This window comes from Cetorhinus maximus, chromosome 2 (assembly GCF_964194155.1).
Source record: "Cetorhinus maximus chromosome 2, sCetMax3.hap1.1, whole genome shotgun sequence".
Taxonomy (NCBI): domain Eukaryota; kingdom Metazoa; phylum Chordata; class Chondrichthyes; order Lamniformes; family Cetorhinidae; genus Cetorhinus; species Cetorhinus maximus.
This window is the reverse complement of record NC_135880.1, coordinates 115,888,073-116,032,251: the sequence shown is the minus strand read 5'-3', so window position 1 is coordinate 116,032,251 and position 144,179 is coordinate 115,888,073. Positions and strand designations below refer to the sequence as shown.

Genomic DNA, 144,179 nt, shown 5'->3' with positions numbered 1-144,179 from the left:
GCCTCCAAAACGTCCCACCCCCGTCCTCATACCCCACACTCCCCCTGGTCCCCGGGAGGGGTGAGAGATGGGTAAGGGGGAGGGGAGGAGAGAGGGAGAGAGAGAGGGGCAGTGCGGGGAGAGGGAGAGAGGGGTAGGATGGAGAGGGGAAGGGGAGAGTGGAAGGGAAGAAGAGGGGAGGAGAGAGGGGGAAGGTAAAGGGAGGAGGGAGGGGGGAGGGGAAGGGGAGAGAGGAGGGGAAGGGGCGGGGAGGAGAGAGGGGGAGGGGAGGGGGAGAGAGAGAGGGGAAGGGGAGGGGGGACAGAGAGAGGGGGAGGGGAGGGGGGAGAGAGACAGGGGAAGGGGAGGGGGAGGGGAGGGGGGAGAGAGAGAGGGGAAGAGGAGGGGGGAGAGAGAGATAGGGGGAGAGAGGGGGGTGGAGAGAGGGGGAGAGGGAGAGAGAGAGGGGGGTGGAGAGAGGGGGAGAGGGAGAGAGAGGAGGTTGGAGAGAGGGGGAGAGGGAGAGAGAGGAGGATGGAGAGAGGGGGAGAGGGAGAGAGAGAACAGGAGGGGGAGAGATGTGGGGGGAGAGAGAGAACAGGAGGGGGAGAGAAAAGGGGAGGGGGTGGAGAGAGAGGGGATGGGGAGAAAGAGAGGGGGAGGGGAGGGAGTGGAAAGAGAGGGGAGGGGGAGAAAGAGAGGGGGAGAGGAGGGGGAGGGAGAGAGGGGGAGGGGAGAGTGGGAGGGGAGAGTGGGAGGGGAGGGGGATAGAGAGAGTTGGAGGGGAGGGGGATAGAGAGAGGGGAAGGGGAGGGGGAGAGAGATTGGGGGGAGGGGGAGAGAGAGTGGGGGAAGGGGAAGGGGACAGAGAGAGGGGAAGGGGAGAGGGGGAGGGGGTGAGAGAGTGGGAAGGGAAGGGGAGAGGGGGAAGAGAGAGGGGGAGGGGACAGGGAAAGGGGGAGGAGAAGTGGAGGGGGGAGGGGGAGTGAGGGGAAGGAGAAAGAGGGGGGAGGGAATGGGGAGAGAAGGGGAGGCGAGAGGGGAGATGGGGAAGGGGGAGAGTGGGAGTGGAAGGGGGTAGTGGGTGGAGAAGGGTGAGAGATGGGGAGGGGAAAGGGGATGGAGGGGAGGGAAGGGGAGAGGGGATGGAAGGGAAGGGGAGAGGGGAGGGAAGGGGAGAGTGGAAGGGGGTAGAGACTGGGTGGAGAAGGGCAAGAGAGGGGGAGGGAAAAGGAAAGGGGGAGGGGTAGTGGAGGGAGGTGGGAGGGGGAGGGGAGAGAGGAGTGGAAGGGGAGGGGAGGAGAGAGGGAAGGGTAAAGGGAGGAGGGAGGGGGAAGGGGAAGCGGAGGGGGAGAGAGGGGGAGGGGAAGGGGAGAGAGAGAGGGGGGAAGGGGAGGGGGAGAGAGAGAGGGGGAGGGGAGGGGGGAGAGAGAGAGGGGGAGGGGAGGGGGGAGAGAGAGGGGGAGGGGCGGGGGAGAGAGAGAGGGAGAGGGGAGGGGAGAGAGAGAGGGGAAGGGGAGGGGGGAGAGAGAGAGAGTGACAGGGGAGGGGGGGAGAGATAGGGGAGAGAGAGGAGGGGGCGAAGGGGAGGAGAGAGAGGAGGGTGGAGAGAGGGGGAGGGGAGGGGAGGGGGAGAGAGAGGGAGGGGGAGAAATGGGGAGAGAGAACTGGAGGGGGAGAGAAAGGGAGGGAGTGGAGAGAGAGGGGAGGGGGAGAAAGGGAGGGGGAGGGGAAGGGGAGAGAGAGTGGGGGGAGGGGAAGGGGAGGGGGCTCAGAGAGAGGGTGTTGGAAGGGGAGAGAGGAGACAGAAAGAGTGGGGGGAAGGGGAGAGGGTGGAGGGAGAGGGGAAGGGGAGAGGGAGAGGGGGAAGGGGTGAGAGAGTGGGAAGGGAAGGGGAGAGTGGGAAGAGAGGGGGGAGGGGACAGGGAAAGTGGAGGAGAGGGGGAGGGGGAGGGGAGAAGGGTGGAGAGCTGGGGAGAGAGGGGAAGGGGAGAGAGAGGGGATGGCGTTAGAGGGAGAGCAGATGGGGCTACAGGGGGAATGGAAGGGGAGAGAGGGGGAGCAGCAGAGGAGAGAGGGGAGGGAAAGGGGAAGAAAGGGAGAGAGGGGAAGGCGAGAGAGGGGTAGCAGAGGAGGAGAGAGGGGGAGAGGGGAAGTGGAGAGAGGGGGAGATGGAGGGGTGGAAGGCGAGAGAGGGGTCGGGGAAGGGTAGGAAGGGTGAGGGAAAGGGGATGGAGTGGGACAGAGGGGGTGGAAGGGGAGATAATGAGAGCGGAAGGGTAGAGAGGGGAAGGGGAGATAAGGAGAGGTAGAGGGGAAGGGAATAGAGGGGGAGGAGGGGGAGAGGAAGGGGAGATAGGAGGAGAGGAAAGGGAGAGGAAGGGGATAGAGGGGGAGGAGCGGGAAAGGCAATAGGAGGGGAAGGGAATAGAGGGGCAGAGGAAGGGGATAGTTGGGGGGTAGGGAAGGGGAGAGTTGGTGGGGGGAAGGGGAGAGAGGGGAATAGGGAGGGAGGGGGAAGGGAGAAATGGGGCGGGGAGAGGGGAAGGGGAGAGAGGAGAAAGGAAGAGAGAGGGAGCAGAGGAAGGGAGAGAGGGAGCGAAGGAGGAGTGAGGGTGAGGGGAGAGGGATAGAGGAGGGAGAGGGTGGTGGTGATGAGGGAGAAGAGAAGGGGAGGGGGAGAGTGGGGGATGGGATGGGGATGGGAGAGGGTAGGGTATGGGAGGGGGAGGGAGGTAGAGAGTGGGGGATGGGAGGAGAGGGATGGGGAGAGAGGGAGAGGGAGGGAGGTGTGAGGGGCGAGATATGGAGGGGAGGGGGAGAGAGGAGGAGGGTGGGGGAGAGAATAGAAGGGAGGGGGGGAGAAGAGGGAGGGAGTAGAGAGGAGAGGAAGGGGGAGAGAGGGGTGGGGTAGAGAAGAAGGACAGGGGAAGGAGGTTGGGGAGCTGAGGGGAAGAGATGGTGAGGGAGGGAGAGAGAGAGAAAGGGAGGGGAGCAAGGGTGTGAGAGGGATGGAGGGGTAGTGAAAGAGATGGAGGAGGAATGAGAGAGGGATGGAGGGGGAGAAGGGAGTGGGGGAGAAAAGGGAGAATGGGAGGGGGAGGGGGGATTGGGAGAGAGATGGGGAGAAGTTAGAGAAGTGGAGGGGGGAGAGAGGGGGTGAGAGATGGGGGAGAAAAGGTAAGATGTGGGAGGAAGAGAGGGAAAGAAGGGGAGAGGGGGGAAGGGGAGAGAGGGAGGAGGGAGTAGTGGAGAGGGAGAGAGGGGTGTGAGGGAGTGGGCGTGAAGAGAAGGGGAGAGAGAGAAGGAGAAAGGGGGGCACGGTGGGGGAAGAGAGAGGGGAAGAGAACTGCTGGGTGAGGTGATGGGGGGGTTCAAGGGCAGAAGAAAATTGCTCTGGGGGGCAGGGGAGAAAATTGCTGCAGGGGCTGGGTGGGATAGGAAATTGCTTCGGGCTGGGGCATGGGTGGGGGAGAAAATTGCTCTGGGAGGAAGAAAATTACTCCGGGCAGGATGGTGCGGGAGGATAATTTATCTTTGGTGGAGGGGGGCACGTGTTGGGGGAGAAAAGTGCACAAGGAGCGGGGCTCGGGGGAGAAAATTGCTTTGTGGGTGTGGTGGGGGAGAAAATTGCTTTGGGGCTGGTGGTGGGGGAGGAAACTGTTCCAGGGTGGGTGGCGGTGTGGTGGTGGTGGGGGAGAAAGCTGCTCCAATCCCTGGGGGTGGGGCTGGTGCAGGGTTGTAATCCCTGAGTTATAGGTTACAAGAAAAAGATACAACTAGCTTATTAAAAGATGTGTTAAAACAGAATTGTTAGATCAGTTTTAGGATGCTTGACACTATTGAAATTCAGAAATGTTTAAAATAAACTCTGATCGTTTTTGGTGTCCAAATGCTTAAATGATGTTGCTAATCGTAAATGTTTGAGTGCTGCATTTTGGGGCAGTTGCTGACATTGACGTCAGTTATGATCATTGCAGTGTTAAGTAATAGCTAAATCATAGCTTAATGAGTGCTTTTGAATGTAATTGATGTCAAAGAATGGCTAAATGATTGCTTTTGAGCATAATTGGAATCAAAATTTGTCAAAATTTGCGGGTAGGAAGGCCTTGCCATGGAGCAGGTAGGAGAAGATAAGCAGCAGCAACCAGAGAAAGTTCACAATCCAATCCAAATGACATGCCTAGCATAAAGAAAGGCTTAAGAAAGAACATATAATTAAATACCTGCAACATGCAAAGCACAAAAGCCATCTGCACATTTGTTCAACATGCTTGCCACATAAAACATTGCCTCCAGATTTCCTGAATTGAACATTATTTTTCCTCAAGTACCTTAATCTGTCTCAAATGAACCAAATTAAATACCAAATGAACTCTTGGTGGAAATTTCCGTGCCTGCTAGTGTTGGGTGTGTTTGGCAGCGTGAGTGGACAATATGGCAAGAAGGCCAAAAAGCGGTTTCACGACTTCGTGAAACCAGTTTGCAATCGTCTGCTCTGCCTGTCAATGACAGGCCATGTTTCCCACCATCGGATGTTGGGAACCTCATTGTAATACACCTGCATATCATTATAAGCCCAGCTTGCCTGGATCATCCGAGCATGTCGGTGTGATTGCACACTGATGTGTTTCACAGCTGCAAAAAAGCAACATGCACCTTGGTGAGCTGCACTTCGCTCAGGACTTCGAGGTTTACTTGCCTACCTTGCTTCAGGCAGCGCTCTCAGTCATCAGCGCCAGGCTTTGCAGACAGCACCACATCACTTTTAGGATGGTTCACAGGCAGGTCTCTACCTACCAAACCAGCCATAAGGTGAGGGTGGCTTTTCAACGGCTGCGGGGCAAGGGCTGTACTGGGGAGTTGGGTTGGGGGCGGGTGGGGGGTATCCCATGGTGTGTGTAGGGGCACAAGTTGACCTGTGCAATTGGCCTCAAGATAGTGAGGGCTAAGGAGGTAGTCTCCAGAACAGATCAGGCCAGATGGAGATGTGAGGTTATGTGTGAGAGTGAGTGGTGATGTCCTTAGAGCTGGCAGTGAGTGAGCTGCCAGTGAACGTGTGATGGGCTTGAGTGTGTGAGTTCAGAGTGATGAGATGGCTGCCGTACCCTGGTGGCATGAATGAGATCATCCATCCTCTATCTGCATTGGATAGCCAACCTGATCTGTGCAGCATTGGCACTGATCACCACTGCCATCGCCTACCAAGCTGGAGTGGTAATGTTGCTGCCCCTCCTACGGCCAGAGTGGGGTAGAGTACATCACAACAGGCCTCCATGGCGTCCAAAGAATGCTCGAGGGACGGGTCACTAAACCAGGGTGCTGCAGTCTTCTTGCCTTTCAGGACTGTCTTTGCAGCAGTCCTGGGCTGGAAGTACTGAGAGGTGTGCGCATGGCTGTACTTTAAATGTGGCGCCTGGCCTGAAGAAGTGGCAAGGTGATGGCGTGACAGGCGAATTGGAGTCCGCCCGCCAATGAAAGGGCGTGTTTCCCAGGAATGCATGATTAATGAGGCACGATCGGGACGATACTGTGTGAAAAGCCGCCACAGCGGCCAATGGGTATAACGTCCTTTTCCTCGCCCACAACTGCACCCAGTGCAAATCTGGGACAAATCCGCCCTCAGAATACATCCATGTATCAGTCTTTCTAACTTTGGCACAGGTATGTTCAGTGTGTTTTGTCTTTGTGCTTCCCCTTATTAAAAATATATCGTAAATGTCTTCCACTTTCTCACTGTGTTTCTTCTAAGCTGTTATAAAATTAGAGGAGGACCTTAAGTTGTTGGGTGTCAGTGTAATACCTTTTACAGATGAAGGTGTGCCTCTTAGATGACCCTACAACTACAGGTGCCATTTGCATTGACGTGCTGACTACCTGGTCCTGTTTGTCGAGGAATACATCTGTCATCACTTATACCTGCTGTGACTGGGTTATATGAATGTGATTTTAATTTAAGAGACATCTCCATCATCCATGTCAGCTCCTGCTGTTCACCTGGTGCTGGGCACCGACTTAGTATAATCAAAGATGTGTGTGGGAGCAGATTGCTTGCCAGTGATGAAATTGTTGAAGAGCTGCATTTTCTGGATGCACAACATGTTGAATGCAAAGAAGATGGACTGCTTTGGCTTAGAATCCAAAGTTTCTATGGCACCAGTCGTGGAATTTTTTTAAAGGAAACTATGGTTGAACTTGGAACCTTAGCCAAAAATCTCAACTGTAGAGGGGCATGGAATGGCCATGTGCCTCAAGGTGCTTTGCAGTTGGTCAAATGTCCATACAGCAGTAGACAGATGTGGATGATAGAGCCATTTTACAGCACAGGTGACCATATCTGTTGAGCAAATCAATTCCTCGCTCTATTCCTGTCGACCTGAAAGTTTATTTCCTTCAAATACCCATCCAATTTCCCTTTGAAATCGTAGATCATCTGTGCTTCTACCACCTTCTTGGGCAGCGAATTCCTTCTCAAGGGCAGTTAGGGATGGGCAGCAAACGCCCTTCACATCCTCACTATTACAGGCCCCTCTATAGTTACTCTCAAGCTTCTTGAAAACTTTTAAATGAGTGCATGAAATACATATTGTGAGGTGCCAAACTATTAGACAGGTCATGTGAGTTCCATATTCCTTTGCTTTGAGTTAGCTTTCCAAGTAGCAAGCTGAACATCATACACCCTGCTTCGTGAAATGTTTCCAGTAGGAGTGGGTGTGCACAGTAACTGAAGCAGAGTGTTGTGATGTGCTAAGAAAATATGCTTTTTGAGATCTCTTAATTGTGAAAACCCTGTAGCTTCAGAAGGACATAAGTTGCAATGCTGCCAATAGGACACAGCTTTAAGCATAGCTCGCCATGCAGAATGCTTTGTATTATTCTGCTGTGCATCCCAGTATTACCTGTCATTCAATGAATATGTAAGAATTTTCAGGCAATGTTTGATAAGGTGCCACTTACAAAGATGTTACAAATGTTAAGGCTACATAAATTATACACAGAAGAGAATTGTTACAGAATTGTTACAAAAATTAAGACTTGTAAGGGGACAAATTGGGCTCTGTAGCACCCATTTTTAAGGTGTTACGTGTCAACCTAATGCCTGAGAGTATGGTCTGGCAGCATTAGGTGGAAAGTGCACAGGATGCCACCATGGTAAAAGGGTTTGTTTACACCTACCACCTAACAACCGTCAGAATCACCCAGAGCAAGCAGAATGTGACATCAGTCAGTATACAATGATGATTTGATGTCAATGCTGCTGTTTTTGAACTCCACACTCTAGCCTTTGCCCTGCCTTAACCTCGCACTGGTGAATATAACGTTAACTGGCATGAAGGATCCTCCACCAGGGAAATTTCAAGAGATCATGAACTACTTATGGTCTAGTTGCTGGATTATTTCTTCTGATTGTTGGTGCAATTGTGTTTTTGGAATTTTCCTATACTTGGCTAAAGTTTGAATATTGTAGGAAGTGGGGTGGCTGATGCAGGAGTAGTTTTTTTGTTGATTTAAAAGCTTGTGCTGATGCATGTTGCTTCCAGAATGGATGGGATGGTAGGGCTTCCTCTGGGAATTGAGCATGACTGGGAGAAAAGAGAGGTCACGTAAAGCAGATGAGCTGCTAGTTGAGGAATGAGGAGGAGAAAATGGCTGTTTTTCTTTGGGCTGAGTATGGATTATGATGTATTCAAGAATTTTCGCTGGAATTTCGTTCGTTTTATATTTGTATAAATTATTTGGGTATTGGTACACGGGGAGTGATATTGAAACTTGTTACAAATTACAGGTTATGGAAAATTGTGAGGAAGATTACAGGACATCATAGACAAGTTACCAAAATGGACAGATGAATGACAGAATAAACTTAGTGCAAAGAAATGTGAAAAAGATCAGTGAAAGGAAATATATTCTAAATAGTAAGATTCTTAACAAAGTGGAGGAATAAAGATCTCCAGAGGTGCAAACATATCTTTAAACATTGGAATGAAAGTAGAAAAGGGCATGTAAAGGCAGGTAAAGTCCTAGGTTTTATATGTAGACATAATGAATATAAAAGCCAGGAAGGATACAACAAAAATCAACAAAATGCTACCAGGAATGAGAGATTATAGTTATGAAGGAAAGCTTGAAAATTTGGGCCTTTTCAGTTCAATAGGAAAGTTTAAAGGGAATCTTATAAATAATACACTCAGAGAGGACAAATAGTGAAAATTGGTTTTCACTGGTTGATGATTTCTGACCAAGGCACATAGACTCAGGATCATTACTCGAATAAGGGGAGAAGCTAAAATGCATTTTCTACGCACACAGGGCTTTTAGAATATGGAATGCTTTACCACAAGAGACTATTGAGAAATCGACAATAACATTATTTAAAAAAGTAATTGGATAAGTATTTGAAAAGGAAGAATAAAAAGCATACAGGGAAAGAGAGAAATGCAAATTATGTTTAAGCTCACTGCAGTAAATGGATGTGTATATTCGTGGTTATAATTTATGTAGAGTAAATAAAGATCTTAGTGTGTATTTCAGTTTGGGTCCTTAAGTAGGATTAAGCATACATCCATTAGCCTTTCAGTAGTATTTAACTCAAACAAGTGTACTCTCTACATGATGAAGTAGCCCCTTGTCCGTCGACAGGCAGGAAGAATTTTTTCTGTTTTTTTTTCCAAACAACAACAAGCTTTTCCCTTGTGTCTGATCTCATTAGTTACTGATTGTATAGTTCAGCGAAGTGTTGGAATGTCTTAAAAACTGCTCAATCCTGTCCCAGGTCCACTGGAGGAGCTAGCTTTGCCTGCTTTTCAGGTTAGTGATTAAAAGACTGAGATGTTGAATATTACATTCAACCATTATTAGGATGTAAGAAAGTTAAATAATGAAGATAAAAGGCACACCTTTATCTATAATTTGTAGTCTAAGGGGACTCATATTGAAATGGATACTCAAAGCCTCCATGTGCCAGCCTCCTCTGTCTACCTCAGTTGATGCTACTGCTCTAAATCAAAGCTGTTGGAAGCTAATGTGGACTTTACAAGTAAATTTCACATCTGCACATGACTAAACTGGGAGTAGAGTCTCCAGTTGGGAATTTAAAAAATTTGAGCTAACAATTTGCTAGCAACACCTGATGTATACCTCTTGGCTGGAATTATACTCCAGCAAGCAGCCTCCAGGATAGAAAATTCTTAATGTTTTGAGAAAATGGGCAGAATTTTCTGCTCCCACCAGTGGCGGGAATCATAGGAGGCAGGGATTCTAAATTTGGAGCGATGCGGGAAACTAGTTTGGAATCTTGTTCTCCCAACTGTCTAGGATACAATAGCTCTTATGTGCCACCTTCTTAAGGATCCTGCTGCATGGACTTGGAGTGCATCCAGTGCCAGTGCTCTGAAGATTAAAGCCGCACTGAACTTTTTTGCCTGCGGATCCTTCCAGGGAACCTTTGTGGAATCTCACATTTGGCGACACAGAAATGCATAAGGGAAGTGACCAATGCCCCTTTAAATAAAGCTCACCATTACCTGCAATTCCGTATGGATGAGACAACCCAGGTTGCCAGAGTTGTAGGATTCATTATTTTCTCAGGCTTTCTGCAAGTGTAAGGCGCTATCGATTGCACTCATTTGGCCTTGAGAGTTCCCAGTTAGCAGACTGTGAGATACATAATTAGAAAAAGATTCATTCTCTGAATGTCCAGCTAATTTGTGATCACAGAAAGCAGCATGTTTGTGCTAGGTACCCAGGAAGCTCACACGACTTGTACATTTTGAGTCACTCCCAGGCGCCAGAGATATTTGAGGGGGCTTGGCCCTTAGGGGATTGACTCCTTGGTGATAAAGGGTACCTCATTGTTATGATCCCAGCTGAGGTTACCCCTGGACAAGCCTGATCCCAAAGTGGAACCCAGCTTGATAGATTCTAACTTTTATTTGTTTTTTTAGATACATGGAGAGTAGCTACTGAACAAAGTCCCAGAAGTCAGCTGATGAACTTTTAACAACAAAAACATTTATTAAACAAGAAAAGATGAATTATATTACAATACTCCTTTACCTACAACTATACTTTTACAGATATATACAGATTTGTAAGGATAACACAAGTAATAAGAGTTATCTTATATTCCAATGTCCACAGTAAGTACACAGTCCTTGTATCAATAGGCACCCTGTGGTCAGACACACCACACTCTGAAACCAAGTGACAGATGCACCTCAACCAGATGCTGTGGATCTCTCCTCCACTCCCCCTAGATGCTTGTCACACTGTGAGCCAACTGGTTACACTGTACTCTGTCTTTCACACAAGGGTTTCCAGTTTCCACTCTCTAAGACCTCGCTTTGCAATCTTCTCTCATACCGACGTTTTCTCTCAGACGCCTCCGCAAAGGTTCACCTCCAGGGTTTCAAACTCTCCTTCTGATGCTCCTCTTCCATGGATCACCACATGCATTCAAGCTGTCTTCCTCACACTCTGTCTCACTGACTCAGCCTTTAACAGTACGCACTGCCTCACATGCCCATAGCCAAGAGTTACAGACCTTCAGTTGCTTCTTTGGACCTTCTTGCCTCTTGCAAGCTGTTCTCACTTTAAATCTGCTTTCTGCGGCTTGAAGTTTTAAACTTGAAGCTTGGAGCATTTCTCTCTGCCCCTCACTCTTAACTTCACTTAACAGGTCCTTCCTTTGACTAGAAGGTCTTTTGGGACTTTCTCTGGTTTCTGTCTCACTCCTTTGGCCTTGGGACCTTTTGGTTCTTTTGGGAAATCTGTAGCTCCCTCTGCCAGTGTCCAGTCTCTTGGGGTCCTGGCTTCAAACTGAACTCAAAACTGCTGTTTTTATTCATCTGTGCATGACTATGGGAGGGACCTGCCTCTCTGGACTCCTGTTGCTAGGCAACAGCCCAATTCTTCCACTCTTGTGTTTGCTTAACTTCTTAACTCATAAACTCTCATTAGAAATGCAAGCACCTTTTTAAAGTGAACTAAAACTCAATTTGACCTTTCTTAACACACAGATACAGAAATACAAATTAAACTTAAACTTTAAAGCTAAAACTCATTCCTAACACCCACAAATATAACTTACTTAAACTGTCTCTATTTCCTATCATCATAAAGACATGGTTAATGATGCCTGTTCATCAACCATGGACTGCATCAAGAGGAGAGATACAATGCTGCACATTCAGCCACAAGGTCCTTAATAGAGCAGACTATTGACCTCTTAAAGATGCATTTCAGATGTTTGGACCAATCAGGCAGGACTCTCCAATATTCACCACGGAGGATGTCCTGCATCATTGTTGTTTGCTGCACCCTGCACAACCTTGTGCTGCTAAGGTGACATAGGGAGACATGGAGGAGCTAAACGTCTCCTCAGATGAGGAGGATGTTGAAGGGGATGAATCTGAAGCAGGCATGGATTCAGACGAGCTACATGAGGCCATTTCACAGGCATAATGTGGAACTATTGCTTGTGACAACCTTGTAGCTACAAGATTCCAGGAGGAATAATGTGAAGACAAGTCATTATGAGTGCAGCTCTCTTCATGCTTCAATGCAGGGTACAGTACAACACCTTCATTATCATCTTCAACATGCGACAAAAGGTCAACAATCTCAGAAAGATCACTGAGAAAGCATAAATAACCTTCAACCCTAACGATGTGGTCATCCTTGGAAGGCACAGTAGCCTAGCGGCCGTGTGGCTGCTGTGGATTGTGCTTTGTACTACACAAGTGCACATCCTCAAACAACTGCAAATAGTGCAGTTCTTTCAACCATGGTGCCAACAAGTCAGTGGCCATGGCATCCTTCAAGAGGCTGAAGTGTTATTTCACATATAGATGCATTCATGCATGTATAACAGCAGCGTAGCATGGTGGCTCGAAGAGGTAAAACATTTGTCAGTGGTTAATGCTGGACCATCTCAAGAGAGCTACATACGGGCAGCATCATCTCTCCAAACACCAGCTCTCCAACATGATTAATAACAGAGACAGCATCTTAATACTGAGCTCTAAGATGCCATCGGACATCAGGATGCAGTGATCAGTAACACAATAGCATATACCCAAAGCTGGAAGTTAGGTTAGCATTGTTCTTGCAGAGAGTGGTTCAACAGGACAATCAAGTGATTATTGGCAAACAGTCATAACCCTAAATTCGTTGGAAGCGTGCCAAGTTTACGTCCTTCATGGCCTTGGCATTTGGGAGAGACGTGGCCCAGACAGCTTTGACACAGCAAACAACTATAACTTATTCCCTTCATAGTTACTGCTGAGCACTCATCAGGAGATGTGCTGGAGCATCACTTTCATACCATGACAGTCCTCAACATTGTCCACCTCACAAAGGCTAATCATTTCTGAGAACCCTAAGTCAATGAGTGCACATGCCATGATTTACATATTGATTTGCATTCTGTGACCTCAGAGGAATTCCGTAAGGCCCCGCTAGGCAGCTGTTTAGGAGCAAACAATGAACCTGACAGCTAAGTGGACGGGTTCATCAGGATGAGTTCATGCCTCTGACATCACACACTCATTCCCCTCTAGCAGATATTTCAAACGTCACCAAGTGGAGCCAGCTTCCATCGCTCAGCGTCATACATGGGGAGAGTGGAGACTAATAAAGGAATAACATTCAGCCTTAAACGCTGAGAAGAAATTATGCTGCACAGAGGCATGAAAGGGTGTGGTGCTCATCAATTAAAACTACGATGACCAAATCCTCACAGTAATACTATAAAGGCCATTGCAAAGTGCATTCATATGAAAAGACTCCAACGTTGATCATGACAAATATTTATTACATCCACGTACTGCAGACTTTAGTGCAATACCATCAGGATAATCACTAACCTTACTGAACAATTTTCAGGAGGTCACATGATGTCTGCAAGGATTACCTGTGTCTTGTCCAGCCATCATTTTGACACAGAAAGTGCCTTTGTTCATGTTGCTGATGTGGAACTAAAGGCAAATCACTGTGATGAGATTGAGCGAGACTGAACGAAACGGAGGAACAAGATGGGAGAAAATTGGGGGATGCTGTGGGGTGTTCATTTGGTAGCCTTGAATAAATGTGGAACTTTGCATCACATCGATAAGCCATTCAATACCTGAGACTTGGAGAGGGATAAATGTGAAATATATTTACAAAGTTGCAGATTATTTACAGTGAACAAACAACTGTGCCACCAGCCTGCATTCAAAACTTCTTAATTTTCCTAACTCTACCACTACGTCTAGGTGCAACCCCAACACCCACAGCAGAGGTGGAGGCAGCCTTCTAACTGCTGTGCCCTATTTTCTGAGGTGACTTTGGTGGGTGAGGCTTGCTGCCTGGATGGCTCCGGCCTGCTAAGGGTTTCCTGCTCTGGGGTGGGTGCATGCTCCTCAACCTGAGCTACTTGAGCTAATGGGGTCACAGGCAGAAGGGATTTGGAGTGGCAGAACACGTTGGAATGTCCTGCATGCCCCTGGGGCTTCTGTCTGGTGTTCCTACTCCCTTTGGGTGCTTGAGGGCCCCTCCCTGACTCCTCGAGGAGAAAGGGTACCTGGAGGGAGGTCAAGGTTCTCTATCCCTCTCACCTAGCTGCGGCTAGCGCGATGTTGTGCAGATCCGAGAACGAATCCGGCAGAAACTGCTGAACCTGGGCCTCCAAGACGGACACCACCCTTCCCATGGAGACTTTGATGCACTAGCATTCGAGAGCCACGACATCAGACAGAACGTGGACGGACTCCTCCATCTTTTATCCCAGTCTGGTGATGGCCCCTGACAACTCTGCCTGATGTTCTCCTGCCTGGCTTTGCATCTCCAACATTTCTCTCAGGGCCAATTTCAGAGCCTCGTCATCGGACTCAGACTCAGCAAGGGCCTGGTCTCCAGCAGTCCTCCCAGTGTCAGATACCTCGGCTGCCACTGCCTCCACCTGCTGTGGACATGTGTCTGTGAGGTGATCACCAGATTGTGAACCCAAACCTGCTCCAGAACTAGGTCCCACTGAGGTCTGTGCTGGTGGAGGGTGCAGGTGAACACAGTGAGTCTTCATCAGATGCTTCCTCAGCCTCCTCATCTGAGGTGCTCTGGGGGCTGGGTCTGAGGTGCTTGCTCAAACTTTTCCTCCACCTTTTCTTGCTGGTGGCTGGAATAGAGAGAAAAGATGATTAGTGATTTAGTAGGCAGGTACCTACACTATAGATCACTCACAGTCGTTGTCCACATGTTGTTGATGTATACTGCATGGAGCCTCACAGGCTTGTTGGGGGAGGCTGATCTTGCCTTCCGCTCAGGAACGAGCTTTATCCTCACCAGCCATCTCTGCAGCCTCTCTTCATGGGATGAGAGTGCCTTCAGCTCCTCCTGGCTCAGTCCCACCAATTATGGGTGATCTTGTCCTGCATAAAGACAGATAGATTGATGGTGAGCACTATGGATGAAAGAGCATTTCCGAAGCATGCACGCCTGTTGTGTGCTGAGCCCTCCCCAATAAGGGATTAAGATGCCGTTTTGTTGCTGGATCTAACATGACTTGGGGAGCTTTAAATGGCTGGCAGACACTCAGTGCTGATGTCCCATCCGCTAGTCACATGTGACATCCCTGTGGACTTTAACCCTTAGACTGCTTGATGCCCTTATGAGAGTGAGAGTTTGGAGTGAGTAGAAGTTTCACTTGCCCCGGCGGAGCACATCAAATCATTTATCCTTTTCCTGCTCTGCAGGGCAGTCATTTTCTGCTGGCCATGGACACTGACGTCCCTGATGACCCCCTCCCAAACCGGCGTGCTCCCATCCCATGGAAAGAGGATCTCCCACCTTCCCTGAATGGCCTGGAGGAGAATCTCCAGGGTGTCCTCGCTGAACCATGGAACAGATTGTTTGGAATGTTTGGCCAGCATGCTAATTTAGATCTTCAGCACACACACCTGGCCTTCAGTGAGTGAATGTCTGTGCAGGTGCCGTTTAAATACGACACCAGGACTGTCAACCCCATAAGGTAAGAGCGGGGTGGGGAATGAATCACTGCCCGCCCTGCCCCCACTGCCTAGTGGGAATCGCATTGACTTTCCTGCCCCATTGGCATCGGGCATCATGGCAGGCAGGGGGAGGGGGCACAATGTATGGCGAGAAGGCCAGAAATCAGTACTACGCCACTGTGAAACCAGTTTGCGACCATCCACTCTGCCAGTCAATGGCAGGCTGTGTTTCCCACCGCCGCAGGTCGGGAACATCATTTTAATACATTTGCATCTAATTATAAGCCCTGCTTGCTGGAATCATCCCCCCACATCAAATTTACTGTCCACGTCAGCATGACCTCAGAATGGTGTGCTTCACGACTGCCTTTTAAAGGCATGCACCTGGTGACCTGAACTTCGAGGAGAACTTGGAGGTGGGTGAACCCAATCTTGCGCAGCGCTTGCGCGCATTGCCCGTAGGACATCAAGGAAGAGGCGCCGTACATTCCCACAGGCAAGTCGCTGTTTCTTGGCTGGCTTTCAGTGCGATGCTGGGGCAAAGGCACTAGTGTGGGTCAGATTGGCGGGGGTGGGGGCTGGGGGGGCGCAAGGCAGCACAGACAGACTGAAAGAAATATCAAGCGCATGCTGGGGGTGGGTGGGTGAGGAAAGCAGCCATGCAGATGGAAAAGCTTGTCAAAAGTGAGCATTCTTCCAAAGCTGAGACTGCTCAGCTGCAGTTCCATTTACATGCTTGGAGTCAGGCCTCTGAAGCTTTCCTGCCCACTCAAGCAATGCAGAAGCATGAAAGCGCCACCAAATGCTCCAAAACCTTTCACCCCTTGGGTGCAGGCTGCAAATTAATGTGTGTTTTAGGGGGCAGCAGAGCAATTGGCCGACTGGGTAAGTTGTAGAATCCCCTTGCAAAAGGTGGCCATGGCGCAGTCACTGGTCAAGGCGCTCACGGCCTCTTGCAATGTCTTTATTAAGGTTTCGACCAGTATCCATTATGGTTCAAGCTAACAGCTCAGCCTTGCAGTGCGGGTTAGGAGAATGCCTATGCCTGAGCTGAGAGCACAACATGCAGTCCAATGGCCGAAGCTGCCACCAATCGGTCAAGTGGAGTGGGATGGAGGTGGGTGGAGTTTCAGACAGCCAACGAGCGCACTACACACTGGCCATCATAACGTGGCCAACACTCTTCTGCATGTGTGAAGGGGCCTTCAGACTTAACCAAGAGAGGTTCTTAGGACACGTATGCTAATCCACGCATCTCTCTCTTTGATCCTGCAGGAGGAGGACATTAGGATCATGGAGCCTGGTGATCTAGCAGTATGCCTCAGGCTTACAGAGACCAAAGAAGAAGAAGAGAATGGTGGATGCACTTGGCTCGGCAAAGGGAAGACCATCTCCCTCAAGGTGAAGGGCCGGCAGGGCCTGCTGAGCATGCAGTGGAAAATCCACAGGAAGCCGTCGCTCGTAGACGCCTAAGTAGACCCAGGGTCTATAGACGACGTCTGTCATTCCTACAGATGACTGCGAACCAGTGTCGCTGAAGACTGCGCATGTCTAGGGAACTGGTCGGTCACATATGTCACCTGCTGCAGGATTTGGCACTATGGGGACATGGAGGGCATCCACTGCCAGTAGCCATGAAAGTGACCTCCAGTGGCTCCTTCAAGGGCTCCATAGGTGACCTGTGCAAGATCTTGCAAGCCACCATGCACAAGTGTATCCAGGAGGTCACAGACGCCATCTTTGCGAAGGCACAGAACTTTGTGTATTTCGCCCGGGGTCAGAAAAGCCAGGAAGCAAGAACGCTGGGATTTGCGCAGATCTCAGGTTTTCCATAGGTGCAGGGTGCCATCGACTGCACTCACATGGTACTTAGATCTCCGTGGCAACAAGCAGTCAACTACGTCAACTGCAAGGGGCTTCAACTCGCTGAATGTTCAGCTGGTGTGCCACAGCCATAAACACATCCTGCAGGTCTGCGCACGATTACCAGGGAGCGTCCACAACTCCTACATCCTTAGCAGGTCTCAGATCCCTGACATATTCCAGGGTCCAGAGAGGCTACAGGGTTGCCTCCTTGGTGAGAAGGGGCAGAAGTGGCTGATGATGCCCGTGTGGCGGCCTCAGACTAAGGTGCAGCAGTGGTACAATGAAGCTCATGCCGTGACCTGGACCTTGGTGGAGCAAATGATAGGAATTTTGAAAATGAGGTTCTGGTGCCGCACCTCAACATACTCCCAGAAGGTGTCATGCATCTTCGTCGCTTGCTGTTTGCTCCACAACCAGGCGCTGCAATTGGGGAGGACCTGGCTGTTGAGGAGATGGAGGAGCTGCACGTCTCCTCCGATGAGGAGGACGTCGAAGGGAATAATGACGATGAGGTCCTTAAAGGCGACGCCGGCAATGTGGCCATCAGACTAGCCAGACAAGGCAGGCGCGCTCAGGAGGCCCTCATAGCCGCATGACTCATGGAGGATGATGACAAGGTGCAGCAAGGACAGTCCTGACATCCTCACCTTTCATCTGTGAACATTTGACTTCTGTATGGCTGATGGCAAGACACATACTCTCAGTGCTCAGGCTTGACGTTCCCCCGACGTCCACAGCAAAGGTGGAGGCAGCCTACTGACTGCTATGCCCTGTGATTACCTTGACGGGCGTCCTCTGGAGGGCTGAGACCTGGAGGCCCCTGCTGTGTGACAGGCCCCCCTCGGCCTATTGAGCTGGAACTGCTAGGGTCACAGGAAGAGGGGATTTGGATGGGCCTGAACTCCCAGATTCACCTGGGTGGATGGCTCTGAAGTGTGCACCTGCTGATCCTCCTCCCTATGGGTGCCTGAAGGCCTCTGGCTAACTCCTTGAGGAGAAGGGGAAGCTGGAGTGAGATCAAGCTACCCTACTCGTGTTGACACTGCTGGAGGCCAATTATGGCGTCAGGGATGATGTTCAGTCCGTGCAGCATTTCAGGACAATGTGCTGGACCAAGGTCTCCATGGCGGCCGCCATCTGACCAGTGTTGACCTCGGTGCGTTGACATGCCGATGCTATCACCTCAGACTGAAGGTGGATGGTCTCCTCCATCGTGCCTTGCAATCTGAGGAGTGCAGTAGTCATCCCTTCTTGATGTTCCCGTGTTTGCCTTTGCAACCAGGAACAGAAGTATGACCAAGTTCCGAGGCTCATCATCTGACTTGGACTCAGCAGATTTCAGGCCTCCAGCAGTTCAGAGTGCTGGAAATCTGGGAAGTACTTGCCACTGCCTGCTGTGGATCAGACAGTGTGATGTGCTCACCAGACTGTGACACCAAGGCTACTCTGGAACTAGGTCCCACTGAGGTGTATCTCTCTGCGCTTGTGGAGGGTTTGGTGAGCACTGTGATGGGTCTTTGATTAGGGTGTCATCAGATTCTTCTTCCGAGGTGTCTTCAGGGCTTGAGTCGATGATCTGGGTCATGGACCGCCTTGGTGGCTTCCCAGGCCTGCCTGCAAAAGCAAAGAGAGATAATTAGTGCATGGCAGGGGGCTGTGGAACAAGGGAACTGACTCACAGCATGGTTGTCTGATGGATGTTGCACTGCTGAATCCCCACTTGATGGACTGGCAGTGAGTGAGATCCCTGTGAATGTGTGTTGGGCTTGTAAGCGTGAGAGTTGAGAGTGATGAGAAGAGTGACTTACCCTAGCAGAACTGAGGTGATCACTTATTCTCTTTCAGCACTGGGTGGCTGCCCTCTTTTGCAGGGTGTTTGTGCTGACCACCACTGCCACCGCCTCTCATGCTGAATTGGTGACCTTGCTTGATGGTCTTCGCCCAGTGCGAGGGATGTAGAGGACTTCACAATGAGCCTCCACTGCATCCAGTAGGCGCCCAAGGGAAGTGTCGTAAATTTGGAGAAATTTGGCAACCATGACTTTGCAGCAGCTTCTGGTGCCTAAGAGAGTGCTAGCTCTGTGCAGGGTCATAGAGACCTACAGCACAGAAAAAGGCCCTTCGGCCCATCGAGTCTCCACTGGTCAAACAAGTACCTAACTATTCTAATCCCATCTTCCAGCACTAGGCCCATAGCCGTGTACGCAATGGCATCGTAAGTGCACATTCAAATACTTCTTAAATGTTATGAGGGTTTCTGCCTCTACCACCCTTTCAAGCAGTGAGTTCTAGATTCCTACCACCCTCTGGGTGAAAAAATTCTTCCTCACATCCCCTCTAAACCTCCTTCCCCTTACCTTAAATCTATGCTCCCTGGTTATTGATCCCTCCACCAAGGGGAAAAGTTCCTTCCTGTCTACCCTATCTATGCCCCTCATAATTTTATACACCTCAATCATGTCCCCCCTCAATCTCCTCTGCGCCAAGGAAAATAACCCCAGTCTATCCAATCTCTCCTCATAACTAAAACTCTCCAGCCCAGGCAACATTCTGGTAAATCTCCTTAGCATTTTCTCTAGTGCAATCACATCCTTCCTATAATGCGGATTCCAGAATTGCACGCAAAACTCTAGCTGTGGCCTAACCAGCATTTTATTACAATTCCAGCATAACCTCCCTGCTCTTATATTCTGTGCCTCAGCTAATAAAGGCAAGTATCCCATATGCCTTCTTAACCACCTTATCTACCTGTCCCGCCACCTTAAGGGACCGGTGGACATGCACACCAAGGTCCCTCTGATCCTTGGTACTTCCCAGGATCCTACTATTCATCGTGTATACCTATGCCTTGTTTGTCCTGCCTAAGTGCATTACCTCACATTTATTCGGATTAAATTCCATTTGCCACTGATCAGCCCATCTGACCAGCCTGTCTATATCCTCCTGTTATCTAAGGCTATCCTCCTCACTATTTACCACCCCACCAATTTTCGTGTCATTCGCGAACTTACTGATCAACCCTCCTGCATTCAAGTCTAAATCGTTTATATATACCACAAACAGCAAGGGACCCAACACCGATCCCTGTGGAATCCCACTGGACACAGGCATCCAGTCACAAAAACACCCCTCGACCATCACCCTCTGCTTCCTGCCACTCAGCCAATTCTGGATCCAATTTGCCAAATTGCCTTAGATCCCATGGACTCTTACCTGCCTTTAAATATGGCACCCAGATTACTGAAGTCCTGAGGTGACAGCAGGGCAGGCGAATCAGAGGTTGGCCCGCCAACAATCCGGCGTGTTTCCCGGGAATGCATTATTAATGAGGGACATGTGAGGAATGGGACGATACCGCGCAAAAGGCCGATGTTGTGGCTGGCAGGCACAACATCCTTTTTCCTGCCCACTACTGTACTTTGTGCAAATCTGGGACGATTCCACCCTTAGTCTCCAGAGTGAAAGATTCCGTGCAATATCATCTTTCTTACAATATTAAAAAAACTAATACTTGAGTTGCCAAAATGCCCAAAAGGTCCAAGAACCTCCCAAAAACATTATAAAATGAGCTTGACACTGCTCTGAAATTATACACTATTTGGTGCAAAGCCAAAGCAGTGTGAGATGGGTCCCTAAGAGTGCCTCATACTGCTCTATTCCTGGGTGGAGGTTTTCCCAGTCCAATTCTGACAGGCTTGGAGGTGGTGGGAGGGGCAGGAAAATAGAAGGAAACCACATTGGGATGGCTCACCAATGCATTCCCACCATGGGGGGAATTTCTAAGGGGTGGGCTGCACGATCATGGGCAGCCAATTAAGATAGTAAAGACCCTAATTTGGGGTGATTTTGTGACCTGCAGCAAGCATGGGGACCATCGGAGCCAGAGGGGTCATGGGCAGGAAATGTTGCACCCGTGGCCCATATGATTCCTCCGGAGGTGTTTTCCCTCTGTTCTGCAGGGCCTAACAACTTTGGCCATCACAATTTTTGCTTTGGGTCAACAGCTTCGAGAGTGCCTCTATTTTCAGGCACCCTCATGGTCCTTCACTTGTCTCAGCAGCGCCTACTTCTCCCAGTGTGGCTACAGAGGCTGCAAAGCTGCCGGCCCTCTGAATGGGCCTGCTGTCTATAATAGGACAGGGAGTGTGGAAGTGTCCAGTTAGGAGGCTGCCTGCTGGAAGATTGCTGAATCAGTCTCGCTGAGGCTCAGGACCCCTTATTGGTTCTGAAACTGGGCCCAGAAGCCCACGGGAATGTCCTCCTGAGTCAGACTGGAACTTCACCACAGAGTTATACTGTCACCTTTGTGTTGCTGCAAAGCAGAAATAATTTTGAAATAAAGAGTGCAACAGCATACTCATTCATTTAATTTTCACAGAGTTAGTTCTTTCAGTAATCCTCATAAAGGTTATGGCGAACATAAGTTTAAAATGAAGTATTGTAATATTCCTGGGGATATATTTTCTTTCTGGAAGTAATGGCTTAATAAGTTATGATTAATGAGGGAGGTGAGGCTAGACATCATGAGTGCATGATAAGTAAGCAAAGTTCATGGAATATGAGCACTCTGATCAGAGAGTAGATTAATGTGGGCAACTTTTATGAAAAGCATTGCAGTCTATCTACCTTTTGTGCTGAAAACATTGCAACTACAAATCCAATGTTCTTAACATGTATATCTCCACCTTTTAGATATATTAGTCCCTTTAATCTGCAGAGCTGTGATATTTGTATGGTTCAGCATGTACAGTGACATAGACCTTAATTTCTTTGTATGTTATTACGTTATCACTACATATGAGACAAACACACCGGTGCAGGAACTAGTTTTAAGTATTTACAGCACAGTTATAGTACCAAGTAGTGCTCAATGCACAAGTTGATTGAAACACCCAGTAAAATCAGAGTCTGCACTATAATTGGAACTGTGGAGGTAAATCTTATTCTTTTGCATGAAGGCAAACTAGGACACCGTCAAACGATTAGGAATAGTTCTAAAGGCATTAGGTCTAATAACGAGCCAGTTTGTTTGCAAGTGCTTCAGAAGTCCAGAAACTGTTAACCAACTTGTCATACAGCAACTATTAGTGTAACTTTGACATGTTACAAATGCATCTGTGTCCAAGTTTATGTAACTATTAATTTTTACCATATTTACTTCTTCAAATTAAAGCAATACTGAAAATATAAACCCTTAATAGTGCATAAAATTTATCCTAAATCTAAATACAGATTTTTAGAATAGTGGTGCCTTTTGGAGTTTCTTTCACTAGATGAAAATACATCAAGCAAAAAAATAATTCCAGTAAATAAAACACTGGTTTCAGCTAATTAAGTTGTGTCTATTCTATTATATCCTCTTAATCACCTCCCCACCCACCTTCCCCAAGAAATCCTATTTCATTTTAATAAGCAAAGAAAGTAGGCCAGCAGATGTTCTTTTCATTTAAGCACTTGGTAAAGTGATAGTAGCTTTTCACAAAGAGTAATTCCAGTCAATTTATTTTTAGTTTTTGTAATCCCTTGAGGAATATGACCGCACAGTAATTGGTTGTAACAATTTTTGAAATAAAAAGTTTTATTTCTAATAGATTAGTAAAAGTGTTTCAAAAATATATACCTTTTTCTTTTGTGGGATGTTGATGTTGCTGGCAAGGCCAGCATTTTTGCTCATCCCTAATTGCATGTGAGAAGGTGGTGGTGAGGCGCTTTCTTCAAAAGCTGCAGTCCATGCGGTGTAGGTACACCTACAGTTCTATGAGGAAGGAAGTTCCAGGATTTTGGTCCAGTGACAGTGAAGGAACGACAATATAGTTTCAAGTCAGGATGGTGTGTGGCATGGAGAGGAACTTGGGTCGTGTTCGCATGCATGTGCTGCCCTTGTCCTTCTAGGTGGTAGAAGTCATGGGTTTGGAAGGTGCTATTGAAGGAGGCTTGGCAAATTTCTGCAGTGCATCTTGTGTGTGATACACACTGCTGCCACTGTGCGTCGGAGGTGGGGGGAGTAAATGTTAAGGTGGTGGATGGGGTGCCAATCAAGTGGGCTGCTTTGTCACCATCCTGGATGGTGTCTGGCTGCTTGCATTATATTGGAGTGTCACTCATCCAGGTTCACCACCGCCATTTCAAGGGCAATTTGAAATGGGAAATATATGCTGGCCATGCCAGTAACATCTATATACTGAGAGAGAATATAAAGAATGGAGAATATTCCATCACACTCCTGACTTGCGCTTTGTAAATGGCGGACAGACTTTGGAGAGTTGTCACGGCAGAGTTCCCAGCCTCTGACCTGCTCTTGTAACCACAGTATTTATATGGCTGGTCCAGTTCAGTTTCTGGTTAATGGTCAGCCTCCAAGATGTTGATAATGGGGGATTCAGCAATGGTAATGCTGTTGAATGCCAAGGGGAGATAGATAGATTCTCTCTTGTTGGAGATGGTCATTGCCTGGTGCTTGTGTGGTGTAAATGTTATTTGCCACTTATCAGCTCAAGCCTGAATATTGTCTAGGTCGTGCTGCATATGGATACAGACTGCTTCAGTATCTGAGGAGTTGCAAATGGTACTGAACATTGAATCGAGCATTTTAAGTGGGTTACAGGTACAGCAGAATTATCTCTATAGAGCGTTAAGAAATATCTTCCATTTTAGCTGCCTAATGTCATCATCATGTATTTCGAATAAAACAAAATAAAAGTAATGCAGATGCTGTAAATCTGAAATAAAAACAGGAAACTCTGGAAATGCTCAGCAGGTTAGGCAGCTTTCTGAAAATATGAGAACTTTGAAACTGTTGATTTCTGTATTAAGTCCGGAAGGTTGCAAAATACCTAATTGACCTTCTGTTGAGCTTCTTTGGAACAGTGCAGGAGGCCATGGAAAGAAAAGTCAGAGTGGGATGTCCCTCCCAACACCCAGATCCACTCTTCAATCATCCCCAACGACCACTCTTCTTTCCACGGCACCTTCCCATGCCAGCGCAGGAGGTGCAACACCTTGCCTTTCACCTCCTCCCTTCCCACCATTCAGGATGTCAAACACTCCTTCCAGGTGAAACAGCAACTTAGTTGTATTTCTTTCAATTTAGAATGCTGTATTTGCTGCTCACTATGTGGTCTCCTTTACACTAGAGAGACCAAACATAGATTGGGTGATCACATCCTCTATTCATTCCACCAGCGTGACCTGGAGCTTCCGGTCATTTATCATTTTAATTCTCCATCTGACTCTCACTCTGACCTTGGTTTCCTACGCTGCTTGAAGGCCGCAATGATTAAATGACAAAAGGAATGATGGTGCAAAGCAAAATGGGGGACAAGTCAAGAAAGAAAAGATAGGCTTTGAAGGTGTAAATGGCAACAGCAGAATCATTACCAGCTGCTGCCATTCAAAAAAATGGGAGCAGTGGTTATAAACTGAAGTTATTGATCTCGAAGTTGAGTACTTTGAAGGTTGTAAACTGCTTAATCGAAAGATGAGGTACTGTTTTTCAAACTTTCATTTAGCTTCATTAGAATACTATAGGAGGCAAAGACAGAGAGGCCAGAGTGGGTGTGGGGTGCAGAATAAAAATGACAAGCGACCGCTTCCTATAAGGACTCTATTGCACATTCCTAGTTTTTCCCATCTGTGTTACATCTGTTCTGACATTGCCAGCTTCCATGCCAATGCTTCCAATACATCTTCCTTTTTCCTCAGTTGAAGTTTCCCCTCCACTTGGTGGATCGGACCCTTGACCATGTCCATTCCATTTCCTGCATTTCTGCTCTCACCCCTTCTCCTTCTTCTCAGTAGGGTTCCCCTTGTCCTTGCTATCCATTGCACTAGCTTCCACATTCAACTGGCCTGTGGACAATTTTGGCCCCTCAGGGAATCAGGAGATATGGGGAATGGGCATGAAAGTGGAGCTAAGGCCGATAATCAGCATTGACCATATTGAATGGTGAAGCAGACTCAAGGGGCCGTATGGTCTACACCTGCTCCTATTTCTTATGTTCTTAAGTAACGTGCCTGTTAAACCAATGAAAAGACATGAAATGCGCATTCTTACAGAAAGATGGGTTTCTACTGATGAAAGTAACAAAATCCTACAGATCAAACTCACCCTGTGCAGAACTAAACTTATTACTATTTCTATTTGCTGCTGTTAAAGTGAACAAAAATGATTAAATTCTTCATTTGGTTTCTAAGAGCAATAACACTACCTATAATGATATTAGTGTGGTAGAAATATAACAGCAGCAACTTATATTTATATAGTGTCTTTAATGAAATGAAATGTCCCAAGGCACTTCACAGGAGCATTATAAGACAAAGTATGACACCGAGTCATATAAGGAGGTGTTAGGTCAGATAACCAGAAGCTTGGTCAAAGAAGTAGGTTTTAAGAAGTGTCTTAAAGGAGGAAAGCGAGATAGATTGGCAGAAATGTATAGGGAGGGAATTCCAGTGTTTGGGACCTAGGTAACTGAAGGCATGGCCGCCAGTGGTAGAGCAATTATAATTTGAAAAGCACATGAGGCCAGAATTACCAGAGCACAGATATCTCAAAGTTGTTGTTGTAGAAATGCAGTAATCTCATAAAAAGGACTTAAAGCTCTACCGTTACTCATTTGCAAAAGAACAAAAATAGCAAAACGTGCGATATATGGATTTGTGCTGTAGGACACAAGTTTTTCAATTGCTATTGAAAAGAATCAATGTGCTGTGCAGTTACAGTTAATTCCACTTATGAAGAACAAAGAATTCCCCGACAAAAGTTTAGAAAGAAATTGTGCTCGTTGGAAATTCATCTTTGTACTTGTAGCATAGTTGGATATATTCTGTCCCATTTCATGACAGTTGCAGGCAATTTGGCAATATGAGTGCAAGAGACATGTGAGCTGTAAGCAGTACATTTGAACTTTTAAATAGAGGTTTGACCTGTAGTATTGAGACAACTGTTATTGCAATATTTAATATAAAAATTTTGTAGATTCATGAAAAGGGATGGGAGGAGGCTTGTGTGGAGCATTAACACTGTCCTGCCAGCTAGGCTGAACGCATTGTTTCTGTGCTGTAAATTTTATGTAATTTACAATTCTATATTGATTGACCAGAAACAATTTCCTATGATATTTCCGTACTGTTTGGTTTACTACTTTATCATTAGACACATATGGTGAGATAACAGTTCCTATGTGATTGAAAGAGATATGGATCCACTCGGTCACGTGGTTCAAATGGACCCTCAAAGCACAGAACAAAAGGGGAAAATAAAAATCTCTGCATTATAAACTGAAAAGCAGAATCCACATCAGAGGTGGCTGACAAAAACTAAAATCTTGTGATTCACATCTTGTGATGTCTATGCCTCCACATGGGTAAATAGGTCAGATATCAGATGGTAAAATTTAAAAATATTTTGTTCCATTTTCTCTCTCTTGCTTAATTTTCACTCTGTAAGTTGTCCTCTTCTCTTATTTTCTTCTTCCTTTGGATATAAATACTTACTTTCAGCTTTGTTGTTACATATTGTTTAATTTTTTTTTGCTTTGCTCATTGTCTACCTTATTTTTCGTTTCATCTATTTTTGTTGTTTATTTTCTTTCTTCTTTTGCCTTTTACCTCTGCCACTGAAGGTCGGTGGAGATAATGATTTCACCTCAGTTTATTAGTCTGTTTCTAAACAGTATATCGCAAAAAAACTAATGGACAGATTTGAAGATGCAGATCCGAATCCTGGAATTTTTTTAACTATCTGTTAACATCGGGAGATAGGGTGAAATTACTTTTTTTTAGGATGTTGCAGGTTGTTTTATTTAGAATGTTGTTGATTGTCTTAACTGCTGTGGTGCAATTGGTCAAGCTGTCAAAATGTGACCAGGTTTGTGGATGTGGATTGGCCTGAAGCCAATCTGTGAGATGGAAGTTCTTAATAAAAAGATTTTTTTTTCAGCTTTGTAGTTACAGAGCATCAACCAGGCAGGGAAAAGCCTCAAAGAAGAATTGTGTATTTGTCATAATGTTGAGTTAACAGCATGGTGGAGGTATGCACTCCACTGAGTGCTCTGTTCTCTTGTTTTCCTTTTGCTTTGTTATAATTGTATATAGTTAACTCTTAATTGAGGCCTTCAGTTAACTTTTTACATACGAACAAGGGGCAGGAGTGGGCTATTCGGCCCCTGGAGCGTGCTCTGCCATTAAATAAGGTCATGGGCAGGATTTTTAGGTCGGTGCGTGGGCGCAATCACGGTCGGGGAACGTACCTTAAGGTTGGAAGGGAGGTCCATTATTCATTTCAATTACTTTTTTACTGGCCTTAATAGGCCATTGACAGGTCAGCGGGCGCGCAGCTGACTCGGCCGCACGTCCGCCGAACTGAAAATCTGAAGGACGTGGGGAGTCGTCGGGACGCGTGCCCGACATCATCCTGCATCATTTTACGTGTCAGCGAGCATGCCCCGTCCCTGCTTGCCGACTGGAAAAAGCTGCCCTATATGTTTCAATAAGGTCACCTCTCATTCTTCTAAACTCCAATGAGTACAGGCCAAACCTACTCAACGCCACCTAATAAGAAAATCCCTCCATACCTGGGATCAACTAGTGAACCTTCTCTGGACTGCCTCCAATGCCAGTATACCTTAGATAAGGGGACCAAAATTGTTCACAGTATTCTAGGTGTGGTCTAACTAGTGCCTTGAATAGTTTTAGCAAGACTTCCCTATTTTTATACTCCATTCTCTTTGAAATAAAGGCCAACATTCCATTTGCCTTCCCTATTACCTGTTGAACTTGTATGTTAGGTTTTGGGATTCATGTACAAGGACTCTCAAATCTCTCTGTGCCTCAGCCTTTCTCTATTTAAGTAATATTCAGCTCCTCTATTCTCCCTACCAAAGTGCATGACTTCACATTTTCCCACATTATATTCTATCTATCAAGTTTTTGCCACTCACTTAACCTGTCTATATCCCTCTGCAGACCCCTTGTGTCATCCTCACCACTTGCCTTCCCACCTATTTTTGTGTCATCCGCAAACTTAGCTATAGTACATTCATTTCCTTCATCTAAGTCATTAATATATATTGTAAATAATTGAGGCCCCAGCACTGATCCCTGTGGCACTCCGCTAGTTACAGGTTGCCATCCTAAAAATGCATCCCTTATCCCAACTCTCTGTCTTCTATTAGCTAGCCAATCCTCTATCCATGCTAATATGCTACCCCCAACACCATGGGCTCTTATCTTATTAAGTAGCCTTAGTGTGTGGTACCTTATCAAACGCCTTTTGGAAATCCAAATGGATTACATCTACTGGTTCCCCTTTATCTATCCTGCTTGTTACCTCCTCAAAGAATTCTAATAAATTTGTTAGGCATGATTTCCCCTTCATGAAGCCATGCTGACTCTGCTTGATTAGATTATGTATTTCTAAATGCTCTGCTATTACATCCTTTATAATAGATACTAACATTTTCCCAATGACAGATATTAAGCTAACTAGCCTATAGTTATCTGTTTTTTTATCTCCCTCCCTTTTTGAATAAGGGTGTTACATTGGCCATTCTCCAATCCTCTGGGTTTTTTCCAGAATCTAAGGATTCTTGGAAGATTACTACCAGTGCATCCACTATCTCTGTAGCTACTTCCTTTAATATCCTAGGATGCAACCCATCAGGTCCAGGGGGCTTATCAGCCTTTAGCCCCATTAATTTCCCTAGTACTTTTTCTCTAGTGATAATTATTGTATTTATTTCCTCCCTCCATCCCTTTTGCCCCTTGATTATTTAGTATTTTTGGAATGCTATTGGTATCTTCTACAGTGAAGACTGAAAAAAAGTATTTATTCAACTCCTCTGCCATTTCCTGGTTCCCCATTATTATTTCCCCTGCCTCGTTCCCTAAGGGGCCTGTGTTCACTTTGGCCTCTCTCTTCCTTTTTATATATTTAAAGAAGATCTGACTGTCCGTTTTTATATTACTTGCTAATTTACCCTCAAAGTTTATTTTCTCCCTCTTTATTATTTTTTTGGTAATCTTTTGTTGGTTTATAAAACTTTCCCAATCCTCTGACTTACCACTAATCTTTGCCACATTGTGGGCAGAATTTTGCCCTTGGTGGGTATGCGGGCCCTACTGGCTTGGCCGCGGGCGGACAGCTGACCTCCCCCCCGCAACCGAAACGGGGCCTGCCGTCATTTTGAGTGAGCAGGCCAATTAAGGCCCACCCTGCGGTCTGCCCGACAGGAAGTGCTATGCGCTTCCTGTGCTGGGGGGGAGGGAATCCCCAACTGTCAAAGTGCGCTTTTTCGCGCATGCGTGCGAAAGTGCGCACTACTCCCTGAGACTAAGTGGTGTTCCAGGGAGATTAGTGACAGTCTAAGAAACTTAAAAAATAGAAACATAAAGATATTATTAACATGTCCCCGGCATGTGACAATGTCACACGAGATGGGACATGTTAATAAAAAGGACATAAACTTTATTAAACTTTTTAAAAACAGACATGAAACCTCATCCCGCCAGTGGATGAGGTTTCATGCATTATCAGGAGCCCGCTGGGGCTCTTGGCCTACCCACCAGCCTTAAGGTTGGACAGGCAGGTCTTTAATTATCTTAATTAGCCTGTCAATGGCCTCAATTGGCCATTGACAGGTCGGCGGGCGGACAGCTGATTTCGCTGTCCGCCTGACTTCCTAAAAATTTAAAGGGACTGGGATGGCGTCGGGGTTCCTCCCAACGTCATTCCGCATCATTTTCCCGTTGGCAAGCGGGCCCCGCCCCCAAATCGCCGATGGGAAAATTCTGGACTGCATGTTTTTCTTTCAACTTGATACTGTCCTTAACTTCCTTGGTTAACCATGGTTGTTTTATTCCCTTCCTTGAATCCTTCTTCCTCATCGGGATATAACTTTGTTGATAGTCATGAAATATTATCTTAAATGTCTGCCATTGTTCATCAACCGTCTTTTCTGCTAAACTGCTTTCCCAGTCCACTCCAGCCAACTCTGTCCTTAGTCCATTGTAATTACCCTAATTTAAGTTTAGCACAGTTGTTTCCAACCCAAGTTTCTCACTCTCAAACTGAATGCTAAATTCTACCATATTATGGTCACTGTTTCCGAGGGGATCCTTTACACTGAGATAATTTATTAAGCTTGCCTCATTACACATTATCAGATCCAAAATAGCCTGATCCCTGGTTGGATTCACAACAAATTGTTCTAAGAATCTGTCCCGAATATACACTATGGGGAGAATATTCCGGTCGGTGAGTGGGGGCGGGGCCCGCTCGTCGACGCGTAAAATTACGTGTGCTGACATCGGGCAGGCATCCTGATGTCACTGCGCGTTATTTAGATTTTCAGTTCAGCAGGCGCACAGCTCAGTCAGCTGCACACCCATTGAACTGTCAAGGGCCTATTAAGGCCTGTTTAAAACAAATTAAATCAATTAAATGAGCTGCCCGTCCAACCTTAAGGTTGGCAGGCAGGCGAAGAGCCCAGGCGGCCTTCGCATTTTTCATGAAACCTCATCCACAGGCAGAATGAGGTTTCATGAAGTGTTTATAGATTAAATAAATTTTTAAATTAATGTCCCTTGACATATCCCAGCTCATGTGACATGTCTTAAAATATTTTCAATTCTTTATTTAAATGTTTAAACCTTAAACAAATCTCCCTGAAGCACCTCAGTGCCTCGGAGATTTCTGTACTCTTTCGCGTGCATGCGTGAAAGAGCACAGGCCCGGACTTAGGGAATCTCCCCCTGACCGCACAGGGAGCGCTCAGCGTTTCTGGGCGAGTGTCACACTGGGCGGGCCTTAGTTTGCCCGTCAACGTAAAATGGCGGGCATGCACTCGATCGTGGGGAAAACTCAGCCTCATAAATTCTTGCTCGTGTCTACTTCTGCCAATTTGATTCTCCCCATCTACATCAAGATTAAAGTCACCCATGATTAAGGTACTGCCTTTTTATATGCCCTCATTATCTCCTAATTTATTCTCTGTCCTATAATATAGCTACTGTCAGAGGGCCTATAGACCACTCCCACCAGTGTCTTCTTCCCCTTTTTATTTCTTACCTCCACCCATATGGATTCTACATCTTCCGATCCAAGCTCCTTTCTTGCGATTGTACTTATTCCATCTCGTACTAACAAAGCTACCCCACCACCCTTTCCTTCCTGCCTGTCCTTTCAAAAAGTCACATACCCTTGAATATTTAGTTCCCAGCTTTGATCTCGTTGTAGCCACGTCTCCATAATGGTTATAAGATCATACCCATTAACCTCTATTTATGCCGTTAATTCATTTATTTTGTTCTGAATACTATGTGCATTTAAGTAAAGAGCCACTAATTTTGCCTTTTTACCAATTTTTCCCCCTTTGACCCTACTTGCTACTTTTTTTTAATGTTTGTACACTCTGTCCCTTCCCGGCACACTCTGGGTATCATTACCTAAATAGCTGCCCTGCAAGGCTGCCATGTCCTTTTGCTTTGTAAGCCTAAGTATCCCCTTTCCAGGACCCTCTCCCACTGTATTTAGTTTAAAGCCCTCTCTACAGCCCTAGTTATTCAGTTTGCTAGGACACTGGTTCCAGCACGGTTCAAGTGAAGCCTGTCCCATCGGAATAGCTCCCTTCTACCCCAGTACTGGTGCCATTGCCCCATGAACTGAAACCCATTCCTCCCACAGCAAATCTCTGAGCCACGCGTTTAACTCCTTGACTTTATTTACCCTATGCCAGTTTGCCCATGGCTCAGGTAGCAATCCCGAGATTATTATCCTGGAGGTTCTGCTTCTTAATTTAGCTCCTAACTGTTCACATTCTTTCAGCAGAACCTCCTTTCTAGTCCTACCAATGTCATTGGTACCAACATGGACAACGACAGCTGGATCCCTTCCATCCCACTCCAAATTCCTCTCCAGCCCTGAGGAGATGTCCTTAACCCTGGCACCGGGCAGGCAACTCAGCCTTTGGGACTCATCACAATCATGGCTGCAGAGAACAGTATCAATCCCCCAAATTATACTGTCACCTACCACTACTACGTTCCCATTTCCACTCCCACCATTTGAATAGCTCCCTTTACCATGGTGCCGTGGTCAGTTCACTCATCCTCCCTGCAGCCCCCGCTCTCATCCACACAGCTTGCAAGAATCTTGGAACTGTTGGACAGTTGCAGGGGCCGGGGCTCCTAGAACACTACCTCCTGGGTCCTCAAACCTGCTTCACCTGCAGTCATACCCTCCTGTCCCTGATCACTGATCAAACTTGAATTACCTAATCTGAGGGGTGTGACCGCCTCCTGGAGCAAAGTGTCCAGTTAACTTTCCCCCTCCCTGATGTGATGCAATGTCTGCAGCTAGGACTCCAGCTCCCTATCTCGGATCCGAAGTTCCTCGAGCTGCAAACACTTGCTACAGATGTGTTTGCTCTGGATCATCTTGGTGTTCAGCCATCCCACATGCTGCAGCAGCAACACATCACCTGTCCTGCCATCGCTATCGTATTTTACTCAATTTATTAATTAATTACTCTAGTATTCCCACTCTTTATACTTTATTATAATTATCTTTTTTGAGCATGAGCTTCTAATTTGCCACTAAACTGGCAATCCCATAGGTACTGACTTTTGACGTTGGTGACTTGTGGAAACAAAAGTTTGCAGATTTTAGTGTTGACGAATTTAAAAGAAAATTAAACTGTTATTTTTCTAAGAACTCAAAGAAGAGGTATTAGAGTATTTTTCAAACTTGGAATTGGCCAAATGGACTGCAATGATTTTTTGTCCCAGACATTCTTACAATTCTGTGATGTTTCAGTACACAGGAGGGCTGAAAATCCTGATAGAGACCATCTTTATAGGCTACTTGGTAATACTTACAAGTTCAAACAATTTTGTTGTACTCCATTCTTCGTTTAATAATCATTCAGTGGAGTAGTGCTCATCTTTAAAAGGTAGCATTATTAATGGAAAATAAAATAAAAATGGCGGCAATAAAACTAATCACTGAAAAACTCAAGAAATACATTTGATAAAGTGCCATATCAAAGGTTATTGCAGAAAATAAAAGCTCATGTTATTGGGGGTAACATATTGGCATGGATAGAAGATTGGCTGGCTAACAGGAAGCAGAGAATAGGCATAAATGGGACTTTTTCAGGTTGGTAAGATGTAACGAGTGGTGTGCCACAAGGATCAGTGCTGGGGTCTTAACTGTTTACAATTTATATCAATGACTTGGATGAAGGAATGGAGGGGATAGTTACCAAATTTGCTAATGACACAAAGATAGGTAGGAAAGTAAGTTGTGAAGAGGACATAAGGAGGCTACAAAGAGATAAGGATAGGTTAAGTGAGTGGGCAAAGATCTGGCAAATGGAGAATAATGTAGGAAAATGTGAAAATTGTCCATTTTGGCAGGAAGAATAAAAGAGAAGCATATTATCTAAATGGTGAGAGATTGCAGAGCTCTGAGATGCAGAGGGATCTGGGTGTCTTAGTGCATGAATCGCAAAAGGCTAGTATGCAGGTACAGCAAGTAATTAAGAATGTTAATAGAATGTTATCATTTCTTATGAGGGGAGCTGAATATAAAAATAGGAATGTTATGCTTCAGTTATACAGAGCACTGCTGAGACCACATCAGGAGTACTGTGTACAGTATTGGTCACCTTGTTTAAGGAAGGATGTAAATGTGTTAGAAGCAGTTCAGAGAAGATTTACCAGACTAGTACTTGGAATGGGCGGCTTGTCTTATGAGGAAAGGTTAGACAGGCTAGGCTTGTATCCGCTGGAGTTTAGAAGAGTAAGAGGCGACTTGATTGAAACATATAAGATCCTGAGGGGTCTTGACAGGGTGGATGTGGAAAGGATGTTTCCTCTTGTTGGAGAATCAAGAACTAGGGGTCACTGTTTAAAAATAAGGGGTCGCCCATTTAAAACGGAGATGAGATGACATTTTTTCTCTGTGGATCGTGAGTTTTTGGAACTCTTCCTGAAAAGGCGGTGGAAGCAGCACCTTTGAATATTTTTAAGCTGGAGGTAGATAGATTCTTGGTAAGCAAGGGGGTGATAGGTTATCAGGGATAGGCAGGAAGCAGATTTGAGGTTACTATCAGATCAGCCACGGGGCAGAATTTTTAGGTTGGCTTGCGGGCGCCCGCCCGATCCAATCGATGCGAAATCGCGTGGGATGACGTTGGACAGGCATCCCGACGTCATCCTGCACTTGCACGATAATTCAGCCGGTGGGCACGTGCAAAAGTTGGAAGCGCACCCACCGACAATTAAGAGGCCTATTAAGGCCATTAAAGTAAAAATTGTTTCCGATTTTTTGTGGTCCGTCCAACCTTGCAGTTGGCGGACGGCCAAAGAGCCCAAGCGGGCTTCAGAAAAAGCATGAGCGGGAAGAGGTTTCATGAGGGATTTAAAATTTTCGGAACATATTTAAATAAAAGTAATGGACATGTCCCAGCTCATGTGACAGTGTTTTTCCTAACTTTCAAAAAAATTTTATAACTTCAACCGACCTCCCTGAGGCGCGCATGCGCGAAATAGCTCACTCCTGGCTCAGGGAATCTCCCCCGCCCGCACAGGGAGTGCTTAGCACTTCCGAGCGGACGTCACGCTGGGCGGGCCTTAATTGGCCCACCCATGTAAAATGGCGGTGCGCCCCCATCCAGGGGCACCAATCGGGAACCCGCCCGCCTGCGCCCGCTCCCACACAACACCCCCCGACGGGGGGAAAATGCTGTTCTTAGGGGTCTTGACAGGGTAGATGCTGAGAGGTTGTCTTCCCTTGTGGGAGTGTCTGGGACCAGAGGGCATAATCTCAGAGTAAGGGGGCGCCCATTTAAAATAGAAATGAGGAGGAATTTCTTCTCTCAGAGGGTTGTCAATCTGCAGAATTCTTTACCGCAGAGGGCTGTAGAGGCTGGGTCATTAAGTATATTCAAGGCTGAGATAGACAGATTTTTAATCAGGATAGGAATCGAGGGTTATGGGGAAAAAGCAGGAAAGTGGAGTTGAGGATTATCAGATCAGCCATGATGGCCTACTCCTGCTCCTACGTCTTACGGTCTTATGGCCATGAGGAACTGGATTAAGATTTGCTATATTCATTTCCTTTATACATAACAGCCATTCTATCAGCCTGGGAAGCCTTTTAAAACTGGGTGCAAAGGTAACAGTTTATTGCCGAACCCATTGTCATCCAAGAATGAGATGTTTCTTGTGTGGGAGACTAATTGTTGATGATTGGCTTGACATCCTGGCTTTCAAAATGTCTTGACTCACCTTTGTGGTTAATTCCTTTCAATTTAATAAAACCTCCCTGCCTGGCTATTCTGTCAACTAAATCCCCCTCTCTTAATGCACTGTGGTGGCAGTGTGGTCCTTCACACTATCAACACCACAAACGGCTCCAATGCTAGCATACGAACATATCAATACTACAGATAGCACCACAAACAACATAACCAACATATATAACACATTTGACATATCAAGGTGCCCCAAGCCACTTCACAGGAGTGTAATCAGATAACAGTTAACACTGAGCCAAAGAAGACAACATTAGAACCGGTGACTCTAAACTTCGTCAAAGAAGTAGGTTTTGAGGAGGTGAGAGACTTGGAAAGGCTTAGGTAGAGAATTCCAGACCTTCAGTGCTAAACGGCCGAAGGCACAACTGCCAACTGTGAGACAAAAAAAGTGGAGGCACAATAGACCAGATTTGAAGGAACACAGAGCTCTTGAATGGTTGTAGGGTTGCAGAAGGTTACAAAGATAGGATAGGCTATAGGCAGGCAAAGAGGAAGGAGGATCTCTAAGCCTGCCTGGAGTGCTGACCAGCACCCCTACCACCCTCCAGGTCTGCTGCTGAAAGGCCATCTCTAAACATCTAAACTGGTCCCACCACCTGTGGGTATCTGGAGGCCAATTGGAAAATCCCATGGTCTCCTTTAATTGGCCCTAAGTGACCCTTAATGATTCTGACTCGCTACCCACCGCGTACTATATTTAATGGCCAGACACCTCCGTTCCCAGCCTTAGCAAGGCCTAAAATTCATGTCCATGGTCACTGCAGAACGCACAGTGGAAGGCTAGAATCCAGGGATAGAATTTAGGACAGTTTATCTTGTTATCCAATACCTCTACTGTCAGCCTCAGGGTCAGTTTGTCCTCTTTTGGATAGAGGATCACCATAACAAAAATTGAAGCTTTTAGTGGCTGAATCAGAACATTTTGAGAGATTTTAGGTATCAAAAGTAAAACATTAAGCTCTCTAATTTGCTTATTTCAACAACAGGCACACTGCTTCTCTTAGTATGGTGTACTTTATATACCTGCTTCCCTTTTTCTATGTCTTTGTGTCATTCGTTGCCCTGTGCTCATCTCAGATTATTTTGATTAATAGTAGCAACTCATGTTACCAAGGCTATTAGAAAAATGAAGAGCAAGCACTAGGATTTATTTCTAAAGGAATAGAACTGAAAAGCAGAGAAGTTATTTCAAATTTATATCGATCCTTGTTAAGCCATACTTAAGAACACTGTGCACAGTTCTGGGCCCGGATTTTCATCTGGGGTCGTAAAAATTCTACTTGTGCACTTTTGCAACTCCGAATTGTACTCCCAACTAAGTGCTTACTTTCCCAGGAATTTTTGTGTTTTCAGTGAGGAGGCGGGCTCCATATGCGATTGAGCCATGATTGGGTGCAGGCTTGCCTTCATGAAACGAAGGGGTCAGAAGGGTAGAAGGAGGCGGGCACCTTCCATCCTCTGCTCAATAAAAGGGAAGTAAAGGGCTCAACATCAAAAATCTGCCTTGAGGCAACCCTGCCACACCACTAGTGATGACCTGACCCTTGCACAAAGTACTGTATATTTAAATTTAGCTGAAATATTGTTTCCCTGTGAGAGCTGGCCTGTTGACTGAATACCCTTAGTGAAAGAAGCATGTGCTGATGTGTCCACTGTTGCAGGACAGTTCACCAGCTGCACCTCTCACTCCAACCTAGACTGTCTCAGACCCGTGGTAACCATCTCAAAGCATTCCCCTTCAGAGGACGCAGTACACTGAGGACTTCCAAGCCTATCCCCAGAAGCAGCACAAAGCAGGTCACGAATGCTCTAAGAACCCATCGGCCCTTACTGCATTTGCGAACTGCGATGTGGTTTGCCACCCGGTCACCAGTAACACAATGTTTAGACCCCCAGGCCTGTGCTAGACAAACCCTTCCCTCCCATACCACACACAGATTAGCACCTTTCCCTCACTATCATTGAATCCCATGACAAGTTTATGACAAGAAAATACATGACAGCCATACATGCTGACTTACGTTTCTCCTCTTCTGATATTCCAGGATGGCTGAGGCCCAGAATAGTCAGAAGCCCTGGGAGGGACCAGTGCCCAGGTTCTCTGAGCATGACCTGCAGATCCTGCTGCAGCAGGTGGAGGCCCACTGGAATGATCTGTTCCTCCACTAGGGCCCAGGCTGCCTCCCAGGACCACCAAGGCAGCCTGGCTGAGGTGGTCAGCATCTCGGGCTAGCACTGGAGAACATGGATCCAGTGCCATAAGCATTTCAGTAACCTTCTATGCTATGGTAAAGTGAGATGTTCCTATTTTGTGTACAGTCTGGCCTTGCTGTATGCAGCATGGCTGGCCTCGGGTGGACATAGAGTGCATGATGTTCAGAAGTGCAGCTGCAGCAGCATGTGTCCATGACCAAGGCAAGTCAAATAATGTACATATGAATGGAGGACATTGAGGAACAAAAATTGGAGACATCTTGGAGACATATCCAAGTTCTATGCCTTGATGAGCCGACACATCACCCTTTCCATCTTTTCTTTTCAGGAGAATAGGGCCCACAATGAAGGGAGTTAGTCAAGACCAGGGATGGAACCCTAAATCTGGAGAGGTCAGAGCTGTGGAGGAGATGGCATGGACCATACCATGGATTCCACCATCAAAATGTGTGGGTTATAGTGATTCCTCCAAGGTGCACAGGCCCTGGGGCTGCTGGATTTATGCAGTTAGCGGAGAGGGCAGATGGTGGGGAGGGGGAGGGATGGGCCGCGTGGATGGCATCTTGGGTGCTTATGGTGATGAGTGACTCCAAGCTATGAAGGCGTTCAACCTGGGAGGCATCGACTGGCAGCAAACCCAGTTTAGGCACGGCTTTGGAAGCAGGTCAATGGGAATGACGATTCTGTGCCTGACTTCACCTTGTGACACTCTTGTGTTACTCTCACAGTTCTCGAAGCTGCAGTCTCACCACCCAGAGAGGAGTCAGACCTCGGACACGACGAGGAGGCACATGCGTCCGAGGGTGCACCATCACCGCCTTCCGAGGCAGCAAACATCAGTTCAGAGACACACATCCGGTGGGTTGATGTGCGGAAATAGAATGAGGAGCACTGAGTGAAGAGCACAGCACCAATGTGCACGAGGAGGTGTCTGTGCACAGTTCACCCTGGAGGAGGGAGAGCATTTGCAGGTATAATCCTCAGGGCAGTGAGACAGAGTCCCAAGAGGTTTTTTTGCGGCAGAGCATTTGGACCTGGAGCAAAGTGACCATCTAGCTGAAATAAAAACTGAAAATGCTGGGAAAACTCAGCAGGTCTGACAGCATCTGTGGAAAGAGAAACAGAGTTAATGTTTTGAGTCCTTATGACTCTTCAGAGCTAAAGAGAAGTTGAAATGTGATGAAATTTATACTGTTTAAGCGGGGTGGAGCAGGTGAAGCTGAATAGAAGGCCAGAGATAGGTGGGGGCTAAGGAAAGATTGACAAAGATGTCATGGACAAAAAGACAAAGGGAATCGGCCATCTGGCTGAGTTCCCTGAAGCAGTGTGAGCTCATGCACTCCAAACTGAAGCGTCTATTGTGGTCATGACCTCAGCCTTGTCTTGGTTTGGGGAGTGCATATGAGCAGCCTTGAAAAGGTGATCAACCTTAACAAGGTGAGCCCCATGTGCAGTGCATCCAAGAGGTGTGAGATCTCCTATGCAGTTGCACTAGCTCCATGGGCAGCACTGGGAGAGGAGGACTATTTAACGGGTTTCAGATTGGCAGCTAGAGTGGACAGCAGTTGCACCCAAAACCACACGCCGTCCAGCCATCAGAACACCACCCCAAGGGCTGAGCAATCAGAATAGGAGGCTGAGGGATCCATGCAATCTGGGGCATCTCACCCTTACCTACTAGGTGGCTGTCCCTGCAATGATGCGGATATTGCAGTTGCAGGGAGAGCCCTAATGGGCCCCTTCATAATGAGGCCATCTGCCACAATTCTAACAGCCATATAACCAGGGAAGTGAGCAGCCTGCCTCCACTTCCTCCAAGGCAACAAGGGGAGCACTATGTAGGAGTGTCCAAGAGCAAAGGACTAGATGGGCCACAGTGGTGTTTAGATAAGTTATGTTGTATATGGTAAGATAACAGACATTTGTAAAGTGAAACTGAAACATTTATCTGTGCAGAATGTTAAATGTTTACAATATATTCACAGAATATTGGACTTTCCAGGCAGTCAAAAGTATTTTAATGTCTCACCTGCCACCTGATCACTGCATCCAGTTGGCCTACATCAATCCTCATAGGTGTTTGCTTTCAGGATGCTTCCAATGCCCTCCTCTTTGTGTCTCAAACGCCCTCCTCTGCCTCCCAGGTCAGTCTTCGTACTCATGAGAGGATCCCATCATGTAAAGCGCAATGGTAACAGAAGGTGTCTTGTAATAATGGCATCCTGGTTCCTCCTGCCCTTGGCCCCATGCGATCAAAGCATTTCAGGCTGCTGCTGCAGCACCTGTGCCTGAACATACTGAAGGTGGCCTGGTGCTGCACTTATGTCAAAATGAAGATTTGTAGAGGGGATCCTGACTGAGGCTGTAATGGAGATCTGTTGATGGCAGGTCTACAGCTGTGCTGGGTGTGGCCCCCTCTGTGCACTCCCCACTCCCAGGCAGAGAATCCCTTGGCTGGCAGACAGGCTTTGCAGTTTTAAAAGTTGAGGAAAAAGCTGGAAGAAAGTTGCTCCACTCCATTACCACACTCTTCCTGACCCCACGGAAGTGGTCACACTTCCCATGAGGAGATGTGTTTTTTAAAGGTTCTAAAAATCGACACCAGCACATGGAAATAGTGTGTGAGAGGAAATACAATTTTCTTATGGTCCTCACAATGGGGACCTCAACTGCAGAAGTGGTGTGTGCACATTTTCCACCCTAGGCCTTCCCAAACCTCAAAAAGGCCACATGAAAATGGCTTGGGTCAGGAAGGCAGAGGAAAATTATATTTCCTTCAAAAAAAGACTAAGTTCATTGTTTCATGACCCAATTCGCACCTCCAATGGAAGATGAAAATCCACCCCTGGTCTCCATATTATAAAAAACATTTAGAAGTACTGGAGATGGTGCAAGGATGATGCCAGAACTGAGTGGTTATAATTATCAGGAAGGACTGATCAGGCTGGGTCTTTTTTCTAGAAAGATTTATGTCACTGGGCATAAAATTACATAGGGTTTGAAAGAGTGGACATAGAGAAGGCATTTCCACTTGTGAGGAAGTCCAAAACTAGAGATGATAGATGCAAGAGAGTGACTAATAAACACAACTAAGAATTCAGAAACAAGAGAGTGGTTAGAATGTGTAACTTAGCCTCAATTACTCCATGTGGTAAACAGGTATAGATGCATTTAAGGAGAAGGTAGAAAGGTACATGAAAGAGGGTCCCTGGCCCGTGATGCCCAATTTTTTTTCCAGCCCAACAGTCAGCCTACCCCTGTCAGGCTGGCAGGACATGCAGGAAACCCCTAGTTCCAGGTTTCTTGACTGAGCATCTTTCTCTCCACCCAGCTTGCTTCCCAGTTCTGAGTAAAAATTGGGGCCATGTTCTCATTTTCTTTGAATACAATGTTATGGTGACAAGGATACAATGCCTCCAGAGCCTATTTTACTGCAAGGAAACAAGATTTTTAAAAAATTGTGCCCTGAAAAAGAAATATACAGAACACTGAAAATAAAATTAAAAGGAAGTACAGCCCTTGCTCTAGTTGGAATTCAACTTGATAAATGGCCTGCCTATTAATAGATTCATGAAAGAGATTTGAAACCAGTTCTTCGAAAGGGTGGTTCAAAACGCATGAGTTGAGAATATTACCCTGTTTGTTAGTCATTTTAAATGCTGGCTATTGTGGTTCTATGTCCCAACTATCTTAATTTGTGGTTTTCACCATTTGGAAGGGTTTGTGAACTTGCGAATGATTCAAACGTTACAGAAATTTCTGATTTTATGTATATATGTATTTATAGCCTATTGTAATTTGACCAAGTAGAACATGTGGAAAAGTTAATCATTAAATGATAGAGAGTTGGAAAACAAACTTAATTTGGGGATATAGACATGTAGGAGAGAAACGAGCGGGTAAGGACTTTACAAAAAATTAGAAAGAAGTATTTTACTGTATGGTTGCTGAGACAGACAAATCTATGAGGAAGAGATACCTTCTTCAAAAACGGCAAGCTATATAATTATATTTTAATGCATAATAGGCCTGAAATTACACAGGCTGTGATCTTGACATTTATGCTAGGACTGTACATGTCAGTGTCTTCTATTGCTCCACCCATTTAGAGTACACCTCTTCGTAGTTGAATTAGTGGCCTCCAAAGTAATGCCAGATCCATGTGAAGCACATGAGCAGATGCTCAAAGTGTAAGGTAGCCCCTCTGATGCTAGGTTCAGCCCCTACAAGGTTGCATGGATACCGCAAGTGCAAGCCAGGACCTGGTATATCAATGTCTCAGCCTGTTTTCTGGCTCTTCTGTTGCATACCAGGCAGAGTTGCAATCTTCATCAGTACAAGAGTGTGCATGGGAGGGTTGGGGGTGGGTGCATGCCATCACATAATGAACTTGGCAGTTTAAATAACACACGCTCATTTAAAACCAACCTTTCTGGCCATACGTTTTAGACTGGTTTACTCCATTTACAACAAAGTTAGCTAATTTCCTACATTACAACAATGACTACACTTCAGAAGCACTTCATTGTCTATAACGCACTTTGGGACATCCTGAGGTTGTGAAATACCTTTCTTCTGTTCTAATTAATGGACATTTTGTTATTAGGGATATTGGGTTAAAGAGAGCATTTGTTCAAGCACATGCAAATCTTCATACTTAAAGAGAAAAACTTATGGGGCAGAATTTAGCCCTTGTCGGGTGGGCTCGGCGGGGGTAGGTGGGTGTGGTCGGGAAGCCAATTGAGGCTGGAAGGCGATTTCACGCTGGCGGGCCAATTAAGGCCTGCCCAGCATGAAACGTGAGCGGCAGCGCTCAGCGCTGCCTGTGCAGGGGTCGGGGGGAGGGGGGTGGTGGAGGAGGAGGACGAGTGGGGCGAGCGCGAACTTCGTGATGAAAAGCTTTTTAAAAAATAATGAAGATGTGAAAAATGTTATGAAACGTTGTCACATGAGTAGGGACATCTTATGAGTGAAATTTTAATTATTTTATTTTATTTTTATTTGATGTTGGAAACTTCATCCCGCCTGTTGATGAGGTTTCCAAAAAATGCAAAGGCCGCTTGGCCTTTCACCAGCCCACCAACCATAAGGTTGGACGGGTAGCAAAAAATTTAACTTAATAATTTAATGGCCTTAACAGACCTTTTCATTGTTGGCGGGCGTGCTGCTGATTCCCACATGCACCCACCGACCAAACTATCGCGCAATTGCGCGTTGACGCCGGGACACTTGCCCGACGTCAGCGCGTGCCATTTCATGCTCGAGCAGCATGCCTGCCCGCCGAGGTGAAAATTCTGCCCATGGTTTATAAGAACGATTTATATTTGATTTACTGATTTATAGATCCTGTTCTTAGGTATCTGATTCATTATTGGAGTTGCTGAGGCACTATAAAATCTAGTGTGTCAGTTGTACCAAAGGCACTGATGGTGGACAGACATGAAGAGCCTAAAATCAATAATTGTAAAGCGGTGCTGCGTAGTGTAGTTGACAGGATTAAGGCATTTCCCCAACTTAATTGTTTTTATCAGTAAATAACCAGAAGTGCTGGAACTTGGGCTTTGACTGTGGGCGGAATCATCCCAGATTTGCACCAAGTGCAGTAGCGGGCAGGAAAAATGATGTTTTATCCGCCGGCCAGAATGGTGGCTTCTCACACTATAGTGTCCCAAATGCGCCACATTAATTAGGCATTTCCAGGAAACACGCCGTTTCAGTGGCAGGCGGGCTCTCATTTGCTCACCACACCATCACCTCATCATGTTGGGTGCCATATTTAAAGTGCAGCCACGTGCACACCTCTCAGTGCTTCCAGCCCAGTATTCCTGCATGGAAGACATGGCACCAAAAGGCAAAAGGACAGCAGCCCCCAGCCCGGGTTCAATGACGCGTCCCTTGAGTGCCTTTTGGATGTCGTGGAGGCCCGCCGTGATGTCCTCTACCCCCCACTCTGGCCGCAGGATGGGCAGCAGCACACCAATCCAGTTTGGGAAGCAGTGGCAGTGGTGGTCAGCGCCAAAACCCTGCAAAAGAGGACAGCCACCCAGTGCCAAAAGAGGATGAGTGATCTCCTCTGTTCGGCCAGGGTAAGTCCCTCTTCTCATCACTCTCAACTCACGCACTCACAAACCCATCACACATCCACAGGGCCTTCACTTACTGCCACTTCAGGGAACAGCACTATTTGCTCTCTCACACACACTTTCATTGTCCATGGGATCACTCACCACCCACACATGCCAGTCATACTTAGCATCTGGCCTGGCAGGCATCCTGCTTAAGCTCCATCTCTATTCATGCAGGACAAACTGGCACATAACAACAGGGAGAGGTCGCAGACTGGTGGAGGAATGCCTGAAATCAAGGTCCTCATGGACTTTGAAAACAGAGCCATCCAGCTGGCCAGCAAGGACGTGGATTGTTCCTGTGCTGACGGTGAGGTCAGCGGTGCTCTACCAAGTGAGGATCCAGCAGTGCAACATCCATCAGACAACCATGCTGTGAGTGATGTGTCCTGTTTCAAGGCCACTGCCATGCACCAATTATCTCTCCTTGCTTTCACAGGCACATCTGGGAAAAAGCCGATGGAGTTCACAATTCCTCTAAAGAGGAATCTGAAGGTACCCTCTTTGAAGTCCCATCACAGCCTCACCCACACCCTCCACCAGCGCAGAGACACGCACCTCGGTGGGACCTAACTTAAGAGTAGCCTTGGGTTCACAATCTGGTAAGCACATCGTACTTTCTGTTCCACAGCAGGTGGCAGCAGGGACTTCCCAGGTCCCACCGAGGTCCCCGGCAATCGGGGGACTGCTGGAGGCCAGATATTTGCTGAGTCCCAGTCAGATGACGAACCTCTGGACTCGGTCATACCTCAGTTCCTGGAGCTGCAAAGTCAAGCTTGGGAACATCAGGAAGGGACATCCGCTGCACTCCTCAGATTGCAAGGCATGATGAAGGAGTCTGTTTGCCTTCAGGCTGAGGCGATAGCACCAACATGCCAACGCACTGAGGTCAACACTGGTAGGATGGTGGCCGCCATGGAGACCTTTGTGCAGGAATTTGCTCCTGCACTGCTGCGCAGGCTGAACCCCATTGCCGATGCCATGGTTGGCCTTCAACAATGAGTATGCGAGAGGGGTGCTGGGCAGCTCGATCTCACTCCAGCTTCCCCTATTCCTCACGGAGTCAGCCAGGAGAACCTTGGGCACCCGTAGGGAGGAGGATCAGCAGGTGCACACCCCGGGGTCATACACCCAGGTGACCCCTGGAGTGTCCAGCCCACCTGAATCCCCTCTTCCTGTGACCCCAGCAGCTCCAGGTCGAGGAGGGAGTCACTGCCGCACAGCAGGACCCCAAAAGCAGGCCAGGGTCCTCCAGGTCTCGGCCCTCCAGAAGATGCCCGTCAAGGTCATCATAGACAGGGCGTAGCAGCCAACAGGCTGCCTCCACCTCCCCTGTGGCTATCTGTGGAGCACCAAGACGTAGCAGCAGGGTTAGGAAGGTTAAGAAGATGTAGTTGCCCAATCTGGGCACGGGTGTTAATCATTTGTACATAATGTTCACTATTGTAAAAAAAACTCTCAAGAATGTCTCCCTGCCTATGGTTCCTTGTTCTGATGAGCAGTGTTCATGTCACTTGGATGTGAAACCATTCTGCACAAGATAAAGGCAGGTGCCTCAGTCCAGGGCCTCTTCCCTATGCTTTGTGCAGCCTTCAGAGCAAAATGATGGTCTGGCTTCACACTCCCTGGACACATTACTGATGTCTGCACCTCGATGGTGCTTGTCATTGCTGCCAGAATGTCGTGGGCAGGAGTCACAGAGTTCCATCATTCTCTCTGTGCGCTCTCAGCACCTTTAAGGTGGGGCTGGCCTCATCTCTTCAGCATCTGTGACCAGTGACACTGTGCTCCTAAAGGGGTGAGGTGCTGAAGGCTGACAAAAGATCAGGTGCTTTTAAACTTTCATAGCTGTCTTTCCATGATATGACCCTGATCAAAGAGTGCAAGCAAGCTGTCCTCAGCCAGACAGGAGTCAGACATTCACAGAGGCATTGTGAAGATCTTTGGAGTGTCCTCACTGCATGTCATCATCATCCTCCTGCAATCGAGCAACTAATAGGGCCTCCACTATGTCTCCATGACAGGAGCATTATCATAGAATGTATGTGCGCTGCCACCAGCCAGACTGGAGCCAAAAGTTCATAGATGCAATGTGAAGATCTATGGTGTCTCTTCACTGCACGTCATCATCGTTCTGCACAAATCTAGCAGCTGTGAGAGCCTCCCGAGCACTCCTGCTTTGCCAGGCCAGTGTGAGGGCCTCATCACCCTCGTCACTGTCGATGTCCTCTTCATTGGAGGAGACCTTCATCTCCTCCTCAGCCAGCTCCTCTCCCCGCTGCAGCACCAGGTTTGAAAGGACGCAGCGGGTGACCAGATGCGTGGCACCCCCTGTAGACTATATTGCAGGGCTCCACCAATCTAGTCCAGGTACCAAAACCTCATTTTTAGCATCCCAATGGTTTGCTCTACCAAGTTGCGAGTTGCAGCATGATCCTTGTTATACCTTCACTCTACTGCCGTCTGCGATAATTGCCAAATAGCTCTTTTGTTCAGGGTCACAGCCAGACATGGCTTCAGCCATTTTAAAAGGTCATTGCCCAGTTTTTTTATTTTAGAAATTAGCCAGAATGATATATGTATTTAATAAAAATATATTGTGAGGTCTTAGTCCCGCTACAAGACAGACACTGAAGCCATTTTGCACAGAGCAGTGTCTGTCAAGCAATTGAAATGTACTGTTGAGCAAATTTTTTTTTATTCATTCATGGGATGTGGGCATCGCTGGCTAGGCCAGAATTTATTGCCCAGCCCTAATTGCCCTTGAGAATGTTGGCTAGGATACAAGAACATTCTACTCTACTTCAGATAAGAGTAATAACAGTCTTCTGGAACAGCCGATGGGTGCTTTGATTAACATTTCATTCAAAGGAGCGCTAAGTGACTGTGCAACATTGCATGGACATACTAAAATCCTAGGATGGGGCTTGAAACCTTCTGCGTTATGGATGCGTGCTACTGACTGAAGTAAGCTAACACTTCAGCTTCGATTTTAAAAGGAGGGTGTTGGTATAGTGCACGCGAGTCCTGAAGTGAGCAAAGAACCTGTGGAGTCTGAAGACAAGGAGGGCCAGCCGATCTTAATATCCAGGCCTATTATCAAAATTTCACTGGACCCTCTCCCAAACTTAGCTAGCTGCATTAACTGGGGGCAGGGCGACAGCAGAGATTGCAAGCAGGAGCTCCCAGCTGGGGGCTTGCAGGACCATGGTCACATTAAGGGTGGGGGTGCTTTAAGGGTGAAGGCGATTAAGGGAGGGGCGTGGGGCAAGCCTGGATTAAAGGACACATTTGACTTCCTTATGGGTCCTGCTCCTAACCTTTGAGGAAACCTTAAAACACTTTTTAAAAAAATGTATCTGCCTGAATCTTTTCTGGCCCACAGTCCACATCCCAACAGGTCTGCCTGATGGTTAAACTCTCATTGCTGTCCCTGCTCAAGCCATGGACTGAAATAGCAGATTGGTGCCAATGACAACGTTGGGCCATGACTTGCATATTTAAAGAGGACCCTTAGCTTGGCACAGGTGTCCTCTCACCTGCCCAATCTCATCACCTCCCTTTGTGATTGCCCACACTTCATCGTTTATCTTAGGGCCGTAGTTGCCTGATCTTCAGTGCCACATTGCCAGCGACCTTGTTGCTGCCCGCAATTCCCCTGCTCTTCTTCAGAATAGTGTGTTGGCAACTTTTCTTCTGAGAGAGCTTCGGTTTAACATCTCATCCAAAATATGATGCCTCCGACAGTGTTACGCCCCTCAGCACTGCACAGGAGTGTAGATAGTATTATGTGCTCAAGTCTCTGGAGTGAAACTTGAGTGAACAACCTCTCATCTCAGGAATAAAGGTGCTGCCACTGAGTCATGGCTAACTTCTTTGAAGCATTTCCATAGTTTTTTTCCACAGAATTTTTAACGTTGTGTAACATATTAAAAACTATCACATATTTTGGGACCTCTTACCTCGGAACGATATAATGGCCGTAGAAAGGGTACAGTGCTGATTCATTGGAATAATACTGGGGGTGATAGGATTAAATTCTGAGGATAGTTTGAATAAATTTGGCTTCCATTTACCTGAATTTAGAAGGCTGAGGGTTGATCTAATCGATGTATTAAAAGTGATTAGGAAATTTGATGGGGTAGATGCAGAGAAATGATTTCTTCTGGTGGGGGAATCCAGAACAAGAGGGCACATTTTAAAATTAGAGCTAGGTCATTTAGCAATGAAACCAGGAAATCTGGTGGTGGAAATCTGGAACTCGCCTCCCCAGAACACAGAGGTGTTGGGCCAGTTGAAATTTTCAAGACTGAGATCAATAGGCTTTTGTTAGGTAAGGGATATAAATCAAAGGTGGGTAAATAGAGTTGAGGTACAGATGAGCCAGGATCTAACTGAACAGTAGAACAGGCTCAAGTATCTGAATTGGCTACACCTGTTCCTATGTTGCTATGGGTCAATTCATCAATCTTATATTCCTTGGGGGAGAAGAATTATTGCTGTGCTGTGTTCAGAGTGCTTGTCAGAAATTGGGTTACAATCTGACCTATGCTCTCTTCATGTGAGAATTGCAGGAATAATGACATTGTATGAAGGCAAAAGTCAACACAATCTGTAAATCCCGAATTTCCCAATTTTTTCTCCAGAAATTTTGGTAAAGGTAACAAAAGTCTTTTGTTTGTTAAACCTGAAATGGTTAGATTCTTATTTTAAAATCTGCAAATTTAATGCATATAGTGATGAATAAAAAGTACCGAATATTATTAGATTTCTGACTACTTCATGATAGTATTAAATTGCCAAAAACAAATAGATTTCTGACATGATTTTTAATATTTGGCATTAACATGTACTTAATTACGTGATGGAAGAAAAATAAGTGGCCTCCCATTTAAGACAGAGATGAGAATTTTTTTTCTCTCAGAGGGTCGTTAGTTTGTGGAATTCTCTTCACCAGAGAGCAGTGGAACCTAGGTCATTGAATACTTTTAAGGCTGAGTTGGATAGATTCTTGACTGACAAGTAGGCTTGCCAACTCTAGCTGGATATATTCCGGGAGACATCGGTGGAAGTGATGTCATGGAACTCGGTGGTATGGTGCAAGCAGTTTTAGGTTTATGAGTTGGCTATGAACAGAGATACATAAATACTAATCCTGCCCCACCTCCTCTTACAGCTGTTGACGTGCAATAATTGGGCCAGTTGTGGGGGGTGGTTGGGAGAGAGATACTGCAAACATCAGCAACAAGAAAATCTCGATATCAACTGAGCTGCTACTCACCCACTGTCACAGCCGTATCCAGCCATTAGTCTCACCCTTTACCTCAGCTTCTGGCGTTTCACTTGACAAGTCACGTCACCGATTTCCCCCCACCACCTCCCCCCATCCCCCGCCCCTGGCTGCAGTGTTCTTTGGACATTGTAGTTTGCTCTCCACGTAGTTCCCTGCTCTGCTCCATGCAGAGATAGAGAGACCACATTTCATGGCCAGTGCAGCGAAACCCTGCTTCCTGGTTTGGGGGGGCGATGGTGCTGTGGACCAACTGGCCCAACTCACTGAATAGTGTCAATGAAATATTGTTTTAAAATCTCCCTTAATGCTTTATTTGGTCACTGGGACATTGATACCGATTCAGGGAGACTCCTGGCCATTCTGGAAGGGTTGGCAACCCTACTGACAAGCGAGTCAAAGAGTATAGGAGGCAGACAGGGAAGTAGAAGCCACAAATAGACCAGCCAACTTGTTAAATGGCAAAGCAGGCTCAAGGGGTTTAAATGGCCTATTTCTGCTCCTAATTTGTATGTATGTATGTTATGGGGCTTGTGACCTATTTGATTTCTGGAACGCTTTTGTTCCTGTTATTTGTCTTTTTGTTACTTCTGCTGCAGGCCATTTCCTAAAAGGCCAGAAAATGTGCTTGCAAATGTTTTCATGGCTATCTTCAATGCTATTCAGTAATTACCCAGTCATAAATGCACTTCAGTAATGTTTTCTCCCTGTCCCCCCCCCAACAGCCCTTCTCAAGTAGAAAGCTTGCTGTTGCTTAGTGCTCCATTAAATGATCTGTTTCAGAACTGAAATGAAAACAAGATAATGCTGGAAATACACAACTTCAGCAGAGAGATAAACAGAAAAAAACCAGGCTGGATTTTACCATGGGCATCAAAACCCCAACATCTGGACAAAGCAATTAAGTATGGTGGGCTTCCTGATGTTACTGGCCTAATCAGAGAGCTAGCAGCTTTTGAAGTCTCAGAAGCGCCACTAGGAGATGTAGGCACTGCTGAGGCAGATCAGAGATCTCTGCAGTGCCTCAAGATAGGGGCACTCCCGTAGAGGAAAGTACAAATTAAAATTGAGGACGGACGAGGGGAAAGGCCCCATTGATTACCAGGCAAGCCCCTCCAAGGAATTATTGGGGCTGCAGACGATGACTTTCATGCCCATGGACCCCTCTAAGGGGCACAGAGCCTCAAAGCTCCAATGGTCCCTGGACTGCTGCAGGGAGGCTACCTCCATGAAGCTGAAAGTCTCCCCGTGCGGCAGGGCGCTGCCCCACTATTAACAAAATGCCAATGTCCTGTGAAATTGCACTTAATGCAGCCTTTAGCTATGCAAGTCGACTGTCCACCTTCTTGGAGCAGCCAGCCTATCCAGCTCCCAGCCTGTCGCTCAGAAACATCCCCAGCAGCAGGACTGCATCAGGGAGCCATCCCAACCTGGCTGCCTGCCATTTCACCACCCCCACCCACTTCTGTTCCTGTCACCCAGGAGCCTGTAAAATTCTGTCCAAATATTTTTAAAATTCATTCAAGAGATGTGATGTGAACACAAGGCCAATATTTATTGCCCATTCCTAATGCCCTCGAGAAGGTGGTGGTGAGCTGCCTTCCTGAGCCGCTACAGTGCATGTGGTGGAGGTACACCTATAAAGTGGTTTGACACAATTGAGTGACATTCAAGGCATTTCAGGGATGCAGTTAAGAGTCAAGCACATTGCTGTGGGTCTAGAGTCACATATAAACAGACTGAAAAAGGAAGGCAGATTTCCTCCCCTGAAGGACATTCGTGAACCAGATGGGTTTTTACAACAATCAGATAGATAATCACCATTAATGTGACCAGCTTTTTATTCCAGAATTATTAATCAATTGAATTTAAATTCCACCAGCTGCCAAGGTTGGATTTTAACTTGTGTCACTAGAGCATAAATTCGGGGCCTTTGGATTATTTGTCCAGTAAGATTACCACTACGCTACCTCTCACCAGAACTCAAGGTCATTGGCCTAAAATGTGCCACCCCCCACTGCCATTTAACAGCCTCTATCTGCTTCTTCCACAATTTTGCAGTCTACAGGGAAAGGCAGGGGCAAGGCAAGTAGTCCAGCAGCAAAGATTGCGTAGCCTGCTGTTGGGCAGCAAGAAGTGTACCTCCTTTGGGGGGTCCCCTCTGTCTTTCGGGGGCAGCCTTGAAGATCAGACACCCGCCTCTATCCCTACCCCCCTGGCCTCTCTTACCTGACACGTCCCCAAACACTCTCTGGGCCGGGCCTTCCCACAACTCCCGGACTTGCTTCAAGAAACTCACCTGCAGGAAGAGCAGTCAGAGAGGTGGACCTGTGGGAGATACGCGGAGCGGGGAGAGAATAAATACAGCCCGGGGAGCGCGGCCTACATCACGCATGGCTGAGGTGTTAAATGAATACTTCACATCTGTCTGTACCTACAAAGTAGATGCTGCCCAGGCCACATTGACAGAGGAGGAAACTCAATCACTAGAAGGGTTTAAAATTGATAAGGAGAAGATATTGGATAAGCTATCGGTACTTAAAATTGATAAGGCACCGGGACCGGATGAGTGGCATCCAAGAATATTGAAGGAAGTGAGAGTGGAAATTGCAGAGGCACTGGCAATAATCTTTCAATTTTCCCTGGATTCGGGGGAGGTGCTGGAGGACTGGAGAATTGCAAATATTACGCCCTTGTTCAAAAAACGTTGTAAAGAGCTGCCCTGCAATTACAGACCAGTCAGTTTAACTTAGGTGGTGGGAAAACTTCTGGAAAGAGTTATTTGGAATAGAATTAATAGTCACATGGAAAAATTTGGATTGTTTCGGGAAGAGTCAGCATGGATTTGTTAAAGGAAAATCGTATCTAATTAATTTGCTGGAGTGTTTTGAAGAGGTAGCAGATGGCTGATGAGGGCAAGACTGTTGATGTGGTGTATCTGGACTTCCAAAAGGTGTTCGATACAATGCCACACAACAGACTTGTGAGGAAAGTTATAGGTCATGGAATAAAGGGCAGTAGCAACGTGGATACAAAATTGACTGAGGGATAGGAAACAGAGTAATGTTTAATACGTATTTTTCGGGCTGGAAGAAGGTATGTAGTGCAGTTCCCCAGGGGTCGGTATTGGGACCCATGCTCTTCTTGATATATATAAATGATCTAGATCTTGGTGTTCAGGGGACAATTGCAGAGTTGCAGACAACACAAAACTTGGGAGAATTGAAAACTGGGAGGAGGACAGTGTAAAACTTCAAAAGGACATGACACATTGGTGGAGTGGGCAGATAGGTGGCAGATGAAGTTCAATGCGGAGAAGTATAAGTTGATACACTTTGGTACAAAGAACTTGCAGAGATGGTATAAAATAAAGGATACTATTCTAAAGGGTGTGCAGGAGCAGAGAGACCTGGGTGTATGTATACATAAGTCATTAAAGGTGGCAGGACAGGTAGAGAGGGCTGTTTCTAAAGCATACAGTATTCTAGGCCTCATTAATAGGGGCATAGAGTACAAGAGCAGGCAGGTTATGATGAACTTAAATAAGGCACTGGTTAGACCTCAGCTGGAGTATTGTGTACAGTTCTGGGCACCACACTGTAGGAAGGATGTGAATGCATTGGAGAGAGTGCAGAAGAGGTTTACGAGAATGGTTCCAGGGATGAGACACTTCGTGCACGTTTCTGTTAGGACAGGGATCTTCAGTTGGGTGTGTGCATTTGTAAATAGTCCCTTACACAATAAACATTGGGAAAGATTGGAGAAGTTGGGACTGTTTTCCTTGGAGATGAGAAGGCTGAGAGAAGACTTGATAAAAGTTTTTTAAATAATGAGGGGCCTAAGGGGCGTGGACAGAGTAGATGGGGAGAAACTGTTCCTGCTCGTAAACGGAGTAAGAACCAGAGGGCGCAGTTTTAGTGTTTTGCAAAAGAAATAAATGTGAGGTGAGTAGATAGGGTTTGGAATGCGCTGCCTAGAAGTGTGGTGGACATTGATTCAATTGAGGCATTCAAGAGGGCATTGGATGATTACCTAAATAGAAACAATGTTCAGGGTTACGGGGAAAAGGCAGGAGATTGGTACTAAGATAAAATGCTCAGAGAGCCGGTGCAGACACAATGGGCTGAATGGCCTCCTTCTACACCGTAACAATTCTGTGATTCTGTGAAGAGGCATCTTCTCTTCTTCTCCGGGGATTGCTTGTAGACCCAGCAGAAGCCACTAATCTCTTCTGGTGCTGGGCTGCCAGCCAATCAGATTGGTTATCAGCGCTCTGGGGTGGGACTTCCTCTCTGATGGGGGCAGAAGCCCCACCCTGACCCTATTAAGGCCGTCCCCAGCATAGTATCGCCACGGGGCAGCCGAATTTCTGGTTGCCAAGGGTGCCAACCAACTTTTAGGTTGGGGGTGGGGAGGGCAGCAGGTAATCTTTCCGTGCCCCCCACCTCGCCCGCCTCATAAAATGGACCCGTTAACTTTGTTTCCCTCTCCATAGATGCTGCTTGACCTAATGAGTATTTTCAGTATTTTCTATTTTTATTTCAGATTTCCAGCCTCCCTCCAGTATTTTACTTTTGGTTTAGAACTGACCAAATTGAGGAACTGAACTTAAACCAGCAGGAATTCCTGAACAGAATATGAGCTAATAACCTTTTTTTGGTATGAATAAAATTTGACTAATCTGATGAAATGGATTGCAAGGAGATTTGTAGGTATTTTGACAATACATTTAAGAAGAATGCCAAAAGCACAAATTTTTAACAAAATATTGGAGCAATATCACCTTTGTTTAAACTGTAGTGAAACAAATCCGTTGTTTATTCTTTATATTTTATTGATTTACTTTAACTAATTTAAGACATCTTTTCCTTGCCTCCCCCCGGATGCCCTGTGTTACATGCATTTACTGATGAGAAAATGAGCTGAAGTTTCCCCTCTGGCCTAAGTCATTGCTAATCTTGAAGGGACAGGCAAAACGTGCAAGAATTTACAGAACACCTTTTCCTCCTTTCTAGGCACTTTATTTTGAGGGCACAGCTTAGACCATATGACAACTTGCTTAAACAATAAGCTTTTCTTTCTCCTTTTTTATAGTCCAGTTGATAATCTCTTCAGTTAATCCTACACAACTTCTTGCACCAATTTTAATGATTTTTTAAAAATCAGGTTTATTGAATATGTATTTTTTTCCTGGTCAGAAGCTATTGGCTTCCAAATGTGTTCCAAACATTTTGGGGTGGGCCAGATGAGCTATGTATAAAAAAACTTCTGCTACAGTCATGCATACTTAGACCAGGAAACATTATTGCCCCAGTTTTTATGAGACTTCACCTAAAATGTTTTTAAAAAATGAATTTATTCATGCCATATCAATATCTTAGGGGTTACCATTGACCAGAAACTAAACTGGACTGGTCATAAATACTGTGGTTGCAAGAGCAGGTCAGTGGCTAGGAACCCTCGGCAAGTAACTCACCTCCTGACTCCCCAAAGCTTGTCCACCATCTACAAGGCACAAATTAGGACTGTGATGGAATACTCCCCAATTGCCTGGATGAGTGCAGCTCCAGCAACACTCAAGAAGCTTGACACCATCCAGGATAAAGCAGCCCACTTGATTGGCACCCCATCCACAAACATTCACTCCCTCCCCCACCGATGCACAGTGGCAGCAGTGTGCTCCATCTACAAGATGCACTGCAGGAACTCACCAAGGCTCCTTAGACAGCACCTTTCTAACCCACAATCACTACCATCTAGAAGGACAAGGGCAGCAGACACATGGGAACACCACCACCTGGAAGTTCCTTTCCAAGCCACTCACCATCCTGGCTTGGAACTATCTTGCCATTCCTTCACTATCGCTGGGTCAAAATCCTGTAACTCCCTCCCTAACAGCACTGTGGGTGTACCTACACCACATGAACTACAGCGGTTCAAGAAGGCAGCTCAGCACCACCTTTTCAAGTGAAATTAGGGATGGGTAATAAATGCTGGCCTAGCCAGTGATGCCCACATTCCATCAATGAATATATTAAAAAAAATTTAAAAACAATGTTCCTCTTTTTTCTCAGTAACACATCAGTCAAATGAACACTGTTGACTGTGCTTGACCTCGAAAAGCAATTGTATTGAAATAGCCATTGTTTATTGTGTAAGGGACTCTTTACAAATGCAGACACATACCTGAAGATCCCTATCCTAACAGAAATGTGCACTAAGTCAACATAAATTGAAAAAATTAGAAATGAATCTAGAATGTAGCACCCTTGAAACACTGTGCCTATGGTACTGTTTAAGCTAGGTCCTAGATGGCCTGAAGTTCAATGACCTCTCAAGTCCTTTGGGATTCTCTCGTGTTGTGGATCCATGGACTTCATTTTGACAATTATGGAAGTAGTAACAGGAAATTCCTCTGGTATTGTGCATTTAGCATGGTCAAAACATTCATTTGATCACATGGCAACTTCTTTTGAGAGAAGTCATATATCTTCTTTCCCTGGGTTGGGTTCAAGTCTGACCGGGTAAATTCCTAGATCACTACAAGTAGCATAAAATTTGCAATAGATTGAACTCATCATGAATTTTGCTGCAGACCAAACACTTTTATTTTTTAATTCCAGGTTTTCCTAGCTTCCATGTTAATTTCAGGCTATCCTTATAGCCTATCCCTAACTCCTATGTTCCAGAGAGAGTGTTTTCACTTGTATTGATGTCTAGGTAAATTTATAGTATGCCAGCAAATAAACAAAGAACACCCTTCAACTAAATTCAGCTAGTTTTACCACATGCTCTCATCGAATTCATCTTGGCTTCAGAAAGCGGCAGGAAAATGCTCCCCAGACTTTGATTTCAACTTTCGCTGCTGAATATACTTACAGTATTAAATAGTAAAAGAATAAGTGAATAGTAGGGGCAACAACAAACATTTTTGCAATAGTTGCAACATTAGCACTTTGCCCATAGATAACAATAATTTGTTTGAAACCAGCATAAATCATCAAATCTTGAAACAGGCTACCACTCAATAAATGTGCAATTGGTGTGTGACCACACCAAGAAATCTTCAACGGTGAATGCACGCATGATGCTTTCATCCTTCAACAGCGTGCACTACCCACTGTCTTTGGGCAACCAAGACAAACAGGATGGCTGCTCAGAGTCAAAACAGATTCCTTTCACACATGTCTCATGATTCCCTTCCGCAAACCCACCATGTGAAGTCAGAGAACTGCATGCCCCATTGAGCACTGAGATCCTTTTTCATGATGACAGTCGTCTGTATCTGGATGGCAGCAGCCAAAGATCTCATGACCTCTGATGGAGCTCCCACTGCAGCAGTGATGGATCAGCATGACTCCGCCTGCGCTGCATTGGAAGCGGAGATGGTGACCATCAGATGCTCCAACATGGGTCAGTTGGGAGTGCTGCCATGGAGGTGCCCATCATTTCTGCTGTCAAAAATATGGCAATCTTTTCCTGCAAGAGAGAGAGCAGAAGTCACTGATTTTGGTTGTGTGCTTGGGTGATGCCTTCCATAGCTGAATAGGTGCAGCTATGTGAAAGCAGAGAGAGAGATGTCAGCGGCTGGCATGTTTCAAAGGTACAGGTGGGTGAGATTTAGTGTCAGGATATAATGAGTGAGTCCTGAGTATCAAGGTGTGGTGCTAGGTGAGTGATGCAGGTGTGACGTATTGAGCAGCATGAGAGATGGGTGGTTTGTGAGTGTGAAATGGGATGTGCTGATGCATTCACTCACCCGAGTGAGATTATTAAACTTCTTTTGGCACAGCTGCCTGTTCTTGGTATTACTCTGGGCGTTCACTCCCTTCTGACGTTCACTCTGGAGGGCATCTTGCCCCCCTGCTAGAAACATGGCTTCCCCCCTCCCTCAACAAAGTTAGTCCAGGGTGTGTTGCTGAATCTGGGAGCTCTAAACTTCCCTCACTGTGAAATGGTTTCTCTTTAATTTTCCAAAACCAATTATCTAGCAGCCATATAGTGCATTGGTGCAACTCCCCTTTTATATAAGGACTGCACCTTTAAATTGGGGAGGCTGCAAGGAGTACATGGTTTGTACTGAATGCAACTCAGTCCCCTGGCGTTTGCAGTGGCGCCTGCACCAATACAAACATTGGGGCCATGCAAGGCCATTACTCCTAATGCCACAATCATCGAAATGAGGTGGGTAGACAAATTTTCTGTCTTACCCACCTCATTTCCAATGGGCCTGGGCATAATCTGAACTTCAGCCCCACTTCAAAATATTAGGGCGATTGAATTTCACACCCTATGATTATAATACATGTTTGTGTAGGAGATAAAGGGAAGATCCTAATTTCTAAGCAGGCCTGATAAGGCATACTCTGCTATTCAAAGTTATATTTTGTAGAATGAAGCATCCTAACATAAATAGTCCAAAAATAAGTTTCACCAAATAATATCCATTTTTACAGTAACCATAGAAAAGTTCTATTTTTTTTATTCACAGTGCATGGGTATACTCACTCGGCCAGCATTTATTAGTCATCCCGATACAACTGACACTTCCTTGGAAACCGGACTGCTGCAGGAAACCATCCCAATGTGACTCCCTGCTATTTTACTGTGCCCTCCTGCCTCCATTCCCCCAACCAGGGAAAGGTAAAATTGTGCCCACCATTTATTTTATTCATACAAGGGATGTGAACATTGCTGTCAAGACCAACATGTTTGCTGATCCCTAATTGCTCTTGAGATGGTGGTGGTGAGCCACCTTCTTGAACCGATGTGATCCAAGTGTTATAGGTACATCCACATTAATGCTTTCATATAACTGTGGGGCTTGCTAGGCAATTTCAGAGGGCAGTGAAGAGTCAACCACGTTGCCGTGGTCCAGAGTCACATACAGGCCAGACTTAAAGGCCAGAAAGTTTCCCTCACTGAAGGACATTAGTGAACAAGATCATTTTTTATGATAATCTTGTAATTTAATTGTCTCCATTACTGATACGAGCTTTTTAAAAAAATTCTGATTTATTTAATTAACTTAATTTAATTTCCCCAGCTCCCATGGTGGGATTTGAACTTGTGTCCCCAGATCATTAGTCCAAGCCTCTGGAATACTAGTCCAGTAACTTAACTTTATTGCCATACCAAACTGCAATATTTCTTTACCAAAATATGTAACAATGATTCTTGAGTTTATTCAAAAAATAATGTTTTAATTAAATAGTTTCTTGTAATTAGAATTAGTCAGAATAATATTTCAGAAATTATACTGTAAATACAATTTTATACAAGGGCCAAATATGGAATGACACCAGTCTAGATTGAACACTAAATTGTAACATTAAATTGATCAAGACGATATTTTACTTATACAAGATCAAAGTGGATGCCGGAAATCTGATATAAAAACACAAAATACTGGAAATACTCAACAGGTCTGGCAGCATATGTGAAGAGAGAAATAGTTCTGACGAAAGGTCATTGACGTGAAACATTAACACTGTTTCTCCCTCCACAGTTGCTGCTAGACCTGTTGAGTTTTCTATTTTCTATTTTTATGTGACATTTTACTTAATTGCTTCAAAAGTCAAGAAGCAATTCCATAGGAGCATATTTACTTGTGGTTGTTCACCTCTTTATGGTGATTACATCAGTGTTGGTGGCAGTGGCAGAGCATATTGTACATAGATTTTTCTCCTTTTATCCTTTCTGGTCGTCTTATATTCATTGGCCTAAAAAAGCAGTGCCAACCTGCTGTAGTTCCTATATCTTAACACAAACTGATATGATGAGAGGAAAGATTGCAACAGCTCCAGAAAATCAGTGGAAATTGCATTCTCTTTTAATTTTTGTAAAGTAGTCAATGAAGTAGCACTTCAGAAAATTAGTAGCAGCTAGTAGATAATTTTTGGTTGCTCCAATTTAGTTTTGCCTCCATTATTTGTTCCTTTTACAAAAAATGTTGAATTGCTTCTGAAGTTGTTAAAATCTTCTTACATGTCTAACTTCCTCTAATTTTTTTTGAGAGGTGCATATTATTTAAAATAGTGGTTTAAGGTTTAAATAATGAGGGCAGGTTGCATAAACTTGGCATATGTTCCCTTGAGTTTAGATAGTTAAAGAATCAACTAATTGAGGAGCATAAAGTGATAAAGGGATTTGATAGGGTAGATACAGAGAAACTATTTCGTCTGTTGGGGAAAACCTAAACAAGAGGACATAATCTTAAAATTAGAGCTAGGCGATTTAGGAGTGAAATCAGGAGTGAAATACTTTTGCAAATGAAGGCTAGTGGAAATCTGGAACTTGCTCCCCCAAAATGCTTGGATGCTGGATCAATTGCAATTTTCAAGACTGAGATTGGTAGATTTTTGTTAGGTAAGGATACCAAAGGATATTGAACAAAGTTGTGTAAATGGAATTGAAATATATGATCGCCTGTTCCAATTCCCATGGGCAGAATTTTCCCTCGTTTGGAGGGGGAGGGGGGGCAGTTCAGGAGCAGGCGCGCCTCCGATCGGCGACCCCATTTTACGTGGGCGGGCCAATTAAGGCTCGCCCAGTGTGACGTCCACCAGGAAGCGCTATGCGCTCCCTGTGTGGGCAGTGGGGGATTCCTTGAGCTGAGAGTGTGCTCTTTCGCACATGCACTCAAAAGAGCGCACTCATCTCCCTGAGGCTAAGTGCTGCCTCAGGGAGATTGGCGCCAAATTCAAAAATGTTAAATATAGAAAAATAAAATTTCCCTGACACTGTCACATGAGTTGGGACATGTCCATCACTTTTAATTAAACTTTTATTAAATTTTTAAAAACCTACATGAAACCTCATCTTGCTCATGGATGAGGTTCCATACATTTTCTGAAGCCCGCCAGGGCTCCTAGCCTGCACACCAACCTTAAGGTTGGATGGGCAGGTCCTGTAACGAGTTCAATTACTTTTTAAATGACCTCAATTGGCCGTTGACAGGTCGGCGGGCGCACAGCTGATTCGGCCTGAAAATTGAAATGACGCAGGATGACGTCGGGAGTTCCGTTATTTTACGCGTCGCCCCCCCCCGCTCGCTGACCTCAATATCCTGGCCTATGTTTCTAAAATAGCTTCAGTGTAACACAAAAGCTGCTGGGTGTAACAAAATCTTACTGAACCTTTGAGCATCATGTGTATATCAGTGCCATTACTCAGCAACTGAAGCAAGTCCAACTCTTCAGTTCCATTTGAACAATGTGGCTGGTAGATAGCCACAGCTGTGTGGCCCTGATATTGGCTGCATACCCTGTACGCTCTAGGTTCTCCATTTCTCCAAGCAATACCACCCAACGACCCACCACAAGTTTTTAAATCCCTTAAATTATGGTCATAATTTAAATTTCTTATAAGAGATATTTAAGAGACTCCACTGATGGTTCAGGGGCATGTTATGAAGTGTTGACCCATAGAAATCATAAATCTCCAACTTTGAACTTTGGTCTGTATTGATTTAACTCGGCCAAAGCAACAGTAATAACTCCTACTGAAGAGTATGTGTATGTGTGTATGTGTTCTGACACTAATTGAGGACAGAATTGGAATGTTGGCTGTTGGACTATTTGTCAGCATAAATTCAGGAAAGATGATTGAGCAAAAATAAATAAATGTTTAACAAAATTAAAATGTAATCATAAGCTGGATGCTATTTTGCAGCAAAAGCATTTCAAAACTTTCTGGAATGAGAATTATGCTGCTTCTCAGAAGTTGCTTAATAATGTTGCCTCATGATTCATTGCAACATCTTCGTCAGCTGATTCAATTTGTGCATCAACATTTCTTGACATGCTTATTTCAAAATTAAAAGCTGCAGCAAAACTGGGAATCTCATGGGTGTTGATTTCAATTGAAATTCCTGCTAACGTGTTACTATTCAACAATGAAAGTAGGTCACTCTACATTAGGATTGTTTGTTGCCATGACAATGATTCACATTTCAGTTTTTTAAACTTTAAAAATGAAAAATAAATCAGCTTTGACATTTCTTGGTGCGTGTGACAGCTTGCTTCTGACCTATAATTAGATCAGCTGACTCTGGTATATTTTCAGTCTTCAATTCTGCCCATGAGAGTGAAAGAAGAACTATTTTGTTGAACAGAGTTCAATAATTATCTATGATAGGAAACTACAGTTTCATAATTATAGTTGCTTGTAAATATTATGCCTTTTTCATTTGGTGCACTTCGTTGGTGGGTAGAGAACACTTGTCGAGTTCCCACTAACTTTGTTTTCTTCCTTTATTTGTTCACTCAAGTATTGCTACCATGCTAAAATATATTTCTAAGAGTTGGCCCAGAGAAAGAAAATACTTGTTTAGGACCGTTAAGTCATCACTAAAGGATGATGACAAATTCTAGCATTTTCTACTGAAAAAAGAGACATGTTGAAGCTTTTTGTCTTGCACTCATGAGGACAGTTCGCAAGAATACCAATATAAGGGGAAAACAACAACACATATTGCACATGAAGAGAGTGCTGATTGTTTGGCAAATGGACTCTGATTGGTAGAAGCGTTGCCACAGAGAATGCACCAGTGATGTAAACTGACTGTTAACTGCCAAGCATTGTTTGAAATTTAAACTAGGCAGCTTGACCCTGATTGGTCAAGGCATTGTCCTGAGGAATGAGTCAGCAAATGGCTGTCACTTATTTTGTTTGGCTGAAAGAGTTGCAATGTGTGTACATGTCCTTTCTGTCTGCAAAGAACAGGGCCCTGTGTATTAATTCTTCCAGTACACACAAATGCACCACACTGTGAGCTCGAATGACAATCTTAAATTGGTTGTCAGTGTAATTCTTAGCACACTGAGGATTATTTAGCAAATGTAGTCCAATCGGGGAATCACATCTAATGTTGGACACTGTGTTTTGAGTTGTGCAAGCGTGGGCTGGTTGGGTATGGTCTGTACCTTGTCTGTTGCGAACAGCAGCTGGGACATGCTGTTCAATCCGTCAGGCCTTGGGACATATGGCCCACATACCTAGCATCACACTGGCACTGAAGTTCATATACCACATTATTCATTTCTGTGAGTTTCTTTTTGTTGGATAAATATGAAGGTAGGGTTCACAATTCTCAGTGATTCCTGTGTGTTATGCAACTTAAAGGGAAATATTTCAAAGGCACACCACAGCATTGATGGTGGTAAGCACTGCTGCATAGTTTCCAACTCCAAGTATTGGTGCAAATATTGTCAGTTGTGACATAATGCAACAAGAGCTCAAGGGTTGCTGAGAAACACAAAAGGGCAGAAAAGGCACTTTGCTCATAGAATGTACGAACCCAAGCAATGGGTTTATCACAAAAGAGTCGGCTATCTGGACCTCTTGGATAACCAGTGTATAAGGAGACTAAAAGCTAGTGAGGTAGCTGTTACGCTACTGTGCTTGCTGGACCACAATAATACACAAGACAGCCAAACACCTACATAGCCAACTTCATCATTACTCTCAATTTTCATTTTCAGGCATCCCAAACATCCAAACACAAGAGTCAATCACTGTGCTGATCATTGCTGCAACATAGAATAACTAAAAACAGCCAATTACTTATATGTCAGTTGACCATCCAGCAATAGCCAGAGTCATTTACAGATTTTCCAATTTAAAAACTTTCCCCAAGATCAAGGACATTGTCGATGCTAAATGTATAGTAATTTATGCATTTACTAATAACCAATTGACATAAATAAATAGGAAGGATTATCATTCCACCAGCATGAATTGCAGATAACTAGCATCATAAGTTTATGCACATCAGCTTATGGTTCAGATGGACTATGTATGCTCTTTTCACTCTGAGTCAGTCAAATGACATACAGGTCTTCAAAATTGAAGCAAAAGACAGAGAGATGACTACCTCCTCAGGGATTTAGGCTAGATAATGTAATGATGGGCATTGACACCTCTGCTTAGTTTCCTACCACAGGAGAGATCAAACACAATAGCATTCACATATGAATTAAGGCAGGGATTTTATGTAAATAAGTGAGAAATGGAAGATGGGGCCAGAAGCTGGTGGCACTATGCTCCCGATCTGATCCCCAGTGTCACCAAAATCTCCCACTAGCCAATTAATGGACCGACCATTCAATGTTTGGAGGCAGGCAGTGAGGTGGTGGCAGCAGAGTCAGCTGATCCTGACGGATGTGTTGGCTCCACCTTTAAAGGGATGCCAGCACCAGGACGCAGCTGATGACCTTGTGCATTCCAGTCAGCCATCCCCCTCAAACCTATAGGTAAGCTAGCTATCCCCTTCAAGACCTCCTCCAGTCCAGCCTGTTATCCCCTCAAACCCTCCTGCAGTGCAGCCAGTCATCCCCTCAAGGCCTCCTGCATTTCAGCCAGCCATACCCTCAAGAACTCCTGCATTATGGGGAGCGATGGCATAGCAGTATTCTCACTGGTAATCCAGAGACCCAGGGCAATGCATTTGGGACCCAGGTTCAAATCCCACCATGGTAGATGGTGGAGTATCCAATAAAAATCTGGATGAAAAGTCTAATGATAACTATGAAACCATTGTTGATATCTATCCTTTAAGTAAGGATATCTGTCTTCCTTACCTGTCTGGCCTACATATGTCTCCAGATCCACAGCAATGTAGTTGACTCTTAAATGGCCTACCAAGCCACTCAGTTGTATCAAACTGCTAAAAAGTCAATAAGAAATTAAACCGGAGGGATCACCCTGCGTCGACCGGAAACAACAATGGAAAACTCAGCCCTGTTGACCCTGCAAAGTCCTCCTTACTAACATCTGGGGGCTAGTGCCAAAGTTGGGAGAGCTGTCTCACAGACTAGTCAAGCAACAGTCATACTCACAGAATCATACCTTCCAGATAATGTCCCAGACACCACCATCACCATCCCAGGGCATGTTCTGCCTGGCAGGACAGATCCAGCAGAGGTAGCAGCACAGTGATATACAGTTGGGAGGGAGTTGCCCTGGGAAGCCTCAAAACCAGGCATACCTAAAATTGAGGTGTCAACCTGTTGAAGCTACAGCACAGGACTACTTGCGTACCAAACAGCATAATTAGCAAGCAATAGACAGAGCTAAGCAAATCCACAACCAACGGATCAGATCTAAGCTCTGCAGTCCTGCCACATCCAGTCATGAATAGTGATGGGCAATTAAACAACTCACTGGAGGAGGTGACTCCACAATTATCCCCATCCTCAATGATGGGAGAGCCCAGCACATCAGTGCAAAAGATAAGGTTGAAGTACTTGCAACAATCTACAGCCAGAAATGCCGAGTGGATGATCTGTTACGGCCTCTTCTGGAGGTCCCAGGCATCACAGATGTCAGTCTTCAGCCAATTTCATTCACTCCATGTGATATCAAGAAACGGCTGAAGGCACTGGACACTGCAAAGGCTATGGGCCCTGGCAATAGTACTGAAGACTTGTGCTCCAGAACTTGCCGCGCCCCTGGCCAAGCTGTTCCAGTACAGTTACAATACTGGCTTCTACCCAGAAATGTGGAAAATTGCCCAGTAATGTGCTGCACACAAAAAGCAGGACAAATCCAACCGGCCAATAACCGCCCAACCTACTCTCGAAGATCAGTAAAGTAATGGAAGGGGTCATCAACAGTGCTATCAAGTGGCACTTTGTTAGCAACAACCTACTCCCTGATGCTCAGTTTGGGTTCTGCCAGGGCCACTCAGCTCCTGACCTCATTACAGCCTTGGTTTAAACATGGACAAGAGAGCTGAACTCCAGAGGTGAGGTGAGAGTGACTGCTCTTGACATCAAGGCAGCATTTGGCCGAGGGTGGCATCAAGGAATCCTAGCAAAATTGGAGTCAATGGGAATCAGGGGGAAAACTCTTCACTGGTTGGAGTCATACCTAGCACCAAAGGAAGATGGTTGTGGTTGTTGGACGTCAATCATCTCAGCTCCAGGACTTCACTGCAGGAGTTCCTCAGGGTAGTGTCCTAGGCCCAACCATCTTCAGCTGCTTCACCAATGACCTTCCTTCCTTCATAAGGTCAAAATGGGGAGGTTCGCTGATCATTCCACAATGTTCATCACCGTTCACGACTCCTCAGATACTGAAGCAGTCCATATCCGAATGCAGCAAGACCTGGACAATATCTAAGCTTGGGCTGACAAGTGGCAAGTAATATTCGTGCCATTCAAATGCCAGGCAATGACCATCTCCAACAAGAGAGAATCTAGCCAATGCCCCTTGACATTCAATGGCATTACCATCACTGAGTGCCCTACTGTCAACATCCTGGTGGTTACCATTGACCAGTAACTGAAATGGACTAGCCATATAAATGCTGTGGCTACAAGAGCAGGTCAGAGGCTAGGAATCCTGCGGCAAGTAACTCACCTCCTGACTCCCCAAAGCCTATCCATCGTCCACAAGACACAAGCCTGGCTGAGTCCAGCTCTAACAACACTCAAGTAGCTTGACACCATCCAGGACAAGTCAGCCAGCTGGATTGGCACCCCATCCCCAAACATTCCCTCCCTCCACCACTGACCGACTGTGGCAGCAATTTGTACCACCTACAAGACGCATTGAAGGGAACTCACCAAGCCTCCTTAAACAGCACCTTCCAAACCCATGCCTGCTACTATCTAGAAGGACAAGGGCAGCAGACACATGGGAACACCACCGCCTGAGAGTTCCCTTCCAAGCTACTCACCACTCTGACTGTCACTGGTTCAAAACTCTGGAACTCCCTCCCTTACAGCAATATGAGTTTACCTATAGCACATGGACTACAGCAATTCAAGAAGGCAGCTCACTACTACTGTCTCAAGAGTAATTAGGGATGGGCAATAAATGCCAGCCTAGCCAGCGATGCCCACATCCCATGAATGAATTTTTAAAAAAATTCCAGACAGCCATCCCCTCAAGTCCTCCTGCAGTCCAGCTGGCCTTCCCCTAATGTTCCTGCCAGTAGTGCAGATGGTCATTCCCCTCGAGACCTCCTGAAGCCGAGCCAGTCATTCCCCTCAAGATCTCCTGCAGTCCAGCTGGCCTTCCTCTTAAGCTCCAGGCAGCGGTACAGCCCTGGCAGTGGGGAAAGGCAAAGAGGTCAGCGAGTCAGGCATAGTGAAGTCCAGCAGGAAGAAGGACTGGTTGACATGACAGAAGGAAGATCCCAGGTTGCTCCACGGTTCAGTGATGACACCCTGCAGGTTCTCCTCCAGATATTCAGGAAAGGAGGGAAGTTCTCTTCCCCAGAGACAGAAGCCGATGACCTCCCTGCCTAACCAAGCAAGCCTGCATGGAAATTGCAGATGAGGTCAGCAGCCGTGGAGTCACCTGGAGAACTTAACTGCAGTTCCTCAAGCATGTGTGTCAAAGACCTGATCTATTCGACCATTGTAAGTATCCCACACATCGATGGATATGTGTGAGGGTGCACCCACTAGGGAGGGTGAGCCACCATGTCAGTGGCAATGGAGTGAGGCTGCAGCACCTCCCGTGAAAGGAATGGATGCAGCTCCATCAAGGGGCACGAGTCTATCAGTGGCGACCCCTTGCAAGGTTGCTCCTGAAAGATCCAGTGCCAGTGGCCACAAAGGCAGCAACTAGCGTACCAGCTGCTTAGGCAATGTATCTGTTATTGTAGGGCAACTGACAGTTCACTTCCTGTTCTCGTGAGGTAACTGATGTTCCTTGTTCCTGCAGGAGAAGCAGGCCTACAACACCACAGAAAGGGCCCAAACTGAGGGTGGGGTCACATTTCTAGCAATCCTAATGCCAACGGAGACTAATGGAATTAGAGTATTATCTAAAAAGGAAGTATGTGCAGGGTTATGGGGAGAAGGCAGGAGAATGGCACAAAGTGAATTGTTCATTTGGAGAGCCGGTGCAGACACAATGGGCTGAATGTTCTTCTGTGCTGTAACGATTCTGTGATTCATGCAGGGCAGCATGGTGGCTGCTTCATCACAGACAGTGAGGCGGGAGTGTAATTGTAAAAGGGTGAGTAGCCTCATGCTTGGGCATAAGGGAGCCTCAGATGAGCACGAGGGATAATGTTTCTGTGTTTTCCACTGTACATGCATCAATATGAACACCAGCCGATTTTGGAGGCTCATGTGGAAAGGCAAAACCCTTTGATTTTTCTGTTCTCTAGTGCAGATCAACCAGAAGAATTGAGAATTGCTGTCTCTGGGGGACAGTCGCCCTCCTCCTCCGAGGAGGAGGTGATCTCTGAGGGTGCAATGTCACATCATTTCCCCCGCACCCTGCACTGACGCAGATACATTTTCATCAGTGGGTATCCATTCGAGCCTAAATTCAGGTTCACAGATTGATGAGAGCACTACACACATGCTTGACCAACTGTCCGAGGCTGTGACAGCCAAGGCCAGTGACTCTCAGAGGACTCTGAGAGGCCAGGCCCACGCTGAACTGCAGGCTCATGACTTGCCTCTGAAGTCATCAGTAAGGCAGCAGATGCTGGAAGTTCAGTATGAGTTGTGAGAAGATCTGACAGAAATTCCAGAGGGCACGCGCACCCTGATTCGTATAGTGGAGGAATCTATCCAGGTTATGTGTGCTGCCATTTCCTTCTTGGCTGTGCATGTGCCCCCTCCATCAACAAATTTGTGACTCTCTTGGAAAGTGAAATCCAAAAGACCAGTCAATGGATTCCAGAGGTGCGTGCAGACCTGCATACCACCACCTTGTCATGAGCTTAATGAAGCAGCGGCAAGGCAAATGATGGACAAGGAACTTGGAGCCTCCACCAGCTCATTGTCCATCTCAGGTTAGCAGGTGGTACTAATGTGCCTTATGAGGGTGGAGGAGCAGGTGGCTTCTGCACCTGGGGGCTCCTCTCAGGGTCCTCCTGCTGTGGGCAGTGGCTCCTCAGCCCCTCTGCCAGTAACAGCAATGCCTCCAGTTTTCACGGTGACAGGGAGTGCAGCAGTCAGCACCTACCAGGCCAGAGGACAGTCGCCAAGGCCATCCCAGGCTGCAGGGCAGCAAGGTCAGCTGCCTCCTTCCAGGAGTGAATGGGGTACACCATATAGCAGCTCTCATAAATTAATTAAGAAAACACACTAAATGCACTTGGACTTCACATAGTTAAAGGATTACTGTATGTGTGTGCCAGTGTTTGTAGTAAAGGTGTTATTTGTTTTTTCAACATTTCCATTTATTGTTGGAAGCCCTTTAGAAGTGCAGGAATACCATAGATCACCCCAAGGGCTGTTTCGGAGTGGCCATAGCATTTGTGATCATCTTTTTGATCATGCAGAAGCATCAGGTGATACTGCACACAGGAACCTAGGCTTGCAACTGAGATAAAGTGCAGTCGTGGAGGGTGAAGGTGCGTCTTTAATTGGCTGGAAGGATAATATGGGAAAGGTAATCTGAAACGTGTATGAATGAACGCCTCCCAAACTTTCCTTGTGTCTATGTCATTGCTCCATCCATATGGCCCTTCATGTCTTTCCAGAGGCTGCAGCTGGTCATCAGGTATCCTCACTAAATCCGCATTAGCCAGGGCCTCCCTCTCTGTAGCACCAGGTTGTGTGAAGCACAGCAAAGCTCCATGATCCCAGAAATCCTCGCTGAGGCATATTGAAGTGCCCCACTGGAATGATCTAGGCACCTGAATCTCATCTTATGGAGACCTATGGTCTGCTTGATGGTGGCTGCACGACTGTTGTATCGATCCCTTGCCACCGCCCTAGGGTTCCTCACTGGAGTCAGTAGCCATCTCTTTAATTGGTAGCCCTTGTCGCCAAGAATCTAACCTTGAAGGCACACGGGTGGGGGGGGGTGTGAAAAGCTTGGGCACTTTGGAGTGCTGAGTATGGAAGCATTGTGGCTGCTCCCATGATGCTGTGCGCACACCTGCAGGATCTGTTGGCGGTGGTCACAGACCAGTTGCATCTTGATGGAGTGAAATCCCTTCTTGTTAATGAGGGCTGCTGGCTAGCCTGTGGGAGCCTTAATGACCAGATTTGTGCAGTCTATCACACCTTGCACCTGAAAGAATCTAGTCATGGCCCCGAATCCTTTGACGTGCTCAGACTGACTGTGCAGATCAATACAATAATGGATGTATTGGCTACTCCTCCTGAAGAGGACATTGTTCACCACCTTGATGCAATGATATGCTATTGATTATAAGATGACACACATGTCTTCAGTGGGTTTCTGAACTGAACTGGAGGCATAGAAGTTAAGGGCCACTGTGACCTTCACCTCCACTGGCATTGGATGACCAATGGATAACAATGACATGAATGAAGGTTTCAGCAGTAGATGAACTGAGGCAGGAGCAGAGTTTGGTGAAATTACGGAGGTAGAAATTAGCAGTTTTGGCGTGGATAAGCTCATCTTGGGGTCAGATGCGACTCTATGGTTGCAAACAGCCTGGTTCAAACACTGCTATCTTGGTAGATTGAAGGAAGCTAGCCTTAACTGGTTGTCAGTTTTTGAGCTCTGAAGCATTAAAAGCCGTACTCTGAACATTAGTGGAAGATGTTCCTACTGCTGTGTGTTAAGGTCTGTTATCTGCAATTCAACAGTAATTACAACTGGTGTTGCTTTCTACTAAATGACCATACACCATACAGACAACCATTCATCCATTGTTTTAGGCGTGCAGTCAAATGCACATTCAGCATGGAACATGTGTTGTATTGTTCTGTGTCGGTAGAAAGTAAACAATGTATCAATAGGCCTCTTGGAGTATTCATCTCTTAGGTCACCTGCTACTTTCCCATTATCCAACTCCTCTGCACTTTATCCATGATTTGTCTCACTGTTCATCGCAGCAGAGTCATGGCCACTAAATGTCTATCTGAACTGAACTTGGACTTGATGAGAGTAAGGACAAAGGCAGAAGAGTTTTGAATGAACTCCAGTTGACGGTTGGTAGAATGTGGAAGGTCAGCCAGCCTGTATTTCAAGTACAGATCACGAAGCACAGTGCTCTGGCAAATATTGTTGAAATACTTGAGGAATCCCACTGCCTTCTCCATGCCCTGTGGCGAGAACAGATAGGACATAATTAGTATGTAGGCATACTTATCCATTTGGGTATTGTGTTTTCATTACATACAGTATGAAGTACTTACACACAATTAATGTAAGTGGAGATGTTGATGTAAAACATGTCAGGGTAGAGTTTCTGCTTTGGGCACAATCGGTGATTCTATCACAGATTGCGCCCAAAATTGTGTTTTTTTGATTTTTTTTCCCCCTGAGTTTCTGATTAAACTTATTTACATATTGCCAAGTGCAAAATCTGCCATGAACCAGAATCGGGCACTGTTTTAAAATGATTTTTTTAAATTGCTTTAGAAATATATTTAAGAATGATTTCTTGTTAAGGTTTGATTACTACAGCTGAAAAAAGGTTTATCACAAAAAATAAGCATTTTAAATCAGTGTCAATCCATCGCCTGTGAGTAACCTGATTTTAAGTCACTCAAAATGACTTAAAAAATATATACATAACTATTTTCTAGTTAGATTGGTGTAAGTAGTCAATTCCCTTCAGTTTTTAAAATTCTAAACCTTTTAAGATTGGTGTCCTTACACCCAAAATATCCAGTTAAATTTTTGGAGCCTCCTTCAAAGGAACACAAATAGAGGAAACTCTCAATTATTTTTAATTCATCTTGAGGTTGTGGACAGTTTTGTAGGCAGGGCCTGCTTCTAGCAATATGTTTTTGAAGCCAGCTTGGAAAATTGCAGAAACTCGAGTTTAGCCGAGCACAATTTGTGCTTAAAATTCCACGATCTTTTGCCCAGGTTACACCAATATCAGAAGAATTGCCCCGAAAGAAACTCCAGGCTGTAACAAATAATGTAATATAATAAATATACTATTTATTGGAAATAGTGCAGCCTTCCAACTTCCCTAGACCTGAGCCTTCCAGAGCTTACTGCTTGGTAAATTGGCCGATAGACTGTTCATACATTGCTCATGCCTATTATTGGAAGGGCGACCACCTGTTCCACTTCTGTCCCTGTTCAATGCATTTTGGCCTTTAAACATCATGTTATTTAATTAGGACAGCCCTCAAGAGCCACCTGGCAATACATTCATCAATGTGACTGAGCATTTGCTTTCTTTCATTCATTGCTCTAAAAAGTAACACTTCAAAGCATGTTCTATTTATGTCCTTGACAACCTTGTTAAAGCAGGGTCATGTTTGTTCTTTATCTTGATACTGTTTCTCAAATCATAAAATTTCTTGCTGTTATTCTCCCAAACCTTGCAACTAGTTGAACTCAAATAGCCTGAGTAATGGATGTAACAGATTCTTGCCTTCTACCTTTAAAGATTTTTCTTTTGCTCTTCACAATTTAAAAGTTAAATATCTCTGTTCTGAAGAAAATAGTGAATGAAAATGAAGATGGCGATATTGTACTAATTTCCACCTAATTTGAAGCTGGAATAATACTGCACTATGACGTCTCAATCACATTCAAAGTATTGAGAAAATGTAGAGAATACAGGGTACATTTTTGTCTTTACAGCCTGTCTACGCATCACTTAGGTGAAGCAGAGAGCAAAATTAAGCAAGAACCATCATACAATGTCAGATTTTACTACGATTCTCCTTGCTTTGCTTTATACAACATAACACTGAAATCTTATTTACCAATATTCTTCAAAAAATATTTTTGTCTGGGAATGTCAGTGTAAGAAAATCTTCCATGTTTGGAAAACTTAGCACACGTGTGCATGAAAAGTCGTGACATCGGCTGACATGCCGCTTTGCTGGTACCGTCCCCCCAGTGGGCCGTTTTCCCATTCACAATCGGCAAGTAGCCAATCAAGGGCAGTTAAGGGGCTTTTAAGGCTTATTGTCAGAGGCCAGTTGGAATTTTCTAGTCTGCCTCCAGGGTGTTGGGGACTAGGCCTGCTTCCTGGAGATGGCCTCCCAGTGGCAGACTTGGGTGAGTGGGACTGCACTCTAAGCGATCTTTGAAGCCTTTCCCACCTACCTGACCACCTTGTGGAAGGGTTCTTCCAAAATGCTAGTCTGACTGATGATTCCATTTTTTATTTCAACAGTTTTAAAAGTTGGAGGGTACTTCAAGATGGAAACCTCTCTCTCTCTTCTCTCTCACCGGAACAGGCAAGCTGTTGCTTCCTCCGAGCTGGAAGGCCTCCTGTTAACCCTCCAGCTTTGAGAGCCACCCTTTGGCCACTAATTGGCCAATGTCAGAAAAATCACTTCTTTCTTATTGTACCCTACATAGTGCGGGGTCATGAGCCCCTTTGACCCCATGACCGTTTCCCACACAAAAACCCAAATCCTGCACCGAATATCATAATATTGACTCTGGATATGAAATGAAGGTATGTGCTCTAGCTGGATAGCTTCAAGTTTTTAAAAAAATTGTGCATTGCTGCAGAAACAGCACAGAAAATGTTGTGGTGCATGTATGGGGGAGGTAGTGCTCAGTTACAGGATTACTAGGCATAGAAACCACTATCAGGTTATACTGCATGGATTGGAATCTGACCTGGGATGAAGTTAACCACAGAGGCCCTGTACAATTTTAGCTTGACTTCCTTATTCTTGTTCTCCAATCCCCTTGCAATAAAGGCCAACATACCATTTGTCTTCCTTATTGCTTGCTGTACCCACACGCTAACTTTATGTTCCTTGTATGAGTACACCCATACCCACCGAACATCAATTTTCACAAGTTTAATGCCTTTTTTAAAAATTCTGCTTTTCTATTCTTATTACCAAAGTAAATGACCTCACATTTCTCCGCATTATACTCCATCTGCCACCTTGTTGCCCACACACCTAACCTAGCTATATCTCTTTGCAGTCTCTTTTTGTCCTCCTTACAGCTTAGATTTCCACCCAGCTTTGTATTGTCAGTAAACTTAGATTATTACTCCTGGGCTGCTTGTTAACTCACTAATATAGATTGTAAATAGCTGAGGCCCCAGTACTGATCTTTATGGCACTACACGAGGCACAGCATGCCAACTTGAAAAATCTCCTGTTTATCCATACTCTCTGTTACCTTTCCACCAACCAATCCTCTGTCTATGCTAATGTATTACCCCCAACTCCATGAGACCTTATCTTGCATATTAACCTTTTGTTTGGCACCTCATCGAATGCCTTTTGGAAACCCCCATTATACTACATCTACTGTATCCCTTTTATCTATTCTACTAGATACATCCTCAAAAAAACTAATAACTTGGTCAAACAGAATTTCCCTTTCAAAAAACTATGTTGACTTGGTCTGATCATAATGAGCCAAATCTTCCATTCTCCAGATTGTCAGAGACTGGACGTGTGACTGAAAATGCGCGTCGATACCTTGAGAAAGTCCTGATGCGTAAAACCTACCTGGGAATTGCTCAGAAGTTTAAACTTCCATTGGGCAATTCCCCTGCTCCCCAGGACCCTCTGCAAAAGTCTCTGCAAAAGGCTCTGACTCTGAATTACCACTGTACTTACCTGGATAATTACCCAGGAAATGTTAGACAGATTAAATTCTAGTCTACACTTGGGCAACTACACAACTGATCTACTGACTACTCGCCGACCACCCAACTTCTCCCTGACTCCCTGACTACACCCCTGACTTGACCCCCAACTCTCTCCCCAACCACCCTACTTATTCACTGACCAGATGACTAGCCCCGCGACCAACCGACTGCCTCCCCAACCCGACCCAACTACCACCCAACTAGTTCCTGACCCGACCTGTTTATACCCTGACCACCTGACTACCCCCTCAACCTGACTTTACGAACCCCTTGACCACACCAACTACCCCCCGACCCAACACTACCCCACCGACCCGACTACCCTAACCATGCAACTACCCCCCAACCACCTGACTACCCCCAACCCGACACAACTAACCCCCTCCATCCTGACCCGACTACCAGACTACCCCCCGACCATTCTACTACCTCCCAACCTGACCTGACCACCCCCAACCCAAACCAACTACCCCCCGACCTAACCCGACTACACCCCCAACCCCGCTTGACTACCCCCTAGCCACCCAACTACCCCCCAATTTTACCCGACTAATGCCCCTGACCCTACCTGACTACCCCCTCAACCCAACACGATGACCCACTGACCCACCTACCTTACCCACCTAATTATCCCACCCACACCCACCTACCCACCCTACCCAATTATCCACTCACCCACCTACCGCCTCACCCACCTAATCATCCCACCCACTCACCCACCACACTCACCTACCCACCCTCCCCACCTCACTTATCTCACCTCACCCACACTACCCACCTCACCTATCTACCCACCTATACACCTTACCCACCCTACCCATCTATACACCCTATCACCTACCCACTCACGCCCTCACGCATCTGTTCACTAACATTCAAAGAGTGGAGCTTTAAACTTACCATATTGGCACTTAAAAAGGAGCACGTCTAATGTCTCCCGGACTGTACTCCGCTCTGACCTCAAGGGACACTGCACTGCGCATTTCTGTGATAGTCGGGATCAGAAGATTCCAGAAGAAAAGTACAGCAGCGTCAAGTCGGGGGCATCTTCGAGCGCGGTGGCAATCTGTTCATCATTGTCACTGCTCAGAAGATTGGACCATTATGATTTTCTAAATGCATTGTGAAGACTGCCTTAATAGGAGATTCCAGCATTTTTTTGGCAGTCAGGCTAACTGGCCTGTAGTTCTCTGTTTTCACTCACCCTCCTTTCTTGAATAACGGTTTTACATTTGCTAACTTTCAATCTGCAGGGACGGTTCTAAAATCTGGGGAATTTTGGAAAATCATAACTAGCACATCCACAAAAACTGCAGCTACCTCTTTTAGAACCCTAGGATGTAGGCCATCAAGTACTGTGGATTTGCCTGATTTTAGTCCCTTCAGTTTCTCCAGTACATTTTCTCTGTACTCTTTTTAGTCCTCTGGTTAGCCTTTATTTCTAGAATGTAATTTCTGTCTTCTACTATGAAGACAGACAAAATATTTGTTCCAACGTTTCTGCCATTTCCTCATGCCCCATGGTAATTTCTCCTGTCTCTGCCTGTCAAGAAAAAATAATAATTCTCATAATTTTGTTGGAATTTATTGTAAAATAGAGTAATAGTGAGATGTGTCTATATGTGTCTGTGTGTGTGAGATTTAATTGAATTAGAGGCAGCTAGTCTGGGTGCTTTGATGTAGGAGAGGTTAGGTTTGAAATGTTAATTAGATAAACATGGGAAAGTTTAGAAACATAGGTGTCAAGGGAACATTTGCATTTTGAAATAGACCAGACTAGATTGTTTTCAAAGGAGAGGTGAAATGCATCACCTAGCCCAGGTAAAGTTTAGCAAAGGTGGGCGGAATTTTCTGAGCCTGCTGGTGGTGGGCATGATAGGTGGTGTGTGTGGAAAATATGGTGCGACCAGCTTCATGACGGCGTGAAGACAGCAGTGAGCTGTGGCAGGTCAGCACCTAGCGACACCCAGGATCTATAGATGCCACCTTCCTATCCTGCAGATGACTGAGAACCAATGTTGTCCATGACTGCGCTTGTCTAGGGACCTGGTGGACCTGGTGGACATCTGCCACTTACTGCAGTGCTTGGTGCCAAGGGGACATGGAGGGCATCCATTGCTAGTAGCTGTGAAAGTGACCACGGCGCTCAATTTCTATACAAGTGGCTCCTTGCAGGGTTCCACAAATGACCTCTGTGGGATTTCACAATCCGCCACCCACAAATGCATCCATGAGGTCACAGATGCCATCTTCTCCATGGCACACAACTTTGTATATTTTCGCCCGGGACTAGGACAGCCAGGATGCAGAGGCCATTTTATTCGCACTGATCTTGGGATTCCCACAGGTGCAGGGTGCGAATGACAGCACTCATGCAGTTAATCGCAGAGGAGGCGATGGTGTAGTGGTATTATCGCTGGACTGGTAATCCAGAAACCCAGGGTAATGCTCTGGGGGCCTTGTTGAATCCTGCCATGGCAGATGGTGGAATTTGAATTCAATAAAAATCTGGAATTAAAGATCTAACGATGACCATGGAACCATTGTCGATTGTTGTAAAAACCCATCTGGTTCACTAATGTCCTTTAGGGAAGGAAATCTGTCGTCCTTACATGGTCTGGCCTACTCATGACTCCAGACCTACAGCAATGTAATTGACTCTTACGTGCCCTATGATATGACCTAGCAAGCCACTCAGTTGTAGCAAACAGCGACAAAGTCACAAAATGAATGAAACTGGGCGGACCACCCGGCATCGATCTAGGCACCGGAAATGACAATGGCAATCTCAGCCCTGTCAACCCTGCAAAGTCCTCCTTCCTAACATCTGGGGGCTAGGGCCAAAATTGGGAGAGGTGTCTCACAGACTAGTCAAGCAACAGCCTGACATAGTCATCCTCACGGAATCATACCTAACAGATAATGTCCCAGACACCACCATCACCATCCTGGGCATGTCCTGTCCCACTGTCAGGACAGACCCTGCAGAGGTGGCGGCACAGTGGTATACAGTCGGGAGGGAGTTTGCCTAGGAGTCATCAACATCGACCTTGGACCCCATGAAGTCTAATGGCATCAGGTCAAACATGGGCAAGGAAACTTCCCGCTGATTACCACGTACCGCCCTCCCTCAGCTGATGAATCTGTGCTCCTCCATGTTGAACACCACTTGGAGGAAGCACTGAGGGTGGCAAGGGCACACAACATACTCTGGGTGGGGGACTTCAATGTCCATTACCAAGAGTGGCTCAGTAGCACCACCACTAACTGAGCTGGCTGAGTTGTAAATGACAGCTGCTAGGCTGGGCCTGCGGCAGGTGGTGAGGGAACCAACAGGGCAAAAACATACTTGACCTCATCCTCACCAACCTGCCGGCTGCAGATGCATCTGTCCATGACAGAATCGGTAGGAGTGACCAAAGCACAGTCGCTGTAGAGACAAAGTCCCGCCTTCACATTGAGGATACCCTCCATCGTATTGTGTGGCACTACCACCGTGCTAAATGGGATAGATTTCGAACAGATCCAGCAACTCAAGATTGGGCATCCATGAGGCACTGTGGGCCATCAGCAGCAGCAGAATTATACTCGAACACAATCTGTAACCTCATGGCCCGGCATATCTGCCAGTCTACCATTACCATCAAGCCAGGGATTCAACCTTGGTTTAATGAAGAGTGCAGGAGGGCATGCCAGGAGCAGCACCAAGCTTACCTTAAAATGAGGTGTCAACCTAGTGAAACGACAGCACAGAGCTACTTGTGTGCCAAACAGCATAAGCAGCAAGTGATAGACAGGGCTAAGCAATCCCACAACCAACAGATCAGGTCTAAACTCTGCAGTCCTGCCACATCCAGTCATGAACGGTGGTGGACAATTAGACAACTCACTGGAGGAGGAGGATCCACAAATATCCCCATCCTCAATGATGAGGGAGCCCAGCACATCAGTGCAAAAGACAAGGCTGAAGCATTTGCGAAAATCTTCAGCCAAAAGTGCCGAGTGGATAATCCATCACAGCCTCCTCCGGAGGTCCCCAGCATCATAGATGCCAGTCTTCAGCCAATTTGATTCACTCCCTGTGATATCAAGAAATAGCTGAAGGCATTGGACATGCAAAGGCTATGGGCCCTGGCAATATTCAGGCAATAGTACTGAAGACTTGCGCTCCAGAACTTGCCGCACCCCTAGCCAAGCTGTTCCAGTACAGCTACAACACTGGCATCTACCCGGCTATGTGGAAAATTGCCCAGGTATGTCCTGTTCACAAAAAGCAAGACAAATCCAACCCAACCAATTACCGCCCCATCAGTCTACTCTCCATCATCAGTAAAGTAATGGAAGGGGTCAACAAAAGTGCTATCAAGGGACACTTGCTTAGCAATAACCTGCTCGCCGATGCCCAGTTTGGGTTCCGCCAGGGCCATTCAGCTCCTGGTCTCATTACAGTCTTGGTTCAAACATGGACAAAAGAGCTGAATTCCAGAGGCGAGGAGAGATTGACTGCCCTTGACATCAAGGCTGCATTTGATAGAGTGTGGCATCAAGAAGCCCGAGCAAAACTGGAATCAATGGGAATCAGGAGAAAAACTCTCCACTGGTTGGATTCATACCTAGCACAAAGGAAGATGCCTGTGGTTGTTGGAGGTCAGTCATCTCAGCTCCAGGGTATCACGGCAGGAGTTCCTCCGGGTAGTGTCCTCGGCCCAACCATCTTCAGCTGCTTCGTCCATGACCTTCCTTCCATCATAAGGTCAGAAGTGGGGATGTTCGCTGATGATTGCACAATGTTCAGCATCATCCCCGACTCCTCAGATACTGAAGCAGCCCATGTCCAAATGCAGCAAGACCTGGACAATATCCAGGCTTGGGCTGACAAGTGACAAGTAACATTCACGCCACACAAGTGTCAGGCAATGACCATCTCCAACGAGAGAGAATCCAATCATCTCCCCCTGATGTTCAATGGCATCACCATCAATGAACCCCCCACAATCAACATCCTGGTGGTTACCATTGACCAGAAACCAAACTGGACTAGCCATATAAATACTGTGGCTACAAGAGCAGGTCAAAGGCTGGGAATTCTGTAACGAGTAACTCACCTGACTCCGTAAAGCCTGTCCACCATCTACAAGGCAGAAGTCAGGAGTGTGATGGAATACTCCCCACTTACCTGGATGAGTGCAGCTCCCACAACACTCAAGAAGCTTGACACCACCCAGGACAAAGTAGCCCGCTTTATTGGCACCACATCCACAAACATTCACTCGCTCCACCACCATTGCACAGTAGCAGCAGTATGTACCATCTACAAGATGCACTGCAGGAATTCACCAAGACTCCTTTGACAGCACCTTCCAAACTCACGACCACTACCAGCTAAAAAGACAAGGGCAGCAGATAGATGGGAACACCAGCACCTGGAAGTTCCCCTCCAAGTCACTCACTATCCTGACTTGGAAATATATCGCCGTTCCTTTATTGTCGCTGGGTCAAAATCCTGGAACTCCCTTCCTAACAGCACTGTGGGTGTACCTACACCACATGGACTGCAGCAGTTCAAGAAGGCAGCTCACCACCACATTCTCAAGGGCAACTGGGGATGGACAATTAAAATGCTGGCCCAGCCAGCAAATCCCACACCCCATGAATGAATAAAAAATAATGTGGCGCTCAGATCTCCATCACTACATTTGGTGGACTTCATCAACCGCAAGGGCCTGCACTCACTGAAAGTGCAGCCGGCATGCGATCACCAGAAACGCATCCTCCAGGTATGTGCACGGTTTCCAGGGAGTGTGCATGATGCCTACATCCTGAGTTCCTTGTAGATCCCTGCCGTCTTCCAGGGTCCACAGAGGCTGCAGGGTTGGCTCCTTGCAGACAAGGGTTACCTGCAGAGGCTGTGGCTGATGACACTCATGCGGTGGCCTCAGACTGCAGTAGAGCGATGCTATAATGAGGCTCATGCAGCAGCTCGCAACTTGGTGGAGCGGACCATTGGGATGCTGAAGATGCGGCTCTGTTGCCTGGACCTGTCTGGTGGAGCCCTGCCATACAATCCACAGAGGGTGTCACGCATCATCGTTGTCTGCTGCGCTCTTTACAACCTGGCACTCCAACAGGGAGATGAGCTGGCTGAGAAGGAGATGGAGGAGCTGGAGGTGTCCTCGAATGAGGAGGACACCGATGAGGGTGAGGGGGTCCTTGGTGGTGACGATGACGGGGATGAGGCTCTCGCACTGGCTAGACAAGGCAGGCATGCTCGGAAGGCCCTCATAGCTGCCAGATTTGTGGAGGATGATGACGACATGCGGTGATGTGTCCCCACGAATTCTCACATCGCAGTGTGAAGGTTTGACTGCAGTCTGGCTTATGGCAGCACCAATACCCTTTGTGAGAATGCTCCTGTCATGGAGATGCAGTGGAGGCCCTAATAGGCGCTCAATCGCAGGAGGATGATGACAGCATGCAGTGAGGACACTCCATAGATCTTCACATGGCCTCTGAGAATGCTTGACTCCTGTCTGGCCAATGGCAGCTTGCTTGCGCTCCATGATCAGGGCCATCTCAGAGTCGCAGCCATGAAACTTTAGATGTATCTGATGCTGTGTCCGCCTTCAGCACCTCAGCCCTTCAGGAGCTGGTGTACAGCATCACTGCTCGCAGATGCTGGTGTGATAGGGGCCAGCCCCACCTCAACGGTGCTGAGAGCACACGAAAGAATGAGAAAACTCTGTGGCGCCTGCCCACTATATTCTGGCAGTAATGACCAGCACTGTCGAGGTGCAGGCATCAGTAATGTTTCCAGGGAATGTGAGACTGGACCATCACTGTGGTCTGAAGGCCGCACAGAGCACAGGGAAGAGGCCCTGGACTGAGACACCTGCCTTTTATCTTGTGCAGAAAGGTATCACATCTGAGTGACAAGAGCACTGCTCATCAGAACAAAGAGCCACAGACAGGGAGACATTCTTAGGAGTTTATTGATAATAGTGAACAGTATGTATAAGTGATCAACACCTATGGCCAGGCTGTCCAACTACTTTTACCCAACTGTCCTAACACTGCTGCTACGTCTTGGACTTCCACAGAAGAGGTGGAGGCAGCCTGCTGACTGTGACGCCCTGTCTGTGATGACCTTGGCAGGTGTCTTCTGGAGGGCTGAGACTTAGAGGGCCCTGGCAGTGGCACCCCCCTTGGCCTGTTAAGCTGGAGCTGCGGAGGTCACAGGAAGAGGGGATTCGGATGGGCGAGTCACTCCCAGAATCACCTGGGTGGATGGCCCCCGAATGTGGACCTGCTGATCCTCCTCCCAATGGGCACCCAAGGGCCCCTGGCTGACTCCAAGAGCGGAAGGGGTATCTGGAGTGAGATTGAGCTGCCCAGCACCCCTCTCGTGTACACACTGTTGGAGGCCAACTATGCCATCAGCATTGGAATTAAGCCTACGCAGCAATGCAAAAGTGACATACTGCACCAAGGTCTCCATGGCAGCCGCCATCCTGCCAATGTTGACCTCGTTGCATTGCAATGCTGGCGCTATCACCTCAGCCTGAAGACAGATGGATTCATCCATCGTGCTTTGCAATTCAAGGAGTTCAGCGGACATCCCTCCCCGATGTTCTCTAGCTTCCTTTTACAGCTCCAGCAACTGTGACATGACCAAGTCCAAAGGCTCGTCATCGGACTCGGACTCAGCAACGTTCCGGACTCCAGCAATCCTCCGAGTGCTGGGGACCTGGGAAGTCTCTGCCTCTGCCTGCTGTGGATCAGAAACTGCAATGCGCTCACCATATTGTGATTCCGAGGCAACTCTAAAGTTAGGCCCCACCGAGGTGTGTGTCTCTGCGCTGGTGGAGGATGTAGGTGAGCGCTGTGACAGGTCTTCAGGGAAGGCGCCTTCAAATTCCTCTTCAGATATTTTTTCAGGGCTTGATTGGAGGCCCTGGGTCATGGTCTCTGTCAGCTGTTTGGCAGATGTGCCTGTGAAAGCAAGGGGAGATAATTAGTGCATGGCAGTGGCCTGTGAAAGAGGACACATCACTCACAGCATGATTGTCTGATGGATGTTGCACTGCTGGATCCTCACTTGATAGAGCAACGCCAACCTCACTGTCTGCACAGGACCGGTCCCGGTCATCACCGGCCAGCTGGATGGCTCTGTTTTCGAATTATGTCAAACCTGTGATCTCCAGAACCCTCTACCTGTCTGCGACCTTTCCCTCCGGTTGTGTGGTTGTGTGCCAGTTTGCCTTGCATGGATAGAGATGGGGAGGGTGTATCAGGACGCCTGCCGGGCCAGATGAAAAGTATGCCTGGCCTGTGTGGGTGGTGAGTGGTCCCTTTGACTGGATGAGGACACTGATGGTGTGTGTGAAAGAGTGAATGGTGATGTCTCTTGCACTGGCAATGATTGAGGGCCCTGTAGATGTGTGATGGGTTTGTGTGTGTGTGAGTTGGGACTTACCCTGTAAGAGCGACTTACCCTGGCAGAATGGAGGAGATCATTCATCCTTTTGCGGCACCGGGTCGCTATCCTCCTCTGCAAGGCGTTTGCGCTGACCACCATTTCCGCCGCCTCCCAAGCCAGATTGGTGACTTTGCTGCCCATCCCACGGCCAGAGCGGGATAGAGCACTTCCCAGTGGGCCTCCACGACATCCAGCAGTCGCTCAAGGGACCCGTCATTGAAGCAGGGGGCTGCAGTTTTTTTCCTTTGCTGGCCATGTCTCCCGGACAGCGGTGGTGAGCTGGTGGTGATGAGCGCTTTGTTGGCGGCTGCCTTTTAAAGATGGCGGCCGGCATGATGCAACAGCGGGGTGATGGCAGTCGGGCGAATGAGAGCCCGCTCGCCATGGAAACAGCATGTTTCGCAGGAGTGAATAAAAAATGAGGCAGGCTTGGGATGATACGGTGTGAAAACCCGCCATTTTTGTCGATGGGTAGCACTCCATTTTACCCACCTGCTACCGCACTCAGTGTAATTCTGGGAAAATTCTGCCCGGTGTGTTTATTTTTCCGAAAGGTTACTGGTAAAACTTAGTGCCACGAGAGTGTTTTATTATCAGGGAGACAAAGTCCAAAGACATAGTGAAACAATGGGTATTTGCATTCAAAGAGAAAGATATGTATAAAGAAGCAGCACGGGCTGTGTGTAAGGAAAGGCATTTTTAAGATCTTACCAGTGTGTGAAAAAGCCTTCAGTAGCTATGCCTCAAGCTGCTGTCCTCAAAGAACTGAATTAAGAAAATTTGCTTGAAAGTTGACTTATTCAGGGTATCATGTTTCTTTGTCTGGGTCTTTTGAAATCTATGTGTCTTACTGTTGCCTGAACGAAAGTATAACTGGGAGTTAGATTGATTAGGGGATTTAGAAGTTATCATGGTAGTAATTTGTAGGTCTATTTATATATTTAAAGTAATTTCTTCTATTAATAAATGTTTAATACAGTTTTGTAAAAACCTATAAGACTTATTACTACTGAATTCAGGGCTCACATCTCAAAATTTATACAAATGGTAAAACAAATTGTGGCAGTTGTTTCAAGTTTCCCTTTGCATTTTGAACAATTCAGCATTTACCATCAGCTGTGCCATAACACTGCCTTTAAGGGACCAACATTTACTTTGGCTACTCTTCTCCTTTTCATCTGCTTGTAAAAATTCTTAGAATCTGTTTTTATATCCTCAGTTAGTTTAGTTGCATTCTATTTTTCTCTTGTCATCAACTTTTTGATGGCCCTTTGCTGGTATCTAAAACATGCCCACTCCTCAGGCTTACTACATTTCTTTGCCATATTTTAAGCCTCTTTTTCTAATCCAATACTCTGTTTAACCTTCTTCAAAAGCCATTGATGGACCTTTCTCATTGAGTTTTTGTTTGTCAATGGAATATTCGAACTTGCTTCTTTAAACGGTTCCCACCATATTCTGCAGAATATCATGCTCGGGATACGGGCACATGCCTGACACGCCTGAGCGTAAAATGACACGCAATGACGTCAGGCGTGCATCCCGATGTCATCCCATACTTGCACGATATTTTGTTCAGCGGGCGTATGCCGGAGTCAGCTTAGTTTATTTACTATTATGACACAGCCGATGGTGAATGCTGAGTTGTCCAAATCCCAGAGGGAAACTTGAAACAACTGTCATAGCCAGTTTTTGCAATTTGTATGTTTCGAGATGCAGACTTTCAATTCAGTTATAATAAGACCACCGAGTCTCAAGAAGTTTTTATAAAAGATTGTAAGCACATACATATGTTTACAAATTACTACGATAATAACTTCTAAAAAATATCCCCTAGTTAATCTGACTCTCAGTTACTACTCCATTAAGGCAACAGTAAAACACATAGATTTAAACAGACCCCTGGTAAAGCACACTCTGGACAGTCGCATTAAAAATTAGTTTCTTTCAGCTCTGGGCCCTTGCAGACAGCCGCTTAAGGCTTAGAGGCAGGAAGCTTTAGATCTTAGAATCCCTCTTCTCTTACCAACAGCCTTCACTTCCTTTATACATATCTTCCTCTTTGAATGCAAATTCCTCATTGTATCACTAGATTTTTTGAACTTTACCTCTTCTAACAACAAAACCCCTTTCATAGCACCAATTTTATTAGTAAACTTTGGAAAAAATAAACACATTGTTTGGCTTCTTCTGGCTAGGTGTAATATTTCACCCATTCTTTTGAATGGTTTATTTAAAAATGCAAATTGCCCCCTTTTCACTTCACCTTGTACTTTCCTATGTTTACCTAATTACCATTTCAACCCTACTTCTCTTCTATACATCAAAGCCCCTAGAGCAGCAGGCTTTAATCTAATCAAGACACCCACACATAGACATAGATACCACTAGAATTCTATTTTAAAAGAATTTCCAATAATATTATAGACATTATTATATCTTCTTGACATTACTAAATCAACATTAGTCAGCTCTCCCCTCATAGCTATGCAGTTGGCTTTGTTTAAGATTCTTGTTTGTAATTGGTGTATGCTGCTTTCAAACTTGATATAGAAGTCAATTATGATCACCTTTTTCCCAGCGTTGTGTTTTTACCACGAGAGTACTAATTAACTCTGGCTCATTGCACAATACTAGATTTAAAATAGCTTAATCCCTAGTCGATATTACAACATACTGCTCCTGGAAATTATCACAAAAGCAATCCACAAACTCGTCTTCCAGACCACCTTTGTCAATTTGATGGTCCACTCTATATGAAGATTAAGGTCACCCATAATTATGACATTGCCTATGTTACAAGCTCCAATTATTTATTACTTAATGCTCTGTCCAATGGTGCAACTACTGTTAGCGGCCTGTAAATTATTCCCACCAGTGTTTTCTGACCCTTGTTATTCCTGATCTCCAACCATGCTGATTCTACTTCCTGATTTTCTGAGCCAAGACCCTTCCTCACTACTGTCCTGATGTCATCTTTTACTATCAGGGTTTCTCCTCCTCCTTTTCCAATTTGCCTGTCTTTTTGAAATATTGTGTACCCTGGAATATTTATTTCCTAACCTTGATCACTCTGTAACCATGTCTTTGTAATGGAATTAGATCTAAACCATTTATCTCTATTTGTGCAACTAGTTCAGCTGTCTTATTATGAATGTTTCATGCATTTAGATAAAAAGCCTTTAATTTTATTTTTACTACGATCATTTGCATAGACTTTATTCACTAATGCACTATTATCATTAAACTCTCTGTCCCCTCCCATCCCACTCTGCTTGTCTTTACCCAAATCGCTACAATGCTCTGTTTCCTTGACTTTTCTCTTTTGATTTCTAAATTTCCCTTCAGCTGAACCCTCCCTAGCCCCAACCATTTAGTTTAGTGCCCCATGCATGGACTAGTTATACGATTTGCCAGGAAATGGATACCATTCCGGTTTAAGTGGGGCCCATATCAACAGAATAGCTCTCTCTTTCTTGAGTACTGGTGTCAGTGCCCATGAAATTGAAACCCCTTCTTCTCACACCATTCTTTGAGCCATGTGTCTAATTCTCTAATCTGCTTGACTCTATGTCAATTGGCATGTGGCTCAAGTAACAGTTACAGATTATTAGCTTTGAGGTTCTGTGTTTTAATTTGGACCCTAACAACTCAAACTCTCTCAGCAGAACATCATTCCTAATTCTACTTATGTCATTGGTTCCTGTGTCGACCACGACAACTGGACCCTCTCCCTCCAAGTTCCAGCCACAAGGAGATGTCCTTCACCCTAGCACCGGCAGACAACCTTCTGAACTCCCAGTCGCTGCTGCAGGGAACAGTATCTATCTCCCTGACACTCGCCCGCCCCCACACTTATGTCAGTACCCGCCTTCCTCACACCCCCACCCCAGCAGTGCTGAACATTTCAGACCGCGTTTCACACTAGCTGACCATTAATTGGCCAGCCAGCATGAAATTGCGGTTGGGGGCCGATCGCGGGCGGCAGTCTGTTCCCCGGCTGTTCCCAGGCCCGCCGATCGCACCCACACGTGACCTAAAAATCCTGCCCTAGGTTCCCAACATCTGGCAGCGGGAAATGCAGCCCGCAACTGACATGCGGAGTGAACGATTACAAACTGATTTCACGACCTTTTTGCCATATTGTCCCCCCGCCTCCATCAGCCATGACGCCCAACACCAACGGGGCCGGAAAATTCCGACCTATGATTCACCCAAATTACAACTGCTAAATCAACTGCTAACTCAGCTTCCTGGTACACTGATTAACCCTTATTCAGGCAACCACCTTTAGTTGCTTGCCAGAAAGCTGCCGCTGCCGGGCACTTTCTGTTCTTTCTTGCAGTTTCTTTTGCAGTTTTAGAGTTCTAAATCAGATTCTGTTCATCTAAATTACGGTTTTTGAAATGCCTACCAGAGAGATCCCACTCAGTGCTTCGCCACTCTTGGCTGTTTATAGGTCTTTGCCAATTTTAATAACAAGACTCTTCCTGTTTTCTGGAAAGGTAGGATTGCAGACTCCAATTTGTTGTATTCTTGGGGGTTCGATCATGTGATGTTTGCCAACAGATTGAAATTGTTATTGCACTGAGCTACCTGCCTGTTAGTGGCAGGCCTGTCCTGTCCATGGTTTTGGGATTATTGTATGGGTTCATAAACTTTTCACAAAATGAAAAACAGATGGAAAGTTTTAGTCTTAACCCTCTAACAGGATCTTAGATTGAACTGAGGAGGAAAAAAATACACATCAATGGAATGAGATGTCCTGTGTATACAATACAGACCTCTTATCAGCAGCAGCTTCACCTGAAATTCCATAGCGAATACTGAGTCAACAGTTTATGTTACATTCACATGTGGTCTAACGCTTTTTTAAAGAATCTTTCGATATAGTGAAGTAAACCTTGAGCTCTGGTTTCTTAACTTCTCAACACTCAGATAGACAATTGCAAGGGGGTTGGAGTACAAGAGTAAAGAGATCTTGCCGCAATTCTACATGACTGGTGAGACCGCACCTGGAATGTTGCATACTACTTTGGTTTCTGCACCCAAGAAAGGATGCCTTAGAAGGGATGCAACAAAGGTTCACTAGATTGATTCCTGGGATGAGAGGGTTGTCCTTTGAAGACAGATTAAGCAGAATGTGCCTATATGCTATAGATTTTAGAAGAATGAGAGATAATCTCATTAAAATATATAGGGCAGAATTTTACTTTCGTCAGGCGGGCGTGCGGCCAACATGATTGGGTGCAAAATCACGCACAATGATTTTGGGCGATTGTCCCAATGTCATCGCGCACTCTTGTGATCTTTCGGTCAATGGGCGTGCGCGAGAGTCGGCAGCGCGTCCGCCCACAACTAAGAGGCCTATTAAGGCCCTTAAGCAGGCAATTAATTTGTATTTTTCGCTGCACGCTCAACCGTTCAGTTGGTAGGTGGGCGAATAGGCCAGGTGGCCTTTGCATTTTTTACAAAACCTCATCCACAGATGGGATGAGATTTCCAATAGCAAATAAGAAGGCGGAAAAATTTTTTCAACTTCATTTCAAACATGTCCCTCTTCATATGACTGAGTTTATATCACCTTTTAAATCTTTATTTTTGTCTCTCCAATTCTTCAGCTCCCTGAGACAGCTCTGTGCCCTCAGGGAGCTTTCAGCGAGCACTCCTGCACGCATGCGCAAACTTCCGGGTTAACATCCTCCCGTCCCCACCCCGGCAGCGCTGAATGTTGTGCGTTTCACACTGGCTGACCTTTAATTGGCCAGCCAGTGTGAATTTGTGCTTGGGGACCGATTGCAGGCGGCGGACCTTTCCTGGCCACTCCCGGGCCCACCCGCCCGATGAAAGTAAAATCCTGCCCATAAGATTTTGAGAGGACTTGAGGATAGATGCTGAGACGCTATTCACCCTAGCTGGAAAGTGTAGAACTGGGTTTTTTAACAATAAGGGAATCATGGGATATGGAGATCCGGTGGGAAAGTGAAGTTTTAGTCGAAGATCAGCTATGATCTTAGTGAATGGTGTAGCTGGCTCGAGAGCTGTAGGCCCACTCTCGCTCTTCAGGAAGCATGAGTAGGCCATTTGGCTCCTCAAGCTCGTTCTGATATTCAGTGAGATTGTATAAAGTCTGTGATATATCTGTGCTCCTATGTCATTTGATCTTATATTCAATACAGTCACAAGTACCAGCAAACACTCTAGGAACTGTTCAGTCCCATGACTGAGTGTGGAAATGCATCTTTTACTGCAGGTCAGAAGGAACCAATCAAAATATACACATGCTGTCATTGTCAAGCTATTCTAACCAATCATAATGCACCAACGAAAACATTATTGTTGAGGAATGTGCTGGGAGAATTTGTTTTTTTTTGTCTTGTTGAGTAGTTTTTAAAAACTTCAGCCAATTGCTGGAAAATAGGAAAGGAATATAGGTTAGAGATCATTCAAATCATCACTCTGGCACTTAATGGGGTCTGTTTCTGCAAGGCCACTTTGGTGACATCAATGAAAAGGATCAACACAGCACGTTCTAGAGAAGCTCCATACTAAAACTGTGAGTTTGACTTAAAACTGACCTAAGAGACAATTCAGTGCCACTTGACCCAGGAGAGCATGCATGGTTTCTGGTATATGTATTATTTTCTTCCATAAAAAGAGGCTTACTTTAAACAAAAAGGCCTTGCCTGGAGACTTTTCTTCTCCTTAAAAGGAAATGATGATTACATATTATATAACACAAGTTAGTACATAACTCTAAGATAAAAGCAAAATATTGCGGAAGCTGGAAATCTAGAACAAAAATAAAAATACCTGGAAAAACTCAGCAGGTCTGACAGCATCTGCGGAGAGGGATACAGTTGACGTTTCATGATGAAGGGTCATACGAATTCGAAACGTCAACTGTATCCCTCTCCGCAGATGCTGTCAGACCTGCTGAGTTTTTCCAGGTATTTTTGTTTTTGTTTTAGTACATAACTCTGAAGTTTGAAATAAAATATTTCATTATGATATTTTTTACCTTGTTTATTTAAGTATATTTTCTTTGCAGGCTTTTTAGGTTGTAACATGGGATATGTTGTTCACCTTCTGAGAGAGTGGGACTGGCAGTATCTTCCCAAATCTTTGAGCATTGTTGAGAGATAGAAATTTGGTTCATGACAAAAGTTTATTGAAACAGTTTTGTCCTATTTTCAAAACAGGTGGCACGCAGCGTCTCCCTCGTATTATAGGAGTATCACTAGCAAAGGAACTTATCTTTTCTGGACGAGTGCTTGATGGCACTGAAGCAAAAGCAATTGGTCTGGTTAGTCATGTTGTGGAACAGAATGAAGCAGGAGATGCAGCATATCACAGGGGATTATCACTTGCCAAAGAATTCATACCTCAGGTACATCGATCTTTTAACATTTGGTTTCAGGAATTAATTTTTGTAAGATTTTTCAGTTTTGTACATTTTATAAATGTATTAATACCGGTTAAAAAAATTATAATTCTTATCAAAATTGTGACCTGAACAACACTTTTGTGTTTGTACGTGCTGTACCATGATTCACGGAACATGGCTAACCTACACATGATAGGCCATTGGCTCAGCCCAATTTAAGTGGCTCATAATGATAATGCCTCATCACTGAGTCAGAAGATCATGGGTTCAAGCAGTATTTCAAGATTTAAGCATATAATCTAGGCTGACATTTTAGTGTAGTGCTGAGGGAGAACTCTTTTGTTGAAAGGGTTGTCCTTCAAATGAGATGTTACAAGAGAAGCTGTCTGCCTGTTCAGATGAATGCATAATATTCCCTTGTCCCCTCAAGCAAAACAGACTAGTTATTTACCAATTGCTTGTTATGGGACTTGTGTATAAAATGGTTGCAACATTTGCCTACAAATTAACAGTGACTACACTTCAAAAATAATTAATTGGACTTGGAACATCCTGTCCGTGAAGGGTGCTAAATAGATACAAAACCCTTGATATTCAATGACCACTCCCCTCATGTCTCCATAACAGGTGGGAGAGGTTCAAAAAGTTAAATACATAGAATGTGACCCCCATCGCAAATGTGCCTGCCACTTTTTTTTAACAGCAACAAGTATTAAGGCATCTGAGTGTTCCACTTAGAGAGGTGGGGCATTTGCATAGCAATTACAACACAGAAACTGGCAATTTGGATCAACAATCCATGCCGTTGTTTATGCTCTACATGGGAGACTCCTCGAACTCCCTAGAAAAGCATCTTTTCTGGTTGTCTCTACTGCTCCTTCTGGTAGCAAGTTCCACATTCTAACTGCAGCTTGGGTAAAAGGTTTCTCCTAATTCCTATTGGATTTATTGGTGACTATCTTATATTTATGGTTCCCAGCTCTGAACTTGCATACAAGTGGAAACATCTTCTTTACCACTGCTATATCACACCTTTTCATCACCTGAAGACCCCATCAGACAATCCCTCAGTCTTCTCTTTTCTAGAGTCGTCAAGATTGGCACTCCAGTATAGTACTAATGCTGCACTATTGGAGATGCCATCTTTTGGATGAGATGTTAAATTGAGGCCCCATCTGCCTACTTTGGTGGATATAAAAGATCCTGTGGCATTATTTTGAAGAAAAACAGGGAGGTTATCTCTGGTGTCTTGGCCAATGTTTATCCTTCAATCAACATCACAAAAGCATATTTCCTGGTCATTATCACATTGCTGTTTGTGGGAGTTTGCTGTGTACAAATTGGCTGTAGTGTTTCCTACTCAGCAGTAGTGGCTACACTTCAAAAGTACTTCCTTGGTTATAAAGCACTTTGAGATGTCTGGTGGCCATGAAGAGCACTGTATTAATGCAAGGCCTTTTTAGAGAAAAGAGCCACAACCTGTTCAATCTTTCTTGATAGGTGTAATCTCTCAGTTTTGCCATCATGGCATTATTCTATTAAATCTTTCATGCACCTTCTCCAGTGTCTCCATATCCTTTTATATTAAGGTGAGCAGAACTGTTCACAGTACTCTAAGTGTGGTCTAACCGAGGTTCTGTACAAGTTTAATATAACCCTCTCCTTTTCAATTCTGTCCCGCTAGAAATGAACCCATTTGTTTGCTTTTTTATGGTGTCGTACTGTAGTATATTATGAACTTTCAGACAATACTTTAAAAGTTTGAACACAAACAGTCTATTAAAATGGCCAGTGACAACCATGTAACCGTTAGCATTCTGAGCCAGACAGTCCTGGGTCTCAAGCAAATCCCTAATTAAATATTGACATTCACAACCATCTGGAAAACTCACACAACCCTGTTTGAGATGGACCATCAACAAAAAGAACTGGCATTCTAACTGACTCATCTTTCTGTTTCACCATGGACAAACAAAACATCAGAACTCAATGTGTGTTAGATGAATGTGAAATGAATCCGATCGACCTTTCATTGTATTGGGACTTTGAACTTGTACAAGTACATGATGGGCACAGCTATGTTTTCTGTCTGCCTTTAAAAACAGCAAAAGCTGCTTGCAGGGTTAAAGTTCCATCCAAATCCATCAGAAGTCATTGAACGAGCTGCAAGTCAAATATGCAGCCAAGTTAATAAACAACCATACCTTGAAAGTGTGAGAAGGACTTTGAGAAGTTCACCTGAGAATCAACCTCCTGCAAATTCAACTACAAGAAACCTTGCAGCTTACTGAGAATCCTCTGTTTATAAGACCATCACTTCAACTAAAAGCATCAACTCATCTAAGAAACTACAGGCCTGCCACAAAAGAGAGACTGAGACAATTAGAATTTATAATTGTATTGTTTTTTCCCTTCATCTATATCTAATCTTTGTGCGAGTGGTAGTGTGTGACACAAGTGAGACGTCGTGTTTTGAACCTCTGAGGCAAGTGTGGGATGATAAGTAACCTTTTTTATTTTAAAACTCACAAAAAAGCTTGCTGCTGGAATTATTTAAATTGGGACAATCACTCTAAGGGCAACAAAATTCATCCACCTCACAAAGAAAACACATTGATCACGGACAGTAAGAAAACACATAAATCTTGTCTGTGACAAATTGAGTGCTGCTGTTTGGGACTATCCACTGTAAATGAGCCATATCTGACTTTAAATGAATTGCAAGTTTAAGAGAAATGTAACAAAGCCAAAATTGTTGAAACAAGAAACAAAAGGGATTACAGCGGTAAGCTTTGTGAGCACTAACAATAGAAAATAAGATGGCTACTTGCAACGTGAAAGTATTTCTGCAAGAAGAGGACTTGACTTGGCAAAAATTAGAATATCTAAAAGCCATAGTTAAACAGGTAGAACTTAATATATGCAATAAAGCATGGAGATCTGAGGTACTAAAGATGCTGGCCGAGCATCGTGGCCTCACTCCAGGTTTGGAACAGGTAGAAGACACAGAACCTGCAACAGACCAGATTATCCTAGCCAAAATTCACCTAAGAGCAGAAGCTAGAGCTATAATTTCAGCAAAAAGGAAAGGGAATTTCAAGAGAAAGAACGAAAGAGCATGCTTAAGAGAGAGCTACAGGCACAGAAAGATCAGGAACTGAGACAGATTGCAGCAGCTAGGGAGAACTGACTTTACCTAATGATAACTTAAATACCCTCAGCGCAGAGACAAATTTTGATTTCCTCAAGTATTCCCACTTTGTCCCCAAGTTTGAAGAGGAGGAATGTGGAAACTTACTTTACAGCCTTCAAAAAATTGGCCACTTAATTGCAAGGGGCAGCAAAGCTTTGGACACTCCTGATACAAGGCCAGCTAGTAGGAAAAGCCCGTGAGGTTTATTCCATGCTACGTGCTGAGGTTTCTGCAGCTATGACCAGACAAAGGCTGTTATTCTCAGTGCCAATGAACTTGTTCCAGCAGCATACCACCAACAATTATGGAACTTATGTAAAAAGCCTATCCAGACCTTTCTGAAATTTGAGAAAATTCAACAGCTAGTATTTGACTGGTGGGTTTGAGCCCTAAAAATTGACAGCATCTACAAGAGGTTAGGAGAAATAGTACTGCTAGAGGAGTTTTAAAACTGCCTCAAAAGAGAAGCAAAGGGTTTCCAAAGTCAGAAATGCAGCTATCATAGCTGATGACTATGATTTAACTCATAAACCTCTAAACCAAAACACATTTGGATCTAGTAACTCTTACCAGCAAGGGAGCAATAGGAATGAGGTGGATGGAACAGAAATCTACTTCAGAGGAAAGGAGAGTAGAGAAAACAGGGCAGAGATCTAAATTTAAAAAGCAAAACCTGGAAAGCAAACCAGCAGGACCATGCCCTGCTTGCTTCCAGTGGAACAAGCTGGGGTACGTAAAAGGGAATTTTTGGTTTGCCAAGAAACCATCATGTAGAACTGTGGTCAGGACCGTGTCCGTAGCCTTGAAAGTATCAAGCCCAGACTCAAATGGGACGGGGGTAGGACAAGATACCTACCAAGCCTTTTTGCAAAAAAGCTCTAAGGAAAAAAATAACTATTTGCAGAGATGCAGGGTGTTTTCAAACTCTGCTTGTAGTGAAGATTGCTGTCTTACCGTCCAAAAGCAGGACAGCCACCACAGTGCTAGTAAAAGGGCTTACTGGCAAATGCTTAAATGTTTCCCTAGTAAAAATTCACCTACAGAGGATGTGCAATATCGATGTAGTGACGGTCAGAGTTATGCTGTGCTTACCTATAGGGGGAGCGACCCTATTGTTTGGATATGAATGGGGTAGCAGGTATTGTGCCCAGAGGGTTAAATAGAGTCCATGGGGACAGGTGTTATGAATTCAATTCATTGTGCCCCTGCATGCTAAATTAGCAGTCTCTGGGGATTCTAATATTTAAGGTACAGAATGTTCTAATGCTTGTTACATTGGTTCCTGCCTAGTAACAGGGGTAGGACCTTCCCGGATAGGTCCCCAGATCAGCTCCAGGGTCAATGAACAGCAGGGAGGGTCAGGAGCTGGGGGAAGAAATTCCATTCAGCCGAAGTGTTGCTGTTAACCCTGAGGAACTGAGAAGAGGACTCAGGGGATGTCCTGGTAATTGAAGAGGGCTCAGGGGAACCCCTAGTAATCAAAGAGGGCTCAGGGGAAGTCACATATAGCTGGATACAGCTGGGAGCAGGAGTTCAGAGAAACTCAGGGGCAGTGCCAGCTCAGTGAAGCTAGCTGTCTAGCAAAGAGCTGAAATTACACCAGTAAGTAGAGGCTGAAGTGCAGACTTGGGAATCCAATGGGAAGGGATCTCAGAAGGCGAGACTGAAACCCTGTGAGGTGGGCCAATTTAAAGCCATCCCAGTGGAAGCAACATTTGGAGAGATTTACAAGGAGAGATCTTCAAAGTTAGAGATTGGAAACCCTTGTGAGAAAGACGAAGTTTCAGTGAAATTGGCTGACTCACAGTGGCACTAACTTCTGGGTGATTTATTGAGAAATCTATGGAATCTGTTTTGGTTGCATCTGCCATTTACTCTGTAGCGTGGTGTGTCTGACCGCAGTTCGAACGTTAATTCACATGCACCTCGTACCTACATAGAAACTAGGAGCAGGAGTAGGCCATTCGGCCCTTCGAGCCTGCTCTGCCATTCAATATGATCATGGCTGATCCTCTATCTCAATGCCATATTCCTGCTTACTCTCCATATCCCTTGATGCCCCTAATATCCAAAAATTTATCAATTTCTTTCTTGAATATACTCAGTAACCCAGCCTCCCCAGCCTTCTGTGGTAGAGAATTCCACAGGTTGACCAGCCTCTGAGTGAAGAAATTTTTCCTTATCTCAGTCCTAAATGGCCTGCCTGTATCCTGAGACTGTGGCCCGATTCTGGACTCCCCAACCAGGGGAAACACCCTCCCTGCATCCAGCCTGTCTAGGCCTGTTAGAATTTTTTATGTTTCAATCAGATCCCCTCTCATTCTTCTAAACTCTAGTGAATACAGGCCCGGCCGAACTAATCTCTCCTCATACGACAATCCTGCCATCCCCAGTATCAGCCTAGTGAACCTTCGCTGCACTCCCTCTATTGCAAGTATATCCTTTCTTAGGCAGGGAGACAAAAACCGCGCGCAATACTCCAGGTATGGTCTCACCAAGGCCCTGTATAACTGCAGGAAGACATCCCTACTTCTGAACTCAAATCCTCTTGCAATGAAGGCCAACATACCATTTGCCATCCTAATTGCTTACTGTACCTGCCTATTTACTTTCATTGACTGATGTACAAGGACACCCAGATCCCTTTGTACATCCACATTTCCCAATATATCACCATTTAAATAATACCCTGTCTTTCTGTTCTTCACACTGAAGTGTATAACTTCACATTTATCCACGTTATACTACATCTGCCATGTGTTTTCCCACGCACACAACTTGTCTAAATCGCCCTGATGCCTCCTTGAATCCCCCTCACAACTCACAACTCCACCCAGTTTTGTGTTGTCAGCAAATTTGGAAATATTGCATTTGGTTTCCTCATCCAAGTCATTTATATATATCATGAATAACTGGGGCCCAAGCACTGATCCCTCAGGTACACCACTAGTCACTACCTGCCACCCGGAAAAAGACCCATTTTCCCACTCTCTACTTCCGGTCTGTCAGCCAATTCTCAATCCATGCCAGTATATTACCGCCAATCCCACGTGGTTTAATTTTGCCCACCAGCCTCTTGGGTGGGATCTTATCAAAATCCTTCTTGAAATCCAAATACACCACATCCACTGGTTCTCCCTTATCTATTCTACTAGTTACACCCTCAAAAAACCCCATTAGATTAGTTAAGCATGATTTCCCTTTCATAAACATGTTGACTTTGTCTAATCCTGTTAATGCTTTCCAAGTGTACTGTTACCACGTCTTTTATAATAGACTAGCATTTTCTACTACTGATGTTAGGCTAATTGGTCTGTAATTCTCTGTTTTTTCTCTCCCTTTTTTAAATTGTGGGCTTACATTTGCCACCTTCCAATCTGTAGGAACTGTTTCAGAGTCTGTAGAATTTTGGAAGATGACCACCAATGCATCCAATATTTCCAGTGCCACTTCCTTTAGTACTCTGGGATGTAGATTATCAGGCCCTGGGCATTTTTCAGCCTTTAGTCCCATTAATTTCTCTAGCACCATTTTTTAACTAATACTGATTTTCTTCAACTCCTCCCTCTCACTAGACCCTTGGTTCCCTAACATTTCTGGGAAATTATTTGTGTCCTCTTTTGTGAAGACAGAACCAAAATATACGTTCAGTTCTTCTGCCATTTCTTTGTTCCCCATTAGAATTTCTGCTGTTTCTGACTGCAAGGGACCTACATTTGTCTTTGCTAATCTTTTTCTCTTTACATATTTATAGAAGCTTTTGCAGTCAGTTTTTATGTTCCTTGTACGTTTGCTCTCATACTCCATTTTCGCCTTCTTGATCAATCTTTTTGTCCACTTTTGCTGAATTCTAAGCTGTTCGCAATCCTCAGGCTTGCTGCTGTTTCTGGCAATTTTATATGTCTCCTCTTTGGATGTAATACTATCCCTAATTTCTTTTGTAGGCCATGGTTGAGCCACCTTTCCTGTTTTATTTTTGAGCCAGACAGGAATGAATAATTGTAATTCATGCATACGTTTCTTAAATATTAGCCATTGCCTATCCACTGTCAACCCTTTTAGTAAGGTTCCTCAATTCATCATTGCCAATCCATGCCTCATACCCTCGTAGTTCTCTTTATTTAGAATCAGGAACCTAGTTTCGGATTCAATTTCTTCACTTTCCATCCTAATGAACACTTTTATCATTTTATGGCTGCTCTTCCCCAAGGGACCCTGCACGACAAGATTGTTAATTAATCCTTTCTCATTGCGCAATACCCCGTCTAGGATAGCCTGCTCTCTAGTTAGTTCCTCAACGTATTGGTCTAAAAAACCATCACGTACACACTCCAGGAAATCCTCCTCTACAGTATTATTGCTGGTTTGGTTTGTCCAATCTATATGTAGATTAAAGTCACCCATGGTTACAGTTGTACCCTTGTTGCATGCGTCTCTAATTTCCTGCTTAATGCCTTGCCTTACTTCCCCATTTCTGTTTGGTGGCTTATAGACAACCCCCACCAACATTTCTGCCCCTTGGTGTTTCTTACCTCCACCCAAACAGATTCCACATCATGATTTTCTGACCCAATATCCTTCCTCGCTATTGCATTGATTTCCTTCTTTACTAACAATGTTACCCCACCTCCTTTCCCTATTTGTCTGTCTTTCCTAAATATTGAATACTCCTGGATGTTCCATTCCCATCCTTGGTCACCCTGCAGCCATGTCTCCGTAATTGCAACTATATCATAACCATTTATATCTATTTGCGCTGTTAATTCACCAACCTTATTGCGACTGCTCCGCGCATTAGGATACAATGCCTTTAGACTTGTCTTTTTAACCTTGTTAGTTATCTTAGCTTTATTTTGCACCATGACCCCATTTGTTTCTCGCCCTTGTTTTTTTCTGCCTTCCGCTTTTGCTTCTTACTTTTCTGTCTTTCGTTTCGATCCTTGTTTCCCTGTCCTCTGTCTCCCCGCTCAGGTTCCCATCCCACTGCTATTCTAGTTTAAACCCTCCCCGACCACACTAGCAAACACCCCGCTCCCTACCGGTCCTGCCCAGATGCAACTCATCCTGTTTGTACTGGTCCCACCTTCCCCAATGTCCCAGGAATCTGAATCCCTCCCTGCTACACCATTTCTTCAGCCACGTATTCATCTGATATATCCTGTTATTTCTACCCTCACTAGCACGTGGCACTGGTTGTAATCCTGAGATTACTACCTTTGAGGTCCTACTTTTTAATTTACGTCCTAACTCCCTATATTCAGCTTGTTGGACTTCATCCCTTTTTTTACCTATGTTGTTGGTACCAATATGTAACACGACCACTGGCTGTTCACCCTCCCCTTTCAGAATGCCCTGCAGCCTCTCTGAGACACCCTTGACCCTGGCACCAGGGAGGCAGCATACCAACCAGGAGTCTCTTTTGCGGCTGCAGAAGCACCGGCCTGTTCCCCTTACTATTGAATCCCCTATCACAATAGCCCTGCCACTCTTCTTCCTCCCCTCCTGTGCAGCAGAGCCGCCCATGGTGCCATGGACTTGGCCACTGCTGCTTTCCCCTGAGAAACCGTCTCCCCCAACAGTATCCAAGATGGTATATCTGTTAGAGAGAGGGACGGCCACAGGGGACTCCTGTACTACCTGCCTTCCTCTACTCTGCTTGGTGGTAACCCATCCCCTTTCTGCCTGTTCAGTCTTTACCTGCGGTGTGACAATCTTACTGAACACGCTATCCACAATAATCTCTGCATCATGGATGCACCACTGTGAATCTATCTGCACCTCCAGCTCCGAAATGCGGTTAGCCAGTAGCTGCAGCTGAACACACTTCCTGCACACATGGTCGCCAAGGACACTGGAATTGTCCATGACTTCCCACATAGCGCAGAAGGAGCATAGCACGGGTGCAAGTTCTGCTGCCATGATTTCCCTTTATATTAAGCTCGTTAGTTAATCCCTTTAAAGAATACTAATTATGCTAGGGGCCTTATTCCACTTCAAACACTCCCACTACAGTCCAAAGTCCTCACCTTATTTTGCTAAGCTAATGGATTGCAGCAGTTTAATTAGTAGAAAAAGTAGTAGAAATATTCACCTGACCCTACTTACCAATCAGCTGCCTCCCTTGTGTCATCACTTTTTGATTCGTGATGTCCTTGTGCCGCTTTCAGCCCCATGTCCAGCTCCCGCTCTTTTTAAGTCTCTGCACTTGTATGGTAAAGTTTGTTTTTGTTTGTTCAAAACCCGTGGAATCTTGTGGCTTTATTACAAAAGCAAATGTCTTTAATGTCTACCTTTATCTGCTTTAAACAAAATGTTATTGGTCTCTAACAGGATCTCTGGATCTGGCCAGGGATCATAACACAAGAGGATCAAAAAGGGACGGAGAAATTCTGTTCAGGTGCAAAAAACTGAAGAAGTCCCTAACATCCTACAGGGGGCGATAGAGCCAATAAGGAGTAGGCAAATAGGAGGAATTCCAGTGGACTTTCCAGAGGCCAGCAGAGAGCTGTCCAAGATAAAAAGGATCAGGATGGAATCCATAGAAGTTAAAGAGGCCAAAACCAGGCCAGTAGAGTTTAAAGAGGCCAAGGAAGGGCCCACTGAATTTAAAAAGAATGAAGGGGCTGAACCAGAGATTTGGTTAGCAGACACCATCTTTTTGGATTCCAATAAGGATAGTGAAAACTCCCAAACCAGTAGACAGACAATGAAGGAGAGGTTTCACGCAGTCAAGGAACCACTGGATAATGCAGCCAAAGCTGGCTAGCCACCCGAGGACAGTAGTGCCCCAAAGAGCATGGGCAAGATTGGGCACAAACCCAACCCCAAAGTCACAGAAATAGGCCAGTCAATATAGTAAGTCCCCCTTAGTGTTGACTAACTTGATGTGTTTCACTTTAACATCATTTAATAAAGTCGTATCAATATATCCATTTAATGTTGCCAGTTTCACTTTAACATAGTTAAAGAAGTCACAGACTTCCTCTTCTGTGACCTGCCTGTTCACATGACCTTTCCCGCAATGCCTCCACTCCTGCCCTCAGTCCCCCTCTCACTCATTTCCAGCCTTGCCTCCTGGCCATCAACTTCTGTACCAGTCCCTGCCCCACCACCACCGCCACCCCCCTTTAACATTGGCTTTAACACTGATTTCTAAGGGAACCAATGGTTCACTTAAAGTTATTTCACTTAAAGTTGTGATTTTCAGGAACACAACCACAACTTTATTGAGGACTCCCTGTACTTCTTAAGGAGTGCACTTGTGAAAGCCACAAGGGAAATAAAGGTGCAGCTAACACAAAATTAACCACAGAACCATCACAGGATCAGGTTCAACACTTAAATCCACCTAAACCCAACAGTCCAATTTCCAAGGCCACTGACAATTGGATGCAAGGGGAGAAACCAGACACCGCACAAGGGCCCAAAATCATTATAAACCACATCGTCACTCAAGAGATACAATTCATCAGTGAACCAAAATCTAAATTACCAGACCCCTGGGTTGCTAAAGCAACCATGAAAGGGCTAAGAGCTATGCAGACATCACAACAAAGTAGTCAGAGCAATTTACATACCACAAGCTTCCAAACAGAATACAGTCTTGTAAACCTGACCCCTCCTTAGGAACCAGTGTGGATTTTGAACTTCCCCAACTACTAACTGCCTCGAGAATTGTATATCTAGTAAAGTTACTATTCCTGAAACCCTGTGTACTGATAGTTATAAATGTTCACCAGATAGAACATAATTGGGGATTTGTAAGAAAAGGGAATGCGACATAGAAACAATAGCAGTATCAGATTATTTGGTGTGAAAATCTGAGTGTGTATGAGAAAGTGAATGTGTACATTTTCCTCTTGCTTCACAAGGAAGCCATGTAAAAAAAGTAATCAGAGATGCCATTTTGTCTTATGTGGTGGAGGTGTGTCATGCTCCCGTATATTATGAACTTTCAGACAATACTTTTAAGATTTTGAACACAGTCTATTAAAATGGCCACTGCAAATCATGTAACTTCTAACATTCTGAGTCATACAGTCCTCAGTCTCAAATACCTAATTAAATATCGACATTCAATGCCACCTGGGAAATTCACACATCCCTTTGTCAAAGGATAGACTGGCAACAAAAAGAACTATAGCATTCCAGCTGACTCATCTTTTTGTTTCATCATGGATAAACGAAACATTGAATTCAATATGCATTAAACGAATGTGAAATGGATCCCAGCGACCTTTCATTGTGATATGATGGCCCCCCATGCAAACGAGACGGTGAATTTCAAATTGTTAAAAGACAACACAGAATGTGTAATCAACACACCATCTTTCTTTGGACAAAGGTTGTTGTACTTGTAAAAATTATATGATGAGCACAGCTATGTTTTCTGTCAGCTTTTAAAACAGCAAAAGCTGCTTGCAGAGACAGAGCTCCATCCAAATCCATCAGAAGGCGTCGAACCAACTGCAAGTCAACTATGCAGCCAAGGTGATAAACAACCTTAAAAGTGTGAGAAGGACTCTTCCCAACTTGTTCCAACTTCAAGTTCACCTGAGAACCAACATCCTGGAAATTCAATTGCAAGAAGCCTCGCAGATTATTGAAAATCCTCTGTTTCCAAGACTATCACTTCAACTAAAAGCATCAACTCATCTAAGAAACTCCAGGTCTTCCATGAAAGAGAGACTGAGACAATTGTACTTAGTAATCGTATTCTTTTTCTTCATCTGTATCTAATTTTTGTCTGATTGAGAGTGTGCGTGAGGTGAGTGAGTGAGACGTCGCATTTTAAACCTTGGGGCAAGTGTGGAACAATAAATAACGTTCTTTATTTTGAAACTCTCAAAAACCTTGCTGCTGGAATTATTTAAATTTGTTTAAGAAAATACACCCACCTCACATACAAAACACATTGATCATGGACAGTAAGAAAACACATACACTTTGTCTGTGGTAATGGCCTGTTAACATGCATCACTACTGTTAGTAATTTGTGTATCTATATGTCCTCTGTTCCTCTACCCCATTTGGACACCTATTTTCCAAGGAGTATGTGGCCACTTTTTTTCCTACAAAAATCTACCACATTCCATCCTCTCTCCGTTCAACAGATCCTTTAACCCGCCTCCAATATTCTCCCTCCACCTGGACCCCACCCTCTGGATTCTTACCTGCGCTTGATCTTTTCATTGAGAACTGTCAGAGTGACATCAGTCCTCTCAATTTCTCTGCTCCTCTCACCCACTAACCTGTCTCTCTCTGAACTTGCTGCACTCCATTCTCTGAGGTCCAACCTTGACATTGTCATCAAACCTGCTGACAAGGGTGGTGCTGTTGTTGTCTGGCACACTGACCTCAGAGGCTGAGCATCAACTCGCAGACACTTCTTCCTACCTCCCCCTGGACCATGACCCCACCACTGAACATCAAGCCATTGTTTCCAGGACTGTCACTGATCTCACCTCCTCTGGAGATCTTCCCTCCACAGCTTCCAACCTCATAGTCTCTCAACCTCAGACGGCCCACTTCAACTCCTTCCCAAAATCCACAAACAGGACTGTCCCGGCAGACTGATCGTGTCAGCCTGTTCCTGCCCCACGGAACTCAATTCTTGCTATCTTGACTCCATTCTCTCTCCCCTTGTCCAGTCTCTTCCCACCTACATCCGCGGTTCCTCTGATGCCCTACATTATATCAACAATTTCCAGTTCGCTGGCCCCAACCGCCTCCTCTTCACCATGGACATCCAATCCCCCTACACCTCCATCCCCCACCAGGATGGTCTGAGCGCCCTCTGCTTCTTCCTCGAACAGAAACCCGAACAATCCCCATCCACCACCACTCTCCTCCGTCTGGCTGAACTTGTTCTCTCACTGAACAATTTCTACTTAAACTCCTCTCACTTCCTCCAAATAAAAGGTATGGCTATGGGTACCCGCATGGGCCTCAGTTATGCCTGTTTCTTTATGGGGAATGTGAAACATTCCTTGTTCCAGGCCCCCTTTCACAACTCTTTCTCTGATACATCGATGACTGCTGCGGTGCTGCTTCATGCTCTCGTCTGGACCTGGAAAAATTTATTAATTTTGCTTCCAATTTCCACCCCTCCATCATTTTCACATGGTTCATCTCTGACACTTCCCTTCCCTTCCTTGACCTCTCTGTCTCAATTTCTCGTGATGGACTGTCCACCAATATTCATTACAAGCCTACCGACTCCCACAGCTACCTTGACTACAGCTCCTCACACCCCACTTTCTGTAAGGACTCCATCCCATTCTCTCAGTTCCTTCGCCTACGTCGCATCTGTTCTGATGATGCCACTTTCAAAAACAGTTCCTCTGACATGTCTTCCTTCTTAACCGAGGTTTTCCACCCACAGTTGTTGACAGGGCCCTCAATCGTGTTCGACCCATCTCCTGCGCATCTGCTCTCACACCTTCCTCTCCCTCCCAGAATCATGATAGGGTCCCCCTTTTCCTCACTTATCACCCTACCAGCCTCCGCATTCAAAGGATCATCCTCCACCATTTCCGCCAACTCCAGCATGATGCCACCACCAAACACATCTTCCCTTCACCCACCCTGGTAGCATACCGCAGGGATCGTTCCCTCCGGGACACCCTGGTCCACTCCTCCATCACCCCCTACACCTCAACTCTCTCCCACGGCACCTTCCCATGCAACCGCAGAAGGTGCAACACCTGCCCCTTTACTTCCCCCCTCCTCACCGTCCAAGGGCCCAAACACTCCTTTCAAGTGAAGCAGCATTTCACTTGCACTTCCCTCAATTTAGTCTACTGCATTCGCTGCTCCCAATGCAGTTCCCTCTACATTGGAGAGACCAAACGCAGACTGGGTGACCGCTTTGCGGAACACCTTCGGTCTGTCCGCAAGCATGACCCAGACCTCCCTGTCACTTGCCATTTCAACACACCACCCTGCTTTCATGCCCACATGTTCGTCCTTGGCCTGCTGCAATGTTCCAGCGAAGCTCAACGCAAACTGGAGGAACAGCACCTCATCTTCCAACTAGGTACTTTGCAGCCTTCCGGACTGAATATTGAGTTCAACAACTTTAGATCATGAACTCTCTCCTTCATCCCCACCCCCTTTCCGATCCCCCTTTTTCCAATAATTTATATATATTTTTCTTTTCCCACCTATTTCCATTATTTTTAAATGTATTTCCATTCATTGTTTTATCTCTACCTTTTAGCCTATTTCGATCCCTTCCCCCCACCCCACCCCCACTAGGGCTATCTGTCCCTTGCTCATCCTGTTTTTTACCCTTAATGTCACCATTAGCACATTTCTTAGCTAATATCACCACCGTCAACACCTCTTTGTCCTTTTGTCTATGACATCTTTTGGCAATCTCCACCTATCACTGGCCCTCTATCCAGCTCTACCTGTCCCACCCCCGCTAAACCACCTTATATTTCACCTCTTTTCTATTTTTCCTTAGTTCTGGTGAAGAGTCATATGGACTCGAAACGTTAACTGTATTCCTCTCCGCAGATGCTGTCAGACCTGCTGAGTTTTTCCAGGTATTTTTGTTTTTGTTTCGGATTTCCAGCATCCGCAGTTTTTTGCTTTTATCCGTTTATATTAAGGTTCATTTGTCAATTGCGCACCCATTCTGTATGTTTCTTAATATCTTCCTATATTTTTTTCACAGTCCTCCTCTGCACTAACAACATGAGCTAATTTAATATCATCCAAAAATTTTGAAATTGTACTTCTGATTGCCGAGTCCAAATCGTTTATTTAAATGGTTAACAGCAATGGTCCCAAAACCAATCCTTGTGGAACACCACTTTCCACCTTTGGCTAGTCTGAGTAACTATCTTCAGCCCCTACTTGCTGTTTTCTGTTTTGTGGCAAGCTTATTATTCATTCTGTTACTTGTCCTCTGACCCCACATTTCCTTACCTTAGTCATGAGTCTTAAGTAATTAACATATTTAAATAAGGCTCCCACAGTGCAATTAGAAACCTGATTTAAATTTTACTGGTCCTGCAAGGATTTCCCAGGGGTCAGGAAATTTGACAGTGAAAGAGCAGTAAATCCTGCAGCTCCACAAGGCATGTGTTGCTTTCAGCACTCCTGGTGGATGGGATTGCTCCTCCTGGCCCTCAAGGAATCCTTTGGCATTGCCCCTACCCCCTCCTGATCAAAACTCTCTTCGCAGTCCCAATCATTAGCCTCTTCAAACATCTGATTGCCAGGGACCATCCCAAGGGCACCAACTAAGGCCTTTTGCCATTGGAGATCTCTTGTGCCAACTGGCTAGGTTTGTTTGGGGGGAAATGGAGCTACAGGGTGTTAATGAAGTCCTGCCATTAAGTTTGGCAGATCCTCCACATCCCCAGCCTTGCCAATTTATTTGACCAGCTTTAGCCTCAACTGCAGCCTTCGCACCTACCCTTAAATATTGGCTCTTCCTTTCCATAACACACAGGCACATGCTCATGTAACCACATTTAAGACCCTTCTGAAAACTGACACGTTTGACCAAACATCTAGCCATTGTCCTAATATGTCCTTGTTTACCTTGTGCCAATTTTTGTTTGGCTACACTCCTGTGAATCATCTTTGGACATTTGCCCAAGTTAAAGGGTGCTATATAAACATAAGTTCTTGTTATTGGCATGCTACTAGGTAACTCCGTCCCTGAATTTCCCTTTTGTTTTAGGTTTGGTTCAATACATATGGTGCAACTAGAAATAGCTGTTCTCTTTCTATATTATGCATTGCATTGGTTATTTTTTGTGGAATGATAAAGACTGAGATTTCTTATGTCTGTTATATATCCCCTTTATCTATTCTCTGGTGTCATCATTCAATGGCAGGGCAAAGAGCAAGAGTTCACTCTGTAAAAAATTCGCAGGAACATATCTCCATGCTATCACTCCCTGGAATTGCAGATTGCTGGAGAATTGACTGGGGCATTTGGGAAAGGAGTTTTATTCACTTAAATGTTTAAATACCAGGAACCTGCTACTCATTTCTATAAGTGCAATGAATTCACTTGCTCCTTAAACTGATCAAATGTGTTTAACACATATGTCAAAATAGAAACAGCTGTTCTCTTTCTATTTTATGAATTTCATTAGTTATACTGTGTGGAATGGTAAAGACTGAGCTTTATTGTATGTACTATGATTGTATATTACTTTATTTGTTGATATCGATGTGCTAGTATACCATATGTGTGTTTTAAGTTTCTTGAGATAAGTTAACCAGTGCTAATGATTTCTTACCAGGGGCCTATTGCAGTGAGATTAGCAAAACTAGCCATCAACCGAGGGATAGAGGTAAATCTTATTTTGCTTTGTCTATTACTTGTACTCTAAACTGTTTCTTTTAATTTTATTCGACAGCAGGAGTTACTTAAAATGAATTATTCTCAGACTGTCAATCACTATACACGTGCTACCCTTGGTATTTAGAGCTAGATTTACCAACCAGCTCAATGACTCCTAACTGTGACTTTTGGGGGTGCTCCTTGTCACTTCAGTTGTGTAATGTATAAATGCTGTGAGTGTTTTGTTTACAAATTCAGCCTGATGCAAATTAACCCCTGTAATGTTGCAATGCTAATATCTGATTCACAAAGCGCCATTATCTCATCCACATAGCACTTGTATTTAAAGGCCAGCTACATTCAGGAAGTAGCTTCTTAACAAGAAGAGAATAAAATAAATACTTGGAAGTTTTACCTGCATGGGAGTTGGTCCTAGGTTGCTGCCAAGGGGTCTGTTCCAATACACTCCACTGGGGTATACTGAGGATATACTCTGTAGCCTAATGTGGCTGGAATAGCATCGCTTCTCGGCCTCTTGGCTAAGATCAAGTGTTGCAGGAGCGACACCATGGTCCTGCCATGGCAAGGTCGGGATGGAAGGGCGAAAACCAATTGCAATCCGAATTCATACCGTGGGTTACCTATCACCGTCCGAGTCACGGTGAACCACAGCGACGAAGGAGGATCACCTATGGATCGGGGCTTCTTCACCAGGAGGATCCTGTTGAAGGCGTGCGGCTTCCAAGCTACGGAGATCTTCACCCTGCACGACTCCCGCAAAGGTGGTTATTTTGACGTCACGTTCAAGCAAGTGGCAGACTGCGTCCGGCTCCTGAGGGTGTTCGAAGAGAAGAGAGACCTGCCGGAGATGAAGATCCTGACGGCGGAGCCGCACTTTTCTCTGCCGTTGCAACGGGAACGTGAGGTGATGGTGCATGTGTACAACCCCTTCGTCCCTGTCGCCGACGTGGTCACCTTCCTCACCAGGTACTTCGATAAGGTGGGGAGCGGCACCGAGATTCGAGACGACTTGGGGATCTGGACAGGCAAACGCCTGTTTAAGGTCACGCTAAAGACCGATGGTAAGGGAGCCATTTTCCACCCTCCTTCCAGTTTCGCAATCGGGGGAAACCGTGGCTACCTGGTCTACGCTGGGCAACCCAAGCATTGCCGCTCATGCGGCAAGGCTGGTCATGTGGCGGCCAACTGCAGCGCCTCCCTCTGCAAGATCTGCAAACAGGAAGGGCACCAGACAAAAGACTGCAAACAGGCCAAGTGCTGCAACCTGTGTGGCGAGGCAAGTCACCTCTACAGGACCTGCCCCAAACGCTGCCGTACTTACGCACAGGCAGCCAAAGCCGACCACGGGGAAGCAGAAGAAATGTTCCGTGTCACTCCAACCACCAAGGCCCCCAGGGAGCTCAACGGGACAAAGGAGGACACAGAGAGAGACAAGGTGGAGAAAGAGATTGAGGCAACAGAGAGCCAATCAACAGCACTACCCCCTGAACCTTCCAGTCCTCAGGACAGCGAATCAATGGAGGAGGAGGCAGCAGTGGAAAAGCAGCAGGGGGAGTGGCGGACGGTGAAGAACAAGAAAAGTAAGAGGGAGCGAAGAAGAAGCAAAGGCGTTTCCCAGAGAAGCGGCAAGAGGCGTCTCCCATCCGACACGGATGACAAGGGCAGCAGCTCTTCGGATGAGGAAGTGCCAGAGCGGCACCGACAGAAGAGGCGGCAAAGCTCCAGGGCGTTGGAGGACGAGACACCCGAGCTCCAGAAAATTGGAGACAACAAGGAGACCAGCGCACCCCAACTTGGCCTGCAACCTGAGGAGGCCAGTGCACCACAGCCCCTGGAATCTGGGAGCAGTGAGGCAATCATCGCACCCCAGCTCCAGGAAGCCGGGAACAGCAACCCCCCAGAGGGGGTGAGTTTTGGAGAAGCTTCTCCAGCAAAGGTCATCTCAAAATCCGCTCACTACGTGAACCTCCAGATGCCACCGGAGCAGAACACGGCCAAGGAGATCTACCTCAGCCCATCCAAAGTGAAGGAATTTGAGCTCACTACGGGTATGAAGGAGCAGACTAAAGGTCTGGGACTCTCAGAGACAGTGGGTTTGGTAGGAGAATAAATGCTTTAATATGGGTTTAAAGATTGTATCCATAAATGTGCGTAGCATTAAATCTACTACGCGATGTGTTGCGACCTTGGACTACCTAGCCAAGGTCAAAGCTGACCTGTTGTTTCTGCAGGAGTGTGCGATACCGCACCTCAGCTCCTACAGGCAATGGTCACGATGGTGGTCCCACGGGCCATCGATCTGGTCGGGCGGAAACGACTCTCGTTCCTCCGGCCTGGGTATTCTGCTGCGGGGAGGCAACTTCACCGTCTCCGAGGTCAAGGAGGTGGTGGGCGGGCGACTCCTGGTAGCAGACGTAATGTACAAGAACGCTCCACTCCGGTTAATTAACGTGTACGGCCCGGCACAAGGGGCTGAGCGGCTGGAGGTTTTTCAGCAGCTCCCACTGCTGCTGGCGACCTCCAGGCCGGTCATTCTGGGCGGGGACTTCAACTGCATCATCGATGCGGCTGGACGATCCGGCAGGGCCGGAAGCAGATTGGACGCTACGTCCAGATCCCTGATGGAAACAGTTAAGGATGCCAAGCTGCACGACGTCTTCAGCAACCCTGCAGACGGAGCGCAGCGTAGATACACCTGGTCGCGGCCAGACGGGTCCATTCGTTCCAGGATAGACTTCCTGTTTGTGTCCCGTGCATTCACAGTCAGATCCACCGACGTCAAGCCGGTGTTCTTCTCTGACCACTGCCTCCTACTGGCGGACTGCCACTTGGAGGAAGACCTGAGGGTGGGCAGGGGGGCATGGAAGCTAAATGTGCAACTGCTGACCCCAGAGAACATTGAGGAGCTCAAGAGGGATTACAAAGGTTGGAGAACCGTGAAACCCCTCTTTGAGTCCCTGACACACTGGTGGGAAGTGATCAAGGGAAGCATCAAGAGGTTTTTCATCCTCAAAGGCACCCAGAAAGCTAGAAAGGAACAGAGGGAAATGTCCCGACTCCAGGAAAAGATGCAGAATCTGCTCCGGCTGCGGTCGATGGGGGTCGATGTCAAGGAGGAGCTCCAAGAGGTGAAGGGCCAGCAAGCCTCGCACTTTGCCTCGGAGGCCTCCAAGATCATCTTCCGTTCCAGAGTCCGCTCCGTGGAGCAGGATGAGACGTGCTCACGTTTCTTCTTCCAAAAGGTACACAGAGAGCGCTCTGTGATCAGCAGCCTGAAGGAAGAAGATGGCTCAGTAAAGTCATCACGGTCCGACATTCTGAGGATCAGCAAATCCTTTTATGCCGGACTGTATGACGTGAAGCCCACGGACAGCACGGCCTCCCAGTCCTTCCTGTCCTCTATCACGGAGGTCCTAGACCACAGTACGCGGGAGAGCCTAGACAAACCGCTAACTCCTGACGAACTGACTAAGGCCCTCGAGTCCTTCGAGAAGAGTAAAACCCCCGGAAGCGACGGCCTGCCGGCGGAGTTGTATTCGGCTCTGTGGGACTTGATCGGCCCAGACCTGCTAGAAGTGTACGAGGGTATGCTCCTGGCCGGCAGCATGTCAGAATCCATGAGGAAAGGCATCATCACCCTCATCTACAAGCACAAGGGGGAAAGGGAGGAAATTAGAAATTGGCGACCCATTTCACTGTTGAATATGGACTATAAGATTCTGTCCAAGGTCATCGCCAACCGGGTCAAATCCGCTCTGGAATTGGTGATTCACCCTGACCAGACCTGCTCTGTGCCAGGCAGGAAGATCTCTGACAGCCTGGCGCTGCTCAGGGATACGATTGCCTATGTACAGGACAGGGGTGTGGATACCTGCCTCATCAGCTTGGATCAGGAGAAGGCCTTTGACAGAATATCGCACACCTACATGGGGGATGTGCTCTCCAAAATGGGGTTTGGGGAGGGAATTCGAAATTGGATCCAACTGCTCTACACTAACATCAGTAGCGCAGTCTCAATCAATGGGTGGGAAACAGATAGCTTTCCGATTAAATCTGGAGTCAGGCAGGGCTGCCCTCTCTCGCCTGTCCTTTTTGTGTGCTGCATAGAACCCTTTGCCGAGTCCATCAGGAAGGATCCGGGCATAAGAGGAGTGACGATCCCAGGCAGTGGAGGCACTCAGGTAAAAGCCTCCCTGTACATGGACGACGTCGCCGTCTTCTGCTCGGATCCGCTGTCGGTGCGCAGACTGATGCACGTCTGCGACCAGTTCGAACTGGCCTCGGGAGCCAAGGTAAATCGTGGGAAGAGCGAGGCCATGTTCTTTGGGAACTGGGCTGACCGATCCTTTGTCCCCTTCACTGTCAGGGCTGACGGCCTGAAGGTGCTGGGGATATGGTTCGGAGGGACCGGGGCATGCGTTAGAAACTGGAAGGAGCGAGTGGCTATGGTGAAAAGGAAACTGGGCATGTGGGAGCGACGCTCCCTCTCCATTGCGGGTAAGAACCTGGTCATCAGGTGTGAGGTACTCTCGCTGTTGCTGTACGTGGCGCAGGTCTGGCCCATTCCACACTCCTGCGCGATGGCGATCACTCGAGCCATCTTCCGCTTTATCTGGAGGTCGAAAATGGATCGTGTCTGCAGGGACGCGATGTACAAGCCTCTAGATAAAGGGGGAAAAAACGTGCCCAACATCGCCCTCATACTGATGGCCACCTTTGTGTGCGGCTGCATCAAGCGGTGCGTAGACCCTCAGTACGCAAACACCAAGTGTCACTACGTGCTGAGGTTCTACCTGTCCCCGGTGTTGCGAAGGATGGGTCTGGCCACGCTGCCGCGGAACGCTCCAAGTAGTTGGACCGTGCCGTACCACCTGTCCCTGGTGGAAAAATTTATGCAGAAAAACACCTTTGACCACAAGTCCATCAGGCAGTGGTCAGCACGTAACGTCCTAGAGGCCCTGAGGGATAAGGAGAGGGTGGACCCTGTGGGATGGTTCCCCGAGCAGACTGTCAAAGTCATTTGGCAGAATGCCTCATCGCCAGAACTTTCCAACAAGCACCAAGACGTAGCTTGGCTGGTGGTGAGAAAGGCCCTCCCCGTCAGATCCTTCCTACACGCCAGGAGTCTCACCCCCTCTGCACGATGCCCTCGAGGTGGCTGTGGTGGGGAAGAGACCGTTGTTCACCTCCTTGTGGATTGTGCCTTTGCAAAGAAAGTCTGGAGAGAGATGCAGTGGTTGCTGTCGAGGTTCATCCCGAGCAGTTCTGTGACACAGGACTCTGTGCTCTACGGGCTGTTCCCAGGGACACACACCGAGACAAACATCAACTGCAGCTGGAGGATCATCAACTCGGTGAAAGACGCGCTTTGGTCTGCCCGAAACTTGTTGGTCTTCCAGCACAAAGATTTGTCCCCGACCGATTGTTGCGGACTGGCACAATCCAAAGTCCAGGACTACGTGCTGAGGGACGCACTAAAGCTTGGGGCAGCTGCCGCAAAGGCGCAATGGGGAAGGGTCGCTGTCTAAGACCTTTCTACCACAGCGCACCGAGAGACTGGGAACTGTTTAGAGCCCCTCGGGCTGTACAGATCAAAATGAAAGGCTGTAAATGACTGTAATATTGTTTGTACTGATGCACCTGGTGATACATTTTGTAAAAGTTTAACCTGGATTGTACCCTTGTAATGTTGTTTTTGAAATGGTTTTGAATGTGATTGAAGATTTTTATGAATAAAGTATATTTTTACAAAAAAAAAAAAAAAAAAAAATGTGGCTGGAATAGACTGTCATGGTTCATAAATGTGGTAAAATTCTGGCCCTGTAATTCTGGGTGATTTATCGTGTAAATGAATTGACAGAGAAAAAGAACATGAGAAGGATGATGATAGCTCTCAACTTGAGATATGCCTCAATTTTAACATTCTATCTTCTCAATCCTGAAGACTTCCAATGTAGACTCCTTGAAGACAGTGAAGAATGTATAGTCCTAGTGCCCTCCTCCATTTCTGGTCAACTACCTGCTTGTACATGTCACCCTCTGCTGAAATTAAGAAAGTATTGCTGAAAATTTATAAGTGTGATCAGGACATACAATGACAATCAAGTGGCCATTCTGCAGCTTATTGTGTGTGGAAACATGACCAGGTGTGAAACAAAGTTTTATCAAATTTTTTGGTTAAAGCCGTTTTAAGATGACAACAGTTTCAGTAATGAGTTACAAACAGGATTTGTGACCTGCTATATTAACACTATGCAAGGTAAACATTCAAAGAGCTATATGGTAATCTGAGTACTTTGCTTGGAACAATAGTCGGTTCTTGCTGAGCTACATTGGCTCCCAGTTCTCAATACTTCCAATTTAAAATTCCTATTCTCATTCAAATCCCTTCATAGGCTCACCCTTCTTTATCTCTGTAACTTTCTCCATCCCTATAACTCTCTGGGATCTCTGTGTTCCTCCAGCTTTAACACCCTTGTATATTTCCCACTTTTTTCACCCTACCGTTGGTTGCTGTGCCTTCAGCCATCTAGGACCTAAGCTGTTGAAATTCCTTCCTGAACTTCGATGTCTCTCTACTTCTCTTTCTTTTTTAAGACCCTCCTTGAAACTACCAGACTGTTTGATTTAGTTTTTAGTCATGTTTCCTTCTTTGGCCGGCACCAATTTTTGCCTGATTATACCTCTGTGAACTGCTTTGGGACATCATTCTATATGAAAAGAGCTACAAAATCGTGTAAAATGAGTTTATGGGCAAGGATCCAGGAGTAATATGCAAATGGTCATGATCAAACAGGGTAGGTTCAAAGCCCACTGTCACATTTTCCTGTTGTCAAAACATGGACCATGAAGACTTTTTCACTCCTTTTAACATCAAGATTTCATATTACATTTCTTCCACTAAAATGGGACACAGAAAAAGAAAGCATCTTTTTTTATTCATTTACAGGATATGGGCATCACTGGCTAGGCCAGCACTTATTGCCCATCCCTAATTGCCCTTGAGAAGGTGGTGGTGAGCTGCCTTCTTGAACCGCTGCAGTCCCTGTGCAGTAGGTACACCCACAGTGCAGTTAGGGAGGGAGTTCCAGGATTTTAACCCAGCAACAGTGAAGGAACGGTGATATATTTCCAAGTTAGGACGGTGAGTGGTTTGGATGGGAACTTCCAATTAGTGGTGTTCCCATGTATCTGCTGCCCTTGTCCTTTTAGATGGTAGCGGCTGTGGATTTGGAAGGTGCTGCCTAGGAGCCTTGGTGAGTTCCTGCAGTGCATCTTGGAGATGTTACACACTGCTGCCACTGTTCCTTGCTGGTGGAGGGAGTGAGGTTTTGTGGAAGGGGTGTCAATCGAGTGGGCTGCTTTGTCCTAGATGGTGTCAAGCTTCTTGAATGTTGTTGGAGCTGCACTCATCCATTCCGAGATCCAAAATTGTTAGATCCAAAGGACTGCATTGGGTAAGGCATATTTCATCATAATATGTAAAGTTTTTCTTTGGGAAATTATGTTACTATGTGTTACTATGAAGTGGTGGCTTCGTGGTATTGTCACTGGGCTAGTAATCCAGAGTAATACCCTAGAGACCCAGATTTCAATCCCACCATGGCAGATGGTTAATTTTGAACTCAATAAAAATCTGGAGTTAAACTCTGATGATGACCATGAAACTGTTGTCAATTGTCATAAAAACCCATCTGGTTCACTAATGTCCTTTAGGGAATGAAATCTGCAGCCCATACCTGTCTAGCCAACGTGTGACCCCAGACCCACAGCAATGTGGTTGACTCTTAAATGCCTTCTGAACTGGCCTAGCAAGCCACTCAGTTGTATCAAACTGCTATGAAGTCTAAAAGGAACCAGACGGACCACCCGGCATCGACCTAGGCACTGGAAACAACAACAGCAAACTCAGCCCTGTTGACCCTGCAAAATTCTCCTTACTAACACTGGGAGGTAGTGCCAACATTGGGAGACCTATCTCACAGACTAGTCAAGCAACAGCCTGACATAGTCATACTCACGGAATCATATCTTACAATGTCCCAGACACCGCCATCACCACCTCTGGGTATGTTTTGTCCCACTGGCAGGATAGACCCAGCAGAGGCAGCAGCACCGTGGAGTACAGGCAGGAGCGAATTGCCCTGGGAGTCCTCGACATCGATTCCAGACCCCATGAAGTCTCATGGCATCAGTTCAAACATAGGTAAGGAAACCTCCTGCTGATTATCATACACCACCCCCCAGACCCCACCCTCAACTGACGAATCAGTACTCCCCCATATTGAACACTGCTTGGAGGAAGCACTGAGGTTGGCAAGGACACAGAATGGGACTCTGAGTGGGGGACTTTAATGTTCGTCACCAAGAGTGGCTTGGTAGCACCATTACCGACCGAGCTGGCCGAGTCCTAAGGGACATAGACTGGACTAGGTCTACTGCAAGAGGCGAGGGAACCAACAAGGGGAAAAAAATACTTGACCTCATCCTCACCAACCTGCCTGTCGCAGATGTATCTATCCATGACAGTATCGGTAGGAGTGACCATCACACAGTCCTTGTGGAGACGAAGTCCTGTCTTCACATTGAGGATACCCTCCATCACATTGTGTGGCACTACCACGGTGCTAAATGGGATAGATCTTAAACAGATCTAGCAACTCAAGACTGGGCATCCATGAAGTGCCGTGAGGCATCAGCACAGAATTGTACTCAATCACAATCTGTAACCTTTTGGCCTAGCACATCCCCCACTTTACCATTACCACCAAGCCGGGGATCAACCCTGGTTCAATGAAGAGTGCAGGAGGGCGTGGCAGGAGCAGCACCAGGCATACCTAAAAATGAGGTGTCAACCTGGTGAAGCTACAACACAGGATTACCTGAGTGCCAAACAGCATAAGCAACAAGCGATAGACAGAGCTAAGCAATTCCACAACCAACGGATCAGAACCAAGCTCTGCAGTCCTGTCACATCTGGTCGTGAATGGTGGTGGACAATTAAAAAACTCACTGGAGGGTGAGGCTCCACAAATATCCCCATCCTCAATGTTGGGGAGCCCAACACATCAGTGTAAAAGATAAGGTTGGAGCATTTGCAACAATCTTCAGCCAGAAGTGCCGAGTGGATGTTCCATCCTGGCCCCCTTTGGAGATGCCAGCATCACAGATATCAGTCTTCAGCCAATTTGATTCACTCCTCTTTGATATCACTTCGATATCAAGAAACGGCTGAAGGCACTGGACACTGCAAAGGCTATGGGCCCTGACAATATTCTGGCAATAGTACTGAAGACTTGTGCTCCAAAACTTGCCATGCCCCTAGCCAAGCTGTTCCAGTACAGCTACATCACTGGCATCTATCTGATAATGTGGTAAAAATTGCCGGGTATGTCCTGTCCAAAACACAGGATAAATCCAACCTGGCCGACTAACGCCGCATCAGTCTACTCTCAATCATCAGTAAACTGATGGAAAGGGTTATCAACAGTAGAATTAAGCGCCATTTGCTTAGCAATAATCTGCTCACTGATGCTCAGTTTGGGTTCTGTCAAGGTCACTCAGCTCCTGACCTCATTACAACCTTGGTTCAAACACGGACAAAAGAGCTGAACTCTAGAGGTGAGGTGAGAGTGACTGCCCTTAACATCAAGGCAGCATTTGACCAAGGGTGGCATCAAGGAGCCCCAGCAAAACTGAGGTCAATGGGAATCAGGGGGAAACCTCTCTGCTGCTTGGAGCCATACCTAGCACAAAGGAAGATGGTTGTGGTTGTTGGAGGTCAATCATCTCAGTTTCAGCACATCACTGCATGAGTTCCTCAGGGTAGTGTTCCAGGCCCAACCATCTTCAGCTGCTTCATCAATGACCTTCCTTCCGTCATAAGGTCAGAAGTGGGAATGTTCGCTGATGATTGCACAATACTCAGCACCATTCGCAACTTCTCAGATATCAAAGCACTCCATGTCTCAATACAACAAGACCTGGACAATATTCAGGCTTCGGCTGACAAGTGGCAAGTAACATTCACGCCACACAAGTTCCAGACAATGACCATCTCCAACAAGAGAGAATCTAATCATTGCCCCTTCACCTTCAATGGCATTACCATCACTGAATCCCCACTATCAACATCTTGGGGGTTACCATTGACCAGAAACTGAACTGGACTAGCCATATAAATACTGTGGCTACAAGAGCAGACCAGAGGCTAGGAATCCTGTGGCGAGTAATTCACCTCCTGATTCCCCAAAGCTTGTGTGCCATCTACAAGGCACAAGTCAGAAGTGTGATGGAATATTCTCTATTTGGCTGGATGAGTGCAGCTCCAAAGACACACAAGAACTTGACACTATCCAGGACAAAGCAGCCTGCTTGATTGACACCCCATCCACAAACATCCCCTCACTCCAACTCCGATGCACATCGGCAACAGTGTGTACCAACTACAAGATGCACTGCAGGAACCAAACCTCCTTAGACAGCACTTTCCAAACCCACGACTGCAACCATCTAGAAGGACAAGGGCAGCAGACACATGGGAACACCACCACCTGGAAGTTTCTCTCCAAGCCACTCACCATCCTGACTTGGAAATATATCACCATTCCTTCAGTGTCGCTAGGTCAAAATCCTGGAACTCCCTACCTAACCGCGCTGTGGGTGAACCTACACCACGTGGACTTCAGTGGTTCAAGAAGGCAGCTTATCACCACCTTCTCAAGGGCAATTAGGGTTGGGCAATAAATGCTGGCTCAGCCAGCAACGCCTACATCCCATGTATGAATAAAGTGGGCGTCTTTTTCACTGATGCTTGTGTTTGATGCATATCAAGTGGAGGAGCTCAGTAATTACCATCACGGACATATTGTTGATGCTTGACAACTAGCCACTTCTTTATTCATTTAGTGCTTGCTGTTGCTAATTCATGTAGTGAAAGTAGTTAATGAATCAATTAAATATTTGTCAAGGTTCTGCATCATAAACAACCCTGAATAGAAAAAATAGCCCTCCAGGCCCACTGAAGAATAGTGCTGGAAAATTGTTTTGGAATTAACTTACTGCTTATATGGGCAACTTTAACATTTAAGTCATTACACTCTCCAAAAAGAATCATTTGAACTTCACGAAAACAAACCTATGAACTATGCCTGCCTGACTTACACAGAATATACAGAATATTTTTAATGACTTGGAAGACCACAAACCATTGCCAATAGTAAATACCATGTAATTACAAATCAGTTGCCTAGCTAAACAATAATGTTCCCCAGAGGAAGGCCCAGAGCTTGATTGGCAGTTATGATGTGGCACCATTTGCCTGTCCATGCTTCTACTTTCTAGTTTCTTGGCCTTTTAGTGTACCATCACATTTATCTCATTAAAACAAGGTACCTGAAATTTATTAGAAAAACCATTTGTGACCACTTACAGAAGAATAACTTTGACCAAAAGGTATCCTGAATTCAAAAGCTCAATTTCAATTAACTAACCATAATCTTTCTGTACATTTCATTAGAATTGTATAATTATATTCCAATAATTATATTCTTGACGGAAGTGGCAGGGCATTAAAGGTCGATGTTTGATTATCAATCCAAGTCCCGTCTATTATGTGAATGTTAGCCTTGTTTACCTTGGAGCTAAGAGATTGGTTGACACAGGTGGTTAACACTGTAATTTTATCTCTGGGTACTAAGATTGAATCTAGCTTGGTCTGATATAATCATTTTATTCTGACTCTAACAAAACACTTCTTTAGTCCACTGCTTGTGGTCAGCATAGTGGCAAAATTGTACCCAATTTACTATTCTGTTAGGCCACAAGCATCAGTGGTGCACAAAAGAGTTAAAAAAGAAATCACATTCTTATAAGGTACATGTTTGTGTGGAGTGGAGGAAGCTTTACTCTTCAGAACTATCTTGTCCTTGACCAGGCGGCATTCAGTGCCAAAAACGGAACAAGCATTCTTTTACTTGATGAACAGAACCATTTCAAACATAACACCGTTGTAGATCCGAAGAATAATTAGACATTGAGTCCCATGATAATTGGGCTTGCCATTTTTAAAAAGAAATATAAAAAATTCACCTTTTGCATGTTCCACACGGAAATGGGCCATTTAGCCCAGCTGGTCCATGCCAGGGTTTATGCTCCACAAGGGCCTTCTCTCACTTCATCTAACCATATCAATGTAATCTTTTATTCTTTTGTCTCTCATCTGTTTATCTAGCTTCCCCTTAAATGTATCTATGCTATTTGCCTCAACTACTCTTTGTGGTAACAAGTTCCACTTCTAATCAATCTTTTGGTTGTCACGGACAAAGTTTGTTGGTTTTATTGTCCGAACCATCTTCCGCGCCTCTGCCCTCACACCTTCCTCTCCCTCCCAGAACCATGATAGGGTCCCCCTTGTCTTCACTTTTCACCCCACTAACCTCTGCATTCAAAGTATCATCCTCTGCCATTTCCACCAACTCCAGAATGATGCCACCACATCTTCCCTTCACCTCCCGCGTCTGCATTCCGTAGGGACTGTTCCCTCCAGGACAGCCTGGTCCACTCCTCCATCACCCCCAACACCTCATCCCCTTCCCACGGCACCTTCCCATGCAATTGCAGAAGATGCAACACCTGTCCCTTTACCTCCTCCCTTCTCATCGTCCAAGGGCCCAAACTCTCCTTTCAGGTGAAGCAGTGCTTCACTTGCACCTCCTTCAATTTGGTTTACTGCATTCGCTGCTCCTAATGTGGTCTCCTCTACATTGGAGAGACCAAACGCAGACTGGAGACCGCTTTGCGGAACACCTTTGGTCTGTCCGCAAGGATGACCTAGATCTTCCTGTCGCTAACCATTTTAGCACACCACCCTGCCCTCATGCCCACATGTCAGTCCATGGCCTGCTACAATGTTCCAGTGAAGCCCAAAGCAAATTGGAGGAACAGCACCTCATCTTCCGATTAGGTACTTTACAGCCTTCTGGACTTAACATTGAGTTCAACAACTTCAGACCCTGAACTCTCTCCTCCATCCTCACCCCTTTTTATCTCCTTTTTTTCAATATTCATTTTTATTTTTATTTTTTACCACTTATTTTTATTTTTATTTATTTTCATTTTTATTCATTGTTTTATCCCCACCTTTTATCCTATTTTTGATCTTTCATAGCAGGCCTGAGGTTTCTCAGATAAATTAATGCTTTAGCTAGAGTGGAAGTCTTGTAAAAGTAGAAAATTCTCAGTAAGCTGCAAAGTTTCTTGTAGTTGAATTGGCAGGAGGTCGACTCTCAGGTGAACTTGAGATTGGAAAAGGTTGGCGGAAGAGTCCTTCTCCCAGTTTCAAGCTATAGCTATATATTACCTTGGCTGCGTAATTGTTTTGTAGCTGGTTCAATGGCTTAGAAGGCGCTCCTGTTGGTGTCTATTTCAGAACAGCTTCTGCTGTTATATTTTGAAAGCAGGTAACAAACTACCTTACCCACATGACCTGTTACAAGTCCAAAGTCCTTTTCCAAATAAGGTAGCATGTTAGACCGGTAAACATTCTGTGTTGTGGTTTTATACACCCTGAGAGTTTCAGATAGCCAAGGTCTTTGTGTTTGGGATGACGTGTTATCACAATACAATGAAAGGTCAGTGAGATCCATTTCATATTCGTCTAGCACCCATTGAGTTCTGATGTCTCCATTACCCATGATCCTTTCTATTGATGGCCCATGCTTAACAAAAGGAATGTGCGAATTTCACAAGTGGTTGTGATTGTCCATATTTTAATTAGATATTTGCTTGAGTTTCAGGACTGTCTGGACCTTGATATTGCCAAATCACATGATATGCTATAGCTATCTTAAACAGTTTTTGGTATCCACTTTTTAAAAATATAGCTTTAAAGTTCGCATTATCATCATGCCTGTACTGGGCATGACAGTGACTATATTGTATTCATGGCCCCTAGTTGTTTCCCCCAACAAATGGAAACATCTCCCCCATGTCTACTCTATCAAACCCTTTCATAATCCGAAAGACCGCTAACAGATCATACTTTAGCCTTGTCTTTTCTAAACAAACAATTCCCAGCCTGTTTGATATTTTCTGCTATGCATAAGCTTTCAATTCTGGTAATATTGAATACAATGTCAAATCAGATATAAGGAGAGGAAATAAAGATTGGATTGAGAGGTGAAAGAGATAGAAAAAGTAAAAACATGTTTTTATTCACAATATTAAAATCTGAAGGAATGAGACTCCACACATCTGTAGCAATTAAATTTCAGTGCCAGAGAAGTTGTTTGGAAGTAATTAAGACATACCAAACCCTAAAAGAATACTTAGACTGGAATGGTCTGGAAAGCTTTATCTGCATGAGGTAAATACAGAACTTTACACTGTTCAATATATTTGAATTGCAAGCCAGTAAATTATGTTGAGTGCTGTTGGCCTCACTGTTATTTTACTGCAATATCTAGCCTGTTAACTGTTAAATCACTTATAAGCCAGATGGTGAACTAGGAAACCAGAAGCCAATTTTTCTTTACTTAATACAAGATTTATTTACAGAATGCAACATTGCATATATCTACCTCTTCCCTAACCAACACCCAGTGCTTTGGAAGTCTTTCTTTATATGTGCTCAAGATAATTAATCAATCAATACCCCCCACTTTTTCACACAACACGTGGTTTGAGTCTGGAATGTACTGCCTGGAAGTGTGGTGGAGACGGGTTCAATCAAAGCATTCAAGAGGGCATTAGATGATTATTTGAATGGAAACAATGTGCAGAGGTATGAAGAAAAGGCAAGGCAATGGCACTAGGTCATAATGCTCATTTGGAGAGCCAGTGCAGACACAATGGGCCAAATGGCCTTCTTCTGTGCCATTAAAATTTTGTGATTCTATGACCTGTTTATCCGTAACCTTAACAATACAATTAACATAACATTAACATCCTATTATATTATATTTCCCTTTTTAAATATAGGAATTAGATCAGTTATCTGCCAGCCCTCTGACCCTATTCCATTTTCTAATCCATCTGGACATGGGGATTTATCCTCTTTACGTTTGATTAATTTATCTATGGTCTCCTCCCTTTCTATGTTAACAGTTGTTATATCTACTTTGATCACTTCTAATATTATGCCTGTCATGTTTGTCCCCCTGGTAAATACAGGCAAAGTAACTATTCAATATTTTGCTGTCATTAACTTTGTTATCTTTGGTAACTTTAATCAGTAGGCAGCATCTGTAAGCAATCATACAGGTTAAATTAAATTATAATGGATAAATGAAGAATTCAAAGTGGAGATTTAAAAGGGGGAATTTTAACTCTCAAGGATGAGTGGGTTGGGTACGGTTGGGAAGGTAAAAACCGTAAAATTCTCAAATTTAATCCCAACATACCTCAGTTTCTGGCATTAACAGGAGTGCTTTTGGCTTTGAAAGAGTAAAGTGCTTGCCTGAGGAAGTCGATTATGATCACAGGTGGCCGCAGTCACAGCCTGGAGACACCAAATCTGGACAGTAAAATTTAATTAGGCAATCAAGTTGAAATTGAACAGTCTCATCCACTATATTTTCTAATGAGTTTCACGTGTTGTGATTTTCCCTCAACTCCACACCACAGCTTGGAAACCCGCCTATCTGTTAGCATCAGGTAATAGTACTTGTAAATGTCAATTAATTTATTTTTCAACTTGGCAAAAAGTAAAATTAACTCTGGTGAGTGGAATTTTCCAGCCCTTATCCAGATTGATGACAGAGGTAACAATCAAGTCAGGAATAAAAATATTTTCTAGATCCAATGGTGGGAAAATACCATGAAAATATCAGTGAATGTTAGCCATTTTAATGACTTTTTCCTTCATTTTTTAAAAATTGTATTTATGCTGACTTGCACAGAAGCAGAGCACTACTTAGCAGTGGTGACTGATTACCTTAGAAGCTGGAGAATTGCTTTGATGCCTGAATCTTGTCACAGTGAATGGACCTTATTATAGCCTGAAGAATGCAATTTCGTTGTATAGGAACCAATAAATGCTCCTGATAGCATTAAGTTTAAAACAAAATCACCATTTTAAATAAAAACAGAAAATGCTGGAAACACTCGTGATCTGTGGAGAGAGGAACATAGGTTTAATGCTTTAGGTTGATGACCCTTTATCAGAACCAATTTAAATATTTATTTAACAGGTAGATAAAGTTCAGGTTTCTGAGAAAAAGCCTGTGAACTAGCATAAAAGGAAGTAAACACCAAAGCCCTAATTTCTGAGGCACTGCCAATGCTTTAAAATCTTTGCTGGGAGCCTGCGAACATGTGCAACAGTTTGGCTGCACCCTATTTTGGAAAGTTGATATTCTGTGGGAAAATGAAACTGTTACCAGCATGCGTGAGCCTCATTTTGGATTCAGTTTTTGTTTAAATTAGGTCATGAGCAGAATTCCCAGCTGTGAGCAAGGGACCACCCACTGCATGCTGCAAACCCTTTGTGGAGTCTAACCTGCTTAAGCAGGCCCCTTAAAGATATGTTTATGGGCAAAGTTTTGTCTTGTGCTTCATGTTCAATGTTGCACAATTTTGCCTTGTGCATTAGTCTTTTTGAAGCTTTGCCATTTTTACTGGGCACTGACATTTTTGAATTTTTGTGGTCTTTTGTTGCTAATGCTTTCCTTCAATATTTGTACTTGCTATGTGTATTTAAATGACACCACACAAAGTGCTGAAGAGATTATTTGCTAAATCCCAAATGTATCACATGCTTCAGATGAGGAAGCAGGGTCATTAGGAACCATCAAAGCAGGCGCAATGATACCTGAGGTCTTCTGTCTGAACCCATCACAATCCTGGAAACTGCAATTATGAACTCCTCCACCTGCACCTAGACATGTGAGAAGAGACCAATCTTCATTGCATCTGCTTCACAAAACACATTTCTACCATCTGCTGCAGAATGTGACAATGCCAGAAACAAGGAGGATGGCTGTTTCTGTGAAATGGAAGTTTACCACAAAAAGGATTTGGTAATGCATTACACTTAAGTAGTGTGTTTCAAATTAAAGTGGAATCACATAGGTTAACAATTCTCCACACAGTTGTATGTTACAACCACTGAAACAAAGAGGAGCTTCTATATTAATGAGTCAGTCATTGCCTAGGGACAGTAGTTAATTTGTTATTTCAGGCATCCCACAAGTACCCACACTTATCGCTGTTAGAATGACCTATTCATTTGATCCTAGGCTGGGTGCCTGCTGAGAATCCACTTTTGTGGGTGGGGGTGGGTGATGAGGGGATAAGATAGCTGGTTTTATTGAAAGCCTGTTGGTTAATCAGTGAACTGAGTAGTTGGAGGGACAGTCCACCCACTTCCTATAGTCCAAAGGAACAAAAGGAGAGAATACCACAGTCATGCTCATTCAGGATAATGTACTGAGAAAAAGGTCTGGGTATCGTATTGTAAGACAGGATATGAGGGAATGAGTTAGAGTTAAGTAAAGGTTAGTGGCTACAATATTTGGCTATATAGCCCAATAGTTTCAGCGCTCTGAGTGCCAATTTAGTACCAAAATCGTGTCCTCACCACTTCTGCTCCTTTTGATTGTTGATGGCAGCTGTCTATCAATTCAAGGATGACGTCTACTCAGGTTTTTGAGTTTCTGCCATGAGTCTTCATGTAACTAAACAGGCTGATTCTTGACCCACAGATCTTTGGACACATGGGGCAGGACATCCCACAAGATAATAAGATCTTGTGTAACCCACGCCAACATGGTGAGGATGTTAGCGGGGTGTTACGATCATGCAGCAGAAGTATGCAGGGTAGGCAGATTGTGATGTCAGGCAGTGCAGACTTGACACCAGCACTACCATTTTGGACATTGCTGTTCTAGTGAACACCCTTTCTTAAACACGCACAGCTAAACTTGTATTCAGAAGCCTGAAAGACTATCCCCCACAAGCCCCACTCCAATAGTTCTATTTAAATGAATCATCATCAACTTTTAGGTTAATTGCTGCTTACTTTCCACTACCTCTGTTTGAGTCTGTGAAAGTGGGTTATTTGGGGAGTTGCTTACAGCTACAGATTTCCTTCCCTAAAGGACATTAGTGAAGCCTGCAGGGGAGTTATGTGGCATGTGGGGAAGGTATTAGCTCTGACTGCAAGTTCCCTGGACACACCATTTGCTCACAGTCTTGGGTGCCATAGTAGCTGTCCACCTTGGGCTGTAGCATGACAGGAAGATGGTGCAGAGGCAGCATAGAAGAAGACAAGCTTCTCCAGAGGAAGGAGGGAGAGAAGGGCTCTCTCAGCAGAAGGTCTTATCAAATTTAGCTCTTCCAGTAGCACTTTTCTTATCTCTACCTAAGCTAGGAATAGTGTCTGTGTCTTCTGTGCTTTGCAAGGAGATGCTCACAGAACTCTGCCAGTTCTTGGGATTAGACCTGAAGCCTCAGAGCAGGGTGAGGACGGTGCTCCAGATGATGATGATCCAGAATTTCTACATGCTGGGATACTTCCATTACTCCTCTCCACAAACCAACCACATGTGGCCAACATGCATATAATGGGAGAAACACTGCCAAAGAAACATCATTGAGATGGTTGGAGTACTGAAACAAAGGTTTGCTGCCTCAACTGCTTCAGAGAGGTCCTCAAGTACTCATTGGAGCAGGTGTTTCGATCATGATGGCCTGCTGCATTCTCCACAACCTAGCCATCATGAGGTACAGCCTTTGCTGCCACCAGTTTGGTGATCACTTCAGGAGGAAGACGAGAAAGTGGGGAGGAGGTAGCCAGTACATTCACATTCTGGATGGGCTGTCTGTGAATGCTAATTTGACTCCAGTTCCCACGAATACAGATACACGTTGTCCACCATTGCAGGGCTGATGGAAAGCTGCTGACTTTCACTGAGCGATACTGCAGATGGCCTGCCAGGATGACCTCAAGTGCTCTGGCCTAGAAAGCCCAGCTTTGGATTGCACCACCTTGGTGTAGGTAGCAGCATCTGGGCTGGCTGGCTGACAGGCTAGAAGGGCAATGACACGGTGACAGAGTTGAGAGCATGAATGTTGTCATCCTGAGAAAGGACAGCCAATTCACACTGCACAGAGTCAATGCCATTCCCTGGTGTGGAACTTCAGTAATGCTAAAAAATCTGTTCGAAGCCAAATTGACCACTCATATCTGCAGCAGTGATGGCAGCAGACTGAGGCCACATGGCAACACGCTGAGGTTTCATGACTTCATTCTGAGCTTCCACTGTAGCATTTAGATGTTGGTGTCTGCTTTTGCTGCAGTGGAATGTTGGAAGCTGAGACATTGGCCATCAGATGGTTACCATATTCATGCTGGAAAGGATGGTCTCCAACCTCTGTGCAAAACTTTGCGCCAAATTGGAACCAAACTCCTCCATACTCCTTGACTGACAGCAGGCTTTCTGGCAGGCTAGCCCATGCATGGTTTGTGTGTGCTTGCCCATCAGACGTTTTCTGTATGCTGCCCTTTTGAAGTGCTCACCTGAGTTCTCTGCAGAACTCTTCTGTGATCTCGCCCTCCAAGGAGCTGGCACCCATGCAATTCTTTCCTTCTGTCCTGGCTGCAGTCAACTCGTGTCTAATGACTCACCACATGCAGATTCTGCCTCTATGCTATCCTTTAAATTTTGCTCAGTGCCAGTATCTCAGCTGGTATGAAAGTGTCAGATCAAATTACTGTGTTTCTTCTTCATTCATCTCTTCTTCTAGACCTTCATTCTCCTGCACCACTGCAGCAGTGGTCAGGCGGCAGTTCTTGGGTGTCAGAAAGCATACAGGTGCAAGGGCAGAACTGGGGTGAAGGAAGTGAGGGGAAGCAAGAAGTGCATGGTTAGACCATCTGTAACTTGTAAAAGATAACACATTACAGAATGAGGGTGAAATTGGATGTGAGAAGATGGATTAGGCAGAAACATACCATGTTCTTTAATGATTTCATCCCTGCTGCTGACCTCAGTGATGGCCCCCCCCAATTATTTCCAGCACCGTCTTCTTCATTGGGGTGAGCACATACAGTTCACCCTGATGGTTAGCTGCTGCTGTCACCTATTATGGGCCACCTTGTCCTGCAAAAGGAGAGGAAAAAGTATAGTGCAATGTATTTTGGAGATGTGCCAACCACAGTTGAAGATTTGGCATTGTGTGGAAGTTGTGACATCTGTGTGACTTGTGGCAGTGATAACTGTGTAAGGGTGGGCAAGATGAGGTTATGAAAGTGAAGTTGAGTCCTGGTTGATAGAGATCATTAGTAGATGAGTGAAGGGGTTGTGGTGAATGGATCAGTGTGTGAGGCTAGCAGCACAGTATGTAGAATATGGCATGTGAGGATGTATTCACTGGCCTTGGCCACTTATGTGAGGTCATTGAATGTTTTTTGGCACTGCATATAGGTCTTTGGAGCTAGCCTTCTGGCATTGACCGCAACAGCTGCCTGCTTCCATAGTGTTATCAGTGTCTGTCTGTCTCCTAGCCCCTGAGTGAAGAACACCTGTATCCTCCTAAACAGCAATGCCTCCAGTGAGGTATAAGAGAATCTGGGGCAAGCTGTCTGACCTATTACTCTATTTTTGCATGTTCTTCCTGGTCTTCAACTCTTTGACCAGTTCCAGCTCCTGTTGCAGCCAGAAAGCCTTTAAGAGGTTTAGTCTGATTTTAGGTGGTGTTAACCTCACACTAATTTGAACCACCTGCTGAGGTGTGTAGCCACTGGGCTGCACACCACAATCATTATAATTAACGTGCAACATAACATTTGTGTGCCACCTACATCATTTTGGGTGTGGGGCTTTCATGCATTGCGATCTCCTCACGTAATTTTTGGGGCTATCCAAGGTAACCCCTAATGAGTTTGATTATGGGCGGAATCATCCCAGATTTACACGGGAGTGGAAAAAGATGTTTTGCCTGCCGACCACAGTGGTGGGTTTTCGTGCTATATCATCTGCTTCCCGCCTCACTAATTATTCAGCCACAGGAAACATACCGTCTCGCTGGTGGGTGGCCTCTAAATCACCCGTCATGCCATTACCTTACCATTTCTCACTCCGGATGCCATATCTAAACTCCAAGTTACACAGCACACGGTTCTCAGTGCTTGCAGCCCAGAATGCTCCAGTGAAGAAAAGGCCCTGAAAGCCAATTAAGAGTTCAGTGACCCATCACCGGAATGCCTTTTGGAGGCCTGCCATGATGTCCTCCACCCCCGCTCTAGCGGCAGGAGATCCAGCAATCTTACCACTCTGGCTTGGGAGGCAGTGGTCAGTGCCAATGCTGCACAGAAGAGGTTGCTCATCCAATGCAGAAAGAGAATGAATGATGTCATCCGTGCCATCAGGGTAAGGCAACCATCTCATCACTCCACACTCACACACTCACAAGCCCATCACACATTCAGTAGCATCTCACTCACTGCCAGCTCACACACACCCTCATATCTCCATCTGGCCTCATCTCTGGAGACTGCCTCCTCAGCCCTCACCATCTTGAGGCCACTTGCACAGATCAACAGGTGCCCCCATACAGACCCTGGGATACCCCCTTCCCCAGTACAGCCTTTGCCCTGCAGCCTCTTCCTTTGCCTGAGGCCCCTTCTCCCCCTTCCCCAAGCAAGCCCTAGCCTGCCCCCGACCTGCCCACCCAATAGGCAGAAGATTCCGCACCTGGGATAATTACAGTTCAAAATGTTTGTTTAATTGGGTTAGACCTAGAAGGGAGAGTTTTTGCACCATGGATGACCCATCTCTGGTTCTCGGTAGAGCCATGGTGTCTATCATTATGTCAATAATAGAAACTAAAAGCAGCTTTGTAAACATGGGCCAGGATTTTCCCTATGGCAGGCAGGCTGAGCGGGAGTGGGCGGGTGCAGAGCTGATCGCTGCCCACGATCGGCTCCGCATTGCCATTTTACACGGGCAGGCCAATTAAGGCCTGCCTGACATAATACACGGCCAGTAGCGCTCAGCACTACCTGTGCAGGCAGGGGGAAGAGGGAGAACCAGGGCCAACGCAGTGCAGCAATCTCCCTGAGGCAGCTCTGTGCCTCGGAGATTGAATGAATATTAAAATAATGAAAGAAAAGATTCAAACGTTTATTTAAGCATGTCCCCTCATGTGACTGTGTCACATGAGTGGGGACATGTTTTTATATTTGTGGAAATTTATTTATTTGTTTAATAAAAGCTTCAGGAAACCTCATCCTGCCCTTGGATGAGGTTTCCTGAAAAACGCGAAGGCCGCTTGGGCTTTTCGCCTGCCATCCAACCTTAAGGTTGGATGGGCAGCGTTCACAAGTGGCTCAATTGATTTCTTAATGGCCTTAATAGGCCGTTTACATTTCGGCGGCCACGCAGCCAACTCCGGCGCACGCCTGCCAAATGAAATATCGTAATGGCGCGCGATGACGGGACGCACGCCCAACATCATTGCGTGTCATTTTACACATCGGCGTGTCGGGCCCGCCCCTGCACGCTGACTGGAAAATTCTGCCCATGGGAGTTGTTTTGTGGACACGGAGTCAAGAGAGAAGACAATTACATCTATTAGAAATATAAATTATTCATACGGGTTACAGAATCAAAGAGTTTTGTTGAAGGTAAAATAATTTGTTTGCCTTTCTGTTTCAGACCTTCCCAAAGCATGCCATGTTGTCTTACAGATAGGCTGTGGGGGTAGAATGTTCTTTTGTTTAAGTTATCTGGGTGTTTGCTCAGAAAGCAGACAATTGCAGCTTTGTTTTGGTGTAAACTGCACCTCGCTGGATTGAGAGAATCAAAAGGGGATGATTGTTAGTTAGGCTTGCACTTTAAGCAGAGAACATATTAACTATTGATCACTGCACGGAATGCGGGTGGGGCTCAAGCTCAGTTTGGATTTCGTGAGGGAAAAAGTAGCTGGAAGATTTCCCTAGTTTGGAACCAGAGGAAGAAATCTGCAGTGCCCCTCACAGAGCCTTGTGGCAGAAAGCAGTCAGCAGAGTTAGCTTGGAAGCTATGAGAAGGCAGTTGGGTATCTGTCAGCAACCGACCAAGGAGCTGAGGCATCAGCTGTCATGAGGTATTAAATAAAAGTTTGAGAATTGCTTCTCCGATAAGCGAATGGGAGGATCCCCATAAAATATTACCTTGGAGAATAACTGGAGCACTGAGGAGAATTAAAGTGAATTCTGGGAAGCTGTAGCATACCTTGCGGATTGGTCCCTAAAGAAGTGAATGAACTTTCAAGATTGTTGTAGTGTATAAGGGAATTCTTGGGGGGGGGGAAGTAAAAGGCAGAACTGGGTTCATAGCATATGCAATTATAAACTATAGTGTTAAGTTAATAATGCTTGCTTTGTTCAATTCTAATATACAATTAAGTTTGTTTTTTTTAAAAATGTGAAATCTTGTGGTGTAGTTTTGTCAGTTAATTGCTGGGTATTCGGATTTCTCTTTAAACATTAATGCACCCTAGCAGGATCGGAACACTTATCTATTTTCCTTGACATATTTGTGAAATAAAACAGCTAACAATTTATATCTAGCCTCCATTCACTTTGTTTTTAGTCCTTTGACTGAAGGATTGTAAAAGTGCATGTGAAACACATGTGAAAGGCACATCTCCACTTCAAATAATAAGAAGGAACTGTTGTTACACTCACAAATTGCACTATTGTACAATTAGAAATTAAACATTACAGGTGCACTCCTGGAAGTAAAATGTGGAGATCATTTATGGGAATACCAGCATCTCTGAATCTGAGCAATATCTAAGGTAGACCCAGCATGAAGTTTTTATGCTACTGGACCTTTCCTCATCTCCCCAGGGACATGTGTCACATCATTCACAACTTAATTCACATCATGCCTTTACATAGAAATATGTCCCAAGGTGTTGCATCAAGCAAGTGACAGACACTGTACCTGAAAGAGCCAACCTTCTCACCACTCTCCCTGTGGAAGCCAGACTCTAAAACTGATGCTGGTTAGTATGTAGGCACAATATTTCTTGTAGGTGCCTTTTTTAGTCACAATTTTTGTTTGTAATTTGCACTGATGAAAATATGGCTCTCCTAGATGAGGTGCATTAAGACATATAATAGGTCAACAAGTATTCAGTAAAGAGTGCTACAATATTAGTTAACTTATGTGTTTACATTTCTGTTCATGAAGGTGGAATCTATCATAAAGATAGAAAATGTGATTATTGGTATAGCTTTCAAAAACTGTTGTCAACTATTTCCTTTCCAGGTCGATTTGAAAACTGGTTTAGCAATAGAAGAGGCCTGTTATGCTCAGGTATGAGTTTAAACATTATGTCTGTATTTGTATATGTATGTGTCATTCATATTTTAGCTGTGTACACCATTAAGATAAAGCAAACATTTTCCAATAATGTGTAATTACATAATAGAGAAGCACAACCAATTAATTGTGTTTCCAATGCTAACAGCATCCATGATGGCCATTGGGTGGTGCATGCAATGTATAGCTTTAGTTCTGACCCTAACAAATGCCAGTTATTTTCAGATTGTCAGAAAGCAATAGGAACCCAAAAGACCATTGATTTGGGAGCATCACAGACTTTTACACCCCCACAAACAACTTGGGATGAATTTTAAAGATTTTTATTGAATTCAAATTTCATCATCTGCCATGGTGGGATTCAAACCCAGGTCCCCAGAACAACACCCTGGGTCTCTGAAATACTAGTCCAATAAAAATACCACGATGCCACCGCCTCCCCTGTAAACTTGGATTGCGTACCAGCGTCATGCCAAGAAGCTCAACTGCTTTCAATTGAGTTGATTTCAGAGGCTTATGAAGACCTGATGGCAGGACAAAATACCAGACATTGAGGTGCTCACCTGAGCTGGCATGCCAAACATCCACACCATATTGAGACAGTCACAACTGAGTTAAGCTGGTCATGTAGCCAGAATGCCTGATACTCACTCACCAAAGCAAATCTTCTATGCAGAGCTTGAGTCTGGGGTGTGCTCTCATGGTGGTCAAAAGAAGCACTACAAGGACTCAAGGCTTCATTTAGGAGTTTTGATATTGACTTTGAGTCCTGGAAGAAGCTTGCCCAGAATCGCTGCAGCTGGCGCAATCAAATAAAAAGTGGTGAGACTTCCTTCAAAAACAAATGCATATCAGAGAAAGAGAGAAAATGCAAGGAGAGGAAATCCCAAGCCAGCAATTCATCCAAAGCTTAGTCATCTGCGGTACCCTGTCCTATTTGCAGCAGAACCTTCTGGGTGCAGATTGGCTTTAGCAGTCACCTACATACGTACTGGGAACTCTTATGAACACCCCGGATGAAGAACATGGTTATTTCGCCTCAAAGGACAAGCAAGATTTAATAGACTATTCAAATTAAATTTAATCCTCCTGATTTTATCATAAGAGTAGCATCCCATTAGAGGTATCGTCTGAGAAGAACAATTTACGTGAAACATCACAAGCTGTAGTCACAACAATGCTAATTTCAGATTAGAAATTGCTCTGATTTCTGAAGTTGGATCTGCCCTATATATCATTAAGTTGTATTAATATCAATAGCATTCATATTCTGTAATAGACTAGCAAAATAATATGCTATTAAACATCTTGAGATGCAGTGATTGGCATATTCCTAAAGTAGTTTTCAAGAAATGAAACTAATATTCCATGACTGATTTGAGGGTCCGAAAGTGCCATGGGGCAGGACAACCCCAAGAAGAGAGACACTACTGAGCAGCTAGTTCCAGAGCAGCATTGGCGGAGTACTAACAGTGGAGCACTCACCTTTGGCCAGGAATTATACATGACAGAAACTAACTGAGAGGACCAAGATAAAGAACAATTGTATTGTCATCCTGGGTTTGACTGAAACTTGGCATAATGGCTGCTGACACCTTGTGCCTTACTGAATCTTCTCCACCTGGCTATACATTTCACCACCTGCCTCGCCAAATCAAAACCGAGCTCCTTATCCGTGACCCCTTGAATTATTTTCTCTTTCTAGCATTTCATCCCGCTCCATTCTTCTAGTTTTTTCTTTACAATCCTCACTCTGTACTTTCCACACAAATCCCTCTCCTGTATTACCCCTTGATGTACCCTCCCTCAGCCTCTGAGTGATATCTCAACTTTAGTGATTTCAATCTCCATCTGAACTCACCTTGCACTCTTTCCTCTGATTTAATTACCTCCCTAGCCTCAATACCTTCACTGAATCCCCCACTATCAACATCCTGGGTGTTGCCATTGATCAGAAATTAAATGGACTAGCCTCATAAATACTGTGGCTACAAGAGCAGGCCAGAGGCTAGGAATTCTGAGGTGAGTAACTCACCTCCTGATTCCCCAAAGCCTGTCCACCATCTACAAGGCACAAATCAGGAGTGTGATGGAATACTCTCCATTTGCCTGGATGAGTGCAGCTCCAACAACATTCAAGAAGCTTGACACCATCCAGGACAAAACAGCCCACTTGATTGGCACCCCACCCACAAACATTCACTCCCTCCACCACCGACGCACAGTAACAGCAGTGTGTACCACCTACAAGATGCCCTGCAAGAACTCACCAAGGCTCCTTAGACAGCACCTTCCAAACCCACGATCACAGCCATCTAGAAGGACAAGGGCAGCAGGCTCATGGGAACACCACCACCTGGAAGTACCCCTCCAAGCCACTCATCATTCTGATGTGGAAATATATCATTGTTCCTTTACTGTTGCTGGGTCAAAATCCTGGAACTCCTTCCCTAATAGCACTGTGGGTGTACCTACACCACTTGGACTGCAGCAGTTCAAGAAGGCAGCTCACCACTCTCGCTTTTAGGGAATCCCCCTCGCCCGCACAGGGAGTGCATAGTGCTTCCCGCCGGTCATCATGCTGAGCGGGCCTTAATTGGCCCGCCCATGTAAAATGGCGGTGCGGCCCGCTTCGCTGGCAGGGATCGGCTCCGCGTCCGCCGGAGATTGGGTCAGGCCCACATGCCCGACAGGCAGAAAATTCTGCCCTATAAGCTAAAAGGATCACAAGGGGATGTAAATTCGATATGATCAGGGATGAAATATACCTCTGCTGGATTTACACCCCGAGTGTGAATGTAAGATCCCCCTCAAATTGTGCAGCAGGAATGCTGGGGATTGGGTGCTTTTTATGGCTCTCTTGTTAGGTGTTGAACTGACTTTCGGGTTGTCTCTAGGAATGATCCCAGACTCCACCTAGAATTCCACCCAGCTCACCCCTAATAGGTTTTGTTTTGAGCCTTAAGAAGTTGTCAAGATTAAAAGTAAAGTAGTTTATAGGGCAGGAAAGAAGCCGGGTCTATCTTTACATTCCAGGATGATCCTGAAGTGATGAATGTTTTTGGTAGAGAGCGAGACCCGATACTGTTCTATGTAATTCAGTCAGATTTGCCGCTGAATAGATAAACCAGATGTCTGCCATAATCTTTCAAATCTGCATATCTTGAACTCAAGGAAGTTGATATGTGAGCCCTACCGGGGGAAGAAACAGGATGGAAGAGATTAAAGGGTTTTTTCAGGATTGGAAAGGGGTAGTGGGATATGGGTGGTAAGAGAAATGAGGAATTGGTTGGAGATTGCCTTGTTTGCGATTAAGACCATGTGAGAAGAGAGGCAATTCAAGATAGCAAGGTCAATGGGCTGATTGTAGATGAACAGGAGAATTTGTATGGAAGGAGAGGTATATTTATTTATTTTTTAAATTCATGCCTGGGATGTGGGCATTGCTGGATAGGCCAGCATTTATTGCCCAACTCTAATTGCCTTTGAGAAGGTGGTGGTGAGCTGCCTTCTTGAACCCCTGCAGTCCATGTGGTGTAGGTACACCCACGGTGCTGTTAGGAAGGGAGTTCCAGGACTTTGACCCAGTGACAGTGAAGGAACGGCAATATATTTCCAAGTCAGGATGGTGAGTGGCTTGGAGGGAAACTTCCAAGTGATGGTGTTCCCATGTTTCTACTGCACTTGTCCTTCTAGGTGGTAGTGGTTGTGGGTTTGGAAGATGCTGTCTAATGAGGCTTGTTGAGTTCCTGCAGTGCATCTTGGAGATGGTACACACTGCTGCCACTGTGCACCTGAGGTGGAGTCAGTGACTGTTTGTGGATGGGGTGCCAATCAAGTGCACTGCTTTGTCCTGGATGGTGTCAAGCTTCTTGAGTGTTGTTGAAGCTGCACTCACCCGGACAAGTAGAGAGTATTCCATCACACTCCCAACTTGTACCTTGTAGATGTTGGACAGGCTTTGGGGAGTGAGGAGGAGAGTTACTTGCCACATGATTTCTAGCCTCTGATCTGCTCTTGTAGCCATAGTATTTATATGGCTAGTCCAGTTCAGCTTCGATCAATGGTAACCCCCAGGATGTTGGTAGTGGGGGATTCAGCGATGGTAATGCCATTGAATGTCAAGGGGCAATGGTTAGATTCTCTCTTGTTGGAGATGGTCATTGCCTGGCACTTGTGTGGCGCGAATATTACTTGCCACTTGTCAGCTGAAACCTCGCTGCGTTTGGACATGGATTGCCTCAGTATCTAAGGAGTCACAAATGGTGCTGAGTATTGTGTAATCATCATTACACCACCTTATTTTGTTGTCTATCCTTTTTTTAAAAATTGGTTTCGAACTAAGGGAAAGAAATAATATATTACAGAAATTCACAATACAGTGGGTGAACTGACTGCTGCAGTGTAAACTTACTTAACAAGTCAACACAGTTTGTCCAGAGATTTTGGAACAGATGATTCTTGGCTTTCACTCCGACCTAACCTGCCTGAAACTTGCCCAGTATGATTATAAAGGCCTATATATACAATTTTAAAAATGCAATACTTATCCCTTTTTACGGAATTTGAGAGAGACAGTTATCCATTGTTGAATAAGCATATATTGATGCTGTCTCTTAAACTGGTTTCCTTTATCGCTATCCTTCTGCATCTATATGGAGTTGGCAGAGTGGCAAAACAGACAACAAACAAGGCAGTATGTATGAGCAGCCGCATATATTCAGACCAAATTTTCGGGTTTGGGCATATTCACATTGATTTTGAAACAAGCAGATTGGCTTCAGTAGCTCTATAATGTTTGTGACACATTCCTTCCTAGAAAGTCACCTACAGCAGGAAATTGCATGAGGAGTGATCACATCATAATGGAATTGTTCTTGGCCATTATTTAGTGGAAAGTACTAAGAAGTCCAGAAAGCCAAACATTGACTCAGGATTCTCAATGAAAATGCAGGAAAAGGATGAAACAAAATTTCCCCAACAGCTGTATACTGAAATGAATTTCAGCTTTTTCACAAGATAATTATTAAATGTATTGTACTTGACATTATGTTATGTTAGGCTGTAAGCAAAAACATCCTTTGCAGTTGTGTTTGTAAATCATGAAGTAAACTATGCAAAGATCAGGATTGATAGCAGTATTTCAGCTCTCCAGAGTGTACCTCAGATTGCCGTTTTACTTTGTCCAGCAATCCAGTGAGCCTGAATTCAGAATCGTATTTTTTCTCTTAAATTGCAGGTGATTCCAACAAAAGACAGAATTGAAGGACTTAACGCTTTTAAAGAAAAACGACTGCCCCGATATACAGGGGAATGATAATAAGACATAGAGAAAAAGGAGTCTTTGGAATGGAAAAAAATAAATTCTGATTATGGTATTTTCAATCTGTTCTGTGTTCAGGAATGACTTCAAGAAATACTGATTAAGAGCCATAACGTGTATGATTTTGAATATTGTATTTTTATGGAAAATGTGCAGCATGCTGTGTTTTTCTGTACATTGAACATTTCCTACTGTATAATTCTTTTGCATTCATATTTTTATTTTTAAAACATACCAGTGAATGAGTAAGGTAAAACTTGTAGCCGACATCTGTATCCCTTGCAGTATTATTCTCCGCAATTATCCAAGAAACAGCATTCAGTATTTTCACAAGGGTGCATATACTACTTTTTTGTATTATTCCCTTCTTTCTTGACACAAGTCACCTAACACTTCTCCGCTTTGAACTTCATCTGCCACCGATCTGCCCACTCCAACGACTTATCTATGTCGTTTGAAGTTCTGTACAGTCCTCCTCATAGTTTACAATGCTTCCAACTTTTGTATCATTCTCAAACTTTGAAATTGGCCTCTGCACACCAAGATCTAGATCATTGATATATATCAGGAAAAGCAAGGGTCCCAATAGCGACCCCTGGGGAACTCCACAAACCTTCCTCCAGCCTAAAACATTAACCATTACCCCCTGTTTCCTATTACTCAGCCAATTTTGCATCCACGTTGCTACTGTCCCTTTTATTCCATGAGCTGTAATTTTTCTCACAAGTCTGTTGTGTGGCACTGTATCGAATGCCTTTTAAAAGTCCATGTACACCACATCAACAGCATTACCTTCATCAACCCTCTCTGTTATCTCTTTAAAAAACTCCAACAAATTAGTTAAACACGATTTCCCCTTTAGAAATCCATGCTGGCTCTTCCTAATCAATCCACATTTTTCCATGTGACTATTAATTCTCTCCCAAATAATTGTTTCAAGATGCTTCCCCACTACTGATGTTAAACTGACTGGTCTATAATTGCTGGGCTTATCCTTACAACCTCTTTTGAAGAAGGGTGTAATGTTTGCAATTCTCCAGTCCTCTGGCACCTCCCCTCAGTCTAGGGAAGACTGAAAGATTATGGCCATTGCCCCGAAATTTCCTCTCTTACTTCCTTCAGTATCCTTGGATGCATCTCATCTGGTCCAGGTGCTGTGTCAACTTTAAATACTGACAGTTTATCCAATACTTCCTCCCTATCAGTTTGTGCTATTGTCTTGGAAACAGGCATAAATGGGGAGCTGATGATTTGTTAATGGAATCCAACCACAGTAGTTTACAAAATAATAAAGAATTAGACAATCTTAGTTGCCAGATTTTAAATGCAGAGAACCTGAATGGGAAAATTGTTGAAAACTATTTAGTATCCCATATGATATTTTTTCAATTCTACTATGAAGAGTAGTGACTAAGCGGCACATCAAACAAAGTTCAATTCAGTTGTTTCACACAATTGTTGACAACTTCTTTTCTGCAGTCTGCTTCTAGAGCAGTTGTGTGAGTAATGATTTTTATTAGTTCATGATTGTGGAATTGAGCAAATTTCATTAAAGTCAGAAATTTATGTTAACATCTTTGCAATTTGAAGCCTATCAATGACTTGATGAATTAGTGCCTTGGGGAACCCATAGCATTTCTTCGTGTCTTTTCTAAATTTGAACAGATATCACCAGATATCACTGGTGCTGAATATGGATAGCAACTTATTCAAATAGTGAGTCCTAAGTGTAATTAAAATTGAAATATTGGTGCATTTAGAAAGTGATTAACACTGAGGTTATTTTGTTGTGTTAGCAAACAAAAAGGCATGTTGCTCAATTAGCAATTAGCATTGCTAATTCCAACGAGATATTAAGAGGGTATTTTTTGCCAAAGGGTGAAAATAGTGTTAAATGGGTACAATGCTAACAAGACTAGCCAGTTTGAAAGCCTGGATTAGCACACAATTTTGGTCCCAATTGCTGATTGCAATATTTTAACTTGCCTAGGGCTGCTAACCTGGAAACTTGCAGATTTAGCACTCTCGTGCTGCTTTGGTGCAAGTTTTTGTGGAGCAGTGCATGTGGTTTCCTCACAGCCACACCACTGAAAGTGTGGAGTGCTCTGGATAGCACACTGAGACACATTGCAGGATGACTCAGTGATCAAGGGAGAGGACACATAGATTCTCGGATGTGAGATTGGAGGTTCTGGTGGAGGAGGCGAATTGCTTTGTACCTGTAGAGTAAAAGCGTGCTGACTTGCCCTCCTTCTATTCCTGTCCCTTACACTTTCAGCAGCTGATACAGCTCTACCTAGTCTCGTCTTCCTCCCATTCCTTGCCCAGACCAATGGGTGAAAAAGCTGGATGCCCATGCCCAAGCACTTTCTTTCTCCTGTTGACTCCTATTAGGAGCCCAAAAAGGACGATTAGCACAATGCTTTTTTTTAGTTAAAGCCCTCAGAGCTTTTCCAGAATAAATGTTGCTTGAGTGTTGGCGAAGTTTTGGCAAAGTGCCCCTAAAAGTCAACTGATGTGTTTCAGAGGTCCTCTTCAGAATTCCAGTAGCAATGAAACTTGAAATGGTGAGTACCCTTTAAGTAGCGCTTGAAATTGACTTCAAAGACTTGTTTACTCCCAAACAACAGTTAGTAGAGGGCATATAGAACAACGCCAGCCACCAAAATGCCATGCAGCCTCTTTAATGAATGCTAGCTGGCATTTTTAGTGGTAATCCGGGTGGCCATTCCTAGTGCTGCCTTTAGCTCCTTTACTGAGATGGCTTCTTGTATTAAATGTATTAGCTGTTAGTTTAGATATGTCAAGAATGCAATTCAGCCACTGAAATCTAAATCAATAATTTTTTTACAAGAATATGTTGTTGCAAAGTTGTATATTTATGCATTTATCATCCGCTGGAAGGAAAAAACATCAGTTGACTTTGGGCCAATGTTATTTCCCTGTGCCAGCTGTGGAAAGGACTGTGCCACTCACGAATCAGCCTCAACAGACAATGGTCTTTATAGAAGTGACATGCATTCTGGGCGCAGTCCATCATCTCCTGAGATGGATGGATGCCAATAATAATAATCCAGGCCTTGTACATCAGCAAATATTTCAGTCACAGTGTTACTGCACATCATATTATTTAACCCATGCAACAATTTACTTCTCACTTTGCAAGGTTCTAACTAATTGCCTTCTGATCTCCACAGGTAAATTTCTACATTGAATCAGAAATCTGTAATTTCCCTTAACTGGATTCAAATATGTATTATTGCATTTATGACTGAGTAATGAATTCAAAATCATTTTGGACTGTGAATTTATATATGAAGACAAGGTTTCTCCTGCAAACAAATGTAAATTAAAGTTTGTAGCATGGTTTTAACATGGCCTAAAGATTGCCCATTGGAAAGCAAATTTCTCTTGATCTTTTAAAGCACTGCAGAACATCTAAAGGGCTAAAGTTAATTTCATCAAATGGGAAGCTGTCTTCATGGCAGTTGCCTTCTTAAATTTATAAATTTTATAAAATGTTGAAGGCAGATGCTCAAGCCAACAGTCTAGTTCATCAGTTCCTTGAAATATATTTGGCATTGTTAAAGCATAAAGGTACCATGTGGGAGTTTGATTCTGTGTAATCAGTTCAGCCCTGCTGCATTCATTCCATGATGCTTGTCCTGCTGTTCCCAAAACTGTTCTCAACATTTTCTAGTTCTACACAGATATTAGCAGCAAAATTTAAAACCTGGATTAAAGCCTACCGCAGCATTTGAATTCTCGCCCTTTATGAGCCTGGAGTAGATTCACACCTAGCACTAGCTCACATCAGGAAAGAAAGCTAACCCAAAAATACAGCCAAGTTCAGAACAAGTCATGTATTTGTACACTATACAATGTCTAACCTTCACAAGGCCACTGCATAGATATCAGAAACAAACTTCTTGCACAGAACTGAGAGTTTTGGCATTCAGCCTCATTACTGCAACACCTTTCATTTTAATGGAAACAAATCTAGGTGAAGGAAGAACATGTGCTTCCTATTTGCTCTTAACTTGGCTCTCAAAGGCTTTTTCCCCATAAAGAGTAGTGTTTAGAGTCACGTATTCTAACTTAACATTAGGATAATTTTTCATATTCCTATGAACTCTTGATAGTCACACAAACTTTAACTGCATGCTTTAATTGAGCAATGGTAATTGGTAACATATCTTCTAGGTAGATATAATTTGAAAATTCTTCAAAATTAGGGAGTAAATAATAGATATCTGGAAGGCAGCAATATAAATAAGGAATTTAAATCACAAATCAAAAATAAAGTTAGAATGATTTCTATCTGTTAGAAATTAGATTACACGTTGAAGGCCATGGTATCTTGTGTGTGTATGTAACTCTTTCTCAACCCCATCCCTGCAATCAAATTCTATTATTCTTGCATGGTTTGAAACATCTTGGCATGAATGGCTTTCTCTGGATCGTGTTTGAGATACAGATCGATTTGGGCTGTGGATTTGTAGGAAAAAGTGGAAATTGTTGTCGGGAGGAAAGGCTGCAATCTAGATTAGCCTGTCATCGAGTACTCTGAGTTAGCCTCATGGCAGACATGTTTTTTGTCAAAACTTCTCACAATGAAGAGCTGATGAAGAGGTTAGTGACAATTAAACATGGTACATGGCACTAGATATGAAAATCTCAAATATCCAGATGGCTGGTAGGTTGCAAACCTTATGTAGGTACTTTCACCATACTGAAGCCACATGTTCACTGAGTAAACAGAAGGCCAGGCATGCATGCTTCTATATCAACAATTCAGTGTCTATGATTACTGGAAGCAGTGAGGCAAGCAAATGCTGCTGAAGCTTTATATCTTCAAAACACGTAACCAAGGCTATAGTGTGCTGCGAAGCATGGTAGCCAAGCTCTCATGTGTTATGATAATTTGCATTGCTCAAGACGCTGCTTACGAGAAGTTTGTTGAACAGTGTCCATTAGCAAATTGTCAAACCAGTGCTTGTAAAATATCCAAAGCGTTTTAAGCACGCTTTGAAGCCAAGGTGGATCCACCATGACTGGCTACAAGTTTGGAATAAAGTCAACTAAGAGTAACCCGACCCCCTGAAAGAAAACTGATTAACAAAGCACCAGGCTATTGTTGCCTATTGACAGTGTGGCTCACCAATAGAACCGAAAAGTATGGTGTTGTCAGTTGGGTATGAGGTTCTTTCCATCTGAATCTAGGTAACACTGCAAACCAATGGCCTACGGGAGAATTGTCCTCATTGGACAAGCAGCAGAACATTTACAGGTACTCTGCATTTGGAGGCAGCTTGGTTTATATTGGTTAACTAGCAGAATGCCCTTTGCACATTTGGCAGTCTGTTAACCTGCTTGTCAATTCTGTGGATGTGTAGAAGTGTTTGTTCCCGCTGGACATTAAATGTGCACATCATATTGGACAAACTGGAACCCTCAGCCTGTGTAGATTTCTTTCCAGCTTGATTGGGAAACTCCAATATGCTGAGTGGTTTCCATGGCAGAGCCAAAAAATTACTAAGACAATCAAGTGTTGCATTGTCAGAGCCTTAGAAGGTGAAAGGATTGATTTCTCAAGAACTTCCCACCAAACATGACATCATGGTTGTGGTGAGGAACAAAATGTGGGGAAAAGCCCAAGAATAACTTTTCTTAAAGCAATGTTACAAACTCATCACTTATCTATCAACAAAAAGTATGGAGCTGACAATAGGTGCTGTTGACATTTGCCTGACAGCAGTGGCACTAGAAGACATGATTAGACAGATGCAGTTTTAATTTGCAGAATATTGCTCCATTAGTAATTTTAGTCATTGTTTCCAGTTGTTTGAAGTGTTCTGGGCACTTTGCCATACATCTAACCACATCCTCTTAATATTCAGTATACTCATGCTGGTGAACTTTTGCTCCATATTAAAGTGAATTATGCATATTTAAAAACAAAATATTTTAACAGTAATTTTACTGAGCCATAGTTCCCCCAATCGTATTTTAAAGCCATTTTTACTCAAACATGAAAATAATCAAGTTGTACTGGTACACAAGAATCCCTTTGAAATTAACTGTGTTACTCCATCTCCAGGTCAGGTGCAGCATCAGACACAACAGTCGAGCTTGAATCTCTACCATTCAATTGCATGGAAAATGACATGTTGTGTCTTGCAGCCTAAAGTGACCTACTTATATTACATATACATCAGGTCTGGCCCTTGGTATGGTTGACCAGAGATTAGCGACTTTTCCAGTCCTGGTTGATGATCTTAGTATTTCAATACAAAAGAAAAAATTAATACTATCTGGAGCTAGAGTTTTTTTTCCTCAAGGTGAGCTGGATTTTAGCCAGGATACCACTAAGCCCCCAGTATTTTCTCCTTGAGATACAAGTTTACTTTATAAGGTTGGTGTACAAGCTGACTCCCATTCCATTGTTTTGTACCTTCTCAGTAATAGTGTTTCTTCTTTATTGGGCAGACATTGCTGTGCATAACAATCATTTATAGAGTCATGGGGTGAGATGTAATGTCCTCCCCCCTGGCAAGTTTGGTGGTGGGGGGGCATTTAATCAGGTAAGAGGGTTGGGAGTGAGAACCCCATCTCCTTCCTGCCTCCCAATTAAGCCCATGGCAGGAAGGCTCGTGGATGGCATTCCCACCCTGCAGACAATTGGAGCCCTTACGTGGGCAATTAATGCCCACTTAGGCGCATCATCCTACCACCGTTAGTATTAACCCAGTGCCGGGCAGGGGATTCACCATGCGGGAAGCACCACAAGCGAACTTGTGCAGGATTGCTAACAGGATCTCAGGGGGTGCCTAAAATCAAAGGCTTTCAATGCCTGATTGAGGGATCCACATGAAGAAGATTGGGGAGCACGGGGGTGGGTACCTGCTGAGAGCCACCCCCCTGTCCTTGCTGCCAACCATCCTCCCCCTTCCCCTGCAACCCTGTTTCGTTGTGTAGTTGGGATCTATATGGAATTCTTTGGGGCTTGTCTATTCACCCAAAGTAAGCTGCTCAAGACTATAGTTTCTTAAAACCATTACTCTTTATTTATAACTACGATGTATATATTGGGACCTCTGTACAAGGTTGGAACTTCTGCTCCTTCCAGATCGCTTTCTCTTGGTCATGTGATGTTACATCATTATTATATCAGCATCAGGTGCTGCTGATGTTAAACCTTTACATCTCCCCCCACCCCTTCCAAGTCATTGTTCCTATCATATTTACATCCTCCTACATTTCCCCCAAAGTCTCAGGATTAGTCTCTGAGGCTCCTTGACCAAACTCCCTGATCTTGTTCTGATCTCCTTTTGAGGTTGAGGATATTCTGTGCTCTCCGTTCTGTCGGTGTGAGTGTTCTTCTCCTGGCTGGCTGTAGAGCTTTAGCTTACTTATTCTTCTTTCTCTTCAGCATCTGAGTAGTAAGTCCAAGTTTCTATTGGCTTTCTTTCCAAGGATGTTAAGGTGCTGCGGTTTCTATTTGTAGTTCCCTGATCTTTTCCATCTTGTATGATCTCGGTTATGGAGTTTGTTCATTGATTGTACCTTCTCTCTGTTAAGTCTCATTTCTATACTCTTTCCCTGGGCTTCAGCACTGATAACTTATGCTCTGTGCTGTGGTTAAAGTTATGAGCCTGTTTGTTTCTCTGTTCTTCCTCACGCTGTTTTACCCTCTCGTGTCGTCCGAAAACAAACTTATTGGGCTTAAGTTTCTGTGTCAGAGATGGAAGTTGTGTTCTCAACCTCCTTCCCATCAATAACTCAGATGGCGAGAAACCATTTTGTAGTGATGAGGTTCGGTAACTCAGAAGAGTTAAATTAAGGTCTTCAGTCTTCTTCAGCAAATCTTTGGCCCATACCCCTCCCTCAGCTTCTCCATTAGCTTGAGGATAATGAGGTGGACTGGTTACATAAACAAACTCATATTACTTAGCAAAATTTTGAAATAACATGTTAGCAAATTGCAGCCCATTGTCAGGCACTACAATATCCAGAATGCATATGTTGTAAAAGCTCTCTTCAGTGATTGAATGACTGCTTCCTCCATGATGCTATACAATCTGTTCACTTCAGTCCACCTCGAGTAGTAATAAGAAACGTTATCCCCTCAAATTCAAAAAAGTCCATTCCCAGGTACTCCCATGGCCTTGATGGAAAAGGAGAAGGTGATAGTGGTTCTTTTTGCTCTTTGTTATTTACTGCACATGTAAGACGAGTAGAAATAATTTCTTCTATAGAATAAGTAATTCCTGGCCACCAGACTGCTTGCTGGGCTCTCACATAATATTTTGCTATCTCTTAGTGACCTTTGTGAAGCCTTTGAAGAATATCATTCTGAAGTGCTCTTGGTATGACTATTCTCTCATTGAAGACTAGTAAGTCATCAATGATTGTGAGGTGCTTTCAGATTTCAAAGTATTGGCACAGTACTGGATTATTGGGGATATAACCTAGTCATTCTTCAAGACAATATCCTCTTATCCGGAGATGTCCATCATCTCGCTGCTGTGCTTATTTTATTTCCTGCAACTTTTTTTTGCAGTAGTTGATAAGTGTTGAGTAATTAGGGATGTATATGCTTACTGCTCCTCAATGAAGTGTAAATCCTCTTGCTTGGTTCCTTCTGATGGTATCCATGATAGTGTATCTGCTGTTACTACTCTGTTAAGGAGTCATATCTCATTAACCTTAATCTGAACCGCTGGATTCTGGGTGGCATCTTTACAATTCCTTTCAAGTTCAGAAGAGTGACTAGTGGCTTATGGTTTGTTTCGATTTTGAATCGTAATCCTTAACATAGGGCAGAATTTTGAGTTTGGCAGACATGCGTGATCGGTGGGCCCAGGAGCAGCTGC

At 45.0% G+C, this 144,179-nt stretch overlaps 1 protein-coding gene across 3 annotated transcripts; it reads left to right on the top strand.

Annotated features, from left to right (window-relative positions):
* The first annotated feature begins 41,208 nt into the window (after nucleotides 1-41,208).
* On the top strand, nucleotides 41,209-138,668 carry LOC144696982 (methylglutaconyl-CoA hydratase, mitochondrial-like). 3 transcript variants are annotated; one of them, XR_013580289.1, is made up of 5 exons: nucleotides 41,209-41,265; nucleotides 88,956-89,143; nucleotides 105,605-105,655; nucleotides 129,927-129,974; nucleotides 135,220-138,668. XR_013580289.1 is itself a non-coding variant. In XM_078568732.1 (5 exons), the coding sequence occupies exons 1-5, from the start codon at nucleotides 53,471-53,473 to the stop codon at nucleotides 135,295-135,297; spliced, it is 384 nt and encodes a 127-aa protein (XP_078424858.1). In that variant the 5' UTR covers nucleotides 53,456-53,470; the 3' UTR covers nucleotides 135,298-138,668. The 3 variants fall into 3 exon arrangements, 2 of the variants coding, with proteins under 2 accessions (XP_078424858.1, XP_078424851.1); XM_078568732.1 differs by lacking the exon at nucleotides 41,209-41,265 and adding an exon at nucleotides 53,456-53,489; XM_078568725.1 differs by lacking the exon at nucleotides 41,209-41,265 and adding an exon at nucleotides 60,579-60,683.
* The last annotated feature ends 5,511 nt before the right edge of the window (nucleotides 138,669-144,179 follow it).

Excerpts from the sequence above, each read along its gene's own strand:
- LOC144696982 (XM_078568725.1), top strand. The coding sequence starts at position 60,584 with ATGCTTATTTCAAAATTAAAAGCTGCAGCAAAACTGGGAATCTCATGG. Across the intron at positions 60,684-88,955 it reads GTTACTATTCAACAATGAAA|GTGGCACGCAGCGTCTCCCT; the intron begins GTAGGTCACTCT and ends TTTTCAAAACAG. Across the intron at positions 89,144-105,604 it reads CCAAAGAATTCATACCTCAG|GGGCCTATTGCAGTGAGATT; the intron begins GTACATCGATCT and ends ATTTCTTACCAG.